This window comes from Cuculus canorus, chromosome 19 (assembly GCF_017976375.1).
Source record: "Cuculus canorus isolate bCucCan1 chromosome 19, bCucCan1.pri, whole genome shotgun sequence".
NCBI classification, from domain to species: Eukaryota; Metazoa; Chordata; class Aves; order Cuculiformes; family Cuculidae; genus Cuculus; species Cuculus canorus.
The window spans coordinates 9,659,260-9,798,913 of NC_071419.1; the positions used below are offsets into that span (position 1 = coordinate 9,659,260).

General features: G+C 53.4%; 3 protein-coding genes across 9 annotated transcripts; 2 read left to right on the forward strand and 1 right to left on the reverse strand.

The window, feature by feature from the left end:
* The first annotated feature begins 27,786 nt into the window (after positions 1-27,786).
* WHRN (whirlin) lies at positions 27,787-87,353 on the forward strand. Of its 2 annotated transcripts, XM_054084193.1 has the most exons (13): positions 27,787-28,493; positions 46,661-46,876; positions 60,245-60,370; positions 71,733-71,935; positions 72,315-72,351; positions 73,573-73,785; positions 74,107-74,319; positions 76,053-76,085; positions 81,974-82,045; positions 82,444-83,041; positions 85,023-85,201; positions 85,768-85,890; positions 86,626-87,353. In XM_054084193.1, exons 1-13 carry the CDS (start codon positions 27,924-27,926, stop codon positions 86,806-86,808), a joined length of 2,766 nt encoding a protein of 921 aa, XP_053940168.1. In that variant the 5' UTR covers positions 27,787-27,923; the 3' UTR covers positions 86,809-87,353. The 2 variants fall into 2 exon arrangements, with proteins under 2 accessions (XP_053940168.1, XP_053940169.1); XM_054084194.1 differs by lacking the exon at positions 76,053-76,085.
* A 929-nt stretch (positions 87,354-88,282) lies between these two features.
* On the forward strand, positions 88,283-107,723 carry AKNA (AT-hook transcription factor). 5 transcript variants are annotated; one of them, XM_054084432.1, is made up of 21 exons: positions 88,283-88,662; positions 94,755-94,996; positions 95,131-96,101; positions 97,023-97,097; positions 98,568-98,718; positions 98,844-98,992; positions 99,535-99,806; positions 99,913-100,075; positions 100,180-100,307; positions 100,398-100,571; positions 101,159-101,360; positions 101,457-101,563; positions 102,234-102,448; positions 102,656-102,821; positions 103,166-103,339; positions 103,660-103,763; positions 103,963-104,067; positions 104,155-104,256; positions 104,883-105,002; positions 105,610-105,775; positions 106,778-107,723. In XM_054084432.1, exons 1-21 carry the CDS (start codon positions 88,553-88,555, stop codon positions 107,052-107,054), a joined length of 4,173 nt encoding a protein of 1,390 aa, XP_053940407.1. In that variant the 5' UTR covers positions 88,283-88,552; the 3' UTR covers positions 107,055-107,723. The 5 variants fall into 5 exon arrangements, with proteins under 5 accessions (XP_053940407.1, XP_053940408.1, XP_053940410.1 ...); XM_054084433.1 differs by having other exon boundaries at positions 105,613-105,775; XM_054084435.1 differs by having other exon boundaries at positions 88,565-88,662; positions 94,721-94,996.
* Positions 107,724-109,723: 2,000 nt separating this feature from the next.
* On the reverse strand, positions 109,724-135,555 carry STXBP1 (syntaxin binding protein 1). 2 transcript variants are annotated; one of them, XM_054084196.1, is made up of 20 exons: positions 135,435-135,555; positions 122,403-122,452; positions 122,173-122,254; positions 120,912-120,988; positions 120,631-120,709; positions 120,192-120,295; positions 119,239-119,387; positions 118,739-118,823; positions 118,416-118,546; positions 117,818-117,925; positions 117,641-117,701; positions 116,856-116,921; positions 116,598-116,678; positions 116,350-116,488; positions 116,030-116,139; positions 115,764-115,865; positions 114,450-114,535; positions 113,972-114,126; positions 112,714-112,837; positions 109,724-111,318 (listed from the first exon to the last, which is right to left on the reverse strand). In XM_054084196.1, exons 1-19 carry the CDS (start codon positions 135,469-135,471, stop codon positions 112,728-112,730), a joined length of 1,812 nt encoding a protein of 603 aa, XP_053940171.1. In that variant the 5' UTR covers positions 135,472-135,555; the 3' UTR covers positions 109,724-111,318; positions 112,714-112,727. The 2 variants fall into 2 exon arrangements, with proteins under 2 accessions (XP_053940171.1, XP_053940172.1); XM_054084197.1 differs by lacking the exon at positions 112,714-112,837 and having other exon boundaries at positions 135,435-135,552.
* Positions 135,556-139,654: the final 4,099 nt, after the last annotated feature.

Genomic DNA, 139,654 nt, shown 5'->3' on the forward strand with positions numbered 1-139,654 from the left:
ATACTTCTGAGCTTGGCTCTTATTGCCCCCAGATTGATTGCATATGAGCTTGTCACTCGCTACTACAGAGCAAGTGGCTCTTGGTGAAACCCATCCTAGCATCCCATTCTTTTTCTAGCTCCAGTTTCTTTACACCATTAACACGACTAACCCTAAATTTCACGTACCTCACATTCGAAGACTGGAGGAAGAACATCTTCAGAATCATTAAGGCTCAAAAAGACCTCTAAGCTCATCCAGTCCAACCATCAGCCCAACCCCACCTACTGAACTATGTCCCAAAGCGCCACAACCACACTTTTTTTTTGAAGACCTCCAGGGATGGAGAGTCCACCTCTTCCCTGAGTAGCCTCTGCCGGGGCTTCACCACTCTTCCAATAAAGAAATTTTTCCTAATATCCAAGCTAAGTCTCCCCTGGTGCAACTTGAGGCCATTTCCTCTCATCCCATTACTGGGGGATGAGAGACCAGTACTCACCTCGCTACAACCTCCTTCCAGGGAGCTGCAGAGAGCGATGACTTCTCCCCTCAGCCTTCTGTTCTCCAGACCGAACGGTCCCAGTTCCCTCAGCTGCTCCCCATGACTCTCTCTGGCTGCACATACACTGTAACACTTAAGCAACCTGAAAAGTTTAGTATTTCAGAAATATCATCTCCGTACCTGGAGGCTGTCGGGATCCAAAATGTCCCATTGCCTGAGGAGCAAGGAGGAGCACTGGGCCAGAGGGGTAGCTCACAGCTTATGAAAGGGACGACCATCCTGCAGAGTTTGGAAGAAACAAAAGCATTTTGTTTTTTTCTTCAGCTCTTTCCACAGATCACATTAATGAAAGTGCAATTAAACACAGTTATAAATGAATTTTCTCTCTTTTTCTAAAAGCTTTCTTATTTTTTTTACAAGCACAAATACTTTTGGTGGCTTTCATCATTGTGCTTTTGTTCTACGCTGGGTCATAACTCCAAGCATGTGTTACACTGGTTTATGCAATATCAGATGACATTTCTAGAATCAGAAGGAAAAAAAATAATCCCATGTATTTTCTTTGTGTTTTTTTTTTCATATAGCTCCCAAGCGCAGAAAACATATGCAGCGTCTTATGATCCTGCAGTCATTAAGGGTTCCAAGACACATTTCATAGAATGAGATTTTAAGCATTGTGTCTGGCTTCTTTCCAGACCAGGTAATTATATTTTTCCTCTTTAAATTCCCCTGCACTCTCAATTGGACATGTTATTATTCCCCAACTTAGACTGTTATGCAGTGCAATTGTCTGCCCTTCTAAAAAGGTTTTGTGTTGAATGCCTGGGAACCAAACTGGTGTCTCTTTTCTGAGGTTTAATTCATTAACACAAATCACTTCAAGGCATTGAGATGACACAGCTGCTGGCTGTTGATAAACGATCGTTGGGTGGTCATTAAAAAGACTATCAATGAATAATTATTAATTAGAATTCATAGTTTGGAGGGATAATTTAAATTTATAAACTGTGCGTTAGGAGTCAAAGCACAACAAAGCAGTAAAATCTATGTAGTCAACCAAACCTTGAATTGCACAAGCCAGCACCGCTTGATGTACCTGACCTACACCAAGGATTTGGCCCAACTATCAGAATAAGAGTCATAAAGTGGTTTGGGTTGGAAGGGACTTTAAAGATCATCTAGTTTCAATCCTCCTGCCGTGGCAAGAATGCTTCATTTTTCATTTGGAGTTTTCTTTGTGATCAAGGACAATTTAAAGTCTGGAGACACCCGATTGCAGTGATGGAATTACACCAGAAGAATGAACTTCTGTTTATATTGTAAGAATTGATTTTTCTTTTTAAAACCTTTCAAGAAGTCATACTTCTGGTGCCAGCTCTTGTTGGCTTTCTTTGGGAAAGTGCACTTTTGGGTGCTGCTAGGCTTGTTTCAGTGGTTTGCCAGGCAGCCTGGGGTGCTCCGCTGGGTTCATCTCTCCCACAGCCACGTCTTCACGGCACCAAGCTGTGCTGCAGCCCCCTCTCTGCTGGGCTTTCATGTACCAACCCTGCTGATGAACATGTTCTCCCAGCTGCTTTGGGACCACAGATTGGGTCACAGTGGTACAACTGGGTACCCTGCTGCAAGGCACCTTCTCCTGCAAGACACCCATCCCTGGTGCCTATCACAAACCCACTCTTGCCTCACCACGTATACCAACAAACTGAGATCTCCATTTCGTATAAACCAGGGTGGTTTTTTCATAAGAATAAGAGAAGCCAGCAACTCTGCTTATGTATTCTTCTGTTGTGATGGAATGTCAGCAGACCTTATTCATACCTTGTGTACCAAAAGAAATCTCCATTCATATTTCCTTGACATCTACTGATGTCCATTCTTAATCAGAGGTCATGTCCTTTGCAAAGGATGTGCCTGGAAAGTTGAATCGATTCTTTGATAAGTGAATGCTCTCCATGGGGCTGTTGCCTCCGAGTTGCAAGCTGCTGGCATGTCCATGGTCTGTGAAGCCACTGCGAAGGTCTCAGCTTCACGGAACACAACTGTGTTGGTCATCACAGACTCAGCCACATCCATACAGCGTACAGGCTGCCTGGATAGGCTTTTAGATATGACAGCAAAACAAAGGACATCCTGCCACACGTTGATAAGTAGTTTCTCCTGTAATGGCTAACACCAAAGCTTTGACTGGTGAAGGTGACTACCAGTTCTTCATCAGCTTCCACAATAAGACATTACTTCTGCTCCACTGGGAAGAAACACACGGTTCAATATTTTTTCTACCTACCATAAGAGAAATATCTTCCCTTTCTAGTTCAGCTTTCTCTGCCCCAAACCACTGAGTTATGTACTTGTGTACCACAGCACAGCCTCTGCTTTCTGAATTTCAGTGATGGATGGAATAATCCCTGCATATGTAGATTGTTTGGTGCTTTGAGAGACGTTCAAATAAACGACACACTGCAGTGTAAGACTCATTATCAATATTGCTTGGAAATATCAAAAATGTCTGAGGCTTCGGTTTAATTTAGATGCTTATCATAGGCTCGAGAGAAATGGATAAGCTCGAGAGAAATGGAAAAATGTGACAATAACAAAACGCTGCAGCAGTGATGCCAGCAAGCGCCACGCAGTGGGGGAGAGCTGGTGTGTTTCCAGGCCATGAGGGAAGAAGTTGTGAGTGCTGGGGGATCCTTCTCAAACACTTATTCATTCAAACAAAAGTGATGCTGGAAAGCATCCAAGCGACAGCATCTGAGGCTCTAGCAAATATCCTGCTTGCCTCTGGGGCTTGATGAGTTGTACAACAAGAACTGCTGATGTGCAGGTTCCTCATGGGGCTGCTCACATCAGTCAGCTGCAGGACTCCAGCCTGCTAAATGAAGCACATTTTCTCCCTAAACAGTCAGTGCAGCGATAGACCCTTCACTGCACAAGGTCAACCAAATGCTCTGAATTGCTCCAGGAAGGAGAACTTTCCCCAACCCCAGCTCAGCAGAACCTGGAGTCTGAAGGCAGGCAACAAAGAGCTCCTCAAGTAAGGGATTGCAGAGGTACATAAGCACTTACGCATGCAGATACCTAGTGGAACTAATTTGTTTACAACATTCATGGATAAATCTTAATAACCCCTTTCTATATTTAGTCCAAATGCCTTTGAAAGCCTGAGCTCTGCATCCCTGTGCTTACTGGCCCCATCCACTGACGTGGGGCTATGGGAGAAGGCCAGGAATAAACTGACAGCTAGAAGACCCTCACGTCATCCTGATGATCCTGCTGAACAAGACCCAGAGAGTGCTGGTCTGCTTTGGCTCTGCTGCACACCCATGTCTGACTCTTAATTATCAAAGGCACAGTTGGTTGCAGAATCGTATCTACCCAGTTTACCCAAATTACCCCCTTGTTCTCTTACTGCTCTTCCCTCTCCAGATCAAAACTATTCCCCCGCACTCGTTTCCATTGTGATTTGCCAGACAGTTCTTAGCTGCAGGGAGGAAAAAAAAAAACCCTAAACAAAATCAATCTCTTTTTCCACCACCTCATCCATCAGCTTCACGCTTCTCCCAGCATCGAGCCTTCTGTTGCCAAGATGAGTTCTCCAGCAGCTGGCCACCACCGCACAAGCCCAGGGCCATTTGGTTTGCTGCTAGAGAAGCTAGCGCAGAGCCTGCAATCATCTGCCTAATTGTGTTACGGGCAGGGGCATGGGAGCAGAGTTTGGGCTCCATGTAATGAAATTGCACTTCAGTAGGTTTCAGGACATTAATAGCGTGATTAACCCCAAAAAACCACAGTAACAGATTGATTATCAAAACCAATAAATCATCTTCATACCCAGGTAAGCCTGACAGTTGTTTTGCATTAGCAAGCAATGAGTCTGCCTGCAGGACCATAACAGCCTCCAGCACAGAGCAATACCCAGGAAAGGGCCAAAAAGCACTGCATTAAACTATTTTGGGAATGCAGAAGACAAAGGAGGAGAAGGCTGCTGGCTTTTACTTTAACACTTGGACAAGTAATGTGACAGCTTTCATCTTCATTTCCTGTAATTCCCCACCCCTATCTACTGGCCAGTGTTTTTCAGAAGACCTTGGGGCTGACTTGACAGGGCTTGGAGGCAGGGTTAGGTGTGGCTCCTCTGGACGTCAGCATGGATAGGAGGGTGGCTATTCCAGCATCAAGCAATCCAGAGCCTGCAAGATGCACCGAGGTGCTGAGTGATGGGCTGAGCTCCCCTGCACCCTGAAGCCCTGAGCTCTCTGGATTTGCTCATACAGTTTTCCATACACAAGCCTTTGAATGCAGACTCTGGGCTATTGCAAAAGGCTCAACCCAGCCGGATCCAGCAGCCTTCACACCAGCAGTAACTGGAGTCCAACGAGGCTCACTGTACTGCAACGCTCAGAGAGTCTTAAATCATCAGATACCCAAATCTCACTCAATGAAAGCCACATCTGGAAACAGAACCCTCATTTCTTTTGAGGCACAAGGACATAACCCCTGTCCGTGGACTATAAGTTGCCTGTTCCCATCTCCTTATCCAAAAAAGAGAAGCTGAGTGAGACCCAATAAGGGCCCTGCTCGCATGCGGGGGGGGATGAGTTATTGTCTTCCTTGGTGATTGCACCTTTAGACCGAGGAGGTTCATTAAACATCTACTGTTGCATTTCAGTGCACGTATCCACATCCTGGACAAGACAGAACAAGTAGCTGAGAGGGAAGAAGTCTGTGCCTCACCCTCTGATTCTGGCTATTTATAACATCAGGGAACATTTCAAGTGATTATTCACAAATGCTACCCACGGGCACAGAAACGGCAGCAGAGAAATCACCATTTGGCTTGGGGTTAGCACCCAGAGCCCTCTGCTACACCCAGTCACCATCCACACAGCGAGGCATCAGCAGGGCTTACATTACACCAGCCCCAGGGCAGACCAGGGCTTATTTGCTTCCAGGCATCTCCTGGGTGCTCTCAATCATACTTCAATTGTAGCACCTCTGTAGGAGGGTGTTCAGGTGTTGCTGAAGCTCAGAACTCCCATGTCCATGCCCATTCCATCAACTGGGAAACAGAAGATCATGGAGCCCTTCATAGCCCTTCTGCCTTGGTAGGCTTTCCGGTGTGTAAGGAGTTATTCAGCTGCTCTCTGCTCCTTGGACCGAGGCTAAGAGTTGAGCAGAAGTCTTCATATAGACAGATGGGACAAGAAGTGCCAACTGCTGCTATTAATAAGTCAAAGCAAGTCCGGCCATCCAACCCAAATTGCCGGACCACAGTTCACTGCTTTAATTTGAGAATAATTTACAGCTGGTGACAAAAATTAAATGCAAGACAAGGAAATCACTAAGTCATCCAGGGACTGAGCCAGGGTAAGTTGTTTCCATGCTGACTGTTGACCCGTATTAATATTGGTATCAGAGGACAGACAGCCTGTGACTCTTTTAGGCTTTGAGATCCATTAGGAGCCACAGCAATGTTCCCCTGCACCCCATTCACTATCTCCTTCCTCCCAGAAGACTTCTAGAGACACTTCAAGAGGACTCCAGAAAGAGATTGGGTATCTCAAAGCCTGTCACACACTGCAGTGGTGGTGGAGTCAGGACATGGAAAGACTGAAGAGGCAGCTGGGAGAACGTGTCCTCTTCCAGCCCTGGCAGCAACATTTCTTCTGGAAGCAGGACCAATGGCTCCTTCCTACAGCATCTTCCAGCAGACAGGCATTCAGTTCCTTGAGAATTCAGCTCTGCTGCCATCCCCAGAGCTCCCGAGTCACTGCAGCTCTCTTCTATCGAGGAACTCGCCAGTTAGATGGACAAAATGCATTGCTGCTTCTTGGATATTGTGATGTAAAGGCCACAGACTTGGATCCAGTTTATCCAGCCCTTCCAGCTCTTCCCAACAGACAGGGCTCCCTGCAGCCTCACTTTGCTGCCAGGAGCCGAGGATGGAGGTGGAGGCGAGAGCAATCTCTGTTTCAGTCTGCCAGTGATGAGACACAGGATCCCAAGAGAGACATTACAGATTCATCTTGCAGATAATAACATGATATACGAACACAGGCAGTTACTTAGAGAAGGATGCAACTTGTTAGAGCAACTCTGGGCCATTGACATGACAAGCAGAATCTTTGATGTAGCTTTATTCAAGCCCTGACAGCATGGATCAACAAAGCCTATTGATTTCAGGAGGGGGTTCATGACAATCCTAATGCCCAAGGCAGAACAATGCTCCTATAAAGACTTCTTTGCTTACTTACGGCTTTAAAAGCATCACTTGGGTTTTGCTGGTATGCATGAGCTTGCTCTTTCCCTATTTAAGGCTTTCTGTTGGATTGATCTTTTCACTCCTTTTGCAGTCAGTATGTCTAGGCTTAGAAAGAAGCTACTTAAGGGGTTAGTGGCTAGGTGTGACAGCAGTGCCGGGGTACAGCTCTTTGGTTTGCATCCACCTCCATTTGTGAATGATAAGACCAAAGATTTGTGTGAGTGGGAATTTCAATGGCTTTAAGAGGGCTTCCCACTTTTCCAAAGGGATTCAGTAGAATCATAGAGTGTTTTGGGTTGGAAGGGACATATACAGGTCATCCAGTCCACCCCCCTTGCAGGATCAGGGACATCTTTAACCAAATCAGGTTGCTCAGAGCTACATCCAATCTGACCTTGAGTGTTTCCAGGGATGGGGCCTCCACTACCCCCCCAGACAACATGTGCCTGTGGTATAGTATTTATTATTATTACTATTACTATTATTATTATTATTATTACAGTAGTACTAGATGCTTTTGATAATTCCACATTATCTTCACAAATAGATGCTGAAATATTAAAACAATGGAAAAAATCAGGCTTTTCAAACAATTTGTGCATTTACAGGTGACACTGAGAATCCCACTTCTGGAACTTTTAAGTTCCTAATTCCTAATCATATACAAAGAGGCAAGAAACTAAACCCCTTAGGCCTTGCCCATACAGCAGTGCTGCACAGGTTTAACCATGCCCAAATCAACACTCACCGGTACAGATAAAGCCAAGATTGTGGCAGTAGCTAGAGCAGAGCAAGCAGAAACGACAACCATTAATAGTGGAGGCACCTTCATTCAAGTAAAACCGTGTTCACTCAAGAATGGTACCTTATATCAGCATCACTAAACAAACAACCAGGACAAGCCTCAAGTGATGGATGCATGAAAAGAACCCTGTGGTGCAGAACTGGACCGACATGCATCTCAGCATCTGGCTACAAATAAGGACGCTGTGCCTGGGCATGGAAAAGCAGACAAAAGAGGAAAGTGCAGTTGATTGATCCAGGGATAAATTTGCCATTCCTGGTATACAGAGCCATTGTTTTTAGACTGGCACTGCCCCTGCCCACGTACCTGCAGCATATTGAAATGGTGACAGCTTGCCATGTGTTAATCCATGGTCTGAGTGACATCTGCATACAAGCAAAGGCTGAAACACCTACACTTTGCGTCTTGCCAAAAAAACAGCCTTTTACTCCTGTGCTTGTTAACCTTTATGTCCCAGATGCAATACTAGTGAAACATCAATGTGACAAGACAGAAGAGAGAGACTGCACTGGTACTTGTATTACCAGGTAAGGATGGATGGCAGAGTTATCCATATCTGTTTTAGTGGGAGCTTCTGGTTGATTTATGTGGCAAAATAGCACAATCAAGTGGAGGTCAAACATACAGAAACCCAAAAATTCTTCCTAGGTTCTTCTCACCTTCATTCTATATGTGAAGCATTAAATAAGGACTGATGCTAACCAGGACTGTTGCAGCAGTTTTAACAGGCAAAGTTCTTTACTTCTGGTACTAGGCTGCAACTTCTACATATTAATTCTCACGAGACTTGTGTGGGTCAGGAAAATGCTCATTAGCATTTAGCACTGCTAGAATTGACATCTTAGATTAATTTAGGTTGGAAGGGACCTTAAAGATCATCCAGTTCCAACCTCCTGCCATGGGCAGGGACACCTCCCACTGGATCAGGCTGCCCAAGGCCCATCCAACCTGGCCTTGAACACCTCCAGGGATGGAGCAGCCACAGCTTCCCTGGGCAACCCGGGCCAGGGCCTCACCACTCTCATGGTGAAGAAATTCCTCCTTATGTCCAGTCTAAACCCGCCCCTCTTCAGTTTATACCCACTGACCCTCGTGCTATCACTCCACGCTTTTGCAAACAGTCCCTCCCCAGTTTTCTTGTAGTCCCTTCAGGTACTGGAAAGTCGCTGTAAAGTCTCCTCAGAGCTTTCTCTTCTCCAGGCTGGATAAGCCCACCATCCTATGTCCAGCTCTGTGCAAATCGCACACATCTTCTCTTCAGATTCCTGCAGTGCATTGTGTTCATCAGAGCTCCTCAGCTGCCATCCCTCAATCCTCACACTTCTCAAACGTCTGGGGAGCAGCAGACTTCAGTCAACACCAAATAACCCCCTGTTTCCTCAGGTCACGCACTAATTAAGGCTGGAGAGTAAACCAGCTCCACGCAGCCAGTTCCTCACTGCAGAGACAGACCCCAAACTAAGGTCTAAGTGAGCCTTGAATTCCCTCCTAGCGATAAACAGAGGCAGAGCCCATCAATACCCTGTGCTATACAGCCTCTGCCTCTTTATATCCAAATAACATCGATTTCATGACCCACCTCTTGATGTAGCCCAGAGTAGTCCCTTTAGAGCAGTATATACCAAGCCTACCTCACCACTCCTCCTGTGCTGCTTGTGAGGTTGGTTGTTCTGCCCAACATAAAATACAGTAAAGTGAATTTGCAATAAAAAGGCAAAAAAACATAAGAAGTTTCTCTTTGCAATCTCATTCTGCTCCTGGGTAGGAATCCAAACTCCAGCTCCATTTCAGCCAGCACAGCGAGGGAGAATACATCAAAGGTTTGCTTGTTCCTACCACAGACACCCTGTCCATAGCTCTAGGAAACCTGGTCTTGCTACTGTTATAAGCACCAAAAAGCACATCTGCAATGGGTAAAACCACCCCTTCAGTTCTGGCTCAAATTTATCAGTGCAGGAAGCGTAAGCCCTTGGATTTTGCTCAAGAGGAGAGGGTTTTTTCAGTCTACAAAAAGAATGCTCCAGCAAATCAGATTCAAAATAACAAGGATGCACCTATCTGCTACATCCACACTTGGAATCGTGTTTAATAATGGATAATTTAACCTTTCGGTGGTCCTCACCTCAGGTGGAGGCAATGCATTGACACAGAAGAGGAATCAGTTCCCAATTGTGTTTGCTTTCTGTGCCATTTCCACCATTTTCAAGAAATAGGTTTGTTATCAAATCCAAACATTTCATATGTAGGCAATATCTATAAACACATACATCCTTTTCCTCCTCTCCCTCTCATTCAGGGAGCGCAGGTAGTTTCGGGCCGACACTATGAATTGCATCTAAGTAAATGCCTGATGCAGTCAGCTACGCATTTCATTACAAAATGCTCAGACACTCCTGTTTAAATCCCTTTCCCATGAACGATGACTGGTGTTTAAACAATCACATAACGTTTTCTAAAGCATTTTATCCAATTTAATTAAAAACTGATATTTATAGGGCAAGGCAGATGTGCTATACACCCCAGAAAAAAAATAGAAGTCCCCCTCCCATCTCGATTGCTGGGGACTTTCTGCAGTCGCTAGCATATAATCACTGGTAAACTGGAATAAGAACTGTTGATTGTCATCTGTAATAGAGGATATGATTTTAAAGAACTTGTAGCACTGAACCATTCAAGCTCATTGTATTTATTGATTGAGACTATGAAGACAGTAATCACATGGGAAAACACAAGGTTATTCATCCTCCATTGGCTGTTCAAAAGGAGCATCCAATCCTGCCTGAATGAAACGAGTGCAACTGCTGCTGGGGAAGGACTTGGTCATCCCCCCCAGCTACGGACTGGAGTGGTGGAGAGTCCACACGCTGCTCCAGGCAGGAGCCAGCAGACAGAGGCAGCTTCTCACCTCTTCTGGGAATGGTCAGCAAAAGAGAAACTCTACTCAGTGCTTCTCAGGCCATATCTGGAGCTCCGTGTTCAGTTTTGGTTCCTGTTATACAAAATAAAAGGTGGGGTCAGGCTAGAGAGGGTCCAGAGAAGGGCCACTAGGTGGTCAGAGGGCTAGGAAACCTTCCATACAAAGTAAGGCTGAGAGAGCTGGGTTTGTTCAGCCTTGAGATGAGAAGGCTTAGTGGAGACCTCATGACCATGTACCAGTACAGAAAGAGTGTCTGCCAAGAGGATGGAGACTTTCATTTTATGATGAGTCACATGGAAAAGACAAGGGGCAATGGGGATAAGATGCTGCTGGAGACATTCCCATTGGATTGCAGAAGAATATTATCCACCATGAGAACAGTTAAACATCGGAATAACCTCCCCAGGGAGGTGGTGGATTCCTCTACTCTGTACGCTTCTAAGGCCCGGCCACTTCATTTAAACAATCTATCACCTAAAAGGTTGGGCCAGATGATTCTCGAAGTCCCTTCCAACCTGGCATTCTAGGAAACCCCATGCCTTACAAAAACATCTCACCGTTAAGAGAGGAGAGAGAGCATCTGTCTCCTGGTAACTGTATAGACGTGCCACAAAGCAACAGCCTCAGCTAACGCGTGGCTGTGTAGCATTTTGTCCAACACCAAAGACTTAAAGTTTCACCTTCAACGCTTCTGTGTGGACAGACGCTAACAACACAGATCTCACATAAGGGAGGTATCGGTTCCACCGTAGGATAAGGAGGTTTGTGGAGCAACACCTCATTTTCTTTAATACATTCTTTTAGCTTGTCTCATCTTATTTAGTAACTTAGATACTCTGTCCAGCCTTCAGAGTGTCTCCCATGACATACAATTTATTAGTAATTACTCATTACCTTTTTTGCTTTATCACATTGACCAACACAACCGTCGAAAGCAGCCACAGCATTGCAGCTCCTCAGAGAGCAGGACTGCTGCTACAGCTCTGGCAGCAGCTGTAGGAAACCAAGGAAGCTGCTGTGTAAGGGAAGGGGAACAGGGAGCAAAGGGCAGCATCCTCACCAAGGCAGCTACAGTACCTACCCAAGAAGGAAAAAAGACCTCTAGGTGGGCTAGTAACCAGATGACTTCCCGACAAATCCATAGACAAAACCAAAGTTCAAATCAAATGCACAACATACATGGGACATCTTAAGCAAAGGGATGAGCTTAAATACACCTCCAACAGGTGAAAGCTGATGGGTGAAGTCCTCAGATGGTGTTGCTTAGGACAATCAGAGCCAGGTGGAGCACAGGGAGGGAAAGTACCAAAGCCAGGAAGGACACTTCATCTGCACAGTCCTACCCTTTTGCCAGAGCAATTAAGGGATTGTTAAGCAAAATGTGTCCTTAAAAGAACTCCATGCCTGTACTTCTTGCAACCAGGAGTGTCGGTGACCCTTTGTGAATGACCATTGCCATCTCTTCTTTCACCAGATCCTCTCTCTGGTTTTCTTTTTGTCTGTGTTTTCTTCACCTTCACTAAAACTTCCCTGCCACAGCCTCATTACCAATGCTTTTACCAAAGAACACATACACGATTTAATGCCTTTCTGGTGCCTATTAAAATGAGTGTACTTAAAGAAGGATTAAATTAGCCTTGCAAGTTCCTTGTCAGATCACTAGACGTGTTGACTTTTACGTTATTTTCCACTGAAATCTGGGCTTTAAGTGTTTTCTCTCTCAAATTTGTTCTAAAGCATTGTATTCTATATATCCATTAGAAGGGCCTCTTTGCTGTTCTTGTGCCACAATACCATAGCGTTAGGGTTTTCCTTTCTGTGTTGTCCTGAAGTGACAGCTTACAGGTGAGCTCCTATCTGCTGTGAATTGCTGTTCATAGCAACAGTGAGCACTCAGCCTACCACAATGCTGGGCTTCTTGTCCATGCTGTCAGGAGAAAGAGGCGGTAAGAGTGTGGTGGTTGGGAAAAAACGAATCATCTATGGTGCAGGAGGCTGGTAGTTGAACGTGCAACGCTGCAGATGATCCTTATTTTGGGGGATGTATTTCTGATCCATGTGATGTAAAAAAATATTAGGAAGACATTTTTTCCTGTGAGGGTGGGGAGGCCACAGAAGTGGTGGCTGCCCCATCCCTGGAGGTGTTCCAGGCCAGGTTGGATGGGGATTGGAACAACCTAATTGGTGTCCCTGCCCACGGCAAGGGGTGGAACTGGGTGGGCTTATAGGTCCCTTCCAACCTACACCATTCCATGACTCTATGACCTGAATCAAGGAAATTATTTGGTTCTTGGAAAGCCAAAGGAAGTTCAAAGGTGCCTGCAGAACAAATAGTCCTCTACAGCTCACTGCTGGCTTGGAAGAGCATAGTCACCCGCGTTAGAACAAGACACGGACAACTCTGATAGCGTGAAAGATTTATTTTTGCCTTTCTTTTCCTAGCATTTCTTGTAATAAACCTTGCAAAGTTCCCTGTCTGCAGCAAAATAAATGGTAGTTCAGAACTTCCAAGGTTAAGAACGCTAACAGCCTCCTGACCTAACTTTCTGCATCTTTATGCGCATCCCCAGAGAATCTAATTTCCCACTTAAATGCTTTGGTTTGTACCAGGAAAAGAAAATGCTGCCTGGATCAAGCACTAGGAAATATCTCCTAGCAAACAGTGCTAAAATGCTATGGAACAGGGCTCGTTCTGCAGGGAGTGCAGCTCCTGGACCTCCAGGATGCAGCATATCCAGCTTGCACGGTGCTATCAAAGCTACAGCACTGACCACTCTCAGAGACAACACACGGGAACTACTCGTGGCAAAACGCAGCAAACTTTCTGTCCCTGGGAAGTTTGTTGTTGGAAATTAGTGCAAGGAAGCATACAGTCTCTCTTTCCTAGGGAAGGGAGGGCATGTCCTGAGCCATGGACACCACAAGAAGCAGTTAAGAAGAGTGGGAAGCCAAGGTGGCACTGGCCACTCTACGCTTCTGTGTCCCTAATAACTCAGAGACTTGTAAGCTGCAGATGGGGACCACTCTATCCGAGATGCCTTTATGGCTTTGGGAGCTGCTTCTAAGCTAAATCCCTGCAAAGGGAACAGGAGCTTTGCCATGTCTAGCATGGGCCGTGCAGCAATGGGGCAGTGGTAAATCAGCTGCACCAAGAGCTCATTTATATGGAATATCTTGGTCAAGGAGTCCATAGCCCTCAAGACAGCACCTTGTCACAAGGAAGAAAAGCAAGAAGGGGCTCAGGTGGTGGAAGACTAATCAGTCCCTAATGAGTGCTTATTGGTAAAAAGAGGGCACCTGGGAAAGCTTGGCTGGAGGTTACAAGAGCGGAGGGCAGGACGTTCACCAGATACTCCTAACAGAGCTCAGGTAGGAAAGTGGTGTCTGTAGCTGCCTTTGGGTTTTGTTGCTTGGAAGAGCTTTGTAGGGAGCACTGGTTTGAGTAACAGCTTTTCCACAAAGCAAGAAAATACAGCTAGTGAAAATGTGCTGTTTTGTCCTGAACTTTGCTGTTCTCTTATCTGTGCTGGCTTGTGCAGAAGTTGTTGGAGTTAAGGAGAAGCATTCTTCTGTGTGACTGCAGAGCCTGAGGAGGTGAGTAGGCACGTGGGGCAGACAGGCCAAGAGGATGTTGGAGCAAGCAGGTGCCAAGTGTTATCATGGGCTCTGTTGGGGCTGTGGGAAGCTTAAGGGGATGTGAATTCAATGCACAAGAGCTTCTGGAGCTGTAATGTGGCAGTGACTGCCTTCATGACCCCCCTATGTGTGCCTGGGGGAAAGGAGGGTGTCATGCACTGGCTGTCCATCTCCCTGGCTGGCGGTTGGCAGCTCTCCTCCTTTATCATCCTTGCAAGTTTTATCGCCAAGTTTTTATGCAAAGTAGAAAAGCCTCATTAAGCAATGTTGAAAGTGCTCCTCTGTTGCTGTTAAAATGCTACCACTGTGTAAGCGAGCAAAATGTTCTGGTTGGGGTTACACTTGTGCAGGTATAAAATGATGCTGTAAGGTGCAGAGCAGGGGGAAATCGGGCACAGAAATGAAGGTGAACTGACTGAGGTTTTGAACTGTCAGTCTCTAAGTTGGGAAAGCAGCCCAGATATCCTTATTGTAAGTTTAAAATCTAGCTGTACATGCCAAATGTCCTCTCACTTCTCTTACAGAGGTCTAGAAAGCAAATCCAGAAGGACAGTTGTACCCCTTTGGTTTGCTCTGGTATGTCAGCACTTCTTGAAGGTCATGGATATGCGGAGATGTGTTTAATGAGGCTTTTGGAGTTGCACTGTTGCAGTCTTCTGGGGTCTGATCCTCAGACCAGATTATCAGCTGGTGTCAATTGGGCAACTCTGTTACAGCCAAAGATGCTCTTGTGACTTATACCAGGTGAGGCTGTCCTGTTCTTCCTCGCTGCTCAAAGTCCTTCTTGCTGTCACCTTCAGGAGCATCTGACCCATAAAAGACCAACTCACAGTAAATCGTTGTGGAAGCGAACCAGGTGTTATGTTCAGACAGGTTTAGGGATTGCAGCAACAACTAGGCGTGAGCTGGGTACCCAGATGGCCTGAAGAGACCAAGGCACCGCTGGGAGGGATCAAAAGGATCAGAGTGCTGAGGGGGTTTGGCTTAAAGAAAACATCAAATGGAGACCACTCCTTGTGTGCAAACTCCTCTCTGTGCAGACTTCAGCTGGGATCCAGAGCAGGGCTGTTTTTAAGATCAGATTGCTTTGATTTCTGCTCCAAAGAAGAGCTTTGCTGTCCCTGTGGTGGAAGCAGAGAGCCAGGCATCACATGTGGACTTCAGGGCAGTCCTCTCTAGCTGGGTGGCTACAGAAAGCGAGAGCGTCTTGAATAGCTAGCAGCCTCCGTGGGGTGGAATTTGCAATTTCAGATTGTTCAGCTCTAGACTGTAAGAAAAAAAACGCATTGAGGTGGGAATTTTAAGGTGGGCATTTTAAGCCACATAAGGCTCTGAGCCTTGCAGTGGTGCTTTGGGGGACTTGGGGGGGGTGTTGTATTACTATTCTGCACAGAGAGCTCTGAGTTCTGCTGCTAAAAGTCAGGACCCCTTCAGGTGCTTTGCCTGGGAGGAGATTCTCCTGGGCTGGTGCCTGAGTGAATCCCTGATGCCTCAGAGCAGCTGCTACCCCAAAAATGGAGTTGGGTGAGGATCGCATCTCCTTTCCTTTGTAATTCTTTTATTATGAAAGCCTCCAAATGTTACTGAAACGGCATCTCTGTGCCCGAGTCTTGCAGACTTTGCTTCTGCTTTACTTGTGCCATGTAAAAATTGTTTTCATCTGCCTGCTGATGGGCTGGGGCGGAGAGCAGAGCGCAGGATGTATAACTGCAGAACTTGTCAGATAAACCAGTGCTTAAAAATATCCCTCCTCGCTGCATCCCATTACATCTCTTCTCCCCGTTGCCTCATTCAGGATACTATTAACTCAATCGCTTTAGTCGTAGCTCTGCTTACAGCACAGCATTAAGTCAAAATAGAGCAACAGCTGCTTGAGATGCAGCAAAATTCATCTCCACTTTCTATTAGCTGGAGGCTGTGGGCCCACACACCAGGAAGAAGGTAAAAAGCAATTCATATAGGAAAGCTGGAAAATTAAATCTCTTGTACCAAAGAGGAAGATTTAGACCACACGAAAGACCATTTATTCCAGTAGTCTGCTGTCATTCCTGATTCCCAGCAAGGATGTGATGGCAGGGAGATGCTGGCTTGGAGGAGGCAGTCTTTGTTCAGCTGCCCAGGTGAGCAGTTATTCCAAACTTACCAGGAATTTGGTTATCTTAATATAGCTTGGGCTGAATGAAGATATTTTTATTGCAGGCTAAATGAGACATTTTTAATGTCAGCTACTAAATTATCTCATGTAATCTAGTTGCTGCCTCCTGCTGAAGCAATGACTATCTGCGCTTGGGAAAGACAGAATAATTTCCCTACAAATGTCTTCAGAGCAGCACGATTCTGACCTTACTCAGAGGCTCATCACAAAGGTGCTGTGTAGCTACCAGAGCAGAAATCTCTTCCTCAGCCCAGGGTAGATTCCCCTAGGCAGAACAGTCCAGGTGAGGGTCTGGGATGTTGGGCTGAGACCTGTTGCTGGCTCTGTCACTGAGGTGTGTAAGGATCATTTCCTTGCTTGCCCACTTAGTTTTTATTTAGCTCTTACCGGCTTTTATTTAGATGAGACTCTCATTAATAGTATTTAGAGTAGAAATTGGATGGGGTGGGTAGCTCTAGCTCAGGGTCAGGCTGATCATTCAGGAAATGGTCACTAGTTCTGCCCATGGAGTGAGACCAGTTTCCACCTTCAGCGTGCCAGCTCTTGATGACAGATGGAGAGAGGATGCTGTATTAGCAACCCTGAGGCTGAGCCTCCTTTTTTCCACTTGCCAAATGGCAGTATTTCTCTCTTCTCGCAAAGACCGTGGATGTTTTTTTGTGTCTTCAGCTAGTATCACAGGGCTGTCCATGTCCTTGCAGAAAGCAGCTGAGACAAGGGGCTCGAATTTGAGGTTGGATTTGGTGCATCTGTGCTCCATCTTATGCTCTGTGGTGGGGCTGGAATGTCCTTGCACACCTGGGTGGCTGTTGCTGCAGTGCTGTGTTCAGAGTGGAAGGTCTGCATCTTGGGCCCCTCTTCCCTCCAGAGCTTTATCCTATGGTACCCTACCAAACAAATCCTTGAAGAGGCCAAAGTTTGCTCTCCTGAAGTTCGGGGTAGTGAGTTTGCTGTGTGCCCTCCTCGCTGCCCTAAGGTCTTGAACTCTATTTCATGAACACTGCAGCCAAGGCTTCCCTTGAGCTTCGTGTTCCCCACCAGCCCTTCCTTGTTGGTGAAATCAAGGTCCAGCATAGCACCCCTCTTCACTGCTTGGCAAAGCAAGTTATCAATGTACTCCAGGAAGCTCCTGGATTGCTTGTGCCCTGCTGTGATTAACCACATTATGGCCCTGTAGCAGCTTTGCTGCCGGTTAATACCAAGTTAAATCGGTGGGGGCTAGAGCCTTTCTAACTGCTTTTGCTTCTACAGAGTGAGGTTGTTCTTCAAGTGAGACAAAGTGTGGTTGGTAAGTTGCTGAAAAAAGATTGGGCATGCTTTAGCTTTTGAAAGTGGCTTGGGATGAGCTAACCTGGGTACTCCGGCATCTCAAAGAGATTCAGACTGGGGTTACGCAGAGGGTGTTTAACATTCATAGCAGCGCGCTGGCTGCTGGGCTCGCTATGCTTTGTGCATTGCTGCTGGGAGCTCAAGGAGGGCCACAAAGCCAGCTCCTAATAAAAGAATAATATCATTCAGTATAATAATCTAGAGGCTTTACTCTTTGCATCTAAAATGAGCTCAGGTGCCATCTAGTGTAAACGCGTTCTCTTAATGCAGGTGTGACTCTGTCCAGGCTTCTGTTATTTCTTCCTTTCTCTGCTTCGATATGTGAGGTCTAAAATGTACAACTGCTGTAAGAAAAGATATTCAGCCCTTCCCCTGGGAGATCCTGCAGTAAAAACCTCACCAAGTGCCTGCTGGTGCTGTCTGCAGTGCTAAGGGGAGGACAGCAGACATGCAGGTCTCGCCTAGAACACAGAATCATAGAATAGTTTGGGTTGGAAGAGATCTTAAAGTCCATCCCATACCAACCCTCTCCATGGGCAGGGACACCTCCCACTGGATCAGGCTGCCCAAGGCCCATCCAACCTGGCCTTGAACACCTCCAGGGATGGGGCAGCCACATCTTCCCTGGGCAACCTGTGCCAGTGTCTCATGACTCTGAGTGAATAAATTCCTCCTTATGTCCAGTCTAAATCTGCCCCCTCCAGTTTATACCCATTGCCCCTCGTCCTATCACCACAAGCCTTTGTAAACAGTCTCTCCCCAGCTTTCTTGTAGCTCCTTCAGGTACTGGTCGTTGTTAAGGTCTCCTTGGAATCATCTTACATCATCTACTCTACAGCCCAACTGGGGAGACAAAGCAGGACTGGGATGGGATGGATGTGCTGATGTGGGTCTGGGGGAAGTGAGGATGTTCTGGGCTGTCCCTGGTGCACCTGTCCAGGTCTCCTCCCTCTGTAGCACCTGCAAAATGATCATTGGAATAGTTGGCTCCTAAGAAGAGTGAACGGGCTTCATCCAGACTGGGTTGAACTCTGTAGGAGACAATCCTTTCACAGGAGCGAGTGTGCTTGTGGCTGGCGCTGTAATGTAACGCTCTGCCCCAGGTTTCAAAGCACAGAGACTTATTCAACATCCCTCCGTACCCCTGCTCCTCTCTGAGCTGCTGAGTAGGCACCAGCTGCCCAGAGTCCCTGGGGAGTTACAACCCATGAACCACCCCACCACCATCAGGTCAGTAAGCAATGAGGACAGGAAAGATTCTGGAGAGCAGAAGGCTGAAACCATCCTCTGGGGACAAGAGAAGTTGGTACAAAGACGGCTGGTACTGATCAGTGAAGGATGTGTCGTAAGTATTGATTCTTGTCGTTCTTACTTCTAAGGTAAAACAGCTGCTTCTGCCTGCAGAAGTGTTTTATGCCGCTTTAACTGGAGCGCGGATGTCGATGCACAGCCACATACACGCTTGTCTACTGATGTGGTTCTCCCTCCTCATACAAAGGTGAGTAGGAAATACTCAGTTTAACTCCAGTCTGAGACATAAAATCATTAGGGAAAGATGAGCTGATGCCTTCAAAGCTTGCACTGAGGGGATTCTAGTTTTCTTAGGGCACAGGGAAGGGGAGGGCTGGGGACCAGTTCACTGCTGCCACGTGTGGGGCCTCTGCCTGGAGTGAATCTGCTGGGCTCACAGCTTCCAGGACGAGCCAGTCCTGCCTAGGGGGAAGAGAATAAGTATTTTTACATGGCATCAGAGTCATTGGGGAATTGTGACAGGATTTAAATGATGACATAACACGCTTGTCTTTTCTCTGCTGCCTGTGCTAATGAGCATGAATTGAGAGCATTAGAGATCTATCCACAGGCATTAGTGTGTGAGTCAGGGGATCACATCCCTAATTAGTCTCATTCTCTACTGGCAGCCAAGCCCCTTGCCTGTCCAGTGCAGTCAGAAACACGCTCTGATACTCTGGGGTTACACAGGCTTCAGCAGAGAACTGTGCTGCCGTCCATCACATCTTGAGGCTGGACCCACACCGGGCTGTAGAGGGCTTCTTTCACCTTTGTCTCCCTAAGAAATCTAAGCACTTTTCCCCTCTCTTCTGGGGGAGTTGAGGAATGTTATGACAACTCAGACTTTTTTTTTTTTTGTTGAACATGTCTCACTTCAGGAGAACTTTCACCATTCAGAACAGCTTTTTGGGGGGGTTGTGGTTTTGGTTGGTTTTTTTTTTTTTTACTAAAACTAATATTTGTTCCACCAAATACTTAATTTCTATGAGAAAATGAGATTTGGGATACAGGTGGACAAGTAAAAGCCTGCAGAGAGAGGATCCAGGATTCAAGCTTGCCCTGGCTTTTATTCTCATCTCATCATAGAATCATTTGCTTGGAAGACCGTTGAGATCAAGTCAAACTGTACCTGTCCACTACTAAACCAGATCCCTGAGCACCTTGTCTACCTGTCTTTTAAATCCCTCCAGGGATGGGGACTCCACTGCTTCCCTGGGCAGCCTCTGCCAGTGCCCAAGAACCTTTTCAGTGAAGAAATGTTTCCTGGTGTCCCATCTAATCTCCGCTGGTGCACCTTGAGGCCATCTCCTCTTGTCTTATCACTTCTTACTTGGGAGAAGAGAGCAGCACCCACTTCGCTACAATCTCCTTTTGGGCAATTGTAGACAGTGATAAGGGTCTCCCCTCAGCCTCCTTTTCTCCATGCTAAACAACCTCAATTCCCTCAGCTGCCCCTCATAAGGTTTGTTCTCCAGCTCCACTCCCTCTCTGTGGTTGCGCTCCAGCCCCTCGATGTCCTCCTTGCAATGAGGGGTCCAAAACTGAACCCAGGATTTGAGGTGCGGCCTCACCAGCAGCGAGTGCAGAGGCACAATCCCTTCCCTGCTCCTGCTGGCCACGCTGTTTCTGATCCAAACCAGGATGCTGCTGGCCTTCTTGGCCACCTGGGCCACTGCTGGCTCATGCTCAGCTGCTGTCAACCAACATCCCCAGGACCTTCTCTGCCAGGCAGCTTTCCAGCCACTCTTCTCTAAACCTGGAGCACTGCACAGGGTTGTGGTGCCCCCAGCGCTTGGCCTCGTTGAACCACATACTCCTTATTCCCCCATGTGGCCTTTTCAGTGGAACCTCATGAAGTCCCACCAGTGAGGTCTGGCCCGGCAGTGCTGTGGCTATTGATCTGTGGTGGGTGCTGTGAGGGAATCGAGGCTGTAGCTGCTCAGCCAGACGTGCTCCTCTGGCCGGAGATGGATCCCATGGCACCTCTCCCCATCACCCTGATGGCATAAGATTAATTCTGCAAAAGAAAATCACATGGCAGGTGTGATTGATTAGATGTCTTTGCCCTGCTGCATTTAATCGATGACAGGGTATTTATTGCATTATATACTACAAATCAATAGTGATTAGTACCTTGTTAACCTTTTATGTTCTTTTGATTGTCTTCTTGTAATAACAGAGCATCCCTCTGCAGCCTGCCAGACATGGGGTTGAGGTTGAGAGAGGGTTGAGAAGATGAGCGGTGGTGCTTTTGATGAGGAGTGTGACCCTTCAGCCCTGGCGCTTCTCTGAGTAAGTGGAGTAAATGTGGTGTAAACCATCCCCCAACAGGAGAGAGATGCTGAAGGGAAGGTTTGCTTGCCTCCAGGCTCCCATGGTATAAGCTGACAAACATCTCAACCCAGTAACTCTGTGGATACAGTTGAATAGGGAGCAAAACCTCAGGTGTGAGGAATATGCCTGAGGAAGAGAGACCTGCCAGGTGCTCTGGAGAATTTTGACATTGTCACAGCAGGAGTGAGCTGCTCCCTGCTGACTTTTTTTGCATTGCGCTTGCCCCCAGGACGCAGGACAATCTCTATCATGACCCTAAAGGTGATAGTCTCAATGAGAAGCTGTAAGAATTAACCCCTCTTTCTCCACAGGGGTGTTTGTTCCTCCACATCTGGGCAAGCAGACCTCAAAGATGAGTGTTCCTGCTTGTTGGGCTGAGTTGTGCTCCTGATGCAAACCTGTGGGATAGTGCATCCCACTGCAGGCAACTGCATTTCCCCCACTGCTGAAAACGTGGTTGGGAGGCTGGCCCGTAAATCCTGCCAGGCTGACAGGCTTCCACAAGTTATAGACTTCAATAAGTTTATTTGATTTGGATAAATGTCTTCAAATTAGATAAATGCCTTCAACATCAAATTAGCTCGGTGTGAATTTGTCAGTTCTTGGTGTGAGTGAAGCCCCTGGATTTCCCACCTGCTGGGAGGCTGAACTTGTGCAAATGAGCTCTGCAGTGCTCAGGGACTGCGCTGAAATTGCCGGATTATTAAGACAGAGCTTCCAAAAGGGACTGTACTTCCCTCGGGTTCATTCTATACTCTCCAGCCCCAGTGACTGCCGTTGGTAAGATCACAGCTCATGCGATTGCACTGGCTTGGGTGCCTCCACTACAGCTGCTGGAGAAGTCGGAGCTCTGGTGTGCAGATTCCCAGTATGAGACAGTCCTTGCCTGAAGGGAGGAGACAAATTAGGCTGCTGAGCTGAGGATGATGTACCCAGCAGGAGGAGAATTCAGGGCTGGAGGCATAAATTTATACTATGGCACTTGCCGTGTGCAAGGTTAGACCCCAGATGGTGCATGAAGGCAACATTAAGGATAAAGAGTCTGCACTCTCCCCTCTATTGAAGCATCAGGCAACTTCCCATGCAAATCCAGCTAGTCCTCCTCTGCGCATCTGGGTGAGGACGCTGGAATACTTGACAATTCCCCAGTTAATATAAACAAGCCCAGTCCTGTGAATTGCCTGTACCCCTAAGGCTGGCTCCTTCGGGATGTGCTGCCCACACTGCTGCTCCACAGACTTCACTGTGTCCTTTATGCACTGAGACTTTTAACAGTCAAGGTGCCCAAATCGGAGATCGGGCAATGATAAAGACTGCTGTTCCTCAGCAAGTCTCTGCTTTGCCTGTCCGTAACAGCCAGCCCCACATCGTGGCTCACAGATGATTTGTGCTGGGCACTTAAAAAAAATAAAATGAAGAAGCCAGTGACGCAAGTGACTTTTTCTTTCAGGCATTTCAGAAAGGACTGGAGAGAGCATAAGTGAAAGAAAACACCAGAGAGGGAAGGAGGATTGCAGCTCTCGAACCTCCTGGCACTGCGATGCGGGGTTACACTCAGTGGTGTTGGCACAGAGGAGACATCACTGCAGGTGAAACTTCTTAGAGTTGGAAGAGGTTTTGGTTTTTTTCACCAGAAAATGTAGCTTTATCTAAAGTAAATGCTTTCCCAAAGTGGGGGTTTGTTTTAAATTGAATTGCTTTGACTTTAGGTTTTAATAAGTGGAAAGCATTCCAATGGCATTAATACGAAGTGTTTCTGGTGATATAGGGGGAGGTGTTTGATTTGATTAACTTTTAAATCCAGGCAGTATTGAAATGACTGATAAATTGTAGTGTCTAAAAGACTGATAAGCTGTAATCCGGTGGTGTCCCACCGTATGGAAACACTGTTTCTATGATTTGGAGCTAAACTTTTCCTTTGATCTTCTATTGCACACGGGAAAACAATTCCAGCCCCATTAGACCTGTTTCAGGCTGGCTTTGCTCAGCAACAGTCTCAGCGTGGCACTGAACAATAAAAGCGTAATGATTTGTAGGTATGAAGATGCAGGAACGTTTAGGAATGTCTGAGTTCCATCCCTCCTCTTCCTGCCTGGACTTTGCCCCTAAGCATCCCCTCCTGGCTCTTGGCTGGGATGCATCAAACTGAACTTGTTCTGATGAAGAATGTCAGAACCCATCAATAATTGGAAACGTTCCTGTTGCGAGTGGGTTAGAGCTATGCTCATAACTCGGAGCTTAGAAAAATCCCCCTTGAAATGATGATTTCTCACTGGTCCCAGGACTTTTCTTTAAATCCAACTTCTGCCTGTTGCACCTGGAGCTGGAGGGATGGAGCATGCGTGTCTGCTGTTCGTGCAGCTCCCAGCACGACAGGGAACTCGTGTCTGTGTTGTGCTGGATTTGGCTTTAGCACAAGACGAATGGTGAGGTGTGTGCTGGAGCCTGCAGAGCCCAGGACCTCTGTGAGAAAACCCTCACAATGGTTTTTCCTCTGCATCGGCTATTTCTGTAGATTGCTTGGCTGCGGCGCTCAGCCGATTTCTCACCCATGCTGAGGAAAGCGCAGGTTCAAGCAGCACCAAGCAGTCCAGCCGGCCGGGGACAGAGGATTGGGAGCCAATCTGCTAAACAGGGATTTAGCCAAGAGGCATCCCCCAGTGCCAGCCATCTCCTAATACTCCCTTAAGGAGCCTAGCAGCACAGGCAGCTGCTGCGTCCTCCCTGGCCTTCCTCGCAGTTCAGTTCAATCCTCCAACTCGGCAACAAGGCATTTCCAAACAGAATTGTGTTTCCTTGTCTTCTTGCTACAGTGGCTTTTAATTAGGAGCACAGCTGTTCTGGAAACATAGAGCTCACTTTTCAAAGAGTGCTCTGGAAAGCGATTACAAAGGATTAAAGTGGAAAGGTTAGGCAATTTATTCATCTGGGACTTAGCAAATGCATTGGATTATTTTGTGCTGTGAGGATGATTTAAAAAAAAAAAAAGGAAAATAACACCCTTTCAGCTCTTGCTAGCTTTAAGGTGTGCTGCTGGGTGTTGGATCTGGAATTGCTGGACTCCGTGATTCCCCTCTTGGTACCAAAGGTCCAGTTCAGTCAGGAGTTGCCCCAGGAATGAATATGGACTCTGTGTTCACTAATCTCAGCTCCAAAGGACCACTTACCTGGATGTTTGTAGAGCATCGCCATTTGTATCACACCAGGCATTGACTTCGCACCCTCAGCATGTGCTGGCAATTCCCCAGCTGGCTGAGCTCCCTTTTTGAAAGGACTATTTTGATTTACAGTGGTGAGAATCAGGCCTGTTGCTCCATGCAGCCTCACGCAGGTACTGCGAGGTGCTGCGAGGCATCTGCTCAGCAGTGTCATTTGTGCTGAGAAAGCTTTGGGAAGTTCTACTCAGGTGTGGGAACGCTTTGGTGTCCAAGAGCTGGATCAACCCCCTCTTTTTCCCTCTGGCCAAAGGCTCTCTCTCAACCGCATGGCTTAGGTGCTTAAAGCACTGGAAAGAATAAAACCTCTAGAAATTAATCAGCTTCATGTCAAAGCTGAGGTTCTGTGAGAAGATCTCGATCCCTTTCTTCTCCAAAGGAAAAGCAGTGAAGGTCCCTGGCTGGCCAGTATACGATGAACTTGTGCAATACATGAACAACCTAAATCTGTAAAACATCTGGGCATTAAAACTCCGTGTATGCTCTAAGCAGAAACTAGAACAGGCATCGCACCCAGCCCTGCTCCAAAGGGGTGCCTTGGAGTTGTCTTGTGGCAAGTAGCAGCTGGAAGGAGCATCCCAACAGCCTCCAATGGCAGAGATGTAGCAGGGGCAAGAAAACAGAATCATTCCCAAATGCAGCCATTTGCGTGGAATTTATGCTCATTTCTGCTGGGCAGCATTGGATTGAACTTGTCTTGGGCTTGGGAAAGTAGCTTTGTGACAGTTTCTGGAGTAGCAGTCAAAATATCAAGGACCAAATGCCACTACTGGGTGGCTTTGGTGATGGAATACCTGTGGTGGCTGTGGTTTGGGCACTGCTGTGCTTTGCTGGAGTGGAGAGAGCTGGAGGCGTTGCTCCAGGCTGGACCTCGCCCAGCACAGGGGCAGCTCCATCTCAATCTGCCTGTGTTAACACACTTTGTGTCGTCTGGTAGGATAAAAAAAGATTGGAGATGCTCAGTTACTGCACTTGTGGGAATAGTAGTGCTTTAAATAGAGGAGTCTTTCAGCAGGCTACTGAGCATTAAAATCATGTTTGAGTGTGATTCAAAGACATGCAATACCTTGTTTGCCCTTATTTTGTTTGGCTGATGTAGGTGTATTTTTGGTTTTACTCACTTTCCTGTCCTATATTGTCCCTTTTTTCCACTAATGTTGACTGACTGTTCCATCTGCTTATTTATCACCCGCAGTTAGAACCTGGATTTCAATTAGCAATCTGCTTTGTTAAGTTTTGCTTTAAACAAGGCATTGAAAGCTCTAACAAAGCTTTAATACATAAAACTACTTGTAATGCAGCTGTTAAAGCTCTTCCATCATATCCATGAGCAAAATGAATTCTATAGCTATCAAGATGCATCTGATAAATTAGGTTTAATCCTCTGCTGCAGCAGATAGGAGGCACTTCAGCGAAGACAAAGATTTCAGATGAATGAGACGGAAAATGGTCTTTGCTCAGTGCTCCAGAGATGTAAAAGAAACTAAAACCTCATGGAGTGAGAAAGAATTCATTCAGTAACTGGAAAAGCTGTCCCTGGATTTCTGCACTGACTTCTCATCCTGATCCTTCATTTCTGGATCTGGAGTCACAAGTTTGGGCTGTGGAAGTAGGAAAGAAGGTGGCTGGGTGTGTGGCAGCAACCCAGGTGAGAACGTGCTCCTCTGAATCCCATTGATCCACATGCTGGGTTGCAATTCCAGCTGCCTGCAGCCCTGCCAGCTTCTGGATCTCTGTCACTGGGTTCCCTCTTAGGAAGAGGTGGCTGTATTTGCTGCATGGGGAGGGGTTCATTGCAGCGAGCTGGGCTTTGACTGCGAGCCCAACAACAGCTTCAACACCCTGACAGAAATGCATGAGCCTAAACCTCATGGATTTGGGGTTTAAGTGAAGCCTGTGATGAAGTTCTGTGCTGAATCATGGCCGAGGGGATGAATTACCAGTACCGTAACTTACCGGTGATGATCACTGGTACCATAACTTATTGCTCTCTACAACTACCTGAAAGGAGGTTGTAGAGAGGTGGGTACTGGCCTCTTCTCCCAAGTGACAGGTGATGGGAGAAAGGGGAATGGCCTCAAGGGGAGGGTCAGACTGGATATCCGGGGAAAAAAAAATTTCACAGACGGGGTCATTGGGCACTGGCAGAGGCTGCGCAGAGAGGGGGTTGAGCTGCCATCCCTGGAGGTATCTGAAAGATGGGTAGACAAGGTGCTCAGGGACATGGTTTAGTGGCAGATAGGAATGGTTGGACTCAATGATCATAGAATAGTTTGGGTTGGAAGGGACCTTAAAGACCATCTAGTTCCAACCCCTTGTCACAGGCAGGGACACCTCCCACTGGATCAGGGTGCCCAAGGCTCATCCATCCTGGCCTTGAACACCTCCAGGGATGGGGCAGCCACAGCTTCCCTGGGCAACCTGGGCCAGGGCCTCACCACTCTCATCATGAAGAAATTCTTCCTTATGTCCAGTCTAAATCTGCCCCTCTCCAGTTTATAGCCATCCTCCCTCATCTTATCACCACAAGCCTTTATGAATAGTCCCTTTCCAGCTTTCCTGTAGCCCCTTTCAGATACTGGAAGGTCGCTGATGATCTAAGAGGTCCTTTCCAACCAAGTGATTCTATGATCACCAGTACCACAACTTACCAGTGATGATTACCGGTATTGTAACTTAATGTTAACCCACTGGGCAATGGAAAAAAAACAGCTCTACGGATCAGGTAATGGGTCTTAAGATGTGACGCTCCCTGTCCGTTCCTCGCCCCGAGCCGCGGGTGCCCGTGGAGCCGCGGCAGCAGCGCTCGCTCGGAGCGGAGGGCGTTCATCGCTGCGATGAGCTGCGCGCAGGTCTCAGCCCGGGCGGCACCGCCCCCGCTCGGGGCTCCCGGGGCGGGCCGGGGGCGCGGTCCCGCTCTGTATAACCGGTCTCCCGGCAACGGCGGGCACGTCACTTCCTGGGGAGCCGCCGAGAGGCGCCGGAGAGAGGGGGTACGGCTGCAGCGGGGCGGACGGGACGAGACCCGTCCTGTCCCGTCTCGTCCCGCCGGGACCGGGTTTAGCCCGTCCCGTTTGGGGCTGGTCCCGCTGGGTCCGATCCGATCCGGATCTGATCTCGTTCGGGTCTGGTCCGATCCGGGTTTGGTCCGGTCCCGCTGGGTCCGATCCGGATCTGATCCCCTTTGGGTCTGGTCCGATCCGGGTTTGATCCCGTTCGGGTCTGGTCCCGCTGGGTCCGAACCGGGTTTAATCTCGTTCGGGTCCGGTCCCGCTGGGTCCGATCCGGATCTGATCCCGTTTGGGTCTGGTCCGATCCGGGTTTGATCCCGTTCGGGTCCAGTCCCGCTGGGCTGATCCGATCCGGGTTTAATCCCGTTCGGGTCCGATCCGATTTGGGTCTGGTCCCGTTCGGGTCCGGTCTGACCCGGGTCTGATCCTGTTGGGGTCCGATCCCGCTCGGCTCCGGTCCCTCCGACCCTGTCCCTCCCGGCGTCGCGATGAGCGCGGATCTGGACGGGGTGTCGGTGCTCTCCTCCTCCTCCTCGTCGGGCTCGCTGGGTTCGACCCCGGCCCCTCGCCCGCTCTCCGCCAACGTGCGGCGGCTGCACCAGGCGCTGACGGCTCTGCTGAGCGAGGCGGAGCGGGAGCGCTTCATCCTCTGCCTCAACGCCTACCACGGCCGCCGCAACGTCTGCGACCTCGTTCGCTCCCTCCGCGCCCTCCTCGACGGTCCCCGCCGCCGGCAGCTCCTGCCGCTGCTCCGCCTCGTCCTGCCGCGCTCCGACCAGCTCCTCTTCGACCAGTACACGGCCGAGGGGCCCTACCTGCCGCCCCCCGCGCCCCCGGTGCTGCCCGGCGAGCTGCGGCAGGTCACCCTGCGGCGGAGCAAGGCTCACGAGGGGCTGGGCTTCAGCATCCGCGGCGGAGCCGAGCACGGAGTCGGGATCTACGTGTCCCTGGTGGAACCGGGCTCGCTGGCTGAGCGAGAGGGGCTGCGAGTCGGGGACCAGATCCTGGGGGTCAACGGCAAGTCCTTGGACAGGGTGACGCACGCTGAAGCTGTCAAGGTAAAGGCGCTTCTCGTCCCGGGCTCCGGCTGCTGTGGTTCCCATCCCGCCGACTCCGCTGCGTTCCCATCGCGTCCCGGGCTCGGGCGGCATCCCCCAGCCCTCCATGTCCACTCCGTTGCGGGTTTGGGTTGCATCCCTGTCCCGCTCGGGCTCGGCTGCATCCCCCATCCCTCCACCTCCACTCCATCCCAGGCTCGGACTGCATCCCCATCCCGCTCGGGCTCGGCTGTGTCCCCCATCCCTCCACCGCCACTCCATCCCGGGCTCGGACTGCATCCCCATCCCTCCACCACATCCCGGGCTCGGACTGCATCCCCATCCCTCCACCACATCCCGGGCTCGGACTGCATCCCGATCGGGCTCGGACTGTATCCCCATCCCTCCTCTCCGTCCCGGGCTCCCACTGCTGTGTCCCCCATTCCGCCACCTCCGCTGCATCCCCTCCCCGGGCGGGCGCGGGGCTGCATCCCAGTCGCGGGCTGCCTCTGCTGTCATCCCATCCCACCACTTCTGCCCACGTCCCCGTCCCGCTCGACTCCGCTGCATCCCCATCGCGCCCCGGGCTCGGGCGGCGTTCCCCATCCCTTCCACCCCCACTCCGTTGAGGGCTTGGGTTGCATCCTTCATCCCTCCACTTCTGCTGCGTCCCGGGCTCGGCTGTGTCCCCCATCCTTCTGTCTCCACTCCATCCCGGGCTCCCACTGCTGTGTCCCTCATTCCACCCCCTCCGCTGCATCCACACCCCGGGCGGGCGCGGGGCTGCATCCCAGTACGGAGCTGCAGCTGCTGCGTGCCCCGATCCCGCCACCTCCGTCCATGTCCCGCCTTGCCTCGCCCGAGCCGGTGGCTGTGTGTGTGTTCCACTCTTCCCGAGTGTTGCGGCTGTGCGCCCCGCTGCCTCCCCATCCCGGGCATGGGCTGTTGTGTTCCCCATCCCTCCACCTCCACTCTGTCCCGGGCTCGGCTGCATCCCCCATCCCAACACCTCAACACACCTCCCCATCCCGCTTTACTCTGGCTGCATGTCCCCATCCTGGGCTCACCCCACTGCATCCTCATCCCACTCGACTCCAGCTGCATATCCCCATCCTGGGCTCGCTCTGCTGCATCCCCATCCCGCTTTGCCCCACCAGAGCCGGTGGCAGTGCGTGTCCCCCTGCTCTCTCCCTCTCTCCGTCCGTTCCCAGGTGTTGTGGCTGTGTGCCCTGTTCATCTTCCGTCCCTCTGGCTTATCTCGCTGCAGCCGGTGGGACAGGAGCCCCCCAGGTCCTGCTCTCCGGGACGCGGTGGTGGAAACGTGCATCCCCTTCAGCTCTAGGTTTGCACCATGCCAGAGATTTGGGGCTGGGCAGCAGCAGTGCCTGCAGCCGAGCCGGAGGGTTCACGGTGAGGATAACGGTGCCCGGTGATGCACGCGTGGTACCAGGCAGCCAGAGTCAACCCAACACCATCACAGACACAGCCGATTCGTCTCCTGGGGACCAAGCAGTGCTTTTTTATCACAGCATCTCTGAAACGCGGCAGTGCTGGTAGTGTCTGCTTTACAGCTTGGGAGGGGAATTGGGACTCTTGGGGGAAAATCTGGAGTCTGCTTGTGCTGGGTTTTAAGATGTGCTCCAGCCACTATGCCATCTTTTCTCCTCCCAAAGGTGGGGAAACTGAGGCACGGAGAAGCAGACACCCTCTCTCCCAGAACTGCATAGTGCCCAAAGCAGGAGCAGATCCCAGATCGCCTTCTGACCATGCAGATAATTGACTTTTAGGGCAGCAGTTTGTAGGCAGTCAGTGGAGAGCAAGGTTCTGGGGTGACTTGCAGCTGTTTGTGCTTTAACTCTTCCATAACTAGCTGAAGCACTTGTGTTCCCAGCCCTGTGGCGTGTTCTTCTGGCAGCGCATTCGTCTTGCACGGCTCTGAACTGCGTATTCACAGCCAACCTGCACGCTCCCTGCCCTGCCTCTAAATCTGTGCCCCAAGAGAGGGCATGGAAACGAGTCCCCACTGATCTTGAGACCAAAGAAAAGACATGTAGGAATTCCTTTTGGTTTTTTCCCTAGTGATAGAGTAGCAGTGGTGTAAGCTTTTGGAAGTTAACCTGCAGTTTTGTGCCCTGGAGACTGCAAAAAGCCCGTATTTTGGCTATAGCGCTGGGATGCGTAGAAACCAGGTGTTAGGAATTCTCCGGTCTTTTAAATAACATCAAGCCATTCTGCTGGGTAATTCACATCACTCTGTTCTCTAATGTAATGTACTTAATGTCTTTTTAGATACTATTAATACTGAGTGAAACTGTTTCCTGCACAGAAATAAATCCTGTAGGACGCAGTTTGCCAAGGGGCTGTTCTGTGACAGAAGCTTTATTTTGTTAATGTGATCCTGATAGGAAAGAGAAGCTGAGAAATCGTCTGCTTGTGACCTGAACTTCTTTAAACAACAGTTACATCGCACACCAGGCTGCGCGGGCATCTTCTAGAGCTCCTGCAGTCCTGTTACATCTGGGAAGGGTTTATGACCCGCATAGTGGTGGTAGAAACACTTTTCTTGGGAAGAGTCACGGAGTGATTGACAGCACAGCCGTAATACATCCTTTGGAGGCTTTAAAATTAAATTTGGAGGCTTGCTTGCTGCATTTGGGAGGGGAGGGATGAAGAGGAGATCGCATTCGGCAATGCTAAAGGGCAGCCTGTGGAGCATTTCCCTGTGGTTAAGATACAAACACCTCAGACTGATGTTTTGGACATTGGGGTGTCAGAACAGCAGGGATGAGAGGTGGTGATGTACAGGGTGGCTCGACCCTGTGTGTTCTGCTTCCCCTGATAATTTGGGATCTCGGGCTCAGTCTTGACATGAGCATTAGCAGCTCTGCAAAGGCCTCTGGCTGTGGTCTGGTCTCCTCGAGCAGAGCAAACCTCACTGTGTCCTGATCCTCACTGATGCCTGCTGGTCTGCTCTGGAGTGGATCACTGGAGAGATGGACAAAGAGACTTGTACTGGAGCGAGGTTTGGTCCTAGAATTTATGTATGTGCTCTACTCAAGATCAAGCACAGACATGGGGGGAGGATAGGTGAGCAGAGAGAGGCTTTCTCGGTACAAAGCTCCATCTCCCAAGCGCTGCCTGCCTGCTTTAGACGAGTAGATGTGGTGAACTCTGCCAGAAGCTGTCTGATGGAAGCCCAGCTCCTGTGCACACAGCGATGGCATGGCTCTCCATCTGTCTCAGAAGGAGCACATTCCCGTGCCGCGCTTCTATCTTAACTGTCCTCCAGCAAGAAACTGTCTGTCTAGGACAACGTTGCTATTCGTAATATGCAGAACGTGTTGTTGTCAGAGAAGTTGTCAAAGCTTGTTCTTCAGGGCATAAGACGATTGCAGAGATCAAGAAGGCTCTGGCCCGCTCCCAGGCACATCGTTCTCTCAGGGGTGAGCATGACAAACTGACTCATTGAAACAGAAATCAACTTTCTGTCCATCGAGGTACTCAGAGATGCAGTATGGGCGGTGAGGCAGCTGTTCAGATGGAGCAATGAATGAATATGTAGTCTTAAATTGTTTGTGCAGTCTTGTAAGAGCATTCACACAGTTACTGCATCCATTTCACAAATGGCGATAGTTCTGTTGCCTTCTTGTTGTGTGTGTCTGGCCATGCAGGGCCACCCCAGCCGTTCCCAGCACACCTCTCTAGGAGGAGAGAAGCACCGTCTGTGGGGTGGGAGCAATTTCTGTCTTCTCCCTTGTGTTTTCAGGCATCACTCAGAGCCATAATGCACCAAAAGTAGGGTCACGGCACTAAATGAAAGTGCCATGACACTGGGCAAAGAGCACAAAAGTGATCATACAATGGTTTGTGTTGGAAGGGAGCTTAAATCCCATCCAGTTCCACCCTCCTGCCATGGGCAGGGACACCTCCCACTGGATCTGGTTGCTCCAAGCCCCATCCAACCTGGCCGTGAACACCTCCAGGGATGGGGCAGCCACCACTGCTCTGGGCAGCCTGGGCCAGGGCCTCCCCACCCTCACAGGAAAACATCTCAATCTCCCCTCTTTCATTTGAAAACTGTTCTCCCTCATCCTCTCCCTGCACTCCCTGAACAAGACCCCCTCCAGCTTTCCTGGAGCCCCTTTCAGTATTAGAAGCTGCTCTAAGGTCTCCCCACTGCCTTCTCTTCTCCACGCTGAACAACCCCAACTCTCTCAGCCTGTCCTTGTACGGGAGGTGCTCCAGCCCTCAGATCATCTCCGTGGCCTCCTCTGGACTCACTCCAACAGCTCCATGTCCTTCCTGTGCTGAGGACTCCAGAGCTGAACACAGGGTTCCAGGTGGGGTCTCACCAGAGCAGCTGCAGGCTGCCCCGTCTGAAAACTGGCTGGTGGCCTGTGACCAGTGCAATGGGGTTTGTAGATTTTTTTTGTTTTGTTTTTAGCGTAAACTGGGTAAAAAAAGTGGAATTCTGACTTAAATGATGAGATTACCTAAGCACTCCAAATCAATTCACTTAACGACCAGCTTCTTAACCTTTACGAGTAGTGGTGTTTTATGCCGTCTGCTTCATGCTCTCTGTTTCGTCCAAATCAAAATTAAATGACTCCATTACAATTATAGCTCTATCATTCCAGCATTCAAGAGTGCACTTTAGCAAAAGATCACTGTAATTTGAGTCGTGGTGTAAGTGGAGAAGTTTGTATTGTCTGTCGTGTTTTTAGAGCTTTCACCAACCTTGCTGTATAGTACATGATTGATATTGTAGCTGTTGTGCTGGAAGTTTGTATTGATAAGCTGTAATATTTTGTCCAGAGTAGTTAAAATTGAGGTGTTTGTGGTTTTAGACCATCAAAATGTTACCCAGGGAAGTGTTTCTCCTCTCCTCTGGGGTCTGCATTAAACCCACACTCCCTTTCTTCTCCCACCTCTTACTTTTGTTGCTTCGCAGTAGGTTTTTATGCCCTTTAAACTAACTTAGGGAGGAAGGGGAGAAGAGAATGTATAAAATATCACGATTCTGATGGATCATTGCTGATTGAGGTTTTGACTTAATGAGCTCCACCAGCCTTGGAAGAGCTGCACCAATTCCACTGTTTGCCCTGTAGTGTCTTTCTATTTATGCTGACGGCTGGGCAATTCCAGATGAGTTTGATCAAAACTGCCAAAATTAGACTGATTTGTATGGATCGATCTTGGAGACTGTAATTCTCTCATCTTGGTGTAAATCTGTGGTCACTTTGCCAAGGTCAATAGACTCACATCGGGTTTGTTCGGAAGGAGATGGGGTTGTGCAAGACCACTGTGTGGGTTCTTCATTGGCTTTGGAGAGGAGCTGCAGACATGATAGGGTTGGTGGAAGGCTCGTGATGAAGCAGATCTGTTACGAACATGGCAAAGGTCTCCAGGCTCTCCCAGCCCACCGGCTTTCTCCCGAAAGCTGGCAGGTTGCTCCTGTGAAAGCTCACCTGCGATGGACAGGGTCACATCACCAGCCGGTTTGCTGCTCAGGCAGAGGTTTCCCCTCCTTCCAAATCAGCCTTTCCATCTCCTGCTCTGATAGTGTCAAGTGAGGATTTAAAAGGAGATTAAAATTCTTTTTATTTGGACTTTCATAGTGGCAAATAAGGGTGATCTCTTCAGAGACTGCAATGTTTCATACGAGGTAGAAAGGGCTCAGCTGGCTGTGCTCAGGGCACTTGTGGTGTTGCTAAAAAGCCGCTGAGGAATGACAAGAGAGATGTGCAGCCCTGAGCCTTGGGAGCATATTTAGAGCGATTTTACTTTCAAGGCAGCTTACAAGAGAGTAAATCTCATTTCATTTGTTTCTTCTGATGCCCAATTAATTGATTATCATTATCTGAGACTGCTAATTTGCTGTGGTCAGTAATCACCACCATATTAGACGGGTATTGTAACAGCTGGTAGGAATGGATGCAGCTTGGTTTCCAACTTGGTTTTTAACCCTTTCAAGTACTTGGAGTTGGGGATCATCACACACAGTCGTGGTTGGGATGAACGAGAGCAAAACCAATACACCAGTCTCTACATACAGAGTCTGTGAAGATACCAGTCTTGTTCCTTTAAACCTGTGCTTGCTTATCTCTGTGTCACTGTATTTTTAGAAGTCACTGACTGATCCAGAGGCTAGAAGCCTCTCCTCTTCCCAAGGGGACTCAGGTAGCTGGAGCATGGAGACGAATGTGACTAGCATCTACCCCAGTAGTTAGAGCGGTAACCTATTCCTTGGTCTCTGCTTGGAAACCAAAAAATATAGGAACTGCATACGAAAAAATACTTACGCCTTAAAACTTGGGTGCTGTGCAGTGCCACAGGTTTTGGCTCTGCTTTTCTGACCCACAAACACTTTCCATTTTAATTTCTGTAGCCGGCTGAGGTCAGAAGGACAGGGTGGAAAGTGGAAAGTCACCAGAATCTCCCTCTAGGAAAAAGGGAGAGGGAAGGAGTTCACTCTGGAACTTGGAGGCATTTTAAATTAGTTTTAATGCTCTTTAACGGGAAGGGCTCATGGCAGTGGCAAAGAGTAGAGCTGGCGAGTGATGTTCTTGGTTTCTCAGCCAGATCTGATGACGCACGATGAAGCTGGCTCAAAGTCCTTGCCCAGGACTGCAGTCCAAGAGGCGATGCTCCGCTCTCACTGCGAGCTGGTTGGTGCTGATCCAATCAATGTCACATGTAACTCAGAGAGGGGTGAACTTGCATGTACAGAGAGCATCTGTGGGAATGTGGGTTTAGCTGTTGAACCAGTGTTAGTAGATTCTATTTGCTGCCCTGCCACTGATTTCCCTCAGTGGGCAAGTTACTTAGTCATCTGTTTCCCTTCATTACACCAGCAAATCACAATCAGCCCTAATGAAATCAAACGGCATTATACTGATGTGAAAGATTAGAATGAGGTCCCTAATCTTTCCTTGTAATGCACAGATGAGAGTGCTCGGAGTTGGTGTTGGCTTGTTCATCAGAGTTAGTATTGTTAGGGCATCTTCAGTTCTCGGAGCATAATTGTTATTTAGTGGGCTCCTTGTAAATAAACAGTTTTGCCTCAGTAGAGAAACTGATAACACAACCCGAAGTATAAAAGCCCGTCTTTCTTTCCAATGCCTACTAGAAGAAAACAAAAGCGTTGGCGTGCAGCAGAACTGGTGAGTTAAAATATCTTTTTACTCTGTTCCTCTGTCCTCGGGGAAGAGGATGGATTTTCTTGACTCCTTCCTCAATGACACATCTGCTCGGAGAATTATTCAGTTCTAAATCCGCTTGCTTAAACTGACAGTGCATCTGCTGCAATGATTTGGCGTAGTTTCTTTTGACTGGGTGCTCTGTGAGTTCTCCCGGCCACGGACCACCAAGTGCTTGGTAAATACAGGTGAAACAGGGTCCTGGGCAGCCTGAAGGAATGCTGTTCCTGCCGGCCTCTTCTTGCTGGACTCAGAAAAAGCATCTGAGACTATCAGGGTGGGATGTGCTGCCAGGGAAGGCTGGAAGGGCTCTGCTTTGTGCTGAATATCTTTGGTGCTTAGTCGAGTGTCTGGCTCATCTCCCCACGTTGGCTCTTTCCAAGTTGGTTTTCCCACCAAGTAAATAACAATATCTACACAATTCGGGTTTGTTGATTGTTCTCATGGTATTCTTCTGCTTTGTTTGGTGTGGAGAGAAAAGAGCAGACAAGGAAGGGAGGAGTGTGCTTTGATTTAGATTCCCTTCCTGCACCCCCACCCCAGAAAGCACCTAAATGTCTTTCCAGACTTGCATTGAAATAAAGCTTTGTGGTCTTCTGCTCTCCTAAAAATCATCCAGGGCTTGCTTGAGGGTTACACTGGGCGGTGACTGGCTTGGAAGAAGTGGGAGGTGACAGAGAGCTGTTGTCTTGAAGAGGGAACAGGGACACAGGGGCAGGGGATTTGGGGGGGATGTCAGTTATTGGAGGGATTAGAGAGAAGGCCCTATAGATAAGATTCCATTTGACCTTTCCAGGTGAAAGGGACATGAGCTTCTTGATGCCTTGGGGCTAAATGTGTGCAGTCACCATAATTATGCATCAATTTGCATCAATTTGCATAAATGCAGCTACTTGAAAGCCAAACTGCTCTCACCTTTGCCTTGAGAGAGGGGGGGAGAGGTTGGACTGTACCTTCTGCAATACCCATTTGTCTTCCTGATGGGGGGACCATTCCGCACCCTCCATCCCCTGCGCTGTGTTACCCACAGCTTCTCTCTCTCATTCCTCTCACCCAGCACTCCATCTGGAGAGCCTCCGCTTCCCTTTCATCCCTCCCTCCCTCTCCACCTGCCTCTGTGTCACCTTGTTCTTGCACCAGTTCTCCTCGTTCCTGCCTGCCCCGGCCACACGTCCTCCCTGCACAGGGACGAGCTGTTTGCCTACGTCAGTCCAGACGATTCTCCCGGTTCCTCTGCACCAAAGCAGTTCCATGAGCATTGTCAGGCAGCATGGGGAGAGGATACACTTGATCCAAAGCATCTTATTTATGGCCGCAGTCTGGGGCAGGGAACATCTCTCCCTGTGCGTTTGTCCAGCACCCGACAAACTTGGCCTTAAATAAGGTGTGTAGTGGGAGCTGTAACAGCCTCACACTTGTCCTGCCTGCAGAGCATCCCTGCAGCAAGCTTGTGGAGGCAGGTGGTGCCCCTGCCTGCTGTCTTCTGCTCTGTCCTTTCTGCTGGCAGAGAAACTGAGCTGATACAGCTCAATCTCCCTGTAAAAGGTCTCGCAGCCCCCTCCTCTCCATGGCTGACATGGGGAGCTCCATCCTTCCCACTGGCACTGGGATGGTTTTGCTCAGTCTAGCTGAGCCCACAGGCTTAAAACAACCTGAGTCCAGCAGGCACATCCCAGGATAGCGCAGAAAGGAGCGGTTAGACAAACTTCTGCAAATTATTCCCTCCATGGTGCTGTAAAAGCTCCCTCTGCCTCCCTCCTGTGGCATCACTTGCATTTCTTTCCTCTTTGCAGCTTGTTTTTTCAAGTCTCTGCCTTACTTTTTAGGGACTTGGTGCAAAATTGTGTGGTTTTTCAGTGATTGATAACCTCCACGCTGACCTTTGCAGCGTGTTAAAGAAGCGAGGGCTTGGATGCCCGTTATCCGAGCAGCCCAAGAAGCCAAACGGCTTTGTTATTGCTGGAAGAAAGCAGCTTGCGTTCGTAGCAAGGAGGAGGATGGCTCATAGTTAATGCTTCTTGTCTCAAACTGTGATCTGCCCACTAACAGAATGAATTGGAATAGATTGCTCATTTCATTAGCGGCGAAGGTAAGTGAGTGGGCTGTATCCGTACGAGACGCATGTTTTATTCAGGCTGCCAGAAGAATGCTGGTGATTAATTGCCATTGATTTCTGACACCTGGGCTCCTACTGAGGGAATTTTTGAAGGCCTGGAAGATGCTTTTACACAGCCTCCAACCTTTCGGCACCCTCCGAGTAGAAAGCACAAAGGGAAAATTTTGGAGGAAGGAGAGGAGAATGTTCGGTAATGCAGGACGTGCTGGGCAAGCATGGGCAGGAACACACAGTGGGCTTTAGGAAGGGTGGCATCTTGGTGTGAGCAAAGAACATGCTGCATTCGTAGAATCACATAATGGTTTGGGTTGGAAAGGACCTCAAAGCCCATCCAGTTCCACCCTCTGCCATGGGCAGGGACACCTCCCACTGGATCCGGTTGCTCCAAGCCCCATCCAACCTGGCCTTGAACACCTCCAGGGATGGGGCAGCCACCACTACTCTGAGCAACCTGTACCAGGGTGTCCCCACCCTCAGAGGAAATCATTTCTCCCCAAGATCTCATCTCAATCTCTCCTCTTTCAGCTGAAAACTGTTCCCCCTCATCCTGTTCCTGCACTCCCTCATCAAGAGCCCCTCCCCAGCTTTCCTGGAGCCCCTTTCAGTACTGGAAGCTGCTCTAAGGTCTCCCGACAGTCTTCCCTTCTTCATACTGAACAAGCTCAACTCTCTCAGCCTGTCCTCATACGGGAGGTTCTCCAGCCCTCAGATCATCTCTGTGGCCTCCTCTGAACTCCCTCCAACAGCTCCATGTCCTTCCTGTGCTGAGGACTCCAGAGCTGAACACAGGGCTCCAGTTGGGGTCTCACCAGAGCAGAGGGGCAGAATCTCCTCCCTTGCCCTGATGGTTACACTTCTTTTGATGCTGCGTTCTGCATTTTTTTGAAAGGTGATAACTGTGGGTATATAAGATGTATGTTTCCTTTTTTTTTGTTATTTTAAGCAACCTACTTCACTCTCAGAGGCCTTGCTAGATAATTAAATAGTGGGTTGTCAGCAGATCAGTGGCCCCATGGAATCAATCTGCCCTTTTCTCTGGCTCTTTCTTCTTCTAATAACATTTCTAGGCAATCAGTGACTGTTTCCCTGTTAAATGCTTTGACACTGCTCCCCAGATTCAACTAAATTATTGCCTTAAGCTTGTCTTCAGAAGTCCTTTCATACTGTGATGCCACTGTTAAACCTTTCACCATAGAATCATAGAATGGTTTGAGTTGGAAGGGACCTTAAAGATCATCTAATTCCAGCCCCTCTGCCGTGGGCAGGGACACCTCCCACTGGATCCAGTTGCTCCAGGCCCCATCCAACCTGGCCTTGAACACCTCCAGGGATGGGACAGCCACCACTACTCTGGACAACCAGGGCCAGGGCCTCCCCACCCTCATTGTGATGGTCTTCAGATGCACTGTAGATGGGGAAAGCCAAATGTAATCCGAGTCTGAAATGAAATGCAGCAGCACTGAACAACGTGTAGCAAATCTCTGCAATGGCTTGGGAGAGGGAATGGAGCTGCAGGCTGCCTGATGCTGCAGAGGGGATTAAGGAGGTGGAATTATTTTATTTAATAGTCCAGTGCAAATGGGTAAGGTTCAGTGTGCCGACAAGTAGCATGCTTCCCAAAGAGCCTACAGGATGGATTATGCTGTGGTGGTATCTCTGCAGTCATCGGACACAAGACAACCTGCGTGTCTTGTGAGGAAGAAGTTCTCCCTTGTTGTGTTGCCATCCAGAGCCTTATCCTTTCTCTCCATGGGCCCCAAGCTTTTATTGTTAGATGAAAACTCTGGCTTGAAGAGCTTTTCCTTTTGTTCCAGGGAGCTGAGGTGACCTGCTTCATGGATAGTGTATTGTTTGTGTGGGCAGGTGCTGGCCCTCTCTCTTGCTGTTGTTGTTTTCTAAGTAGGGCTGACAGTAAAATCGAGGTCAGTGGACTCGTGCCAGCTCGCTGGGAGTTGGGAAAGGCGAAGTGTTAAGTGTTCGAGCAGCACTTAGGCCACCCGGCACAGAGACCAGCAGCCTGAAGGCTCACAAGGCTCAGAAACCCCTCTCCACCAAGGGGCCAGAGCTCGGGTGGGTGTTGGGACCGTCTGCAAACATATTCCAGGAGGCCAGGGTGGATGCACAGTGTGGCAGAAGGCAATGTGATAGGGCTGGAAAATTCCTTGTCCTTGAGGGAGATGAGCTGGGAAATGAATCCTGCCCTCTGCTGTAGGGATGGTCCCTGCTGACCAAAGGGCTTGTGCAGTGGCAGGGAAGGATGTGTTGAAGAAGCTGCCTGTGGGGGTCCCTGGTCAGTAATTAGCACCTCTGATCCCTGGATTGTCATTTAGCCCCCTCTCACCAGCCTGAAAAACTACATCAAAATGAAATAGAGAAGAGAATAATCCTGCTTGTTGGGACAGCTGGGCAAAGATGAGGAGCCTTAGGGGTGGATCTGCCCATGGATACTGGTTTGAATCTGCCCACCCATGTCCTGGGGCTCCCAGCTGGCTCAGCAGAGCCAGCACCAGCTACCCTTGGTGGGAGAGGGGTGAAGCCCGGTGGTCCAGGTGGTGATGAGCTCCAGCCAGAGGCTGTGCCTGGGCTCTCTCCCTCAGCACAAAGTCTGCCCAGGCTGCTGGCTGCTCCCAGGGGATGCCAGGACTCCTCTCCACTCTGAGTCCCTGGAGAACAAGGCTCTCTGCCCTTACTGAGGAGGGGCCTGAGGCAAGCAGAGCTGGTTCTGGTGAGCGTCAGTGGCTGTTGTGTTCTCTGATGCCCTGACATTGACCACCTCCTCTCCCTCTGACGAATGGCTTTGTTGCTGCATCCCTGGCTTGAAAACCTTCCAACCTGCCTGAGATGCTGAGTGGCTTGTTTGTAACGCAGCTGTCATTGTCCCCAGCACTGGTGTGTCCCCAAGGGCTTGCAGAGGCTCCCACTGTCTCTCCAGCTCAGCCCATTAGCCTTGGCTCTTGCCTCCTTGGGTGACTAGTAATGATTTCCATTTTCACAGCACCTCTGTGCTCAAACCCAATTCTTTTCTTAGAGGCAAGTCTTCCACCTCAGTTCTCATTCTGAAGTTGTTTCCTAAGGTATTCTTCCCTGTTTACGGCTGCATACAGTGCTGGAGGAGAGCTGGCTCAACCCGGGAGCTCTCAGCCAAGCCTGGCCTTGCTTCCACCGTACAGTGGGTGGCAAGATCCTGGACCAGCAGGAGTAAACTGCCCCATTAAATCTACTCTGTATCCCAGTGCTGTAGCAATAAAAAATATCAAGAGTAAGATAGTATTAAACTTCTGGCAAATGCTCCACTGTGGTGGAGCTTGGCTTCCTCACAGAAGCTCATGTTGGGGCTCGAGCATCCTTTAGAGGGAGGCTTCTCCCAAATCACTTTATAACAGCCTGAAGAACAGCTGGCAGGAGAGAGTCATTATCATGTGCTGCTGACATCCCAGAGGTGCCGAGTAATCGTGCTCAGTGGATGAGAAAATTACCTGCCGGCTTCTCTGGGATGTCAAATCAACCTTGTTTTCTCCAGACTCGGAAAGCTGCCGAAGGCTGGATGGAAATGTGTATTAACAGAACTGATGGGATGAAGTGGGGTGGAGCAGGGGAGTAGCTGCTTGAGGATGCCTGCCTCTCATGTGCCTCCAGCTTGGCGAGAAAGCCTTCCTGGGTCTGTCTCCAATCCAGATGAACCAGCTTGGAGGGGACTCGCTGTTGGGGCTGCCTCGGCTTTCTTTCCAAAAGCAGATGATTCATCAGCCTTGATACAGGGAAACTGAGGCACTGGAAAATGGGAAACTACTTATTATGGCAGGATCTGTGACAGCTGGGGCTTTTTTGACTCCTGACCTAAAGGCATCTTGGGTTATCCTGATCTGCCTGTCAAAGCCCAGGGATAGTAAATAGGAAAAGCTGGTGGAGGCTGTTGGCTCTGCTGGCTTGGGAGCTGTGCTGGGGATCCCAGGGCTTTAGGCTCCTGGGAGCTGGGTGGGAACAAGGGTTAAGCCCCATGGGTCAGTGCGGGTATGGGTTTGGATATAGGATGGGAACGGGCCTTATTGGAATGGGTGAATCCTGAGCTGTGCAATGTGGAGGTGGTCCCTTTCCATGGGCTGCTCACAAGACCACTGCATCGCTTCCAGGACCACAGCCTTCTCCCAGCAGGTTCTGTTCCAGAGAGCTCTTCTAATACCACTGGTACCGTTGGTTTTCCTCTCTTCCCGAAGGGTAACAGAATTCATCTCTGCAGGCGCCAGAAGGGGAACTCTGACAAACCAGAACATGAACAGATGCACCAGCCTTGCTAAAGGCAGGGAGAAAACCAGAGAGGGAAGCGTAGCTTTTCTTCCCATGCAGGGAAATGGATAGTAGCTCTGCTCACCTGGAGCGCAGCAAAGCAGCTAATAGTGATTTCTGTCTCAGTTTGGATGTGCGATGGAAGCTTCTCCCGTCTGGCTCACCTGATGCCTCATCACTCTGCAGCTCTGTGTGCCAGGTTCTTTGTTAAAGTCTAGTTCAGTGGGTGGATGTACAAAGGTTTTGTAGACCTGTGCCAGATCCCATTCCAGTGCCTGCTGTGCTTGGTTATGGAGCGTGTGTGGTGCTGTTATCCAAGGGAAAACACTGCTACTCTCCTTATCTCCTCTTGCAGCTATGTCTAGCACTAGTTTAAACAGCTGGTGGCTGCCTGATGAACAGAGGGATCTTGAATGCTTAAATGAAACTGGCTTTAGTGGTCACCAGGTCAGGGAAGTGGAGCCTGTCCTGTGATTTTGACAAGGGTGTGGTGGACACGAGTAGTGCTGAGCAAGCTTTGTGGTCCTCACCCTCCAGCGCTCGTGCCAGACCTCATCCTCAGGTAGGAGCTGTACTTTGGTTTACTGGAGTAGCTGTGCTTCTAGCGGAGGTTAAAGCTGGGTTTCCTGAGGCTGGTTGTGCTCACAGTCAAAGAAGGATTTATCCCTGAGCTGGTACAAACTTAGACTTATCCTAAAAAGTAATAAAAATAGAATCTCTTTCGGTTGATTCAAGCTCACAACTGAAAAATCTGTTCTTACAGATTCAGCTTACAAAGGGGCTTCAGTGGCTGAATTTCAAACCTGTGCTTAAGCATGTTCTAGGCAGAGGCTTAAATGTGGGCTCATTCCAGCACATGCCTGAAGGCTGTGTTGAATCAGGGCCATGGGGACTGTTCTAGAGAAAAGATCTGTTCTTCTTCTCTTAGAATTGTAATATTGTTAAGATTGGAAAAGACCGCTAAGACCACTCAGTCCAACCGCCAGCCCAACACCACCATGCCTGCTAAACCGTGCCCTGGAGTGCCACAGACACCTGTTTCTTGAGCACCTCCAGGGATGGAGCCTCCACCACTGCCCTGGGCAGTCTCAGCCTGGACTTCACCACTCTGTCAGTAAAGAAATCTTTAACTAATATCCAATCTAAACCTCTCTTGGTGCAACTTGAGGCCATTTCCTCTCGCATTGTTACTTGGGAGAAGAGATCGACACCCACTTCACCCCAGCTTCCTTTCAGGCAGTTGTAGAGAGCGATGAGGTCTCCGCTCAGCCTCCTCTTCTCCAGGCTAAAGAGCCTCAGGTCCCTCAACCGCTCTTTATAAGACTTGTGGTCTAGACCATTCAGCTGCTCTTAAATGGTCCTATGGTGTTGGTGTGTTCTGTTAAAGAGCTGCTGTTTTTTACCTCCGCATTTACGTCTCTGGTGCCTGCAAGGGTCTGGTATAGGTCTGCACACCAGCACGCATACAGGTGTTCTGTGTGGGTCGGGGATGTCCAACAGCTGAGGCTCTTCTACCAGCTCATAGCTGGGTGAAGGGTTTGCTCCTGTCATGGCCTTTCATTGTGTCATGGGTTATAACGGCAATGGAGAGTGAGTTTAACCAGAGAGGATGGAAGCTGCACGTGATGGAGGGGCCATCAGGTGCAGGCTGTGAATCAGACGGGGCAGGGTGGGAGCAGGCGGGGGCTGAGGTGTAGCCTGACTTGGGAAAGGCAGCGCTGGAAAGCAGGTCAGAGTTGTGATAGGACGTGTGGCGACTCAGCCATGTGCAGAGGCAGTGTCAGCGAGTGGGTGTGACAGTGCCGAGAGAGGGACTCTCACCAGCTTTCTCAGGTGCTTATGGGGTCACCTTGGACAAGGTGTTTCCTGCCTCACTTCTCCCCTTTTTACTTGCTCTTTCTCACTTGTTTCTTGAGGCAAGCACCATCCTTTTGAACATGTTTAGCACCAAGCACAAGGGCAGGAAAGTGGGATCCCCACCTACTGAGGTTGATGTCTGCGGGTTACCATCCTTGAGCTGCCTGGATGGTCCCACTCTGCCTCGCAGCGGTTAGGTAAGTCCTTTTTTGAGTGCCACTGTCCTCCCCTACTTGCAGTCACCCAAAAGTTCTCCAAAAGGTGCAGTCTGCATCTCATAGTGCAGGTGGCTTGGAGACCAGGAGAGACTGAAGGGCTCCTCCATGCAGGGAAGGTCCCTGGTGCGGTATCCCCATTACAGTCCCGCCCATAGTCTTTAATGGGCATTAGTGCTGGGGGAGAAACACCGCTGGGCAGGAAACTGCTTCCTTCGTCAAGTCCTTGAGAAACCTTGGTAAATGTACAAGGGACTACCCAGAGTGTCACCACCCTGCTTGCCACAGCTCTGCCTTCTGCTGGGACCAACTGTCAGCGATGGGCACCACCGGCTTCTCTTTGCTCCCTCCTCTCGTGTCTCTTCTCATGCTAAGGCTGCGAGGAGCCCTGGCCCAGCCCACTGTCTTGAGCCAGACGGCTGCTCTCCTTGCCTCCCACCTCTCTGCTGTCAGCATCATGCATAAAACATCTCCCTGTTGGCTGAGATCCCATCTCCTGGTGGCCTTCTCAAGGGAGCTGCAGGGGGACATCAAAAGTCTCTTGTAAATCTTTGGCCTCTCATCCCTAGAAACTTTACCATGCCTCCAAAGAGCAGCTCTGTGGCTGTCCCTGCTCTTTCAGGAGATGACATTTAGCCAAGGCAGGGCAGGAGGAGCCAGCACTCTGCCTGCTGCCAGCCTTGGGCAACAACCGTCCTCCAGGCAGGCTGTTGATGGTCCCAGGTGCAGAGCAGGGGGCTCTGTCTGCTCTTGCTCCCTTCTTCTGTGCCTGGCACCTCTCCTGTGTGATAGAAACCTCAGAGGGTTGTCTTTGGATCCCACTCCCCTGCCAGGACAGATGCTGTGAGGAAGGGATGGAATGGGATTCCTGCGTCAGTCCCAGAGACCTGCATGGAACGGGGTGGCAGTGAATGCAGGGAGAAGGGGATGAGATTGTTTCTGGGAGGGCTGTTCCCCATCTCACAGGGGTCACTCTGCACTGGTTGATGAGAAGCTCCCTGTCATCCCCAACTCGTTGCTGCGGAGTTTAGATTATCCTGAGCCTGTCTGCTTGGCAGCGTGTGAAGGGGCTTTGGGTCAGGAAGCTGAACTGTGGCTGGAAGCGTGGATGCCCATTAGGGATTGGTACCCCTGGGTGGGCAGCGGGCTCAAATAGCTCCATCATCCCACTGAGACTTGGGCAGATGTTAACAAGATTGGAGCGAGGTGAGCACCTCTGCCTGTGAGCCAGCCGGGCTGGGCTCCACGTGCTCGCAGGGAGAGAGAAGATGACAGCAGGAGATGTGTTTGAGAGACCAGAGGAGCTAATGGGACAGAGGCTGGAGTTAGTGAGCAGCCCAGGATGCTGAAGTGCTCTTCAGTTGTTCTGATGGGGCTGTTGGATTTGCAGTCCTTGTTTAAGCTCTCCAGGCACGTGATGATCTTGGGAACACGTGACAGGTTTGCGGCCAAGTTGCTGTATGTGATGGAGATGCTGAACTGGGAATTGGCAAGCTGGATTCTCTCTGGCTCTGGCAGGGAGGGACAGGAGGCTTGGCAGGTCAGAGCTGGGATCCAGCCAGCACAATATTACTGATGACATTGCTCATTACCGATGAGCTGCCGGTATTAGTTCTTCCCGGTCGTGAGGTTTGCTCAGCAGCTTCTCTGCTCAGGGGGGATAGGAGACCTTGCAGGAGCAGCTCATCAAAAGGATGTATATATGGGGGAGAACAACAAAACACCTCTGTTCTGAGAGCAGATCTGGAACGTTGATGTTCCTGAGGCCTCAGGAGGGATCAGTGCTTAGAGCTGTCCCCAGGGAGAGCTCCTATATGTTCATTTAAGTTTACTAAAAACCTATGTCAGCTTCTGGTACTGGAAGCTGGAGGAGCAGAAGAGCAATTGCAGATGGCTTTGTCTCGATCTCAAGGTCATGTCGGTGTATGCTGGTTTAAATATAGGTATATATTTATTAAGTACTGTACTCATTAATTGACTGGTTGTGCTGAGGAGGCAGCTGGCAGTGAAATGGCAACAGAGCCGGAATTTCTGGGAGCGTTGTCGATGTCCACCAAAGGCATCAAGACTCTTTCCAATGGCAGAGTTTAGGGCTGAGCTGGGGGCACCAACCCTGGTGCTCTCCTCTAGCACTGATCTCTGCACTGCTCTACCTTCTCTCCAAAGCTGCAGGACTGCTCAGTCTCAGGTTCAGCACACTCTGGGCTGAACATCTGGGCACATCACTGCTCACCTTACCTCCTGTACTCAACTCTGGCTACTGGGAAGAAGGTATTTTCTCTACCAGCAGCAGCAGCTTTGCCTGGGCACTTGCCATTCAGGAGGTAATAGAAGAATTCCAGCTCTGAAATCACTGGCTTTTTCTGTAGGTCCGTCATTCAGCTGGTGGTTGCAGAGTATCTTGAGATCTTTCAACCTCAAAGAAGAGCAAAGTCACATCACTCGAAAGTCCAAAGACACATTGTCCTTCCCCCTCCGTAGGCATTAACTCCCTCCTCTCCTTGGCTTGTCTTCCAGGTACTGAAAGGCTGCAAGAAGCTCAACCTGTCTGTCCACTCGGTGGGACGCATCCCAGGGGGCTATGTCACCAACCACATCTACACCTGGGTAGACCCGCAGGGCCGGAGCGTGTCCCCACCAACGGGCCTGCCACACCACCAGAACAGCTCTCTCCGCAAGGACAGCGAGAAGAGGAGTCACCTCCAGCTCCTGCAAGAGGGAGATGAGAAAAAGGTGAGCAAGGGGGGCAGGCACAGCCCTGGGGGCCTGTCTGTGGTTTCCTGTTGCTGTGTAGGTGCCAATGCTCTTTGTGCCCCTAATGCTTTCTATTGGTGTGATTCTGGCCTCTACTGGGATAGCCTGTCTCTGCTTTAGGATTCCCTGGATCCTGGTTTTCTCCCTTAGTCTGTAGCTTTCCCTCTGTCTCCCTGAGGAGTCCTGTAGGACAGCATGGATTGGCTTTTTTCCCACTTGAGTCACGTAGAACCTGAGCTGGAGCCGAGGCGTTGTCCACGCGCAGACTTGTCTGGCAGTGAGGGTCCTGCCAGGAACAGCGGTTGAACCAGGAGTTGCTTTTAAGACCTTTCCCAAGCGGGTTGGGCTGGAGACTCACAGCCAACGCTGTCACTGGGAAGCTGACATGGATGTTATGCTCAGGAGGGCTGGTGGATCTGGAGGGCTGGATCTCAGAGTGCTTTACTGCCCTTCCTCCTGTGTTTCAGACCTTCCCTGAGGTGTGTTTGTGAGGCTTCTTGAGTCTCTTGGTGTTTTGTCAAGTAAAAAACCCAATTTTTCTCTTCCAAAAATGCTATCAAATGAAACAGGTGATTTTCCTTTTCTGTTTGGGGAGAGGCAGACTGAGCCAGGAAGGACCTGAGCAGTGCCTGAGGATAAAGCCCTGGCAAGTGAAGAAGGAGCAGGGAGGGGAATGAAACGGCTTTCATAACGGTGCCCAGGGGAGCTGGCAGTGTCTGGGCAGTGCGGGCTCACTCCAGCAGGGCTTGGATCTCAGACCTTTGACAGAAAGCAAAGCAGATCAGCACATCTCCTTCCAGCTCTCTCCTCTCCCTGTGAGCCTGCCCACTTTTCAAATAGGCCTCATTGTAAGTGAAGGCAGCAGAGGATGTGTTCGAGCTGCCATATCTGATCTCAGGGATTTGGTGTTTCTTCTCCCTCATACTTCCCATCCCCAAACAGACCTAGAGACTTGTAGTTGCAGATGAGCAGTGCTCGGATGTCCATCCGGTGAGACATAGGCTGGGGGGCTCACTCTCTTGATGCTGACGGATAGGGAACCTGTTCATCCAGAGCAGGCAGGACATGGTGATGCCTCCCTGGTGTTCCTGGGATATCCAGGTACTGGCATCTGAGTGAGCGGAGTGCTTGCTTCCCAAAGGCACAGATGCTTGAAACCTTGGACTATTTTCATCCTGAGATCACTCTGGCTGTCCCCAGCACTTTGGTTGTATGCCCAAAATGTCCTTAACTCCACCTGGAAAGGCTGTGGAGGGATCAGTAGAGCCTCACACTTCAGCCAAAGAGGAAAAAATCTAGTAGAGGATGAGGTGCTTTGCTGGTGAAATATTCATGTGGACCACAGGGAAGAAGGGCCCTTTATTGCTGCTTTAAGGGAAAGAGAAAAGCAGCCACTGCTGGCTTGCTGGTGTCGTGTGTCTCCCCCGACATCCCTCAGTGTCACCTCGATACAGCAGGCAGCAACTCTTTGAAGCTGTAGGCAGGAGGTGTTTCTCTGAGCGTTGTTCCTTTACTCCTTGCTATGTACCAACATGAAGTGCTCAGAAGCACGTTCGCATCTCTGCCCAATGCCTGAGCCTCGCCTGTCCCCAGACAGCCCCTACCATCAGTCCCCGGGGAGATGCGGTTACAGGTGCCCTACTTGTCTCTGAGCCATTTGGCTGCTGCATGGACCGGTCAGCGGACCAAAGCACCCTCGTCTGTGCTGCTCCTGCTCCCGAACTCCTCTTGGGGTGCACCCGAAAATGAATCCAACTGAACTTTGCAAATTTAAAGAGCTTTAATTACTGTAGCTTAATCTGCTTTGGAAAGGAATGAAGCCAAGTTGAAGGAAGGCCACAGGAAACTTCAAAGCACATCCATGCTGGGCTTGGCTGCTGTTGGATACACTCCCAAGGTGCAAAGAGCCCCAGCTCCAAGTTGCCCACTGTGACACAGTTCTAGCAGAGCTGGGGTGCAGGATCTTGGCACACAGAAGTGGCAGTCCTTGTTCTGGGCTGTGCTTCTTGGATGCTGTTGCTGTGACGCCTCTTTGTGGCAGTGCTGCACTTGCAGAGAACTGGGAAGATTTTGCCAGCCTTGGGTAGGATACCCAATCTTCATGGTGCTGCCAGCTTGCAGCTTGCTGGCTTCTGGACCTTTTGTCTGGGCATGAGGAGTGGTGAAGAGCCTCATGCTCTTCCACCTGTTCTTCCAAAATCTGGGCTTGTTCTTCCATTCCTTGGTGCTGCTTTACACAATCAGACAGCCCTTTGACGTCTTGTAGTGGAGAACTGTGCTTTGACCTCAGGACAGAGGGAATAGCCCCTCTATTAACCTGGGAAGAATCCATGGCAGTTGCAGGAGATACTTGAAGTACACAGAAATGGGTGTGCAAAGATGTGCTGTCACTCTGCTGATACCATCCTGCCCCTCTGTGCCTCGCTGGCCGTGTTCTGCACTTCTAACAGAAACATAGAATCATTAAGGTTGGAAAAGCCCTCTAAGCTCATCCAGTCCAACCATCAGCCCAACCCCACTGTGCCCACTAAACCGTGTCCTGAAGCGCCATGTCTCCATGCTTTTTGAACCAGGGATGGAGACTTCACCACTGCCCTGGGCAGCCTCTTCTAATGCTTCACCACTCTGTCAGTAAAGGACTTTTTCTTAATATCCCATCTACACCTCCCCTAGCACAGCTTGAATCCATTTCCTCTCATCCTGGAAGCCACGTTTCTTTCAGTCCTGGGTTCCCTGTGCAGCTCAGGGGGTGGCTCTTGGCTCCTTCTGCTGCTCCAGACTTGATGTCGTGCGTCAGACTCCAACGTGCCTCCTGCTCTGCTGTAGGCAGCTTGTGGTGCTGCCTGGAGACCTTCTCCCTGCCCTGTTACTGCGCCTCCGTCCTTGCCAACCACAAGCGTGATGCATCCTTCTCCCCACCCTGTTGGCTTAGTTGGTTTAGAAGTGCGTTTGGCAGTAGCCGTTAGCACTGGTGGGACCCAAGGTTGCGCAGAACAGCACCCTAACCCCTCCACTCATTGTGCTGCCCTAAATCTGCCTCCAAACCAGCTCGTTCTCACTGCCCTGCTCATTGTTGTCGACGCACAAGGTGTGCTGTGCATGTTGCAATAAGCTCCACTCCCAAATTCCCATCTCTAAGACCAGCAAAAGCAAATTATTGGATGCTACAACTTTTAAATGACCCAAGGCACCCAGACACCTCTGTATCCAGAGGTACCTTGCTTTGTCAGCTAACGGTGTAGGAAAACCTACTGTGATCAAAGTCTGGCTGGCAGGAAGGAGAGTATGACCTGGCCAGTGGATTTGAGCGTAGTTATTTGGCCTGACTGCCTGCGTCATTTGCCTGAACACACTTTTCGGGGTGTGGATTAGTTGAGTCGCTTTGTCCTGACTTAATGTGCATCACTAAGAGATAAAAACGTGTCCCAAAACAGGGGAACAGTTTGCCTCTAGTTCTTTCTCTTTTTATTTATGCGTGTAGATATATATAAATATATGTATTTAACTGTTGAAAACAGTGTTATTCTGTCATAAATACCACGCAAATAAATGCACCGTATCCCTGGTTAATTCAGCCCAGTCAACTGGAACTGACAGGTACCCCCAAGGGCTATTTGATTTCTGGATGGTTTTACATTCCGAGGGAAGGGCTGGGGATTAGTTGGTTATTTTTAACCCCCTCTCTCTCCTATTTCTAATCGATCTGAATGTCCTGGAACACATATGCAAAAGCTATCAACCAGGCATTTTGGGAAAGTATGGTAGAGCTCAGACTTCAGCCCTACAGCAGGAGGCTGAAGCAATGTGAACCAGCAGGTTCGTTAATGCGTTGCTACAGCTCAGTCACCCTGCAATGCTGCTGTAGTTGAGGTGACGTTTCCAGCTCTCACAAGGTTAAATTCAAGGTTGGTGGAAGCATCCTACATTCATCAGGCAATAGAGGTGTCCCTGTCTGGCTACCTTTCCCTCCAGCTCATCTCTTCTGGATGCCTGAAACGATGGAGTTTGTAGCATAGTTGAATAAGTTTGTTTATCCGTAGGCAGAAGCATTCATTATCAAAAGGCTTGAAATGGAAACCGCTGTTCTTGGCGTGTGTGAGAGTGTAACCGATCTGTCTGGTGGAGGAGGGATCTGGCGTATGGCTATGTGTCTTCCTGGAGCGAGCACCTGGATGAGGGGTGCAGCAGATGGACTGTGTGCAGCCAGGGAGGTTGGGCTTTGAGCTGGTGGGTCAGCCTGGCTGCCACAGGTTCAGTGCAGAAGGCAGCCAGCATTGCTGGCCTGGGGCTGGCACGTTCCTTGCCCCTGGTTTTCTATCAGTTTTTTTGTGTGGACATGGGTTTCTTCACTGTCAGCTGCAGAAGAAGCCATTATTGGGCTTTGGGAAGTTCCTGGTGGGCTGTCAGTTGTCCACTGGCTTTGCTTTCACCATCCTGCTCCAGTCAGTGGTTCTGGGTCAAAATGCAGCTTGTACCAAGCTTGGATCAGAGGGAATTCAGTGTGGATGAGCAAATGCTACGGTCTGGGCCAATTATTCAGTGTAGACCTGACCTGATTCAAATGATATCTCATGAAGGGCAGATTTAGACTAGACGTTAGGAAGAATTTCTTCACCAGGAGAGTGGTGAGACACTGGCCCAGGTTGCCCAGGGAAGCTGTGGCTGCCCCATCCCTGGAGGTGTTCAAGGCCAGGTTGGATGGGCCTTGGGCAGCCTGATCCAGTGGGAGGTGTCCCTGCCCATGGCAGGGGGGTTGGAACTGCATGATCTTTAAGGTCCCTTCCAACCCAAACTCTTCTAAGAGTCTATGATTCTAAGAAGGGGTGCGAGAATGAAAGGGAGTGGAGGGGTGAAGGAGTTGCTGGCTTATACACATTTGTGGTTGTGCGAGGTACTGCAAATCTTTACACTTTCCGTATCTGTGTTGTCTGTGGCAGAGTGGAGGGACAGATACATTTCCCAAGTTTAGCTCTTATTGTTTTCTTGCAGTAAGGGCAGTCGTAATCAGGGGATCCAGTGTTTCCCCAGAGCCCTGTGCCCATCTTCCCTGTAGGTGAAGTAGCCAGTGATGGTGGTTGGTAACAAATGAGAAATGAAGGGCCTGCACTTGGGCAAAGCTCTGGAGAAACATTCTTGGAGCCGCCTGTCTCCAGGACAGACCCAAGAGCTGGTCACATTCCTCCAGCACCATCCCAACAGAGGATGGAGCCTCTCTGCTGGAAAGACAGGACCTGCTTCCAGTGCTTCAGGAGCAGTTTGGTTTTTATGCTCTGTTCAGACTTCTAGTTTTTTCACAACAGCAAGGGCCATTTGTGCTGGGAATGTCATTGATGTACTTCTGGGATCAAGAGCTTATGTCATTAAAAGCAGTTTGGAAACCATCAGCCAGCAAAAACTTGTCAGTGCTCTTGAGCTGGAAGGAAGATGAACTGTGCAAAGTGCTCTTTGAGTGTTGGACTTCTAATTCTCCAAGAAACACCATTTCATCAGCTGGATCCTTGCTCTAATGTGCTTATTGCCAGGGGAGCTACTTATTCCTTTAAGCTTTTGGTGCAGCAGAAGAAAGAAAATACACATGAAGAGAATGCGAACGTCTCCTTGCCTTCAGGCAGTTCTGTGTTCCAAAGTAGCTATAATTATTGTAGCTTTTATTTTTTTAATATATCTGTAATAACATAGCATGGCTTGAGTGTTTGAGATGCTAATGGTGACTACTTGAGCATGAAGGTTAAGAGATGCGGGAGGAATAAGGAGGGATTTCTTTCTATTAGATTGTAATGACATTTTCAGTGTGAGGTGGTCCGGCTCCCCAGGTCTCTCGCTGTTTGCTTCCTCTGTCCTTGCTGGAGTTTGCTTTGTTTTGTAGCTATAAGCCTCTCCAGGCTCTGGGGGTGTGTGGTCACCTCTCTACCTGCCTGCAGGTTTCCTATGGTGACTGGAATATGGGATGGGAGCCACTGGCCCCCAGTTCCCTGGAGATAAAAGGTATCCTTAGGCAATCTGTACCACTATCCCAGCACACTTACCCCTAAATGCCCCTTGGGTCAGGTCTGAGGTTGCCTCGCCCCGTGCTGCCAGGCTGCAGTGCCACCTCGTTGTTATTTCAGGCACTTTAAGCAGAAAGAGCGCCCAAAAGTGATAGTTGTGCTCCAAGAACACAGCCCAGAGTCAGCCCTTTGGCTTGGCAGCAGCGTGGCCAAGAGCAGGGCAGCACTGCTGGGCTCAGACTTAGGATCACGCCTCGTAGCAGAAGACAAGCTGTCCTGCACCCCTTCTGTTGTTGTCTGCCTGTCCCTCTGCTTGGAATGTCACCTCTCAGCCATGAGAGATGCTCACAGCCCCAGTACGCACCTTCCGCAAGAACTTGTTTGCACCTAGATGCCAAACCTGTGCCTGCTGCACTGTCGTTGCACCAATGTTAAACACATTTGGAGGTGGCTTCCAGCATAGCTGTGACTGCAAAGTCCCCAGCATGGCCTTACAAAGCCTACGCTGGAAGGTGGGTTGGTGTTGAAGCAGCTCTGATGGATCCATCTGCCCTGGCAGCAGTGGCTCTCCTGCTCCCAGCCCCTCAGTTAATGGCTCTGCGTTCCCGTGAGCTGATCTCGCGTGGTTGTAGGATGTCTAGACACAAGCCGGTGGGGTTTCCTTGGTAAGCGGGAGGAGGATGAGCCCTGCGAGCCTCCTGAAGTGTTGTTTCTGTTGTTGGGTAGCAGTAATGGCGTGGAAATAACTGTTGGCACGGGTGAAATGTTCTCAGCCACTAGCTCAGCTGCATGCTGAATCGCGCTGATGCAGAGTAATTCTTGTCCAAAAGTGCTTTATCTAATGGTAAAATTGAATCTGTCAACAGGTAATTTCATAAGCCCAGAGTAAAGAAATCCCATGCGAGAATCAACTTGGAGCAAATGCCTTATGATGATGGCATTTTTTTCCTTCACTTACTGCTACTGGAGGTGGCAGATGGCTCCGTGTTGAAATTAAAATTAAAATTGTGACCCTGATCTTCTAAATGCTTCTGTGTTGTACATGCAGGAGTAGCCTGGGGCTGGACACAGCCTTGATACAGGAGGTGGAGGCTGCCTGGGAATACCTGGCCCTGCTTACCAAGGTGTGGGGGGGTTACCTTGCCTGAATGTCCTTATTTTCCCCCCACAGAAGGGCTGCAGTCCTGCACAGCTTTGCTTGCTGCCTCTGTTGTAGGACAGCTGGTCGTTTAGCAGCTCGGGGCAATCCCAGCTCTCCCTGGTATCATCCTCTGAGGTGCGTTACAGCTTCTCGCTCAGCCTGGCAGCAGGACAGGGGAGAGCTGAGGAGGGAGGAAACAAAGTCAAATGTACCCAAAATGCTCTCTCCTGGCACAAGACTTGCACAGAAGTGTTAAATCACTGCCCAGGGAGGTGGTCGAGTCACCTTCCCTGGAGGTGTTTAAGGAACGGGTGGATGAAGTGCTGAGGGACATGGTTTAGGGAGTGTTAGGAATGGTTGGACTTGATGATCCAGTGGGTCCTTTCCAACCTGGTGATTCTGTGATTCTGTGATTCTGTATGAACCTGTTACCTGAGTGGAAAAGCCCAAGGAGAAGGGATTGGTCCAGGAAAAGGCATGTTGGCGATCTGTTCCCAGTGGAATCCAGGATCAGTGCTTTGTCATGGCAGGAACAAAGCACAGTGGTGGGAGCCACCAGCCTGGTCACGGTCGATGTGTGTAGCCCCCTCCTTGGCCAACAACTTGGTCTGTGCTTCACTGTCATCCCACAGCCTCCCTCCCACCCCACAGCTGGGTCTGGAACATGGGTGTATGGCGTGGGAGAGGTGCCTTCCGTAGGGCTGGCAGTGGGTGCGAGCCTGATGGTGCCAACCCCACCAAACACCATCTGTGCGGTGTGCCCGTTGCTGGGGACCCTTGGAGGCAGGCAGCCCTTGGGAAACTGCGTGAAGCAGTTATCCCTAAGCCCTTAACACTGAGTGACTCAGCCTTTGCTTCATCCTGGCAATCAGCTTATCTCTCGCTTTGGCTTCTGAATGCTTTCTCTCCTCCCTTGTGCTCCCCAGTCTGATCAAACTGAGCCCCCTGCCTGCCAGCACTCATTTTATTCCTCGACTCTTCCCTAAATCTGCAGTTTGTCAATAAGCCGAATGCTCTAAGAGCACTTATTTCCTCTGGCCTCTGCTGCTGCCACGCTTTTCCCGGCAGCCCGCGTGTCTGTTGTGGCTTCTGCAGGGTTTATTCAAGGAGAGGTAAGTATTAGTTGATTAAGAAATGCAATTAAGCCCTTGACAACCCAGCTTTCTGGGATTGCCAGCAGTGACATCTTTTTACGCGGCGTTTAGGCTTTTTCGTGCAGCTTGGGTTTGCAGGGAGGAAGATCTTTCAGCTTTTTATTGCTCGGGGCTGTATTCATTGCTTTCTGCTTCTTGAAGATGAGGTTTGCCTCGTACGAGTGTAAACAAAGCAGCTCAGGCAGCAGCACGCCGGGTTTATAGGGAGGGAGAGTATCTCTTACTCCATCTGATGATACTGGGGTGGAGAGAGAAGCTTCTCAGTTTACCAACCCATCAGGATAGCGTTAAAGGGAATGTAAATGTCTTGATATGGAGCTGTTGGAGCTCTGGCATGTATATTGTTGTTCAGGGACTCGTAGAGAGAGAGTGTTGCCATTACCACTCTGTTTTGACCCTGATCTGTGATTGCATGTGCTTTGCTGCGTTTCTGCTACTTGTATTTTCCCCAGAGTTGGGGGATTATCGAAAGGTCTGGCTGCGCTGTGGTGAAGAAGTTACTGCAGAAAGGGAACCTCGAATGTTGTTAGATAAATGGGGAGAAAAGTGGACTTTAGAAAAGTGATTTATCTGGTATTATTCAGTACATTTCTGGTTTTAATAAGAGTCAGTGAAATGTCCTACAAATGAATCCTTTTATGTCCAGAGTGACGTTTTCATGTAAAGAGAAAATTAAATTGCCCTCAATTTTGATAGGCAAATGCTCTGCTAGGCGGGTATAATGCCCAGCTCTTCTCTCCAGCCTAAAGCCTGAAGGTCCTTTCATCATTCCTCTACAATGTGTCGATCCTAAAACTGTTCCTAACGCTTTGTGTGCTTTAAAGCAGGGGAGGGACTATCCCAGGGCCATAAGGTTTGTGCAGCCCTAGACAAGGGTGCTGATATGGGTAGTTAACGTCTTGCAGTTCTCGCTCTCTGGTTTTCCGTGGTGCAGCTGTTTCTGAGTGCAGGGAGCAGAGAGCGGTGCAGAGAACCTGCTTGTGGTGGCGCTGCGTTCACGGGATGGCCTCACCTTCATCTTGCAGGTCCACCAAAACACACACATCTAATGAGACATTAATAGATTTGCCAGCCGGCTGTGATACCGGTACAGAAATAGGAATCATAGAATTATTAAGGCTGGAAAAGACCTCTCAGTTAACCACCAGGCCAACCCCACCGTGCATACTAAATCATGTCCCCAAGTGCCAGGTCTACATGTTTTTTGAACCCCTCCAGGGATTGAGACTCCACCACTGCCCTGGGCAGCCTCTGCCAGGGCTTCACCACTCTGTCACTAAAGAAATTTTTCCTAATATCCAATCTAAACCTCTCCTGGCGCAATTTGAGGTTGTTTCCTCTCATCCTAACACTTGTTACTTGGGAGAAAAGACCAGCACCCACCTCACCACAATCTCCTTTCCAGGAGCTGCAGAGAGTGATGAGGTCTCCCCTCAGCCTCCTCTGGACTAAACAGCTCCAAGGCCCTCAGCTGCTCCCAGAACCCCTGGGCTCCAGACCGTTCCCCAGCTCCATTCCCTTCTCCAGACGCACTCCAGACCCTCAATGCCTTTCTTGTGGTGAGGAGCCCAAAATTGAACTCGGGACTCAAGGTGTGGCCTCACCAGCACTGAGCACAGGAGTACGATCACTCCTCTACTCCTTCTGACTACACAATTTTTGATCCGAGCCGGGATGCTGTTGGCCTTCTTGGCCACCTAGGCCACTGCTGGCTCGTGTTCAGCTGGCTGTTTTGGCCTCTACTTCTTAAAGTATAAAATTTTGCCTTGTATTGTCCTTAGATTTATGTCCTGCTGCTGACTTCTCTCTTGCTGCTGCACCACCACCAAGACAGAAAATAGGGGTTCAATACCAGCCTCTCTAAGGCTGGGCTAAATTCCCTGTGTGATGCTGTGTCCTCCAGAAAGGCAGGTTAATTAGTGACTTGAAGCTGGAAATGGCTTTTCCATCCAGGTAAACATGCAAGCTTTTGATTTGAATACAGTCAAGAGTTTTAAGTATAAAAGCCCCTCACAAACAGTCTGTTTCTATCAGTGGGAAACACATTTTGGCTTTTCTCATTTGTTTTTATTCCCGCTGTCTGCTTTTCTTCAGAATTGACTTAAAACGTGGGACAAAAAGCAGAAAGAAAAACCCAACCTGGAGTTATTCATTTAGAAAATATCATGCGGCGAGTGAACAAAGGCAGTTTTAAATGGAGAGTTCTCGAGGGAGCTGAACATAGGCTTGCTCGTTCGCTCTGAACAAGTTCTCACAAGTGAATGAGTTCACTCTGGATGAAGTTCTCACCTAAACTTTCATATATCATCAAGCCCTCTGAGCAGGAGAGGCTGGAAGAAAGCAGATGGGAAGGTGGCAAATGGCTTTGGCACACCTTGCAAAATTATCCCTGTGACCAGCATTTTTGGTGGGGAGAACAGCTGTCCAGGTGCCGTGTGGTCCTTCAGCCTGTCAGGAGAATGTTAAGCATCTGTTGCAGTATGTGCTGGCTGTTCTGGGCAGGGTGGGTGGAAAATCTGTCCTAGCATTATTAATTAGAGATAATGAGGCACAGGGTTGTACAGAAGAGTCCTGGGTGCCTTCCGTGCCTTGGACAGATGGGTGTCTGGCAGGGGAGAGAGTGTTGGAGTAGACGCTGCTGCATAGAAGGGCAGAAACATCGAGCTGGGCTATTTCCTAGTCTGGATGGATGTGGGTAATTGCTGGGTGATCACCTGTTTAAATCATGGAATTACTTGGTTGGAAAAGAACTTTGAGACCATGAAGTCCAGCCGTACCTGTCCAGTACTAAACTGTATATTTGAGCACCTCATCTGCCTGTCTTTTAAATATTTCCAGAGATGGGGACTCCACCACCTCCCTGGGCACCCTTGAAAGGTCTGAGAACCCTTTCAGTGGAGAAGCTTTTCCCCGTTGTTCAATCTGAACCTGCCCTGGCACAACTTGAGGCCATTCCCTCTCATCCTATCACTTGTTGCCTGGGAGAAGAGACCAACACCCACCTTGCTACAATCTACTTTCAGGCAATTGTAGACAGTGATGAGGTCTCCCCTCAGCCTCCTTTTCTCCTTTCTGCACAGGGCATGGGCAGGTGGAGGGAAAACACACAGCCAGTGCCTCCTGGCATCTCTCCATCCGTGTCCATGGTGCTTTGAGGATGTCTTTCCCCTGAGTCTCTACCCCAGAGGTGCAGCTGTAAAAGGAGTGAGCCAAAAGCTGCTGCTACAGATCAACTTTTCCTTCAGATTATGGTTGTGGTCCTCCCAGATTCACCCCTCATAAAGCTGCATCCTCTCAGCCCTCCAGAGCTGGCGTTCCCTTCTCGTATTCCCCCCAGCCTCCCCTGTCCTGCAGGAGGAGGACAGCTATCCCATGTTCCAGGTGGCCGTATATATCCTCCCTGCACATTTTCCTCCCTGTGTTCCTGAGAACATCGGGAGAGGAACAGAAGGGCACCATTGGTGCTGATTTCATAGAATCATAGAATTGCTTGGTTGGAAAAGACCTCCGAGATCATCAAATCTGACTGTACCTGCCCACTACTAAATCATATCCCTAAGCACTTCATCTGCCTGGCTTTTAAATCATAGAATAGTTTGGATTGGAAGAGATCTTAAAGATCATCCCGTTCCAACCCCTCTGCCACGGGCAGGGACACCTCCCATTGGATCAGGCTGCCCAAGGCCCATCCAACCTGGCCTGGAACACCTCCAGGGATGGGGCAGCCACAGCTTCCCTGGGCAACCTGGGCCAGTGTCTCATCAATCTCATAGTGGAGAAATTCCTCCTTATGTCCAGTCTAAATCTGCCCCTCTCCAGTTTATACCCATTGCCCCTTGTCCTATCACCAGAACCCTTTGGAAACAGCCCCTCTCCAGCTTTCTTGTAGCCCCTTCAGGTACTGGAAGGTCGCTATAAGGTCTCCTGGGAGCCTTCTCTTCTCCAGGCTGAACAACCCCAACTCTCTCAGCCTGTCCTCGTACAGGAGGTGCTCCAGCCCTCGGATCATCTTTGTAGCCTCCTCTGGACCCATTCCAACAGCTCCATATCCTTCTTATGTTGAGGATTCCAGAATCCCTCCAGTGCTGGTCACTCCCTGGGCAGCCTGTTCCTCTGCCCCACTGTGTCCTGTGGGGCTGATGTCGGGTGAGGTGTGGGGGTCCAGAGCAGCCTGGCCCTTGGCTGCAGAGCTGTACAGCGGCTCTGTCTGAACCCTGGGAGTGTTTGCCATAAACTGGAATGAAACCTGTAGCTTCTTCCTTCTTCAGTTGGTGTTTTTAGCTGCTCATACTGGAGGCTGGTTTTCTGTCGAGCAGATCTGCAGCAGCCCCATGTCTGGTGACACCTTAGCTGGACTCCAGCCTGCAGAATGATCTCTTGGCCCCTGCTGAAGCTGTGTTCCCTTTCCTGAAGCCCACACCCCTCCTGAAATGACATCGCTGTCTCCACTCGAAGCACTAACCTTGCTCTATGCCAGTGCTTTACTTCTGGATTGGTCACCTGGGTCCTGGATGTTATTCCAGCTTTCTTTGTTCTTCCAAGTTTTCCTTTTGGAGAGCCAGCCTTCCATGCTTTCTCAGCAACATTTGCCTTCCGACAACACTTTCTAAATTATTGAAAAACAGGAAAAGACAAAACAAGCCTAAATCCTGGCTATTGCATGTTCTCCACAGCTCACTGGAAAATGCCCTCCTTGGTGGAATCGCCCTGTGTGTGTGGTTAGCTGTGCTGCTCTCTGGGATGCACAGGGCACAGCCCAGGTACCTCTAAAGCATCCTTTGAGCCACGGGCAGCTGTTTGTCTAAGCACGGGGAGACAGAGAAGCCCAGAAAGCCACAGGAGCAGCTAAAGCCACTCTCTCCCTCCCCTGCATTGCTACAGGAGCCAGCGGCAGCGGGGATGTCGCTGGCTTTGACTCTGTCTGGAGGCACCTAGGGAAGGGTCTCAGCCCCAGGGTGTGCATCGCTCGCTGGGGTGGGAAAGCCGGTGGCAGCAGAGAGGACGTGGCTGTTGTCAGAAGCACGGAGCTGACACCACCTACATGACTGTTTCTCCTCCTCTGCAGGTGAATCTGGTCCTGAATGAAGGGAAATCCCTGGGTCTTATGATTCGAGGAGGGGCAGAATATTCCTTGGGCATTTATATCACCGGTGTGGATAAAGGCTCTGAAGCAGAAAGCACTGGCTTAAAGGTAAGAGTGACCCCAGAGGGGGCTGGTTCAGAGGGAGAACTTCACAGGCTGTGCCTGCAGGACCACGTTGGCACGGAGCTGCTGCTGTGCCTACTGCTCTGCCCCGGCCAAGCAGGGCTCTCAGTGAAGAGGCAAGCACTGTGTTTCTGCAGATGGTTTTTCAGGGCAGGTTGTTCAGACAGTTTTGATGCTAAGCCTAGAGGCAGCAAGGTGGTTGTGCAGAGAGAGAAATGCACCCTCAGAACACCTACGGTAGGTTGTACTTGCCTTCTGCATTAGCGCACACCCCACATGAATTTTTCCCTATGGAATAGCCTGGGTATGGCTTTGGTGTAGGGATCTGAGAGTGTAGTGCAGACCTGGCCGGTGAAGAAAGTCACTTCACCTCCCTGAGCTGGCAGGGAAGAGTTTTGTATTAAAGCTCCTGCTCCTGTGCCCTCTTACTGCATCTTGCATCCAAACCCATTATGTTCAGAGGTAATGTTTTGCACAAGGTGTTCTTCGCCTGCCCGCAGGGAATGTGTTTGGCTGCCGGGATGAGAGGAGGCCAGGCTTGCTGCAGTGGGAGCAGGTGCGTGCTGGTTTCCTCCTGCAGCACTGGCATTTGCAAGGAGCTTGTCTTAACAAGCAGAAACAGCAGGATCAGCCTCGGGGCTAGAGCAGAGCTGATCTATCAGCAACCCAAATTGGTGCGACCTCCAGCTACATCATGCTCCTCCATAGTCAAACAGGTTCCTGAAGGATGCTCTGTGGGTTGGCTGCGCTCTTCTGAGGCTGTGCCGGTCCAGAGCTGGCTCCAGTTTTGCTGCAGACCTCTTATGAACTGACATCCTGCTTCTCTTTCATCCCACCACATACACATGCACACACATCACCTGAGCTCCTCCAGCCTTCCTGCTGTACCACGTCTTAGAACAGGATAGGACATTCTGGGACCCAATCTGCTCCTGGAAGTGGTATTTGGGGTTGTAATTTTATGTGCTGTAGGATATTCACCAGTAAAAGAGAACTATTGTGCTTTGGGTGCAGTATCTCCATGCTGGATCAGGGCACAGAGCCATCTCCCAGAGACATTGATGTGTTCTTGTTCATTAGTACAAGGTGGTGGAGAGGGGTGGCTGGGACAGTGCTCTGGATGTGAGGATTTCAAGACAGGGAAGATAAGAGGCACACAACAACTTGTTTCTTCCTGAAAGAGCTGGAAAAGTAGAGGGACTGGCTGGAGCTGCCCTGGGCATCACAGGGTGGCTGCTAAGTCAGAGGACCAGCCATCAGAAGCAAGCCTGTTTGCCCCCAGCACCTCTGACCCTCGTCCAGAGCGTCAGACTCCATCTCAAACACCAGAAGCCTGAAAGATTAAAGACAGGAAAAGAAAAAGAAGATCCATTGTTGTCCTGAGGTTCTTTCTGTTTCACGTTTAGTGCTTCCTTATGGCTCCAAACCCTTCCTTTTGCTGCATGGGGAAAATCATTGCTTTTTCTTGGTTCAGTCCCCTGCCAGTGAGTTCTGCCCAGCTGATGTCACACCGCAACCTTGGACGCGCAGGAAAAGTCACAGCAGAACACATCTCTCCACCTCTTGCTTCATGTCATGGATATTGTATCGAAAAGTGGTGGCTGCCCCATCGCTGGGGGTGTTGAAGGTCAGGTTGGATGGGGCTTGGAGCAACAAGTGGGAGGTGTCCCTGCATGGCAGGGGGTGGAACTGGATGGGCTTTGAGGTCCCTTCCTACCCAAACCATTCCGTGATTCTAGGTATGCCAGGAAGGCAAGAAAATCGTCACACACATGCTGTATTCAAAGCGCATGGAGCGGTGTCTGCTGCTTCTCTCTGTCCCTGCCAAGCAAGGTCCCTGCTCCGTGGCAATTGTTTGCACACCAAAGCCTCTGCTTATTGATTCTTTATATCTCTCTCCTTGCTGTTCTGTTTTCTAGTAACTGATTTGTGCATGCCAGCAGGCCGATGTTTTTCTGAATGTCAGGCTTTATGTGATTTCAGATACGCACAGACACTTCCTGCTGAGATTTGTGTATGCTGCAGGCTGTAAATTTAGAGCTGCGTGGAGGTTTGGAGATAAAGGTCTTTTATGTTCTGCTGTTAGTTGTGTGTAGACTGCATCCACGTGCTCTCTACACTGCTCTGGGTAGCGGTGGAAGGGATATGATAGCACGAGGAGGGAAGAGCTGATGGGGAAATGGGATTTTCAGATAATTTGTTGCTCTCTAAAATAGAAAAGTTGTGGGTTTGGTCAGTGTAAGCTCAGCCCAGCCTGAGTGGATTCAAAAGGAAGTTTTGTGCTAACTTCCCAGGCAGCAGAAATATCCCAGAGGATACTGCTTCCACTGAGTTTGTTGCAAGGATTATTTAGAAGTTGGTTCTGCCCGACTTCTCATTTTAGGGAAAGCATCTTGCATCCATGGCACCAAATCAGAACTTTGGAATGTTTTAATTACGTCTTCCTTTTCCCTTAAATTTTGATTACATCTTCCTTTTCCCTTAAATTTTGATTGAAGATGAACAGCGTGGTGTTGAGAGCCAATCAACCCTAAGGAAGCTTCTCTCGGGTCTGAAAGCTCAACTGCCTTTTGCCTGTTACACAAACAGGGGCCGTGGGGCTGAGAAGGGGATCTTGGAGGGGATCCAGCCCTGCTGCTGCCAGTTTGGGTTCTGCTGCTCTGCTCCCTCTGGCTCCGTGACCACAAGGCAGCGCGCTCTGCAGGTGCCAGCAGAAACCAGGCTGGATCGCTGCAATAATTAAATATTCATATGTTTGTTCTTGGCCTTCTTTATGTTTATTCATTCATGAAACTTCTGACAATGCGTTCTTTGGGCACGTTTTAAAATGTGCTGCCTCGGTGTAAGTTCTCGGACTGAAAAAGTGCAGGTGAGCAGAGGACTGTGAAGGAGGAACGTCAGCAAGTCTTGTTTGCTTTCAGCTTCTACCCTTCCTGACGTTCGCAGTGATGCTGTACAGGAGCTGAGCTCATTCTGCCGGCATTCGTGGCTCTGCTCATCCCAATTTCTTCCTCATTCATTTTTTCTGGTGGTGTGTTTTGTCAGGAATTTTTATTTTGAGCCAGGTTGGTTTTTTCCCTCTCTCCTTGACCTTTACATCAAAAATAGCAGATTTCAGGTAGCTTTCTGTGAACAAACAACTCAATATTGCGTTCCCAGCAGAAGAGCTGGGGTAAAAAGAGGCTACCGCAGTCCACGTATATCCATATAGAAGAGAAAGAGAGAAAAAGAGAGGCTGTAAATAGGAAGAGGTGAGTGATTTTACATCATCAGTGGCAGTCACGACGCTGCCTCTTGAGAGCTGGCTTGTATTTTGAGGTCTGCATGGAGACAAGGATAGAGAAAAAGAGAAGATAAAAAAAGAGCCTCGTGGCTGTCGCGGAGCCTGGGGAATAAGCTGTGCAGTGAGAAATTCAATGAGAAGATGCGTGGTTGTGGTGCATAAGAGGTAACATTTCCACTGGAGCCAGAGCGGAGTGGTCCTTCCAGCAATGGCGCCTTCATGGAGACAGAGAGGAGGGACATAGAGCTGTTGGAGTGAATCCAGAGGTGGCCGTGGAGGTGATCCGAGGGCTGGAGCACCTCCCGTACGAGGACAGGCTGAGAGAGTTGAGGTTGTTCAGCCTGGAGAAGAAAAAGCTCCGGGGAGAACTTAGGGCAGCTTTCTTTGCTGAAAGGGGCTCCAGGAAAGCTGAAGAGGGGCTCTTGATCAAGGAGTGCAGGGAGAGGACAAGGGGGAGCAGTTTTGAGCTGAAAGAGGGGAGATTGAGATGAGATCTTGGGAAGAAACGTTTTTCCTGTGAGTGTGGGGAGGCCCTGGCCCAGGTTGCCCAGAGCAGTGGTGGCTGCCCCATCCCTGGAGGTGTTCAAGGCCAGGTTGGATGGGGCTTGGAGCAACCGGATCCAGCGGGAGGTGTCCCTGCCCATGGCAGGGGGTGGAACTGGAACCAACCATTCTATGATTCTTTGATGATTCTGTGATTCAATTGCTCGTCCTCTGGGACACTACCAGCAACATCCCTCTGCCATGCAGAAACCACTGCCTACGCCAAGAGACAATCTTCTCTTCTTGTGTGCCTTCATTTCCAGTCTGTACCGGCTTTTTTCCTCATACTTGTATTGCAAGGTGTTTGGGGATAAGAACATCTTTTCAGACACCACTTGGCACCTGCTCTTCCTGTGCCTTGCTCCCAAATCAGTTTCTGATCCTTCCAACAGGACGTGTTGGCTTTCTTGGGACTGGATTATCTGCCTTGACCCATTTCTCTCCTGGGGAAGCTGATTGCCTCTATAATTTGACGCAAGCCTTAATTTGGCTGTTTCCAAATCAACTCATATTTTTCCCTGCCCACATTTTTAATTTCCTAGGATTAGCTTTGGGTGATTATTTGTGCTAGAGAGAGACTCCTCCCACTTCAGTGGCATCCATGAGTGTAATTTAACCTCTCTTTTAGCACATCAGTGGCATTAAATAAGACCAGTGCTCGTGCCAAACCACTTGGCATCCTATTAGCCCCGTTATTCCCAGCTCAATTTGGTGTCATTTAACATTAACTCATGTTTAAAATCTCTCCCCAATTTTGCTGCCTGTGTGACTGAATTTCTCCCAGAGCTGATTTTGATTATTTTTAAGTGACTTTAGGTGCTCAGAACCCTTGTCTTAAACCCATTAAGTTTCTCTTGAATGCACCTCCCTTTCCCACGTTATTCGCTCCATCTCCTGAAACAGAAAGAGCCGAGGAGTATTATTGCTGAGCTCTGCTTCTTGTCTGCAGTCTGTCACCTTTCTCTTCAGCCCTTGCATTTCAGGATAGATTTTTCCCTAGGAAATGAGAATAACCCCATTTTCAGAAGTGGTCAGGCACTCAGCAGGCCCTGTTGTGTCCAACCACTCTTAGCTGAGCCCAACTGATAGTTCTTCCTGAAATAGCCAGGACAATAATTTTTTTGTGTTTTATTGTTGACTTTTTTGTGTCTTAATATTACTTTGAATCATTGGGATTGGAATGGATCTTAGAGCCCATCCAGTTCCATCCCCTTGCCATGGGCAGGGACACCTCCCACTGGATCCGGTTGCTCCAAGCCCCATCCAACCTGGCCTGGAACACCTCCAGGGATGGGGCAGCCACCACTGCTCTGGGCAACCTGGGCCAGGGCCTCCCCACCCTCACAGAAAAACATTTCTTCCTGAGATCACATCTCAATCTCCCCTCTTTCAGCTGAAAACCGTTCCCTCCTTGACCTATCCCTGCATTCCCTGACCAAGAGCCCCTCTGCAGCTTTCCTGAAGCCCCTTTCAGCACTGGAAGCTGCTCTAAGGTCTCCTCTGAGCCTTCTCTTCTCCAGGCTGAACAACCCCAACTCTCTCAGCCTGTCCTTGTACAGGAGGTGCTCCAGCCCTTGGATCATCTCCATGGCCTCCTCTGGATTCACTCCAACAGCTCCATGTCCTTCCTGTGCTCAGGACTCCGGAGCTGAACACAGGGCTTCAGGTGGGGTCTCACAAGACCAAAGCAGAGGGGCAAAATCCCCTCCCTCGCGCACTGGTCCCAGTGCTCTGGATGCAGCCCAGGATACTTCTTTTATTCTGTGCTGGTTTGAAGCTGTGCATGCAGGAAATAACTTTTCAGGGTCAACTTTTGGTTTAATAGATAGTTCTTTTGCCTCTCTGCAGTCTTTTGTTAATTTCTTAGTTGTCCTTGACTTTGGGGGAAAAAATAATAATTATCTATGTTAATTAGCAAAAAATCCTTTTCAGCTCTAATAAGAGTCTGTCATCAAGAATGGCTGATTCGCAGGCATTTGGGCTGTCCAATGATTCCTTTATCTGCCCTTCACCAACAATTCTTTTTACAAGGTCTTTTTTTCTCCCTGCATGAGATGCTTGAAATTTCCCAAGTCTTTTGTGGCTGGTTGTTCTCACCCAGTGTTAATATTCTGGTAGCACCAGGTGGAGAGGCTCTTGTTCTGGGCGCTGCACTGAAGGAGCACAAGAGCCCAGAGAGCCAGGAAGGACTTGGATTAAACAGTGAAGCAGGGGTGGAGGGCAGACACAGAGAGGTGAAGCAGTTTGTCCAGGGCCCCTCGGGTCTTCCTGACACAGGAAGCACTTGTCAGGTTCCTTTTGCTCCGCTCTTGAAAGGAGAAGCCAAAGAAAAGTTATTAAATCTGGATAACCCTCTTCTTGAACAAAAACACATGAAAGTTTAATCCCTGATATGGAAAAGTAATAAAGATTCCTAATTACAATAAAACTACCTAATCAAATGTAGATTTTCCTCATTTAGGTTTTGCAGTGTGCTCTGTCCTCCTTTTTTTAGCTGTAAAATCCACTGCAGTGGCTTTGCCCAGTGAGTTAGAAAGACCCGAGAGATGATGCTCATCGCACCTGAATATGTATTTCTCTTGGCACTTGCGTGGTTTTCCCTCCCTGTTACATTGGTGGCCGGTAATTTTCTGTTTGTTGGTTTAAACCTGACACAGCCCAAAGGGAAACAGAGATATTTGTGGAATCTGATGGTTGGGAACGTGGTCATTTGTGTCATTTGCCTTCCCTTGGGCTCCCTCCCTTACCATTTCTTGGTCTCCATGGATCAGCTGCAGTGGAGCTGGCTGCCGCTGGCTCTCTCTGCAGCTGGCTCGCAGGGGGGAGGTTGGCTCCAGGCTGTCTTTCTTTCAAACCAGAGATGTCTCACATCCTTAGCACATGATTTTGGCAACCGATCTGCTGCGTAGGTGTGAGTATCCTGCCCTGCCACAGCTCTACTCTGTGCCTGCTGCCCTCCAGCCAGCCACTGCGAAGGGCCATCACCTGGTCATGACCTGCCACGTCTGACCCATGCCCAGTGTTGTCTCTTGTCCTTCCAAAGGGAAAGTCAGCAAAGGGGAAGGCCAGCCAAGAGCAGGCGGCTCTGTTTGCAGGACCTGCTGCTTTGAGCATCTACTGGAGCCAAAGACCTTTTGAGCATCGCACTAGAGCCAAAGCCAAAAATGGTGCAGCAGGACCTGTTGCATCTGCCACCTGCTCCCTCTTCCCTTTGAGCTGCAGGCTCACATCAGGCCAGCTTGAAGGTATTGGCTCCCTTCTTGGCTGGTCCTAGGGCTGTGGGTTTATCTCTTGCGTACATCATCTCTTTTACCCTATTAGCTGTGCAGCTGCCCTGTTAACAGCAGTTATCAAGACAGCAAGCAGCAGGCATTGGCTGGACCATGTTAGGACAAAACTCGGTGGCCCTGGCGGTGGTGTTGGTAGGACAGGGCTCTCCTGTGCTGCCGCAGCCCTTGCTATCTACCAGCCCCTCTGTCGGACACGAACTGTTCCCAAAAGGATGAAGCAAATCTGCTGAAGGACACTGGACAGGGCTGAATGCAGAACCGAGTTCTGCTGCATCTGAGCTGCATCTGGACTCAACAGTCTTCTCCAACCTAAACAATTCTATGATTCTGTGGTGCTCTTGCTCCAAGTCCTTTTCTCCTATCAGTGCAGCTCAGACCATCCTTCCAGCCTCACTGAGCATCCTCTGTTCTTTCATCAGTGGGGTGGATAAACAAGAGCCCTTCTCTGGCTTCTCATTATTGCCAGTATTGTTTTGTATAGCTTCATCAAGCTCCCTACACATTATCTCTTCTCTAAATTTAACAAGCCTAATCTTTTCGATCTGTCCTTTCGCAGGCACCTTCATCTGCCACTAATCATTTTTGTTTCCCTTCTCTAGAAATTTTTCTCTCTGCATCTCCTTGACAGGCAGGCAGGGATGTAACCAGGGAAGCACTCACAGCAAGGTCACACAGTCACTTGGATGTTGACATCACACTTGATTTAGAGCTTTTCTTAGTAAGTTTCTTACTACAGTTTTTATTGCAGGCTTACTTGATCATTCTCGCAGCTGCACCCTGAGTAAAAGTGCTCCATAAGTTGTTGGTTATGGTCTTTCACCTGTGTCCTCTGTGGTCATTCAGGAGGCATCGGTCACATCTTGTCCTGTCTGGTTCTTCAGAGCACCTTTACCAGCACCTTCTGACCCTCTAGTCTGACCTAACCCAAGCAGTTTAGGGTTGCTGGGACATCTCGACTCCCCCACAGCTGCTGCAGGCATCTTAGGATTTTCTTCCCCACTTTCTGGATGTACAATGACTCTCAGGCTCTCCAATTCCTTTGCATTTCTTTATTGCTTTTCAGGGAGATCCTGCACCATCTCTCCTTCTGTGTCAATTTTTGCATGGCCAGAGGAGGACAAAGGTCTCCATGTGTGAGCCTCCGTGGCCGTGCAGTGGACAGGGAAGGAGTCTGCCGTGCCTCCTTGGCACTCAGAAACTCTGCATCTGTAACCTCTTAAATAGTCTGAGCAATACCCGTTTGCACAAGTGCCGTGCAGTGGATCTGGGGGGTTTCTGCCCTCCTCTGGAAAGCAGACTGGAGCAAGTGAAGCACTGCTGGAGCTTTGTGCTGCTCTGAGGCCATACCACCCCTCTTCTGGCGTGGTGGCCACCCACCACTCCAGGACAGCACTGGGGCATCCCATCACCCCATGGCAGCTGCCTGACCCTGTAGCCACGTGGCGAGTTGGATGAGAGAGCTGAACCAGCTGCTGCAAGAGTTTCAGTCATATCCATTAATTACTCCAGATCCAGATCGCTACCATGGGGCAAACGACAGTAGAGGTGCTTGTGGGTGCTGAGCTGGATGGGAACAGCCAAACCATCCTTTGGAAACAGCCTTGTGTGGATCAGCTAATGCTTTGTCAGTCTTCACCTGCATGAAGGGAAGCCCCCGTGATCTGCAGCTTCTCCATGCCCTCTGTGTGGATCATGGCTCCAAGATTTTTTCCAAGCTCCTCTGTCCTGGCTTGATTTTGCAGTGGGGATGGAGTGTCAGGTGTGTGGCACTGCTCGGGAGAGCCAACCCAGGGCCACTGTAAAATGCACCTGGAATTTTCTTTAGGACTCATTTCAAAGCAAAACATAATGTAATAATAATTAAATTGCTGCAGTCTCCCTTTGAGAGCTGCTGCGGGGGTAGAGGGGGTTGTAATTCAAGGAAATGGTGTTTTTCACTGCTGTTGAGCCAACTTTGCTCTACAGCAGTCTGTCCAGGAGGAGCCCTGGTGCCACTGGAATATAAAAACCTGGCAGAAGTGGGATGCTGAGAGCACAGCGCTGCAGAGTACGAGAGTGGCCCATGGGGCTGGACCGTGGCTTCTCCTTTGACAGCAGCTCCCAGACTAAAACCCCCTGAACTGATCAGCCATGCTGCTGTCCAGACTCTGGCTGATGCTCTCGGTTGCACCCTTGGCTGTTTACACTGCAGCTGGGCCAGCCTCTCGCCGCTGGGTCACTCTCCCTGGATGTGGCTGCTGGCAGGGCCAGATCCTGCTCACAAAACACCCTCACTCCAGCAAGACTCTCAGGGCTGGGATTTGCATCAGTTTCTGACAGACCGAGGTGGGTCAGTGGCTCTCGAGGTGAGCACAGAGCCAGGATCCTGCTGCTCCTGTCACCTCTGGCAGAGCCCTGGGGAAGTCATGTTCACTGCTGCTGCTGCCCAGGGGCTCCCCACCAGCTCGCTCTCCTTCTCTCTACTCAATTTCTCATAAAGATCACTTCTCAGCTGGTCTGAACCGTGTCTCTCACACCACAGACCTCAGGGTTGTGATCAGAGGTCTGTTCTGGTCCAAGCAGTGGGATTTCTCTCTGTTTTCTTCCCCGTTCTTGTGCTGTTTCCAACAAGGATGTCCTTATGGGGGTGCCTGGAGAAGCCACAGTTGGGTTTTATCAGCACTGTGTCTGACACTGTAGCACAGCCACTGCTGTCAGTTCCCACCAGCTCTTCACTGGATGCACCAGTGGAAGGGAAACATTGTCCCAGGAAGAGAGAGTGAGAGCAGTGCATGCCCTGACAGGGGTCCTGTTAGCCTGGAAGCCCCGAGAGCTGTTGGATTGCCCATCTGGATGCTACAGGTTGGCAGAATTCAAGTGGGAGTGTGCATACGAGTGTGGAAGTTGCTGTAGGGGTCAGTCCTACTGGAACAGCCCCCCGCCTCCTTCCGTCTCGGCTGGAAACGCTGTGCCTGGAGAGCAGCTGGTGCAAGCTCTGGTCAATGCTTCTGTGAGCTTTGGCACACTGTAAGCATAAAACAGAGGCAATGTCCAAGTGTAGGGGCTGTACTGGAGTTTCTGGACCAGCTGCTGCCTCCTCAGCCCGGCAACTGGCTTCTCTTCATTGACGGAGCAGTCAGCGGATCTCATGCTCTATGCTGAACTGAGCTTTGCTGGTGGTACTCTTGATGTCTGCTTTCACTCCAGCAAAGCTGGAAGTAGCACTGGGGGGAAAACTTGGGTGGCAGCAAAGTCATAGCCACCACATCGGCTTGGCTGTGGTTAATCATGAAGTCAGAGTCTGAGGAATGAATCCCAGTCCTCAGAGGCTCCTTAACCTGGTGACAGAATGAGGTGAGCTGAGCTGGAAGGATCATATTGACTCTCCGTGTTATTATGTTTGACTTAGAAATCCTCTCCCCTCCCTCTTTTCTCCTCTTCTCCTCCAAGGTGGAGGTGAGTTATTTAAAGGGATGTCTCGTTCTGCTTGCACTGCGGCATAAAGAAAGTCAGACTGTGTTTTGACAGAGCCAAAAAGAAGTCTGTGGTTAAGCAAAGATATGGAAGAGCAGTTTCAAAGAGGTGGTTTATCAGAAATAGGGGGAATTTGATACAGGAGCGAGGAGGAGTGGCAATGAGTGCCCGAGAAGCAAAGAGGACCTGGGATGAAGGGGAAAATGCCAGATGAGTGCTGTGTCCCGAACATGGCCAGGCTGTCAGGGAAGCTCCTGCTTGCTGTGAAGGCCTTGGCCACAAAATGAGGAGCAGCTGGGGAGGAAATGGGAGGAGAGGAGAGATGGAATCCAGCTGTCCCAGATCCTGCAGTTTACAGAGCATTGGAGACTGTGGTGAGACACTCCAGTTGAACCCTCCCTGCTGCATGCAGAGCTCGAGGTCTGGGGCTTCCACAGATGGTTCCTGGCCCCCCAGATCTGCAGGGGTGATTGGGGATGGAGGTCTTGCTGTTCTTCCAGGGCTGTTTTGACGAAGCTGGTCTGTAGATCTAGTTAATGGAGGAGACTGGGCAGATTGCCCTGATTTGGGATCCCAAACAGGCTTCTCCAGGCTTCACGGGCTGGTCCTTTACTGGCTGTCAGCTTCAGTACTTGGTTCTCACCTACGAGCACTTGGCCCCTTTCCTTCTTGGTCCCTCCAATTGCTGTGTCCTGAGACTCCCTGGTGGGAGAGGAAGGCGTGTTCCTTACACAAAGCCTTCAGTGCCCACCAGGCTCATCCCATCTTGACTCCACAGGTAGGAGACCAAATCCTGGAGGTTAACGGCAGGAGCTTCCTCAGCATCCCCCACGACGAGGCAGTGAAGCTGCTCAAGTCTTCCCGACACCTCATCATGACGGTGAAAGACATCGGGAGACTGCCCCACGCCCGCACCACCGTGGATGAGACCAGGTGGATAGCAAGCTCCCAGATCGGAGAGACCTTTGTCAACTCAGCAGGGTATGTGCTTGCTAAAGCCCTCGTCCACTCAGAGGTCCCGTAGGGTGCACGTGGCCATCCTGGAAGGGTGTGGAGCCCCAGCACATGGAATTATGGAAGCCTGATGGATGCAGTGTGCATGGGCAACCTGTCAATGGGAGCAGCCCCAATGCTGGGGCACCTGACCCCATAATCTGGTGCTTAGAAGACAGTATCTCTGGCCTGTAAGGTGGATCAGATGTGGACAACACGCTGCTGCCCCTTCCCTATTGTCTCAGCCAGAAGCTTTTAGCTTACAGGCACAGAGAGGAGAATGCGTAACAGATCTCACGCCAGCCCTCAGCTGATGAGCGATGGGCACACGGTGCTCGGTGCTAACTGATCTTCTCCCTCCTCGCAGGGCAGTGGGCAACCATGCTGCGGAGGCGACGGCCAGGGTAAGAGATACCAGACCTTCCTGATGCCTTGTGAATAAATCGCTATTGTTGTCTCTTATTTTCCATGGGAGGGAGAGCTTTCTGCTAGTTTTTTGATGCTAGTTTTATGAGGTCTGGTGGGTTTTAGCTGGTTCTAGCCTTTCTCCTCTTGTTGCCAGCTCAGTGGCACAACAGTGACACGATTGGTACCCCCTGTCCTGTGCCACTGGTGGGTCAATTCTGCAGCACATCTGGTGCCTCCTGGCCTGGGAATGAGCCCAGTAATGGAGAATGATCACACACAAGCAAGGACCATGGGGGCCACCTCCACCCTTCAGATGTGACCATGATGCCCTGCACATGGTGGCTGTCTCTGGGCCCTGAGATCTTCCCACTCTTTCCAGCACACCAGCTGGTGGCAGGGCTGCAGCAGCAGCAGGGATGTAGCCAGTGCTGTGCCTCAGCCTGTGTTCTCCAAACACCCCTTTGCAAAGCACATTCCTTTTTTAAATGGAAATGAAGCAGTGAGGTTCCACAGGTGGCTCTCACTGATAACAGCTTTGAACTATTTGCTGGCAAAACCGTGCTCCCCAGCCTCAACTCCTCTCAGTGTCTCCAGGACAGTCAGGGTCTTGCCTGGCTCCATATCCCTGCACTGGCTGTGCCAACACTGCCTGGGAGGGGAACAGCAAGGACCTCCTCTTAGAAATCCCTCTCAAAGAAAAAGCCTTTCATCTGCAGCCAGAAATGTCTCTCCCTGAGACTGCTTTGGTTGCCAGTGGCTCTTTCTTCACCAGGCTCTGCTTCGAGCTTGCAGCGAGAGTAAATGTGCTTTTTACACAAGATGGGAGGTTTTTTTCTCTCTCTGGTGGCCCCAGTTCCGCCAGGAAGGAATACAGCCTGCCCTTAAATCAATAGTTGGTCAGGGGACAGCATCCACACTTGCTGAGAGAGCTGGGAAGCTGGTTGGTTTCTTCAACTGGTGCTTCACAAACTCTTGGCTGTAGAATTACCCAGACAAGTAGTGACACTGAGTGGCCCTGCCAGTGAATCCTTGGCGTACCTGCTTCCAGGCATTCTCGGCATCCTCCTTCCAGCTTTACAACTGGTAGCTGGGTGAAAGCAGCAGCAACAGGACAGTTCATGATCCTGCCTATGCTTCCAGAGAGACAGCTGCCCCCATTTCAGCAACTGATTCCTCAGCATCCTGGGCCAAATTCTATCTCCTGCTTTCTTCTGCAGCCTGTGTTTTACCGGGGCCTGGCTGGCTCCCAGGTCACGCTCAGCACCATGGTGAACCAGACCCGAGTGATGCTGGAGGAACAAGCACGGCACCTGCTGAACGAACAGGAGCGAGCGACCATGGGGTACTATCTCGATGAGTATAAGGAAGGCAACATCTCCGTGGATGCTCTGGTCATGGCGCTCTTCGAGCTGCTCAACACACACGCTAAGGTGAGGCCCATGCTAGGGTCAGGGATCGCTTCTTGTGGACTGAGCAGAGCCATTGTCATGACTCTGCCTCCAAGGTCATCTCCCCAGGGTCCGGGGTGAGGGTATGAAAGCAAAATCCAGATGTAGGACATTAGGGGGATACAGGCTGGTGTTCAGTAGCCAAGGAACTTCTGGTAGAGTTTAGTACCAAACCTCCTGGTGCATTTCTTGCTAGTACATCTCACTACCACTGTTGGAACAGTGTGGGAGGGTGGGTCTTCACCTACCCAGGAGTATGGTCATGGTCCAACCTGTCTTTGGTTGTCTGTCTGCCTGGCCCAGTTCTCACTGCTTTCAGAGGTGCGGGGTGTGATCTCCCCGCAAGACCTCGACCGCTTCGACAACCTGGTGCTGAAGAGAGAGATTGAGTCCATGAAGGCTCGGCAGCCCTCAGGGCCCAGCATTGGCACCGATTCCTACTCCATGATGTCCTACAGCGACACCGTCTCTTCCTCAAGCAGCCACTTCACTGCCACAACCGTCAGCTCTGCCCGGGTGAGTCCCTCCTGGTTGTTCCTTTTTCTTTCTCGGCACCCTGGGGTGCAGTAGAGGCATTTCACCCTGTGGGATACCCTGTTCACTCTGCTTCCCAATGTATTTTCTCCATGCAGGCTAGGTGCAATGGCAAGTTTTGTAGGTGCAGTAGAGCAATATTATGACACGTGGCATCTCTGTGCCCCTGAGACTGAGATGCTACTGTCCTCTGCATGGGGACCGAGCCTGGTGCTGCCACTTTGTCCCCAGAGTTGGAAAAATCGTAGAATCTTAGAATGGTTTGCGTTGGAAAAAGCCTTAAAGATCATCCAGTTCCACCTCTGCTGTCCTGGGCAGGGACACCTCCCACAAGAAGCCTCTCTTCCAGGACTGTGCAATGCGAGCCGCATCCGCACACAAATCCGAGTGACTCACACCATGCCTGCCTCTATCCACCAGCTCTTTTTAAATCACCTCCTTAGAGGTGCCGGCTTTCCGCTCCCCATCCCAGCGGGGACTGCGGCAGCCGGGCCAGCTGCATCCTCTCCCAGCCCCTGCCCACTCTGCCATGAAGTGGCAGCTCTCCCACGTCTCCCTGCCAGGCTTTCGTTGCACGCACCGTCTAATTAAGTTATCGTAATCACCTCGGAGTGTGCAGGCACATAGCCCTGAAATTAATTTCCTAGCCGTTAAATGCCTTTCATATAAATGCATTAGCAACCTTGGAAATTAAAACCTTCTTGAAAAGAACCGATGACGAGGGGCTTTCTGCTTAGCCTGACAGCAAGCAAAGCAGCCCCCAGCCAGGGCGAGTGGGATTGTGCTGCACAGGGATGGGGCGATAGAGCCTGCAGCGGAGAGGGGAGAGGGGTTTCCTGCCTACACAATTTCGTCCAGTGTCCCAAGATGCCTTGGAGAGTTTCAGAGCATCAGAGCTGTGCTTTTGTCCCGCTGACTTCACAAACACCCGCAGGAAAGCCATCTGCTCTGTTCAGCCTGCATTACGGGGAGATCCTTTCGGGATTGGGATAAACAAAGCCTGGGAAAACCTTTCTGAAGGGTCAGAGGGCTAACGCAGGTCTGCCAGGACTTGTGACACCCTGTTCTCGTGCTATCCCTGTCATTGGGGCTGTACAACTTGCTCTGATGCACTGTGCTCTCCCTCCTGCTCCATGATCCTGGTGCACGAGCGATGGTCCAGACCCACCTGGCACCCAAGCCGAGACGTCGGGGAGGGAGACTGGGATGCTGTTATTGCATAGCAAGTGGGCACCACCGAGCTTCCTTCAATGCATCCGTCAGTCACCTGGCAGGTCCTCCTTGGCAGCATGGCACCCCTTTCCCTGGATGTGAGAACGCAGACCCTTCTGAGCAATGCCTTGGGTGCTGGTGATGGTGTCACTGCTGCTTGATAGCGACTGCCAAGCAGAGAGCACCGGTTCGCTGTGGCTGAGTGCTTATCCCAGCTAGCAGGAGAGAGAGAAGAGGGGCAGAGCTCCCAAGCTGTTCGCTATGCCCTGACCCCCTGCTGCTGTTGCCCTTCCCCAGCACTTCTTGCAGAAGGGACTCATTGCAGGCTTCGCATTCAGCGCTGGGTGCGGCCGGATGCGGATTCTGCAGAGTGGGCTTTGGGGGAGGAGGGCTGCATTGTGCTGGGATTTGCTTGTCTCACTCATTTGTTCTGCATCCTCCCTGATGTTATGTTTTCGCTTTTATGCTTGTTTTAATCTGCTTTTCCCCTCGCATGTCCCCAGGAGCGACTCTTGTGGCTAATAGACCTGATGGAGGTAGGGGCTGTCAGCGAGACGGGGACCTCGAGTGCTGTGGTTGCCATAGTAGATGAGTAGAGAGCGCGTGCGGGTGTGCGTGGAGTGGGAGGCGGGTACAGCCCATCCAGGGGGCAGCGTGCGGCTCGGCCACGTGAACAGCCACCTCATTTCACCCATCTCTGCCTCTTCGTCCTATGGCTCTGCCAAACCGTTCCAGAGTCCCTTTCCTCACCCAGCACAGCTGCAGGCCCTGATGCTGCAGTGCAGATAAGACTCAGCCTTGAACCAAACCCAGCTGAACGAGTGTCCTGTGTGCACTAAAGCCCTGAGTGCTACTGAGAGCTCTGGGCTGGGGTTTTGGAAGGACCAGCAGTGTCAATGCCTGACAGCCCAGCCTGCCCTTCTCGCTCTGCCTGCTGCTGTGCTGAGTGGGCACCCTGGCGAGAGACCAGCAGGATGGTCACGTCATAGAAAGGTTTGGGTTGGAAAGGATCTTAAAGCCCATCCAGTTCCACTCCCTGCCATGGGCAGGGACACCTCCCACTGGATCAGGTTGCTCCAAGCCCCATCCAACCTGGCCTTGAACACCTCCAGGGATGGGGCAGCCACCACTACTCTGGGCAACCTGGGCCAGGGCCTCCCCACCCTCACAGGAAAATATTTCTTCCAAAAATCTCATCTCAATCTCCCCTCTTTCAGGCTAAAACTGTTCCCCTTCATCCTATCCCTGCACTCCCTGATCAAGAGCCCCTCCCCAGCTTTCCTGGAGGCCCCATCCTGCATCCTCAGGGACGGGGGAGAATTTTCCTTATGGAAGTTGGGTCTAAAAATCTGTGTTCCATTGCAGGAGGGGCTGGTGTGCTCACATTTTGCATATTCAGACTTGGATAAATCGTCACACAGACTTTAGAGAGGCTAAACATGGATGTGGGGAGGGCCTCAGACATCATGACAGTGTTCTTGGTTGGGAGGAGGCTGAGAAGAGCTGCAGGCTTGTGCGCTGCAGCACAGCTCCGGGGTGCAGAGTGCATTCCCTCCCTGTCATCTGGGAGGAAATGGCAGGGTCGGTGGGTTGAGCGCACACAGCAAGTGGTGGAGGAGGGCTGCTAGTACTGCTTTGGGAGAGAGGACCCCTGGTAGCTGTGAGCCTGGCCCAAAAGCCATGTCCCTCTGGAAATGCCTCTTACCTAGAAGAGGACAGCTGTAGTGTTCCCAGATTGAGTTTAGCACGGGCACCCTGAACCGTGAGACACCGATTTCTTTGCCCTGGTGACCAAAAGCAGAGAAACTAGACCAGCCCCCTGCCTCTTCAGCTTCTCCGTGGGTTGGTAGGTGGACTTACGGCAAAATTAACCAACATGAGGTTGATCAGGACCTGCCACGCGAAAAGTGATTCTATTATGGGATGCTTAAAGGATACTGCAAGACGAGACAAAGCCATGTTTCATGGGGCCACCTACAGATGATGTGCGCCTGCCTGATTAAGTGTCACCATCACCTCTTGTAAATGTTGGATGTCAAGATGAGTCCTGCAAAGCAAAAGTTAATTATGGACCGTAGTAATCAGATGCAACTTGTCAGATCAGAGCAGTATGAATTTCTAATTGCTTGCAAGCCAGGCAGTCAAGCATTTCCTTTCCTCCTGCCCCAGCCCTTGTTGTTAGGATTAAGGAATTGAGATTCCTGTTGATTTCAGTTTTCTTCCCCACTGCCTCCTAGCAGAGGTGCTGCCATCCAAAGGTGTATTCTTCTCCCAGGGTCTGACTCCACAGGCACTGACTTGCTCCCAGCTCCCTGCAGCTGCAGGATTGGGCCCAGTGCGGTAACGCAGTTTTGACATTAGCCCGTTTGTCTTTGGTCTCTGTTTCACCAGTCTAAGTAAGGAGAGGATGGATCTGAGTTGTTCCTCTCTCTGGAAAGTGAATCTAAAGCACAAAAGCCCAGAGACTCTTTGGCGGCTGGTGGATGATCTCTGTGTCCCCAGAACGAGAGCAGAACAAGAAGCAGAGAGACAGGGAACATCTTCCTCACCTGTGTCCCCCGTTACAGAGCTGCTCCAGCTCCCAGATGTTCTCTGCCCCCCTCCAGGACAGGCACAGATATCCGCTGTGGAGGCTTCCCATGTGCTTGGTGCAATCATCTCCAACAAAGAGGATAGAGGAAGAGTGAAGCCACTGTGTGGGTATCACTGTGTCATCCTCAGAGACCCTCAGAGAGGTCTGTGCTCAGGCTGGGGCAGGACCAGAGGCTCTGGCGCTCCTCCAGCACTGCAGATGTGTTCCAGGGTAGGAGAGGGAAGGGGAGAGCGGAGGAAACTGGGCTCGTTCTCAAACTGGCACAGTTGTTCAAACTATAAACCCTGCGGGAGTCAGGCTGAGGAGCTCTGCAAAGCTCTCGTTAGCAGTAACTGGGAAATAAGAGACTCATTTGAATCTGTGAGGTTAATTAAAGGTTGGGTTGTATTCTCCAGGGAGGTGGCAGTTTCTCCACCACTTAATCTGCGGGTGGGAACCGGTTGCCTGTCTGAAAGATGCTCTCTGCCCCATCGCTCCTGCTGTGGATTCTGTGCAGGACAGGAAGGACCAAAGTTTTCCAGCTGCACTCTGCCTGGCCTCCAGTGTCTATAACTTCAAAATAGATGGGGTAAAGGAGCAGGGAGTCAATAGGAGGGAGCAGCCTCCTCAAAATATACTCATTTTTCAGAGCAGTGGCATGTGGCTTCGATGGGTCTTTCAAGGGAAATCCAGGAAAGCACAGTCTTAAAATAGCCAATTCCTGAAAGCAAATGTACTCAGCTTAAAAGCCATTACATTTTATAGCCCAGAGCAATTTCTGTTTAATTGCTTTTGCCCCCAATGTTCTAAGCGTGAGGAAAGGCAAATCTCCTGGCTGCACGCTTCGGCGGAATAAACTGCCCTGAAGAAGATGGGCAGTTTGAGTGTCCTTGGCTGCCAGGGAGAGCAGAGCCGGGGCTGTGGGTCTCGCTGCGCTGGCAGGGAGGGCGTTGCCAGGAGGATTCAAGTCTCAGTGCAGACTGATCCTAGCTATGAGGCTGGGACGTGGTGCCCTCTGGGATGGGCTTGATGTCATGGTGATGGGCAGAGAGTTCAACAGCAGGGCTCAGGGAGATAGCCCTGGCAGGTTTTAGGGGGAGAACGGGCAAACTCCTCTCTCTATAGCAGTGATGTAACGGTGACTGTTGATGGCAGGTTGTCCCGGCTGTATCGCGGGGCTTTGATCCTCACACATTTGCCAACACCTCAGTGAACTCTTGGAGACGGGTTGAGGCTGGCGGAAGCGGGGATGGAGAGGGAAGGGTTAGAGGCACAGCTGAGATCATTTCAGATGTGGCCAGGCTGGTGCTGAAATGCCACTTTCTCTGCCTTGGCTGCTTTGCTTGCGCTTGCAGCCATTTGGCTGGATAAAGGGCTCTGGGCAGCCTCTGGACGTGGGCTGGTGCAGGAGGAGGTGAGACTTGGGCAGCTTTCTGCAGAACAGCTTTCTCGTTAGAGGAAACAACAGCAAGAGAAGGGAGCTCTGCAGCAAAGACACTGCTCCAATCTGGTACAGTTTCCCCAGTGCTGTGTTTTGTGCAGCTGAGCATCTCTACTCCTTGGCATCACGCAGGGCCATGATGGCACTTGGACTTTTTTAACTCGTTGGCACTTCAATCAAATCTGAAGTTTCACATGGACAGCCCGGAGCAATTCATTATCATTTTAATCAATATGAAGGCAAGTTGCTTTTGAAACATCCCTACTCCCTCTTCCTCCAGCCTCAGATGTATGGTATCTCCTCACCCTTCATGCCAGTGCTTGGACCTGCACAGTCCTGTGGCACACCAGGTCTAGCTGAAGCCTCTGCTTCCAAATCAGCATCAATTCCATCTTCTGCCTTTACATTGGATTAATTGGTGTTGACCCAAGCACAAACACGGGCTGGGCTCAGAATGGATTGAGAGCAGCCCTGAAGAGAAGGATTGGAGATGCTGGGGGATGAGGAGCTCAACATGAGTCGGCAATGGGCGCTTGCAGACCAGAAAGCCAACCATGCCCTGGGCTGCATCCAAAGCAGTGGAACCAGCAGGCGAGGGAGAGGATTCTGCCCCTCTACTCTAGTGAGACCCCACCTGGAGCCCTGTGTTCAGCTCTGGAGTCCTCAGCACGGGAAGGACATGGAGCTGTTGAAGCAGATCCAGAGGAGGGCATGAAATATGATCCAAGGGCTGGAGCACCTCCCATACAAAGACAGGGTGAGAGAGTTGGGGTTGTTCAGCCTGGAGAAGAGAAGACTCCCAGGGAGACTTTAGAGCAGCCTCCAGTACTGAAAGGGGCTCCAGGAGAGCTGAGGAGGGGCTCTTGATCAGGGAGTGCCGGGATAGGACGAGGGAGAACGTTTTTTAGCTGAAAGAGGGGAGATTGAGATGAGATCTTAGGAAGAAATATTTTGCTGTGAAGGTGGGGAGGCCCTGGCCCAGGTTGCCCAGAGCAGTGGTGGCTGCCCCATCCCTGGAGGTGTTCAAGGCCAGGTTGGATGGGGCTTGGAGCAACCGGATCCAGTGGGAGGTGTCCCTGCCCACGGCAGACAGGTTGGGATTGGATGGGCTTTGAGGTCCCTTCTGACTCAAAGCATTCCATGTTTCCATGAAATCAGCCCTTGTCAGAAGAAGGAGTAATTTCCCAAGCTACCACTTTTCCTGTCACTCTCCAAACAAGCCATTTCTTTTAGTTCTCAATCTCCTGGGTTCCTTCTGAAGCCACAGAGATAAAAGCACTTTCCATCAATGTTTTTGCTTTTTCTCTAATGCTCTTAATTGTCTCCTGTGTCTATTTTGGGACGCTAACATCTTACAGGCACAGCAGCCGCCTCCAGCAGATGGGGGAAATGCAGATGCACCAGCATTTCAACTAATCAGTTGTTTACCCTGCAATAAATAAGATGCAGTTAGACACAAACTGTACCCTGCCCACTCCAGCACAAACACACAAACATCCCCTTGAAGTGACGCAAGGGAAGCGCGCCCTTTCTGAGCAGCAGCCAGTGCCTCTCCGGTTGAGGGGTTCCTGTGGGACGTGGGGGCTGACTTTGGGTTTTCTGGGGCACCAGATGGAGCCGGGGTTGTGAACCACTCCAGAGCATCCCGCAAAGCCAGCAGCAGAGCCACAGCTCTGGGCTGGACTTGGGGCCAGCTGGGTTCAGCCCCATCCAGGGCCAGGCACAGCTCTCCAGGGCAGAGCTCTGCACCCAACCTCCACTGCAGCTCCATCTCGGGGTATGTGGGTTTTCTGCTTGACTGTATCCAGCATCTTCTCCTGGAGTCCATCCTGAATGACAGCTGCCCCCCATGCAGACAGAATGACCGATTCCCAAAGCCCTTCTTGATTTCTGGAGCTGTGATGTGTTCAGAGCCGTGTTGTGACTTTTTCTAATGACATTTTGACTTGTAAAGGAGAGGCAGTGGCAGCAGCTTCTGTCCGCGGTCTCCTCTGGTTTGCAAGGGAGGGAAGTTTTGAACATTTTCATTGCCCTTTTCCTAGGAAAGATCCAGGTATTGCAGTTGCAGCCCTCAGAGCTGGTTCCTCTCCTCCTTCCAAATTAAACAGGAGGCACTGAGATTTGAGTTGAGGAGCATGCTCCTCCGCTGCCGAGGAAATTGTCCTGGTGGGTCAGGTTCACAGCATGCTTTGAACGTGCTTCTTAGCTTGGGAGAGTCGATGTTTCCAACCAACGTGTAAGGCTCTAGGGAACCTCCCAGGAAACCAAAATGTTTGGGTGAAAGAGTGGCCTTGCATGGGGGGTTTGGGCAATGCCCTGTATCACTCTGCATGTTCCCCATCATGCTGGTGCTGAGGTGGTTGCTCCTTGCCACTCTGACCTGGTTTTCTCTTCATTCTTTGCCTTATCAGAACACGTCGGAGTTGGAGGGAAGTGGAGACGGCCACCAAAGTAGCATCAACACCCTGCCGGACATCTCCCTGGTAAGAGACCACGCTGTGTTACTGGGCATCGGACAGGAGCTAGAGACAAATTGATGATAACGAGTTCTGCCTCAGCTTCTGTAGTGCTTTTCTTTGTCCACTGCCCATGGATGTCACTGCAGCCACTGAAGTGAATTAATCAGACCAGTTAGGCAGAAGGATTCTGGCTGAATAAGAGCCACAGTGAACCAGACCAAAAGTTGGGTAGATTGTCCTCTAATGGTCCTCATTTGTGAGTTGTGTTCTTATTGCCAATAAGGTCAGAAAGACGTTTTGCTGAAACTGAGCTGGTTTTGCCGATGGTCACTGTGAGGAGGCAGATGCAGGAGTCTGTGAGTCTGGGGAAGTTCTTGCAGCTGAGCATGATGTCCTAAAGGCTTCTGTTCTTGGTCTGGCAGGATGATCTCTCCTCCTTCCCAGATGAACCACCCAACTTCAAGCCTCCACCTCCTCCTTCAGCCCCTCAGATGCTGGACCCCTCTTCTGCCCAGCACAGGAACCCAGTAAAAGATAAATCTAAGCGCCCTTCGTCCGAGTCCTCTCAGTCAGGCCTCTTCTTCGTGGCCCCCCGAAACCCCACACCCCCTCCTAGCCACTCCGACAAGGACACAGTCAGCGTGACCTCCACCGCTACCACCTCCACCGAAGAAGCTGCCCCAAGTGCTATCTATGCTACCATTTCCCCAGCCCTGCGCGGCTCCAGGAGGCAAATGGATGCCCAGCTCTCCTTGGTCAACCAGCATCCCATCGGTCCCTTCCCCAGGGTCCAGTCCCCAACGAGGTTGAAGAGCCCAGTCCCGGAGGGTCCCACGGCCAGTGGGCTCCAGAGTCCCCCTTCCCCCTCCCCTCCTCCTCCGCCATCCCACCCGGCACCCCCTCCACCAGACAAGGGCAGCCCCCAGGCCGTGGCCAACCAGCATTTCATCATGGTGGAGGTGCACCAACCCAACAGCGAGCCCGACGTCAATGAAGTGAGGCCATTGCCCCAGGCTAGAGGTGGGTGTCACGTTATCAGCCACGAGGTGATAAAACCCTCTATGGGGTGTTCCTCAAAGAGAGAAGTGGGAGAAGAGGCAGATCTTGAGGGCAGGATTGGGATACGGTTCAGTAGGCACGATGGGGTTGGACTGGATAAGTTTAAAGATCTTTTCCAACCTTAACGATTCTATGAACTGAGGGAATTGGAAGGGAGAGACCTGCATCAGGCAGTTGCTTTGGGGGCTGACAGTGTCTTCTGGGTGAGGGGCACAGGGGCGAACATCATGATTTTGGTTTAAACTCCAAGTCAGGAGGGTGGCGTAAAAGCCACAGAGCCTGTATCCATGTGGCAACGGTTGGTAGCTGTGAGTTCATTTGCTTTTTTCCGAGATGAATTTTCCCTTGCAGAAAGCAGCTTGACAACATCTTGGCAAAAAGGAAAAAAGTGCAAATCCAGGAAACGCATAAAGCTCTGCACAGCGTTAGCGGCAGTGGTGTTAATCCCCAAGACAAAGCCCTCAGCCTTGGGATCTGGCAATGCTGGAAAACCTGCGAGGCTTAGGGCCAGAGGAGCCAACTCTCCATCATCCAACGCATTCCTCAAAGCCTCCCTGCGTTTCCAGTGCCATTCAGGCTGACCTTTCCTTAAAGACCAAGCTCTGTCGGGCACTTGGTTGCAACTTCTCTCTTGCGTGGGCTTTGCTGCGTTAGTTCAGCAAAATCTGCTTCCAAGGGAGTTTTAAAAGGGAAAAAAAAATAAATAACAAGAAGCAATTCTGGGATTTTTCTCATTAAGAGCAGATTTTGGAGAAGAAGGTCTAATTGTGCCCCCACAGTGCTTGGGAGTCCGATTTATCCTGAGCATAAAAAAAAGTGGAAGGGCAGGAGGAAGGTGCTGAGGTCCCTCAGCAATTGGCTGTGGTCCTGCAGGAGTGGGAGGGTGGTCCTGGAGCCCTGAGGCTGCCCAGGAGGGTGGGCTCTCAGCCCCCCTGGAAATGCCCCGTTTGCATTCGTGGCACCCATTGGAGTGGCGTTGTCGCCCTCCTGTGGCACCGTCCCCCCACCGCAATTAATTCTTTAATCTCGGGTTAATGAGAAGGAGTGCGGGAGGTTCTCAGACCTTCAGCCCTTGTTCCTGGCTCTCATTCCCTGCCCATGGCGCAGGGGTTGGAACTGGATGATCTTTAAGGTCCCCTCCAACCCAAACCATTCTATGATGGTTGTTCAGCCTGGAGAAGAGAAGGCTCCCAGGAGATCTTATAGTGACCTTCCAGTACCTGGAAGGAGTACAAGAAAGCTGGAGAGGGGCTGTTTCCAAAGGCTTGTGGTGATAGGACGAGAGGCAATGGGTATAACCTGGAGAGGGGCAGATTTAAGTTAGACATAAGGAAGAATTTCTTCACTCTGAGAGTCGTGAGGCACTGGCCCAGGTTGCCCAGGGAAGCTGTGGCTGCCCCATCCCTGGAGGTGTTCAAGGCCAGGTTGGATGGGCCTTGAGCAACCTGATCCAGTGGGAGGTGTCCCTGTGCATGGCAGGAGATTGGAACTGGGTGATCTTCAAGGTCCCTTCCAACCCAAACCATTCTGTGGTTCTGTGAACTGCAGATCTGCACTGTCTTCATCCATGAAGAGGAGAAAGCTCCTGCTTGGCAGGTCCTGCTTGCTCATGCCTGTCCCCGTCTCCTCCCAGACCCTGGTGTTGAGCATGGGCTGGCTCCAACTCCAGCAGGACCCTTGAGCTCATCACCCTCTCCCTCCATCACAGTTTGGGATCAGGGTTGGAAATTAGACCTGGGTTTGAGACCACTTGATACTCTATGTGTGCAGCTCGGCTCTTCAGAAAGGGTCCGCTTGGGAACTCTGCTCTGAAGTCGAGGTCTAAATCCCATACCGAGCTCTGGGAGGGGGTGAGATGTCCTCCTTCTAGCTGTGGCCCTGTGGGTGCTCGGCTGGCCAGAGTCATGCTACCCAACCTCTAACAGCCCTCATCTCTCCCCAGCCTCCACGCTCTCCCAGCTGTCGGACAGCGGGCAGACCCTCAGCGAGGACAGCGGGGTGGACATCGGGGAGGTCGAGATGAGCGGCAAGGACAAGAGCCGGCAGCCTGTCCTTGGGAAAAGCCGAAGCCTCAAGGAGGCCACAAGGAGCGAGGAGGCAGCAGAAGGGGCCTCCAAGCCGGTGAGGGTGCTCAGGGTGCTGCTGTTCGTGGGAGGTGAGGGCTGCCAAGCCTTCTCCTCTGCTCTCTCTGCCTGCAGGCAGCAACCCCTCTTCTGTGCTTTGATGGGATATTTATCCTCTTGTTCAGTGGGCTGAGCTGTGGGGAAGTGAGCCGGGAGCGGCTGAGAGGGAAACTGTAGGGCTGATTCCCTCCATCCTGGGGAAATCCCATCCCTTCCAGCTCCAGCAAGCAACTACCTCAGACGTGGCATTTCCTGGCAAGGGGACATCACAGGGCAGTGTCCCATGAAGTTCCCTGGAAGGGAAGGAGGCATCAAGTATTAGAAGTGAATTGGAGGGTTTCTGACAATGACACATTGGGAGGCACTTGGAGAGCTGCTCTGCTCCTCCCCAAGCCCTTGCAGACCTGCACATGGTTGGGATCATGGCCATGGATGTCTGGAGTCAGAGGGCAACAGCAGACAGTGTGTCTGTCCTGCTACCATGGAAGCTTGCCATGGGTGAGAAAGCACGCCGGGGAGATAGTGTCTGGCCTCCCTCGGCAGCGCTGCCGTCTTTCCCTGCAGCCAGGGCTCCTGGAACCCACATCGTGTCTGATCCGAGTGTCCAAGAGCGCACCAACCCTGGGAATCGCCATCGAGGGGGGAGCAAACACACGGCAGCCGCTGCCCCGCATCGTCACAATCCAGGTAGGGTAGGCTGAGAATGGGAAGAACTCAGTGCACATCCCATCCCTCTCCTCCCTGGACATCAGGAGAGCCCTTCAGGCACGGGAAGGAGGTGTGCTTTCTCCATTGATCCTGATGGTCTCAAAGGTCTTTTCCAACCTAGTGATTCCATGATCACCTCTGATGGCTATCGGAGGCATCATTGTCCCGTGGGAGGGTTGCTGAGAATTGCATTCCTGTCCCATGGATGATCCCGTACTATAAAGCACACCCTGGAAGCCAAGGATTTGCTGCAGTCATTTCAGAGGGGATCTGAGCGGCCCAGACAGCTTGGCTGGTGTCTCCAGCTGTCTGGAAACTCCCTTTTTCTGCTCAGACAGAGGATATGGAAGGAGGAATGGTGAATGATAGCTGAGGAACAGAGCCCTCAGGAGCTGTCTCCCCGCACTGTGTCCTCTGCTGTTTACTTGGGGCAAAATTCAAGTTATTTACAGTGAAAGAAAAGCAGAGCTGACTGCGCCTTGGTTATTCTTGGCCATCCCAGCTGGCGCTGCGCTCCGGGAGCAAGCAGGAGGGGAGCCAAATTCATCCCCTCTCTCTGAACTATGAAATGTTTCATTTCCATCGTGTTTGCTGGGTCAGGGTGAACGTGATGGAAATGAAACATTTCACATTTACCCAAAACCTCCTGTATTTCACCTCTGGGTTGAGCCAGGGGGGTGGTAGGAGCGTGAGCTGACCACCTCTTTCCTGCAGCGCGGGGGCTCGGCACACAACTGCGGGAAGCTGAAGGTGGGCCACGTCATTTTGGAAGTGAACGGCACAGGGCTGCGAGGAAAAGAGCATCGGGAAGCAGCTCGGATCATCGCGGAAGCCTTTAAGCTGAAGGAAAAGGACTACATTGATTTCTTGGTCACAGAATTCAACGTCGCCCTTTAGGAACCCGAATGGGTTTGGGGAGAATGGCTTGGGATGGAGAGCATCCGAACGGGGATAAAAGGCAGCGCTGAGATGGGAAAGCAGCATCCACCACGCAGAGCCCTCGCCCGCTGCGCCACCCCGCACTTGCAGACACCCCCATCTTGTCCCTAAATGTCCCCTTGCCCACCGCAGACTCTCACTGCCTGGGTAGGGCAGGCTGAGAACGGGCAGAAATCAGTGCACATCCCTCGAAGTCTTCATCTTTGTCCTCTCTGGGAGGTGTGGGGGGGGGTGCTGCCCTTTGGAATCGCCCTCTCCCCCTTGGCCAGGCTGGGAGAAGGTCTGGGTGTCCCCACTGTCACTTGAGTGCCACACGCAGAGCACGGTTGGCCCGTGGCTCAGGCTGGAGGGGTTTGGGGCGGTGGGTGCTCGCCCCCGCGCCCAGGCGGGCAGCACGGGCCACGGTCGGGGATGCAGAGGGAGCAACCGGAGGCCTTGTACATTGCTGGCAACATCGTCATATTTATATATACAGAGCTTGTGCTTTTAATTTTTCAATAAATCTGTCAGGTTAGAAAAAGGCTGGGGATGGGGGCGCATTTTCAGGAGGGAAAGGGGCCGGGATGCCTACGGGGCACCCCAGCTCCTGCAGGGTGGGTGGGAGCGTGGAGGCAATGAGCATCATGGCAAAACTTCCACATCTCCAGGGAGGGCATGTTCTATCCGATGCGATGATCCTTGTGGGTCCCATCCAGCTCAGGACGTTCTATGATTCTATGACTCTATGATTCCGTTCCCCATTCAATACCATCCCCGTTCCGTCCCATCCTCATCCGCATTCCATCCTCCTTCCCCATTCCCTTTCCCTTCTCCATCGCCATCCATCCCCATTCCCATCGCATTCTATCTCCATCCCATTCTATCCTTTCCCCATTCCTATTCCAGCCCTATCTCATCCCATTCCATCCCCTCCCGACTCCCAACTGCATCCTATTCTATTCCATCCCATCCCCGTCTCCATCCTCATCCCATTCTATTCCCCCATCCCCATCTCCATCCCCATCCCATTCTATTCCCCCATCCCTATCCTGTTCTCCATCCCCATCCCCTCCCCACCCCCAACTGCATCCTATTCTATTCCATGCCCATCTCCACCCCCATCCCCTTCTATTCCATCCCATCCCCAACCCCATCCCTGTCCTCTCCCCATCGCCATCTCCATCCCATGCCCATCTCCATCCCCATCCCTATCCCTATCCTCATCCCATTCCATCCCATCCCATGTCCATCCCACGTCCATCTCCACCCCATCCCCTTCTATTCCATCCCATCCCCAACCCTATCCCTGTTCTCTCTCCATTCCATCCCCATCCTATTCTATCCTCTCCCCACTCCCATCCCATTTTATCCCTTCCCCACCCCCACCCCCTCCTTAATCTCATCCCAACCCCATCATTCCCATCCCCACCCCATCATTCCCATCCCCATCATTCCCATTCCCTGCCACGCCGCAGGCTCCGCCCCGCCAGGGGGCGCGCTACATACATATTGCCTACGAGCACCACCCGCCCTTCTCTGATTGGCCGCAGCCCGACTCCCCTCGACCGTTTCTCGGCTCTGATTGGCCGCAGCCCGACGACGCCTCTCGGCCATTTCTCGGCTCTGATTGGCCGCCGCCGAGCGCTATGCAAATTAAGGAGGAGGGGCGGGGCTATGCTAAAGACGCCCCGTTCCGCGCGCGGACTGGCGGGGCGCGCCGGTTATGCTAATGAGACGCTGGCCACGCCCCCCGCCGGCGGCGCCGAGCTATTGTCCGGCGGGGCCGGGAGCGGAGCCGGGAGCGGGGTCGCCTGGCGCCCCCCCACCCTGCAGGTGAGCAGCCGCGGGGCAGCTCGTGCATGCTCGGGACGGGGGTGCCTCGCTGCCAGCTGTGCCCCCCAGCTGTGCCCCGGGTGTGGCTGGGGCTGGGCGCAGCCGGATGCACAGCTGGATGCACCCCCCGGCTGTGCTGAGCCCGGCTGGCAGCAGGGGTCCCTGGGCTGAAGGGGGGATCCCCCAGCCCTGCGGGGGTCCCCCTGGCTGAGGATGCTCCGGGATGGTGCGGACAACCGGCTCGTGTTCTGCCCACAACGACCCATCCTTCGGAAACTTGCCATAACTTTAGCTATTCCGGTGCTTCATCCCCATCCGGGGCCGAATCCATCGTCCGGCTTACGAATTGTCCAGAGGGATTGATTGGCTGCCGTGGATGGAGGGTGTCCGGAGGCATTTATTGGCTGGCATGGATGGAGGGTGTCTGGAGGGTTTCATTAGCTGGAGTGGATGAGGGTGTCCGGAGGGATTCATTGGCTGTTGTGGATGAGGGTGTTCGTAGGGATTCATCGGCTTGTGTGGGTGGAGGGTGTTCGTAGAGATTCATCAGCTGGCGTGGCCGAAGGTTGTTCGAAGGGAATCATCCGCTGGTGTGGGTGAGGGTGTCCGGAGGGTTTCATCAGTCGGTGTGGCCGGATGGTGTCCGGAGGGTTTCATCATCTGGTGTGGCTGGAGGGTGTCCAGAGGGTTTCATCGGCTGTTGTGGATGAGGGTGTTCGTAGGGATTCATCGGCTTGTGTGGATGGAGGGTGTTCGTAGAGATTCATCAGTTGGCGTGGCCGGAGGTTGTTCAAAGGGAATCATCCGCTGGTGTGGGTGAGGGTGTCCGGAGGGTTTCATCAGTCGGTATGGCCAGAGGGTATCCAGAGGGTTTCATCGGCTGGCGTGGCCAATGCCACCAAGCCCAGCGCGATGCCAAGCTCGAGGCTCTCGCGGAGCCTGTGGGTTGCGAGGCTGCGCCACTGCTGCCTCTGAGGAAGTTACGAGCGCTGCCTTCAACTTCAGTTCCTTGTTTTTATTTAAAGGGCAGCAGCGAGCGCTCTCGGTTCCGTAAAGGCGGGTGTCGTGGGTGCCCCTTGCTCCGCAGCACCCTTTCCAAAGGCTCCCGGTTTCGGGAGGGCGCAGCAGTTGATCCAGTGTTGATCCAGCCCCGGCTGGTTAGCCCCAACACACTCCCTCCCGTGTCCCCCGCCACCGCCCCGTGTCTTCTGTTAATAAGGGATCTCAGTGTCGCAGTGGCAGCTCTCTCCAGACAGGGATTAAAGCTGCCCTTGGCAGGCATTACAGCCTCCTGGATCCCACATCCCAGGCTGTATCCCACAGCCTCCTGGAGCAGCCCCTGCTGTCCCTAAGGAGGACAATGCCCTGTGTCGCACCCAGCAGGGCTCATGACCCGTGGGGAGGGAGAATAGAGAATCAGAGAATGGTTTGGGTTGGAAGGGACCTCAAAGCCCATCCAGTTCCACCCCCTGCCATGGGCAGGGACACCTCCCACTGGATCCCGTTGCTCCAAGCCCCATCCAACCTGGCCTGGAACACCTCCAGGGATGGGGCAGCCACCACTGCTCTGGGCCACCTGGGACTCTGCCTCACTGCCCTCACGGGAAAACATTTCTCCCTAAAATCTCATTTCAATCTCCCCTCTTTCAGCTTAAACCCATTCCCCTCATCCTCTCCCTGCACTCCCTGATCAAGAGCCTCTCCCCAGCTTTCCTGCAGCCTCTTTCAGTGGTCCACAGGGCTTTGCTTCCATACAAGTGATGGGGAGATGCTGCCTCTGTGGGGTTTGGGTACCTCTCTGTGGGGTGAACGTGGCAACCCCGGGCAGAGGAACTGGGAGGACATATCAGCTATAGAGCAATGCTGTAGTAAAAGGCGTGTGCGCTGTCGGAGGACAAGGAGGGTTTGCCAGGCTCTTCCTCGCTGTGATGGTTCCTCCCTTTTTTTAATGGGAAATAATGCAAACTAAGATAGCGACGTTTCCGCTTCTCTGCTTTCTTTCATGCTCATAAAACAGGACTTTGTGGGCTTAAAAAAAAAAGAAGGATTTCTAACCCAGGAATTCCTCCTCCTTGGAGTGCAGTTGTCCCTTGCCAAGTTTCAGCCTGAGGCTGTCGTGGCCCCCTTCAAACCCCCCCAAAAGTGATGCTTCCAATGCTCCTGCTCTGGGCGCAGACAAAAAGACGAGATGAGGCTGGGACGAGAAGCGTGGGGAGGCTGTGAGAGACCCACATACCCCAGATCAGCCCTCCCCAGCCCTCCCTTGCAGCTCACCAGGAACAAATATCAGCCCCTGCTTGCTTTTAACCTCTCTTTTTAGACTTTCAAGCACAAAAATGTCTAATTTTATGCAGCTCATGCAGAAGCAGTGACCCCTGCAGAGCCCAGGGCCGCACGGGGATTCAGGGTCGGAGTTTTTTAGGGCAAAAAAACCTGTGGTTGGAGATCCCCGGCTGCAGACAGGGCTGCCAGCACTGTCCTCTTGCCCTCTTGGGGTGCTGGGGTGCAAGTCCCTGTGGGGATGCAGGATTGGGTGCTCTCTGGACTGAGTTTGAGTTTGGAGCTGGTGATTTAGGGAAGTAAAGCATCCACCCCTTGCCTGGGAGAGGGGTTAAAGTTCCCCCCTGCATCCCAGCTTGGGGTCCAAGCCCCCCCACAACCCGCCTGCTCTGCCTGGGGTTGACAAAGCAGTGAAGGCAGAGTGACAGCAGCCCTGTCCCCCCCTCTCCATCCCTCCCATGGGGTGGGGAATGCAGCGTCTCCTCCGCTGTCTCTGCTAATAAAACCCAGGAGCAGTGATGGGCTTGCGCATTGCTTTGTGTTGGCTTTGGCTGTGCTGCTGTTCCTCTGCCTCACCCATGCAATGAGTTGGGCGGCCTCAGCCTCACACCTCTGTCTGTCCTGCAGGGACAGCATTGCTGTGGTGGAGGGTGAAGGGGATCTGAGACAAGGAGCTGAGGGCAGGGACAAGCAGAGACACCCCACAAGCAGAGACTCGGCACTCATCACTACCCTGAGTGCCCAAGATAGGATTTGGGCCAGCCCCAGGGTGAGAGGCAGAGGGGTGAGAGGGGCTGAGGGTGTCAGGCAGAGCAGAATTCAAGAGTGAAAGGCATTTTCTAGCTGAGGCTTTCAAATTCTCTTTTAGCTCTTTGTCTAGTTGCCCTTGTTGCAAAATCCTGGCTTTCAAAGAGCAAGATAAATAAAGAAATAGAGAGAGAGAAATATATATATGTAAGCACGCACACACACGCTCAGTATTGTTTGCATTTGCTTTGTGGCTCCTGAACATGCAGCCGCAGAGTTTTTCAAGCTTTTCTGTACTACCACAGCAGCGAGGAGCTCTTAAAAGGGGGGACAAAAAAAGCCAGGGTTTTTCTCTCTTACATTCATGACCGTGGTGGAGGGACTTTCTGGGAAAGCGATGACTGGGGCTGGATTTGCAAGTAGATCTGCAGGTGCTGCAGCCTGGGAGGATGCTGCTCAGAAACGGGGTGACAGCCAGTGACCTGTGGGCTAGGCATGATCTGGCACCAGCCTGCCAAAAGGGAGGGATTTAACCCTCTTTGCTCCGAGATAACAGGACCCACTGCTGCCTTTCAGCCACTGCCCACAAGCTCGGTCCTCCTTGGGTTTGTTTTGGAGCTCCTCATCTCTTAGAGATGGCTGGAACCCCTTGGGCTTGTGTTTGGGGCTCCTCATCTCTTGGAGATGGCTGGAACCCCTTGGGCTTGTGTTTGGGGCTCCTCATCCCTTGGAGATGGCTGGAACCCCTTGGGCTTGTGTTTGGGGCTCCTCATCTCTTGGAGATGGCTGGAACCCCTTGGGTTTGTGTTTGGGGCTCCTCATCTCTTGGAGATGGCTGGGACCCCTTGGTCTTGTGTTTGGGGCTCCTCATCTTTTGAGATGCTGTGAGGCTTGAGGCAGGCTGTGGGGGGCTTCTGGATGTGAAGCTTCTCTGGGCCAGGATGGAGCGAGGGCTCAGGGATGCAAACATCCCAGCTTGGAGAGCGGGTGGAGCTGAATTTGTTCTTGAATTGCATTGAGCAACCACAGAACCTGAAGCATCCCAAGGGCAGCTTCATCCTCCCTGGCAGCGGGAGAAGCTCTGGAGCATCTCCAAGTGTGGAGAATGGAGTTGCCCAGCTGGTGCACGGAGGAAAACCTCGTGCAAACACTCCAGCAGGTTTGCAAGACCCTAAGGGGAATGTTTGGGGCTTTGCTCCCTGTCTGGAAAGCCCAAGAGATGCAAGCAGGATGCAAGGATGTTGCCTGAGGACCTTGTTGCCAGGTGGCATCACAATATAACCCCCAAACCCTTACTATCAGCAGGATTTAAGCCAGAGGATTTGCAGATCTGAGCCTTTGGAGTGGATAAGAAGACTTTCCCAGAGCATGTGGGTGCTGTGGCTTTGCTGCTCGTCGTCACCATCATCACCCTCAAATCACTACAACCCTCCCCCCCAGCTATATGTCCCCACCCAAGGGACCGTGCTGTGGTTTTATTAGCAGCCTGGAGTTTGCACAAGTTCTCCTCCACGTGTCACTAATTACACAGTAACGCGGTAACGAGCTGGATTAATTGCCTGCCTGTAAATGTGCCAGGACGCACTGGAGCGCCTGGTTACAGCCACAGCGTCCCTGGAGCTGCAAGCACCATGGTGGGGTGGGGACCAGGTAGACCCTCCCTTGGAAATCCGGGATATGCCCATATCCCGGATTTCCAAAGGAGGGTCCACCTGGCTGAATTTTGGGGTTGTAGGGCTGAGTTTTGAGGTTGTAACACTGAGTTTTGGGGTTGTAGGGCTGAGTTTTGAGGTTCTAATGCTGAGTTTTGGGGTTGTAGGGCTGAGTTTTAGGGTTAGAGCACCCCAATCACAGTGGCTTTTGGAGGGGGCAGCTGCCAGTGGTCCAGGAACACCCCTTCCCCACCGTTTTTCTTCAATGTTTTGCTCCAAATCAGCTTCAAAAAGAAAGATTTGGACAAAAAGCAGAGTGGGAGGAGGGTTTGGTCCCCACCATGCAGGGCCTGATGGGGTTAAAAGATTTGCGGCTGCCTGCAAACTTGCAGGAAGCACCTGAGCATCGTTTCCTTCTTCTGCAAAACCTCAGTGCAGGAAGGGTTTGGGGTGCTCAAGAGATGCTGCCTTGGGAACCCCCGATGGGGTCGTGGTGATGGGGATGTCCCGGGGATGCCGATACGGGGTGAGTGGCGCCGGTTGCTTCTCCATGCTCCGGCATTGGATTGATGATGCCAGCATTGGGTTGGTGATGCCGGTGGCGATGCTGCCACCTCCAGCACCCCATGGCCAAAATTAGGTTGAGGAAAGGGGCTTAAATCCAGCCAAGGGGACATTGCTTGGAGAACCCCATGGCCTTTCTTGCTGTCCACCCTGCCGTTGGGTTTTCAGCATCCGGCATCTCTCAAGCTGCCGCTGAGGTTCTGGGAACCCCGGCAGAGTGAGGAGGGAGGCGAGGGTGAGTTCCTGCTTTTAGGGCATTGGTGGAGCGAGTGTGTTGGGTCTCTGCTGTGATCCCTCACGCCCCAAGAGCCGGGGGGGGACTCCTGCCTCCCCTGCACTATGATGGCACTGTTGTCACCATGCTGTGGCGACATCCAGAGGGTGCCAGAATGGGCTGGGTGTCCCTCAGTGCCTGCAGCAGGAGGAGGAGAAGCTTTTTGGGGTGACCACAGGGACCTCTGGCTGCTCCTGCCTCCCTTGCGCCGTGATGGCACTGCTGTCACCGTGCTGCAGCTGCATGGTGGGGTGACATCCAGAGGGTGCTGGCTGTCCCCAGTGCCCACTCTGGGGGGGAGAAAGCCTTTTGGGGTGGCCTTGGGGGGTCCTTCCCCATGGGGACTTCTAGGGGGGGCCATGGGGATGCAGCAGCTTCATGGTGGGATGCAGTGTGAGGGGCTGGCCAAAGAGCATCCCCCCCATCATGGGGGGTTCTTCTTGTCCCCAGAGTCTGGGAGATAGAGGAAGCCCCAGAAATGGATGGGGGGACACCTCCAACAGAGCCTGCTGAGCATCCCTCCCTCTCCCTGACCCACCAGGATGCTTCGGTGATGATGTGACCTACATTCGCAGCAAGGAGGTCCCCAGCCCGCCACTGCAGGGCCATGAAGCGGCACAAGTGACGGAGACGCCGTGCCCGCGGGCCATGGCCAGCCCAGCACCATGGCTGCGCTGGACACAAACAGAGCTGACGCGCTGGGAGGGAGAGGAGGAGGACGAGGAGGAGGAGGAGGAAGAAGACGACAACTTCGAAAGGCGGATGGACGAGGATGGGGTCATCGGCTTGGGGGAGGATGCTGGGAGCCCACCGTGGGGTGAGTCCTTCACTGCCCCCTGCCCAAAGCCCCTCGTGGGGGAAACCAGGGCGTCGCAGGAGCTGGGGGGGCTGCGAGGGAGCTGGGGGACACCAGGTGGCAGATGGCAGCCCTGTGGCTTTGGTGTTTTGCAGGCGATGGAGAGGACCTGGAGGAGGGGTCCCTGGTGGAGAAGGAGGGTCAGTGGCACCCACAGCAAGACTTGGTGGAGGAGGATGAGGAGCGGGGCAGCTCTGGGGGGGATGAAGGGCCCTGGGGGGCAGAGAGCGATGGGGACCCCTACGCTGAGCTCTCTTATGAGGGCCGGTGGGGCTCTGAGTCCAGCGGTAGCCCCAAGATGCTGCAGGATGGCCGGACTCTCTGCCAGCCCCGTGGCTGCAGCACAGACGGTGGGGACACCTCGGGGCTCTCGGATGCCAGCCCTGGCCCCGCCACCCCATCCCACCAAGGCTGGGGCACAGCCGGGGACAACAGCGGGGGACACGGGCAGGGCTGGACCCCCAACCAAAGCGTCCTGCTGCACCTCTCCCCCAACAACCTCCGCGGTGTCACCAGCGTTGAGCCCGTCACCAAGCCCCAGCCGGCTGGGATAGGGCTCCCTGGCTCCGCTGGCTTGGCACCCACCGGGGAGCCTTGGGGTGCTGGGACCCTCTCTGCACCCCAACAGCGCGACAGGTCCCGGGTGTCCAAGAAAGCAGTGCCCACGCTGCTGCAACCCAAGCCTGGGCAGAAGTCGCCATCCCTGAGCTCCCGATGGCGGAGCACGAATGGCAAGGAGATGAAGGATCCCTTGGGCTCCGGCACCGGCACAGCCGACGGCACCCAGTACGGCCGAGGGCGCCTCAACCACCCGCTGCCCGACCTCTCCAAGGTGGAGGCGCGAGTGAAGTTCAACCAGAGCTACCGGCCGCCGCGGGGCCGAGAGCTGCCCGCCTGCCCCAGGGCCACGGGTGGCCCCATTGGCTTCAAGTCCCCGGCTGAAATCGTTCGGGAGGTGCTGCTGAGCAGTGGGGAGGGCGTCCCACCACAGCCCCCCACCTCCACCGCGCTGCCACAGGAGTTCAGGTCGCCCAAGCAAGCCACCGCGCTGGTGCAGCAGCTCCAGGTAACACCCAGTTTCCCCAGTTCAGCCAGAGAGGCTTTACTGGGGGGGGTCTCTGGGGTGGGGGAGGACCAGGGGATGCAGGTAAAACTGAGATGTTTGCAGCCCCGTGAGCCAGCCCTGTGTTACTGGGGTGTGGGGCTGGTCACCCCTTCCCAGTCCTGCACGGGGGTGGCAAGAAGGGGAGCTGGGAAAGGGGCTGGAGGACAAGCGTTAGGAATGGCTGAGGGACCCCTGGAGAAAAGGAGGTTGAAGAGAGACCTCATCACTGTCTACAACTGCCTGGAACGAGGTTGTGCTGAAGTGGGTGCTGGTCTTTCCTCCCAAGTAACGAGTGATGGGATGAGAGGAAATGTCCTCAAGTTGCACCAGGGGAGGTTCAGATTGGACATCAGGAAAAATTTCTTCACCAAAAGGGTTCTTGGGCACTGGCAGAGACTGCCCAGGGGGGTGGTGGAGTCCCCATCCCTGGAGGAGTTTAAAAGCCGGGCAGGTGAAGTGCTCAGGGATATGATTTAGTAGCAAGAAGGTATGGTTGGGCTTGATGATCTCAAAGGTTTTCTCCAACCAAATGATTCTTTGATCTATGAAGGAGCTGGCAGGGATGTGGGTGGTGCTCCAGGCTGCGGGCAGGGATGCTTGTGTGTCCCCCAGGATGCTTTTACCCCTCCCCAATGCTTGTCACCTCCAGAATGCTTGTCCCCTGGGAATGCTGCTGGAGGAGGGGCTCCATGCAGGGCAATGGGACCACATCAGCTTTGGGGGGCAGGTTTCTGCACCCCAGGGTGCTCCCACCCATGGGACCCCCACCCAGCCTCACGGATATCTCCCCCTATGCCACCTCTCCCTTTGTCCCCTGCCCCATGGGGACCCTCTGAGACCCCATCCACGTGTTGGGTGCCTCTACGTGTCCCCTCCCTGCAGGATGACTACCACAAGCTGCTGACCAAGTACGCCGAGGCCGAGAACACCATCGACCAACTCCGCCTGGGTGCCAGGGTGGGTGCTGGGGCCGCCGCGGAGGGGTCCGATTCCTGCTCCGCTCCCCCTTCTCGCGGTTACTCGGAGCGTCTTCCTCCCCTGACCCTACTCTTCCTCCTCCCCGAGAGCTGCGGTTGAGCAGGCGCGGAGCAGGGACAGGAGAGTGCGGTTTGCAGCACCCACGGCAAAGCCAGGGCCACCGTGTCCCCCGCTCCCTGCCAGGCGGGTGACTGTGCCAAAAGGGCCCCCAAATGGCGGGGGTGCACGTCAGCAAAATGGCAGGACAGCGGGCGGAAGCATGGCCCCGTGTCACCTCGCCACCTCCCGCCCTGCATCTCTGCGTGGGTGGGGAAACTGAGGCAGGGCTGGTGCCCGGGCTGTGCCCCCCAGCCTGCAGGGGCTGTGCCCACCACCCAGGCTGTTCCCCAAAGCCTAGGCTGTGCCCGCTACTCAGGCTGTGCCCCCCAACCTGGATTGTGCCTCACCTTGACCTGGCTGCGCCCCGCGACCTGGTTGATGCCCCTCAACCCAGTCTGTGTCCCCCACTCAGGCTGTGTCCCCTGCTCAGGATGTGCCCTCCTGCCCAGGCAATGCCTCCTTTGCCCAGGCTGTGCCCCTCTGCACAAGCAATGCCTCCCCTGCTCAGGATGTGCCCCCCTACCCAAACCATGCCCCATTTACTGAGGATGTGCCCCCCTACTCAAGCAATGCCCCCCCTGCTCAGGATGTGCCCCCCTACCCGAATAATGCCCTCCCTGCTGAGGATGTGCCCCCCTCACTCAAGCTATGACACCCACCTCCGCCCCTGCCTGCCTGCTGTCCCCCTGGGGTTGGGGTGCAGGATGGGGCTCCAGGGTGGGCAGCACTGGGGTTGGGGTGCAGGATGGGGCTCCAGGGTGGCAGCGCTGGGATTGGGGTGCAGGATGGGGCTCCAGGGTGGGCAGCACTGGGGTTGGGGTGCAGGATGGGGCTCCAGGGTGGGCAGCACTGGGGTTGGGGTGCAGGATGGGGCTCCAGGGTGGCAGCGCTGGGATTGGGGTGCAGGATGGGGCTCCAGGGTGGGCTGTGCTGGGGTTGGGGTGCAGGATGGGGCTCCAGGGTGGGCAGCACTGGGGTTGGGGTGCAGGATGAGGCTCCAGGGTGGGCAGCACTGGGATTGGGGTGCAGGATGGGGCTCCAGGGTGGCAGCGCTGGGGTTGGGGTGCAGGATGGGGCTCCAGGGTGGGCTGTGCTGGGGTTGGGGTGCAGGATGGGGCTCCAGGGTGGGCAGCACTGGGGTTGGGGTGCAGGATGAGGCTCCAGGGTGGGCAGCACTGGGGTTGGGGTGCAGGATGGGGCTCCAGGGTGGGCTGTCCTGGGATTAGGGTGCAGGATGGGGCTCCAGGGTGGGCAGCACTGGGGTTGAGGTACAAGATGGGGCTCCAGGGTGGACAAGGCTGGGATTGGGGTGCAGGATATGTGCCCAGAATGCCTTCTGCCTGCCCCCAGGTGAGCCTGTACGCCGACCCGCCACGGCCCAGCCGCAGCTTCACTATGGGCACGGTGCCTACCGGCTGCCGTGTGATGTCCCTCAGCATCCCACGAGCCAACACGGCAGCGCTCAGCACGGCCACAGCCTCACCATCCTCATCAGGTGGAGGTGGGTGCGTTGTTCCCCATCCATCTCCTCATCCTCCTTTTTGTGGGGGGATATTCAGCCAAGATCCTCCAGCTTCCCAAGGAGGGCGGTGGGCAGCATCACCTTATCCTTGTGCTTTCTTGCAGCTCCGGGACCCTCAGAGAGGGGGGAATCATCTTCCTCCCCCCAACCTGAGGGGGGCTGCCCCACCTGCTTGGGGCGCTGCTGCTGTGGGGGGACAGGAACCCAAGTGACCCAGACACTGGCGGGACAGACCCGCAAGCTGCAGGCACAGGTGAGCCTGGGGGGGGCTGCAGGAGGGGAATGCAGGGGGGCTGCAGTGGGGGAAATGCATGTAGGGAGCTGCAACGGGGGGAGCAGCAGGGGGTGAAATGCTGGGGGGGGCTGCAGAGGGGGCTGCGGTGTGGGGGGATGCAATGGGGAGGGATGCAGCGGGGGAGATGCATGTGGGGGGATGCGTTGGGGGCAATGCAGTGGGGGGAGCTGCAGTGGGGCGTTGCGGAGAGGGCATGCGGTGCAGGGAGCTGCAGTAGGGGAACGCAGTACGAGGAGGTGGAGGAGGGGGCTGCAGGGGGGCTGCGGTGGGGGAGATGCATGGGGGGCTGCAGTGGGGGAGATGCATGGGGGCTGCAGCGGGTGGAGGTGCAGTCGGGGAGATGCACGTAGGGAGCTGCAACGGAGGGGGTGCAGTAGGGAGGTTGCAGTGTGGAGGGATGCAGTGGGGGGAGCTGCAGTGGGGGATTGTGGAGGGGGGATGCAGTAGCGGGAAATGCAGCAGGAGGGATGCAGGGGCTCAGCCCTTTCTCTCCTGGCCAGGTGGAAGCCCTCGAAGGCTGGATGCGAGCAAGGATCCCTGCACCCCAGGAGCAGCTCCAGGTGTGTCCGCCCCATCAGAGCCCCCCACCCCAGGGATGCACAGCAGAGTTGGGGGTACCAGGCAGTGGGGGCCGAGCTGCAGGCTCGGCAGTCGCTGCCGTGGTGTCGCAGAGATTCTGGAAGCTGAAGGAGGCACAGGATGCGCTGGAGCGGGCGTACCTGCAAGCCCGACAGCAGCACCCAGACACCTCAGGGGACTTCGATCCCGACCGGTGGGTGCTTGACCCCCACCGCCACCAAAACGCCAAAGCCCAGTGCTGCCTGCCCTGTGCCACGAGGTCCGGTGTCTCCCTGACACTCATTCTCGTTGCTTTGCAGCACAGTGGAAGGAGAGATTTTCCACCTGGGGCTGCGCCTGGAGACTCTCAAGGAGCAGCTGGAGCCTGGGGCTGGGCAGCAGCCCCCCCTGCAGCCCCCAGCCCAGCCCCGCTCCCCTCCAGCCCCTTCACCACCACCAGACACCCCCTCCCTGCACCCCGAGGTGAGCTGGAGAGGCTGGAGGGTGCAAAGATGCTGTGGTGGGAGCACCTTGCTGTGGCTGGGGTGGGGGTCACACTTCTCACCCCCCTTTGCTGTGCCCTGCAGAGCCCCGCACCGATGGAGGGTCCGCAGGGAACAGTGGGGGACAACGAGGCAGAGATGGAGGGGCTGCCCCGACCCCTCTGGTGCAAGCAGCTCCGAGTGGAAGAGGATTTTGGTGACCTGCTGGCACAGTGAGTGCCCTTGTGGTGGGGCCAAGGCCCATCTGGGCAGGGAGCCACTTCCCAAACCCACCAACTCCTGCCTGTGCCTCACCCCCCCAGGTACAAGCACTTCAAATCTTTGCCGGAGTCACTGAGCCTGGAGCAGCTGAGCCTGGCAGGGAGCAGGTCCCTGGAGGAGCTGGATGGCCCTGTGGCAGGGGATGATGACCCCAGCAAGGTCCCCTGCAGGACACGGTCACTAGAAGAGGGGGCTGACCTCGAGATGTCCTCTTTGTAAGTCTTGTGGGAGCACTAGTTGCCCAGGGAAGGCAAGCAGGAGGTTTTATGTTAGGTCTCAGATTTTACATCAGGACTAAGGTTTTAGATCACCATTGTCAATAGGCTCCAGAGTTAACAGTCTCCGTGGGATTGCTGGTTGCACTAGAGTATTGTCCCACATCTGGGGTTGCTCTGCTCCGTTGCTCATCATAGAATTGTGGAGTGGTTTGGGTTGGAAGGGACCTCTAAGCCCATACAGTTCCATCCCCCTGCCATGGAACCTCCCACTGGATCCGGTTGCTCCAAGCCCCATCCAACCTGGCCTTGAACATCTCCAGGGATGGGGCAGCCACCACTGCTCTGGGCAACCTCAGCCAGGGCCTCCCCACCCTCATCATGAAGAATTTCTTCCTAATGTCTAGTCTAAATCTTCCCCCTTCCAATTTAAAGCCATTCCCCCTCATCCTATCAACCCAAAAGCCTCTCCCCAGCTTTCCTGGAGCCGCTTTCAGTCCTGGAAACTGCTCTAAGATCTCCCTGGAGCCTTCTCTTCTCCAGGCTGAACAACTCCAGCTCTCTCATGCTCTATCCTCTTCCCGCAGGCACACCCTGGAGAGGAGAGCAGCACCACTGTCCCCCAAGGAGCTGCCATGGCCAGAGGGGACACACCTGTCCCCATCCACCACTCGGGAGCTGCCAGCCACAGCCAAGCCCCCTGTGGGGCTCTCCGAGCCACCTCGGGCACCCTTGTCCCACCACAGCAGTGGGGCGGGCAGCACTGCCCCCCAGCACCGGCCCCACAAGGTGAGTCCCTGTGGGTACAGACTCCCCCCTAGCTGGCACTCTCAGCCCCTGCCGGGGGTACTCAGCACCAATCGTGCCCCTTCGATGCATCTGCAGGAGCAGCGCATCGTGTCCCCGGAGACGGACAGTGGCTTCGTGGGCTCAGAGGCCAGCAGGGTGTCACCCCCCGTGCACACCCCCGAGCACCGGCCCCCCAGCAACGCGTACGGCTTGGGGTCCCTGCCCTCATCCAGGCAGGGCGGGGATCGGGGGCACGGGCTGGCTGCTCCGTCTGGGGGGACTTGGGACTTGGAAGGGGAGCAGGGATGGGAGAGGAGGTGGGAACAGGGTGTTTGGAGGGCTGGAGATGTGCAGGGTGACCCATAGACAGGGTTGGGGATGTGCAGGATGACCCAAGATGGGAGTTGGAGATCTGTGGGGTGACCCACAGATGAGGGTTGGAGATGTGTGGGGTGACCCATAGATGGGGGTTGGAGATGTGTAGGGTGACCCACAGATGAGGGTTGGAGATGTGTGGGGTGACCCATAGATGGGGGTTGGAGATGTGTGGGGTGACCCATAGATGGGGGTTGGAGATGTGTAGGGTGACCCACAGATGGGGGTTGGAGACATGCGGGGCAACCCACAGATGGGGTTTTGAGATCTGCAGGGTGACCCACAGATAGGGGATGGAGATCTGCGGGGTGACCCGTAGATGGGGGTTGGAGATCTGCAGGGTGACCCACAGATGGGGATGGACATGTGCGGGTGACCCACAGATGGGAGTTGGAGACATGCTGGGTGACCCACAGATGGGTGTTGGAGATGTGCTGGGTGACCCACAGATGGAGGATGAGCCATGGGGGCTGCCTGCATGACCCGTCCTGTCCCCAGGACCCCCGGCTCACTGGGACCCTCCATCCCCATCCGCGCCACTCTCCATCATCCACGGAAGAAAGAAGTGACCCCACTTCCCTCCAAGCCGGTGCTGATGGGCATCTACCCCACGGACGGACAGGGTGGCATGGGGGAGTCCCGGTGCCCCCCCTGCTCCCCTCCACGCTGGGCCGAGAGCGGTGGCAGCGAGGTGGGACCCAACGGTGATGGCTGTGAGTAGGCAGCGGTGCGGGGAAGGAGGAGAGAGGTATTGGGCGGGGGGGGCTGGTTCTGTGAGTGGAAGAGTCTCTGGTTTAGGGGGGTGCAAGTCTAGGGGTGCCTCCCCGCCTGCTGGCTCTGCTCTCCCAGGGCTCTCCTGGGAGGACAACCCAACATCCCCCACCACCAACCTTGGCTCACCATGACTCCCTCCTCCCCAGCTCACACGGATTCGGAGGTCAAAGGCAGGAGCTGCCCCAGCGGCCACCCCACCACCATGGGCAGGAGCCCGGCCAGCCCCCCGCCAGCCCCTGAGACACCGTCCCCCACCCCACCGTCCCCCAACCCAGCACACTGGGACCTGCTGGGCTCCCGTCTGCAGCGCGAGTGAGTGTCTACATGTCCCCCAAACCAGGCTGAGCCCCCCTGGGTGACACAGGGACCCCGCCACCCAGAGTCCCCAAAGGCTCCAGCATCTCCTGCTGGGCAGCACTGGGTTTTCCCTTCTTGGAAGGCCAGGACCTAACTGGGGCCCAAGTCCTCCAAGCTCGTGACACGTGTGGGCTGACTGGGATTGGACCTCAGACAAGCCCCAAGTGTGGCTTTGGAGTGTGGTCCTGGCCAGTGGAGATGCGGGCATGGATGGGGACCAGGTGGGACAGGGCATCCAGCTCTGTTGGGAGCATTGCAGTCTGCAAGCACCCCTCACCGTGGCATCTGTCCTGCTGCAGCCAGGCCATCCGGGCGCTGCGGGATGAAGTGTGGCAGCTGCGACGGAGCCTGGAGGAGAGCCTGCGCCGTTCCCGCAGCTATCCTGAGGGAAAAGGCACCCCACGTGCCACCCTGGCCAGGAGGCAGCCAGTGGCCAGCAGGCTATCGTCCCCCAGGGATGCAGCACCCTCGGGGTAGGTGGCAAGAGGGACCTCTAGGTGGGAACAGGAGTGTGTCCCATGGGTGTGGGGACACCTATTCCAACCCATCCCATCCCAACCCATCCCATCCCATCCTGTCCCGTCCCATCCCACTCCATCTCAACCCATCCCACCCTATCTCATCCCATCTCAGCCCATCCCATCTCCTCAACCCATTTCTACTGTGACCCAGGAGAGATGGTGCTCAGGGAGGGGAAGACCAGCAGCCCGGCTGTTGGGATGGTGGGTTGAGGAGATGCATGAGAGGACATCAAGGGGTCTGGGTGGTGATGGCAGGTCCATCCCCTCCGCAGGGTGCTGAGCTCCCCGGCACGGGGCAGGGCAGCCCCAAGGATTGCAGCTGCGAGGAAGGGAAGGTCGGCATCGCTGCCGCGGGACAGGATGGAACTGGACATGAGTAAGTGGAACCCCACCAGGGTGGGGACCGGGGGGGATGGTGGGGACACTTTTCTTCCCACTGTGGTTGGGGAAGAGGGTGCTGGTGGGGTCAAGGCAGGTCCCCATGGGACCCAGTAGTGCCGATCCAGGGTCAGATCCTGCAGAACTAGGGGGCAGAGTTGCCAGATCCCACCCCGCTTCCCTCTTCTCCCACACAGCCACTGAGTCAGACCCCTCGCCTGCCAGGACTTGGGCCACCCCATTCCCGCAGAGGAGCCCTGGCAGCACCCCGGCTGCCGTGACAGTTCGGGGACAGTACACAGGTGGGTACCAGCCCCCATCGGTGTGGGGACCAAGAGCGGCCACCCCGCGCTGGGGTCTCCAGCCGTGCTTACGCTGGGTTTTGGCAGGGACACGGTACCAGGCGGGGACGCCACACGCTGCCCAGGCACCCCGAGAAGAGCCGGGCACCCCAGGGTGTCCCCGGTGTCACAGGAGCAGGACACCGACCAGTGAGTGACCCGGAGCTGCCCCAGACCTTTCTGGGCATCCCTACTGCCCACTAACAGAGCTGCTAATTACTTGAATTCATTAGAGGCTTGAGGAGGGGGGAGATATGAGCCCACTCCCCCCCCAGCCTGGGGTTGTCCCTGCTGCCCCTTGGCTAGACCCCCTGCCCGGGGGGATGGGATGGCACTGGGACACTGCTGGGATGGCACTGGGATGGCACTGGGAGCAGTGGGAACGTGTCCCCAGCCCTGTCCTTGAGCTAAAGGTTAAAGAGACAGTTTAGGGCGAACAGTACAGGGTTGGGCTCTGCCGTGTCCTGAGGCTGCCTGGAACTGAGCTGAGTGCGCACAGAGTGCTTTGCAGACCTCCCCCCAACTCATTTTGGAGGGTCCCCCACCTCTCATTTTGGAGACACCTCCCTCATTTTGGAGACCCCTCTTTCCAGACCCCCTATTCATAACCGTCTTTAGCAGCTGCCCCCCACCCCCCATCTTGCAGACCCCCTTGCAGACCCCTCTGTCTCCTCCTCCTGTCCCAGTCGCTCCCCTGACGTGCTCTGCTCTTCCAAACCAGCCTTGCTTGCTCTGTCCTGGGACATCCCTGGTCTCAGTCGTTCCTCTCTCCGTAGCCAATTCCAGGCCAGGTGATACCATGAAGCAGCCCCATCACAGCACCCCGAGGAGGACCCGCTGCCCCGCTTGCCAGGCACCCATGGGTGCCCCCGGCAGCAGGGATGGAGCCACACATGGTGGGTGACACGAGTGGCATGTACTTGGCACAGCTCATCCCCTCGCAGAGGCTGGTGTGGGGGCACAGGGAATGACCTTCAGACCATTGGCACACAGCCTGGGGATAGAAGTCACAGCCAGCGGTGCCACCATCCACTCCCTGGGGACATGAGTGTTGTGACCCAGCAGTGGCAGCTCAGTGTGGCATGGAGGGGGTTACTTGGGGCTGGCGCTTGCTGCACCCACCCTGGAGACATCTGGCACCTCTGGGGACATTTAAAGTCCCGTGGGCACATCTAACACCCTTGGGGACATCTAAACCCCTTGAAAACATGTAACACCCTTGGGGACATCTAACATCCCATGGGGACATCTAAACCCCTTGAGAACATCTGACACCCCTGGGGACATCTAACATCCCATGGGGACATCTAAACCCCTTGAGAACATCTAACACCCTTGGGGATATCTAACATCCCATGGGGACATCTAAACCCCTTGAGAACATCTGACACCCTTGGGGACATCTAACATCCCATGGGGACATCTAAACCCCTCGAGAACATCTGACACCCTTGGGGACATCTAAAGCCCCCTGGGGACATCTAACCGCCTTCCTCCCCACAGCAGAGCATGTTCCTGGTGTCACATCCTCCCCAGGCTCCTGCATTGATCCCCAAGCTGAGAAGCCGGAGCAGCCTGGATTTTGGTACTTGGCAGCCAGCCCCGCTGCCACCGCCGCCATTGGCTGCCTCGCACCCGTCCCCCTCGTGCCTTACGCGCCCTCCGTGCTGTAAGGATGCTCCGCGGTGACAGTGGGCTTGGGGGGAACCTCAGCTTTGCCTGGGTCGGGTGATCGCAGGAGGGGCTGTGACCAACCCTACCAGTTTGTCACAGAGCCCAGGCTGGGTGGGAGTGGGGTCACACAGCCCCCCGGCTCTTTTGGTGGGGTCTGCAGTGGGGTGAGTGCGGAGAGACGGGTGCTGGAGGATGGAGGTGAAGGAGATGGCATTTTGGCCTGTAGTGAAGACAGCTTGGCCAGCAGGAGTGGGGATGGGATTGTGGCCCTGGACTCAGCGCTAGTGAGGCCACATTCAAATCCTGCGTTTAGATTTGGGTCCCTCACTACAGGAAGGACCTTGACACATTGGAGCGCGTCCAGAGAAAGGAGCGGAGATGGTGAGGGGGCTGGAGAACAAGTGTTATGAGGAGCACTTGAGGGACCTGGGATTGTTTAGCCTGGAGAAAAGGAGGCTGAGGGGAGACTTTATCACTGTTTACAACTGCCTTGCTTGTAGCGAGGTGGATGTTGGTCTCTTCTCCCAAGTGACAGGTGATAGGATGAGAGGGAATGGCCTCAGGTTGCACCAGGGGGGGTTCAGATCAGACATCATAGAATCATAGAATAGTTTGGGTTGGAAGGGACCTTAAAGGTCATCTTGTTCCAACTACCATGAGGTAGGACATGTCCCACTAGATCAGGCTGCCCAAGGAAACAAGAAACGTTTCTTGTTTCCAAAGAACCAAAAGGGTTCTCGGGCCCTGACAGAGGCTGCCCACGGAGGTGGTTGAATCCCCATTCCTGGAGATGTTTAAAAGCTGGGAAGATTAATTGCTCGGGGTTCTGGTTTAGTAGTGGACATGATTGGATTTGGACAGGTGTAGTCTTTTCCAACCTAGTGATTCTATGAGATAGGGGAGAGGGATGAAGAACAAGGTGGCATGGAGGTGCAGAGCCCAAGGGGGGCCTCCATCCATGGAGTGAACCTGAGCACGTGTCCCCTTCTTTTCCCAGCTACTGCTCCCCAGCGGTACCTACCTCAGCCCCAGCCGTGGCCGGGGTCCCCTCCCGGCACGCTGCAGGGCACCGGCGTGCAGAGCATCCTCGCCGGCCACACGCCGATGGCCACCACCACTGCCTGGCCCTGGATGAGTTGGAGGATCTGAACCAGTCGCTAAGCCGGGCTGTGGAGGTTGCACAGAGCATGAGGGTCACCACCACACGCATGAGCCGGGTACTGGCCACCGAGCTGAGCCGAGCGCAGGACCTTCGGGGCTCCTGCCTCTTCTGAGGGTCCCACCAGCACCTGCCAAACCCTCCCTGCCCTCGCAGGGGGAGGAGGATGGTCTCCACATTGGCATCCTCACACTGGGAGCTCCCTGCCAGATCTGGGGGCACCAGGGCTGGTGGCATCTCTAGAGCATCCTGCACTGGCTCCCACCCCCATCCTGCTTGCCCTAGACCTCCTGCATCACTTGTCTGTCCGTCCATTTTCGGGACCACCCAAGCTGCAGGAGGGAGGTAAAAAACATGGGCAGAGGTCTCCTAAGACCTCCGCTACCCTGTGGCACAGCACTGGGACCAAGGTGATGGCTGTGTCCCCCCCAGGGCAGCCCCCACCCCAAACTGAGCACTTCTGGGGATGCTCTGACTTTGTGTAGGTCCTGCAGCACAGGTCGAGCCCCCCTTGGCAGCTACGTTTACCTCCGTGCCTGCATGGGCAGAAATACCCGTGATTCCCTCTTCAAAGCCCTTCCCCACCCTTAAGCATCCTCTGGGGTGTTGGTACCCCGGCCTCAACTTGTGTCCCCCGCTCTGCTCTGCCCTTGAATTTGAACCCAGCCACGTCCTCCCTGGGAAAGCTTCTTTTTTAAGTGCTTTTATGTGAATTAGGTTGCTAGCAAACAGCTAAATCACCCTTTTAGGGCTGATGGCTGTTATATAACGTGTGTATATGTATATGTATCTTTATAGAGATACGTATATATGTTTTAATTTCCATCTTAATCCTTAGGGCATTATAATCCTTAGGGCATTTGAGGGTGGTTTTTTTTCTTGTCCATCCCTGGATGTGGCTGCTCACAGTGTCATCTGGGCAGAATAAATGAAGACTGTAGGGTTTTCCTTGGGACTGTAGAGGAAAAAATCATCCTGTGAGACTGAGGGAGGGGCAGGATCCAGCCTCTGGGGGGAAGGTCTGCAGAGCCCCTGCATCTCCAGGTGGTTTTGTGATGAGTTCAAGCCTATTTTTTAGCGAAATGGATGTGAGTAGAGCAGTCCTTGGAGAGGGACTGTGTCTTGGGGGTGCACAAGCTCTGGAGGTCCCCATCCCCTGGGATGGATCCAGCCAAACCCCCCTTCTCCATCCCCGAGCATCAGTGCCCCCACCCCCCAGCTGTGTTTATGTAGGACCTACCTGAAGTGCCCGTGTCAAAGTTATTTATTTTTCAAGGTTTGGGGTTTTTTTTGTACCAATCCCCACATTTTAGGGGGAGAGAATTGCTAATGCTCCCCGTGACTTACTCAGGTCTAGAGCCTCCCCGAGCGCTTGCAAAGCCACTGAGCCTCCATCCTGCACCCAGAGGGGCTGAGAGTGGAGCTGCCCCAATGCTGCCCTTTGGGGGACGATGGATGGGTTGGGGGGATTTTAAAGAGGATTCGTGCATCTCTGGTTGCGTTGTAGCTGTGTCCTACGTAAGCTGATGGGTCAGATCCCCCTCTGGGTACACGGGGAGCATGCAGAGAGCGTGCAGCTGTATTTTAACTGTCCCAAATGCAATAACCAGGAACAAAGATGATGTTTTCTTTCCGCGTCTCCTATTTTGTAATGACCAGCAGAGCCATTTGGATGGTATTTTCTACTAAGATAATCGCCTATTTTTGAACAAAATAAATGCGGTTGGTTGGCTTGTGGATTTGTCTTTGTTATCAAAACCATTTTGGGGGTTAGTTTAGCAGGATCCCTCCCTTGGATCCATCCCTCGGAGGGCTCAGTGTCGCGGCCAGTCTTAATCTTTATCAATCATCTGAATGAGGGGATGGAGCACACCCTTAATAAGTTTGCAGATGGCAGCATTGATCTGCTTGAAGGCAAGAGGGGACGGGCCAGGCTGGATCCATGGGCTGAGGTCAACAGAATGGGGTTCAACAAGGCTAAGTGCCACGTCCCACACTTCAGTCACAACAACCCTATGCAGTGCTCCAGGCAGAGAAGGACCTGGCCGTGCTGGTCCATAGCAGTTGAACGTTAGCCAGCAGTGGCCCAGGTGGCCAACACGGCCCATAGCATCCTGGCTTGGATCAGCCATGGTGTGGCCAGCAGGAGTAGGGGAGCAATTGTCCCTCTGCTCAGCACTGGTGAGGCTGCACCTCGAATCCTCAAGTTTTGGGACCCTCACTCCAAGAAGGACGTTGAAGGGCTGGAATGCATCCAGAGAAGTCACCGGTCCTGGGGAGGGGTCTGGAGCCCAGAGGTTCTGGGAGTGGCTGAGGGCCCTGGGGCTGTTTAGTCTGGAGAAGAGGAGGCTGAGGAGAGACCTCATTGGTCTCCGCAGCTCCTGGAAAGGAGGTTGTGGTGAGGTGGGTGCTGGGCTACGCTCCCAAGTAACGAGTGATGATGAGAGGAAATGGCCTCAAGTTGCACGAGGGGAGGTTTAGACTGGGTATTAGGAAAAATTACTTCACCAACAAGAGCGGTGAAGCCCCGGCTGAGGCTGCCCAGGGCAGTGGTGGAGTCTCCATCCCTGGAGGGGTTCAAAAAAGGTGTAGATGTGGCACTTCAGGACACGTTTTAGATGGCACAGTGGGGTTGGGCTGATGGTTGGACTGGATGAGCTTAGACATCTTTTCCAACCTGAACGATTCCATGATTCTACCTGGGGGTTCGTGAGAACATCTCCCCAAGCCTTTCCCTCTCCTGCCCAGCCCCGAGCAAGCGGCACGGCACAGCCCAGGTTGCACTAGGGATGGAGATCGCTTTTATTTAGTCACTCGAGTGCTTTAGTACAGAAGAACAGATATACAGAGATGATACATGTTTGTGCTTCAACACTTTCAAACATTTAGATTCCAGTAATTTCAAGGTAAACAAGTTCCAAGACAGACTATTTTTTTTTTTAAAGTTTTCCTTTTTGATAAATTATTTTTTATATAAATAACTGTAACAGAAAAAAAAAATAATAATGTCCAACATACAAGATCCTGAAGCATTTGCATTGCTAAACCGAGAAGGAACTCAAACGGGGCGGGAGGACCAAGGAGGAACCAAAAAATATCAGTGCAATCATACAGCCTTTGCCCTAAAAATATATATTTAACTTTATGGGCAAGGAACAGGTGGGGAGGGAATAGGGGCAAACCACCAACGAGGCAAGAAAGAGAGATTTTGGGGAAGGAAAAGGGGGTCACAGCCTTCGGGGGGGGGGAGAACAAAACGATGGACCCCAAAAATATTGCAGTGCATCTAACGGCAGGGAGGGAGGGGGGCAATCCTTGGGCGTCAAATAAAAAAAATACAACTAAAATCAGAGGTTTGGGGTAAACCACTATACACCAAGCTTGTAAGAACGTCACGAGACACAGTCATTAATATACACAGAGTCTGGAAAGGGGTTGGGGGGGGGGTCTCGGGGTGACGGCACGCTCAGAAACGCTTCACCATGGGACGACACGAGCGGAGCCAGGCACGGGGGCCAAGCTCCCGTAGGGATGGATGGAAAAATATATATATATATAAATTGAATTTGTATTTTTCTTTGTTTTTTTATATATATATATATGCATTTTAAGGAATACCTGGAGAAGGGGGAGGCTGGGCTGCAGCAGAGGAGGAGAGCAGCCATGCGAGCAAACAGACTCCAGCTCCAGGTTTTGACCGTTTTGGTCCCTTTTCACATGGAAATTGCAACAGCGTGAAGCATTCCAGATGCACCTTCAGACTCCTCCCCTCAATCCCCGTGCCAGATGTTGGCGTGCACATCTGGTGGGAGCACCCACCGCCCCTAAAGGGAAGGAGCAGGCTATGGGGAGCCCCCGGCTGGGAGCTGAGCCCAGCCCGCTGGAGTTATGATAGGGCGTCTGTCTGTCCGTCCACCCACACGGGACCCCAGCGAGGAGCACAACTTGCAGAAAAAGGGCTTTTTCTTTTGTTTTTTGTCACCATCATTCACTAGCAATGGGCAGATGGGTTACTCAGCGGGGAGCTCCTGGCATCTTTTGAGCGCTGCAGCTACAAATATAGAGATTTTTTTATCTTTTCCTCTTTTAAACACAATGCATCAGGTTTCAATACATTTTTTTTCGGGCTCTTGTCCCCTCCCTGTGGATAAAATGAGATGGGGAAGGCAGCGGGAAAGGAGGGGGACTCAACACAAGAACAAGAGAGAAAGCTGGGTTGGGTGCAGGATCGCACCCCGGGCTGAGCACCCGGTGGGGAAGGTGAATTCGGCATCGAGTCGGTGGAGGCGTTTCCTTTTAACTGCTGCTTTCTTCCTCTGTTTTATTGAGTTTCTTCAGCGTGTCCAGCAGTTTCTGTGGGGTGAGGATGTGTGTGGACCCTGCGGGGGCAGAGTAAGGGAGAAGGCATCAGTGATGGCTTTGGGATCCCTTGTTGCATCCCGGTCACCGGCCCCACTGTCCCCAGTCCCCCCCAGCGCGGCTTTACCTGGTGGCAACTGCCCCACGTGCCCAAATGCTTGCAAGAAAATGTCCATCCATGGCGATTGTGGGGTGAAGATAACGGGAAAGGAACGGAAAACAAGAAATGAAGATGTATGGAGCTGGGCAGGATGCGGCGAGGGGGACGAGAAGTGCCCGTGCAGTGGCATTGTGGACGGTGGGGCTGCTCCTGGACTCAGAAAGCCCACAGAGTGCACACGGTGGGCAGCAGCCTGGCAGGGAAGGACCTTCTGGAGGCCTCCCCAGGCTCTTCTCCTGCCCGCACTGAGCATCCTTTGGTCAAAGCGGCAGTTGGGAGGGGAATGGGTGGGAGAGGAGGAAGAAAAAGGCCTTCTGCTGCCCCTTGCTCTGAGAGCTGGGTTCTACCTCAGTGGTTCCCCAGCGCCAGTGGCAGCTCCCAGCCATGCTGCCCGCAGCCCAACCCCTGCCCTCCACGCTGCCGTGCTGCCCTTGCAGCCCCTCTGGCTCTGGACCAACACGCGGCACTGGTGGGATGCCACGATGGGTCCCACCAGCAAAACCACCGGCATCTACAGCCCTGAATGGGGTCTGCATGGTTTAGGGAGTGTTAGGAATGGTTGGACTCGATGATCCAATGGGTCCTTTCCAACCTTGTGATTCTGTGATTCTGCAACATCAGGAGGGTCCCGCAGGGCCACGAGCACCAAACGCTGCAAGAGCAAACCTGAGCTTTCTCATCACTGAATGGTTTGGGTTGGAAGGGACCTCAAAGCCCATCCAATTCCACTCCCCTGCCATGGGCAGGGACACCTCCCACTGGATCAGGTTGCTCCAAGCCCCATCCAACCTGGCCTGGAACACCTCCAGGGATGGGGCAGCCACCACTGCTCTGGGCAACTTCCCATTGATTCAGGATTTCAGCCCTGGAGCTGAAGGGGTCATGGCAGCACCCAGCCTTCATCACTGGGGAGGAGGGGGCTCCATCTTGCGTGCCCGCTGCTGCCCGCTCTCCCCGGGCACTGCACCCCTCTGCCAGGCCAGAAGGATCCCAACCCGCCGCCCCTCCGACCCCGGCAAGGGGGAACTCATGGCATGAAGGAGCCGGCCAGGTCCAGCCGAGAGACATGGCAGAGGGATGATGGAGCGGCGCTGGATGCTTTTTCACCTGGTAAGAGGAACTGCAAGCATTTTCTTATCAGAGAACCAAACGGAAACGAAACCCAAAACAATAATTAAAGAAAGAAGGAATGGAAGAATCAAAGAAAACCCTTCAGGGTGGAAGAGTTTCTTTTTCATTTGTGAGCTGCCTTTACTTGGTTTCTTTGGCTCACTCCATTGCTGGAGCCTGATCCTCAAATGATACCCTAGTAGAGTCCCTGAAGTCGGGGTGCCTCAGGTCCATGAGAAATTTGGTGGGAGTGAGAATGTGAGTAGAACCTGCGGGAGAACAGAGCGGGGCTGACGGCTGCGCCAAAACTCTCTCCCCCACCATTTTTCAGGGTGAGGAAGGACGCGGTTGCCACCCGGAGCATCGTAGGCGCATGCAGGGGATGGTCCCCGGAGAGACGCGGGATGAGATGGGCGAGAGGCAGGATGGAGCTAGTGGTGGGTCCACTGGAGGGGGGTCATGGCCAAGGGCTGTGGGAGATGATGGAGAGGGGACTGATGCTCCCCCAGGAATACAAGGAGCACATAGAGTCATAGAATGGTTTGGGTTGGAAGGGACCTAAAAGCCCATCCAGTTCCAGCCCCTGCCATGGGCAGGGACACCTCCCACTGGATCAAGATGCTCAAAAACCCCATCCAGCCTGACCTTGAACACCTCCAGGGATGGGGCAGCCACCACTTCCCTGGGCAACCTGGGCCAGGGCCTCCCCACCCTCATCATGAAGAATTTGTTCATGTCTAATCTAAGATAAGATGCCTGCAAGATGCTTGACTAGGTGACCCAGGCAAGAATCCAGGGACCAGATGAGATGGTGAGGGGCTTCTGCCCCTACCCTACAAGGTGTGTATCCAGCTGTGCTTTCCTGGGGGGAGTTTTAGGGGACCTAAAAGCTCCTTGCTAACATCTGGCAGGGTTTCTACACTGTCCTCCACACCCAGTGCTCCGTTGAGAGGACAATCGGAGTGCTGAGACTGAGTACACAATGAATGTCCTGATGCGTTTGCAACAGGAAAATGCCTCTCCTGTTGCATGCACAGTGCATGTCATGGCTGGTGTGCGGTGCTGCACACCTCTTCATTTTATTTTTTCTCCCTGTAACGACCCTGAGGATGAGTGTGCAACGCGAGCAATTCAAGCTGCAAGCCCCCACTCCCTTTCACCCAGCCCTGCTTGATCCAAACCAGTTGGGGAGAGGAAAAATGGGAGCAAAACCAGGCACAGGTGGAGAGGCGTATTCTGTCCCTGGGGAAGGGGACACACAGCGGTGACACAAGACAGCAGAAGAAGACCTTGCCACAGAGCTCCTGCTGCTGCAATCACCTGGAACTGGGAACCTGCGGGATGGTGGAGGGAGCGTGGGATGAGCAGCCAGCGCGAGGGTCACGGAGTCTGGTCCCACTCACCTATTAGCACTTCCCACTTGCCGCTGGCTTGCGTCACCTCGTAGGCGCAGCGCATCTCGTTCATGCTGACACCGCCCAGGATGAAGATGATGAGGCGGGGGCCGCTTCGGTACTCACCAGGGGCCTTGTTCTTGTGCCAGTGGCCATAGCGGGCACTGGACAGGGAGAGGAGAGGGATGAAAGATGGGCAGGAGGCAACAAACCACACATTGAATTGACATCTTAACTATTATCTTAACACATCTTAACTATTATATTATCACAGATTAACCAGCTGCCAAATTGCTGCTGAAGTCTGGCTTTCCAGCCATGAGTGCTGCTTGCTACAGTAGGGAAACTGAGGCAGAGGATGCCTGAGTGACAGCAGAGCAGCTCACAGCTACTGATGGATACGGCCCCTCCGGGCAGGTGCAGGATGGATGCTGACAGGGATGCATGTGCAGAGGGACAGGAGGAGGGTGAGGAAGAGGGGACCCACCTGACGGCAGTGGTGCTGAAGGAGGCAGAGGAGCGGGTGGAGATGTACGGGTAGTGCTTGGTGTCCAGCTTGTCATCGATGGCATCCTACAGGCAGAGAACCCCGCGCCAGGGTCAGCCAGGAGCCAAGGCACCTGGCCCCAGCACCCCCTCTACAGGGTTGTGCCCAGGAGAGGTGGTCCAGCTGGGTCAGGATTCATTTGCATATTATTTGCATAGCCTAACTTTTTGGACCAATTTGTCTGTGTTCAGTAATAGGGTGAATTTTGGAGGAGGGTGGTGCCCTGCTGCTGCGGGGCACGGCAGCGCAGGGGGGCTGCAGTACGGGAGAAGGGGTGAGGCTTGCCCTGACCTTGGGGGTGTTTGTGGTGGGGGACAAGCGGAGGAGAAGGCACAATCTTCTTCTGAGAAGCTCAGGGCAAGAGCTGAGCTGGAGGCTGCACAGCTGTGACACCCCCCCCGCCGGGGAAGGGGACCTGCTCTTATGTCCTCAGTGGAGGGGGTTAATGCCCCCTGTGAGGTGGTGGTGAGATATTGTTGCCCTGTGCAGTTCTCTCTGGTCCTGGAGCTGAGGTTTGGGGGTGCCAAAGCCACCCTGCGAGGGTTTGCATGGTGGAGGAGACAAGGGCTGGCGTTATGTCTCCTTTCAGAAAGGGAGGGGCTGAGGCTCCTCTTGTCATCAGTGCCATGGAGCATTGATAGAATTAAGCTGCAGGGATGTCCCTCTCCCCAAAATGTAGCTCCAGAGTCTGTCTGCCTGTCTGCAGTTGGAAAATGTCCACATCAGAGTGCCTGGGATAGCTCTGGCTCCAGGCAAAACCCTGGAAACTGCTCCAGTTCAAAGGATGGCCGGGAAGTAGCTGGTTGGGAGGAAGGCAGTGCCTGGAGAAAATCACTTTGCGGTTCTACTCGGTGCTACCCAAGTGCGGAGCTCACGGGGTGGCTCCTGCAGGTACCAGCATGGGTGAACGGCACCCTGCTCATCCCTGGCTTGGCTGGGACACGGGAATGCTGTGGTGGGGCCACGCAGCCCAAAGAGCAACCAGTTTGCTATTGCGTTTTGGATTGTGAGGATGCTGAGCAAGCCTGGCTGGGGCTGCGCAGCCCACCTGGGGTTGGTGTGCACCAAGAGGCCAGGAGAACCTCCCAGAACATCTCAACCTTGTTGCAACTGCAGGCAGCGAGCAGCCTGGAGGGCACACGATGGGGAGAGGCAGAAGAACTTGAGCTAGAAGCACCCAGCTCTCTGCAGATCCCATCCCAGGTGGTGCTGAGGTCCCTGCTCCATCCCTCATCCCTGTCCCTGTTGGCTTACCTCCATGATGTCCTTAACTACAGGGGTCCATCGGGAGAGCTGGTAGGTCTGCTCGCTGATCCGCTCCTTCCGCTCCGGCTTGCTCCGGCGGCGCAGGGTGGACTGGGCAGAAAGAGCACAGGGACATCCTGAGACAGGGAGGATCCAGCAGTGGGAGTGGGGCCAGCCCGGAGCGGTGCTGGGGGCATCCCAGGGAGTACGCAGTTCCCATATCTGCTATGGTCCATGGGAGCCACGGTCCTCCTGAGGAGGAGGTGGACACTCACGTCTGTGATGATGGGCACCCCGAGGTGGGCCATGTTGGTGATGATCTCGCTGTCCTCTGCCGGGATCTGAGCGTGTTGGATCAGCTTGTTCAGGTTCTCCTCGGTAATACCTGGAAATGCAATGGAGATGTGGTGGCCACCTGAGAAATGCCTCACGTTGGGGACACAGCTCCTTGTCACCTTAGGACACCTGGCTTGGTGGTGGTTGGGGAGACAGGGCTAAGCTTTTCCATCTGGCTTATCCTGGCCAAACCCTGAGCTGTGTGCCACCTGGAGCTGCCTGCATGTCTTGCCCACCCCTGCCCAGGTGTCCTCCTCACCATTCTTCAGGAAGATGTAGAGCAAGATGATACGGATCTTGTCATAGGTGCTGACGTTCCCATCCAGCAGGATGGGGACTATGGCCCTCATGGGGTCCTTGATCTTCTCGCCCTCAGCATCAGTGCCCATGGCCAGGTCCTGCAGAGAACGCACACGCTCATGAGCCCTCAACCCATGGCTCGGCACTGTGGGGAAGGAGCCGCCAGCCCCACGGGTGCCCCAGATGCAGGGCTGGGGGAGCCAGTACCTGTTCAACTCTGCAGAGCTTGTCCACCGTGCCCTGGTAGTGCTTCATGCAGTCCTCAGCAAGGTGCAGGTGGGTCGAGTACTGGGGAGACACGAGCGGTGCAGTCACGCTTGCAGTGCTGGCAATAACTGAAGGTCCCCATGCCACCACGTCCCTGCCCGTGGCCAGGGACCCTTCGGAAAAGAGCTGCCACCGCCTGCTCCCCGGTTGAGCTCAGAGCCAGACGCTCTGCACAAACCGTTTCCCCCATTCTCGTACCTTGCTGAGCTCCTTCTGGTACTGCGGCATCTTCTTCAGCATCTGGGACAGATCTCTCATGGTGGTCTGTGAGGGAAGGGGACATGGTCATTCACCCTTGGGGACTTAGGGCTGGGCTGGGACCACGAGGAGGGCAGGGATGACCCTGCCAAGAGCTTCTGTCCCCAGGTGAGCTGGGGGCTTGGTGACACCTGCATGGCATTGCCAGGTCTCCTCAGCTGCAGCTGAGGGGCAGGAAGGGGGTGGTCTGCAATTCTGCCACAGTGAAAAATCCCCACAGGACCTTCCTTTGGGACCGCGGTGCGCTTGGCTGAAGCTGAGATGATGCTTTCAACTTCTTTTACATCCTGTTTCCACCAGGGTCCCCTCACTGGCACCAACTCAGGGGTTTGGGAGGGGAACCAGCCAGTGACAGAGGCACTGCAGGAGGTGCTGTGGGCAAACCCACTCTCATGGCACGCTGCTCTCCCAAGGTTCCCTGTTTCCCCACAGCCAGGCACAGGGTCAGCATGCCACAGTCATCTCACACAATCTTAGAATGGTTTGGTTTGGAAGGGACCTCAAAGCCCAATTCAGTTCCACCCCCCTACCATGGGCAGAGATACCGGACCAAGCTGCTCAAGGCCACATCCAACCTCGCCTTGAAATCTGCCTTCATGAGGAATGTGGGAACCCTTGGCCTTTGCGGAAGTCCCCATCAGGTGTCCCAGGGAGACTCCCACCACATGCCAGCCCATGGCCGAGCCCACATAGGCCCATTCCCTGCTTGGATGCAGTTGGGTCACCTTATCGCCTGTGTTCATCCTCTTGCTTGAAGAAAACTCCTTCAGGGACCGGGTCACCTCCCTGGGGAGAGGAGGAGGGTGCAGCCATCAGTGGGGAGTGGCCCCTAGCAGCAGGGTGGGTGGCAATGCTGAGCCACTGTCCCACCCAGCTGGCAAACCACCCGCAGGGACACTCACTGGGACACCTCGGCGATGTGTTTGTGGCGCAAGGTGACCCACAGGTCATCATCCTCATCCAGGAGAACCTCCTTAATCCGGGCTTCGCCAATGCCGCTCGTCTCATACCTGAGAAGAGAGCAGAAAATGTCACAGCAGGGATGGGGCTGGAGGCACGTGGTCCCCTTGCTACCTGGGCTCTAGGGAAGTGGGAGGAGATGGGGGGGTCTCGGGGGCTCTTCTTGGCTCTGCCACCAGGAGGGTGAAGTTATTTCAACTTGGTTTCACATCTTGCCATCTTGTACCCCTTCAACTGCTAAATGCTGGGAAGGGGCAGGGTGGAAGGTGAGAAAAGCCCTTTTTGCATCAATCCTCCCCACAGAATCATAGAATGGTTTGGGTTGGAAGTGACCTTAAACAATATCCAGTTCCAACCCCCTCCCATGGGCAGGGACAAACGCATCTCAGGCTGCAGGCAGGAATGATTTGTCCCAGCCATGACTTGTGATGCATGGAGAGATGCTGAGGTTCAGAATTCACAGCTGAGCTTCCACCTCCTGCTCAAGGGCTGCACTCCGGGGGCCCATGAGGGTCATGGGGATGGCAGCACCGCACTCACTTGTAGACGTCATTCTCGATGGGCAGCAGGTCATAGCTCATTGCCTGGAAAGTCAGCTCATGCAGCACCGGGGAAGCAGGATCGAAGCCACGGTCCAGGATGAGGAGCTGGGAGCGAGCCTTGTCTGGACCCTGAAGTGCCGGAGGGAGCCATCAGCTGTGGAGCTGGGAGCTTCTCCAGCCCCACAGGTACTCAGGAGAAGCCAGGGCTGTTTTGGGATCTCTGCTTGGGGTTTGCGAGGTGGCAGAGCTCAAGTGGGACTGCAGGAGGGAAGCATCACTCGAGTATCCTCCCACAGGGCTGCCAGCACTGTCCCTGCTCACCTCGCCCATGGTGGGGTCATCAGCCTTGTAGGCGTCCAGCTTGTCCTGGATGAGCTGTGCCAGCATGGCATTGTCCTTGTAATCCCTGGGGAGGCAGGAAGAGAGGTCAGTTCCCCACGGCAGCTGGCTCGCGCCAGCATGGAATGGAGAGCAGCTGCTGGTGTCCCTGTGCAACGTCCTTGGCTCATGGCAGAAGCGGGACCTGAGCAGGTTTTGTTGCCCATCGCCACCTCTCCTTGGGATGCTCCGCTTTGCCTTGGTGCCACTTGGATTTTAGGATCCCAACCCCCACCACTATCCAAGCACCTTCAAGCCTGAGCCTGTTTTTACACTAAGCATGGATGTCAGCCCTGGTGTCACATCCCATCATCTCCTTCATCCCTACGCCCTCACTAGCACCAGACACGGCATCCGTTCCCTGTGCTCGGCATCGCTCCAGCTCCACCGCACTGCTGGAGGAGAGGGCAGATCCCTGGGAGTGCCGACTACGCCGCCCTTACCCTCTGTACCGCACGGCCGGGTACTCCTTCAGCGTGGCACACAGCGTGGCAATCTGCTCCGCCAGGCGCTCCAGGATCGGGTTCTTCATCTGGGCCTTGTGGGGGCTGTAAAAGCTTTGGAAGGAATCGGCCGAATCCAGGGAGTAAACCTAGGAGGTGCAACGGGAGAGAGGTTAGAGTAGGATGATCCCACTGTGGGGGGTGTTTGGAGGATAGCAGTCATGCAGGACACTATGGTGGGTTTGGAAACCAGCTTCAACTCCAGACAAAAGTCAAGCCTAGCACTGAGCAGCTGGAGCTCAGTGATGTCAGGGCATCCCTTGGGCTTTCGGCTGCCAGCTCTGGACGCTAACGCCTTCTCCAGCTCTGCACCGTGGTGCCTACCCAGGGTGAGCAGAGGAGGCAGGAGAACCCCTGCCCACAGCAGTCAGCTGCTCTCAGGCAGGGAATGAGGGACCTGGGGATGACTGAGGACACGCCACTCCTTGGCCATGCCACCAGCAAAGACCAGAAGCCAATTTGGCTGTGCGTGAGGATGCCAAGAGTACCTCTCCCACCTGTTTTTTCTCCCCAGGAATGCTGCAGCATGAAGGGTTAATGGCACCAAGCCGATCTGGTGCCATCTGTCCCTCCCTGTCCCCATGTCCTGAGCAGGGGCAGACGGGGTGGGCCAGTTCACCAGCGCCCTTGGCTTGGGGGCTGTGCTGGGGGGGGCACAGAGCAGGCCAATGCCGCTGCCGGCAGAGGGCCAAGGCGCAGCACCCGCTAAGTCCCCCGCGGCAGATCAGCCCTCAGACATAATCGAACGAGACAGGGAGGAAGAGCAGAGCAGGAGCTGAGGAGCCCGCTGGGGGAGAAGGGTGTGAGGCTGTTACACAAACCCTGACAGGGTAGAGAAGGACCCCGAGCATCCCACAGCTGCCCCGTCACCCTGGCCCCCACCCCAGCCTCACCTGGGACTCGGAGGGAAGGAAGGCAATGTTGATCTCTGTCAGGGTTTTGATGACCTTGGCAGCGCGGGATTTCACCAGTTCGTTGAAGAGGGCGTCAGGGCAGGCTGCAAGGGGAGGAGGAGGGCACTGCTCAGCATCCAAGCATCCCTCCATCCCTGCAGGTGCTTGCTTCCAAGTGTTTTAATGACATGGACCTTCCCTCCCCTCCGTTTCTTTCTTGGAGCAGGGCTGGGGGCAGGGATCCAGCCACCCCTTTGGGAGCAGATGATGGAAAACACCCCTTTGTATTTGCAGCTGCCCAACGCCATGGGCAGGATGGGGCTGCCACCCCACCGTTCGCTCCTTCTCCTCCTCTTCCTGCCTGAGAGGTGTCAGCATGGAGCTGGGCCTCTGGGGTGCCCGGGCAATGGGGTGGCAATGGGGACCCCCTGGTACTCACAGTCGGTGAAGAAGACGTGCGCAGCTCTGTATTTGGAGGTGGGGGGATCCTTGAAGTCATTGATGAGGGAGTGGATGGACTGCAAGAGAGAAGGGATGAGCTGGGCTGGTCAGGATGCCACTGTGGGCATCTCAGCAGGGTCACCCAGGGTCTGCCCTCCTGGCACGGGGCAGGCTCTGCACCCCTGCTCCACCGCCCCGGTGACACCGCAGGCCTCGCTGGAGCCAAGATGCCACCCTTCTGCCTCCCCCCAGACAAAGGCCGTGCCCCCACATATTCACCTTCTCAGAGGGTGTGATGAGATAGACGGCCTCCAGGCTGGGCAGCGGCTCCCGGCGCTTGTTGATGTCTTCCACGACTGGTGGGGGGAAAACAGGGAATGTGGGATGGGTGCAGGTAAGGGCACTTGGCTACGTGGGGCTGTTGGATATCCCACGGCAGCACAGGAGCAGCCCTGCCAACCCCTTTGTGTCCAACCCCCCCCTGCCCCTCACCCCTGCCCACTCTGCCCTGCGGGGGCTGCACACACGGGTGCCTGGAGAGGTCCCAGAGGGGCAGGGGATGTGTTGGAAGAGCAATGAAGCTGGTGAAGGGGCTGGAGAACAAGTCTTATGAGGAGTAGCAGAGGAACCTGGGCTGTTTAGCCTGGAGAAAAGGAGGCTGAGGGGAGACCTTATCACTGTCTACAACTGCCTGAAAGATGATGTAGAGAGGCAGGCGTTGATCTCTTTGCCCAAGTGACAGGGGATAGGACAAGAGGGAATGGCCTCAAAGTTGCACCAGGGCAGGTTCAGATTGGACATTAGGAAAAACTTCTTCTCTGAAAGAGTTCTCAGGTCCTGGCAGAGGCTGCGCACGGAGGTGTTGGAGTCCCCACCCCTGGAGGTGTTTAAACGATGCAGATGAAGTGCTTAGGGATATGATTTAGTAGTGGACAGGTATGGTTGGGCTTGATGACCTCAAAGATCATTTCCAGCCTAGTGATTCTATTGTCTGTGTGCTCCCGTGCTGCTGTTGCCTGTATCCCTGCTCCGGGGACAAAGCCAAACGTGAGTAATGAAAGGAGGAGGAGGGTTTCTCCCATCCCTCCACTGCAGAGGACCACCTTGGCGTGATGCTTTGGCAGTACCCGGACTGGGGGGAAACCTTTGGTGCCTCAAACACCTCCTGACACTCAGCCTGGGGGTTCCCTTCTCCTTTCACAGAGCTGCAGGGAACTATATACAGGGCTGACATAAAATAACACCTGGTCTCCTCCTTGAACTGAGATATTGCCAAGAGACGAGGTATTTGGGCTCTTCCGGCCTCAACACCAAGGAGGGAAGCTGTGAAACACCAGCCTGGCGCCAAGACAGTCATACACGAGTGATGGGAGGCAGCAGAACTCCATCCCAAGAAAGACAGGGCTGGCTGGGGGCTGTACCACTACCTCAATTGGCTTGTGCTATCCTGGAGATGCCTTTGCAGGTCCCCTGATGCAGAGGGAGGTTTTGCCCTTCCTACAGTGAGGTTTGCAAGAGGTGGCTGGGATGTGGTACTCACTCGTGATGCCCTCTGTCATGATGTCGGTCATCTTGCAGCAGGAGGAGAGCATGCGCATGCTGAGCTGGTCCACCACCAGCACCTGAGGAGAGGGGCTGTGAGTTGGGGCACAGCGGGCAGCCACGGAACTGCCCTTCCCCTCTCTTTCCCCACCTTTAGGCTCCCTGCCCCTACCCTCCCCCTTCCCTCCTCCTTCTTCTCTTCTGGCCTCTCCAGGCTTTGGTACTCACCTTCCATTCTCCCTTCTTCTTCACTTTCCGGATCACATCATGCATAATCTCTGCAAGAGAGGGAGTTTGAGGAAGGGTGAGCATCCCAATCCCCCATGGATCACCCCCATTCCACCTGGAGCACCCCAAGTCTCCCTGGAGCATCCCAAACCTCCTCTGGAGCACCCCAATTACCCTTGGAGCACCCAGGTCCCCTCTGGAGCACCCCAAATCCCCTGCTGTAGCACCCCAAATGCCCCCAGAGCACCCCAAACCTCCTCTGGAGCACTCCAAATCCCCCTTGGAGCACTCAAGTCTCCCCTGTAGCACTCCAAATTCCCCACTGGAGCACCGCATTCCCCGCTGGAGCCCCCCAAACCTCCTTTGGAGCACCCCAAGTGCCTCCCAGAGCACCTCAAATCCCCCTTGGAGCATGCAAGTCCCCCCTGTACCACTCGAATTCCCCCTGGAACATGACAAGTCCCCCATGAGGCACCCCAGGGCCCATTGGCAGCAGCAGCATCTGTTCCAGGGACACCAAAACCCCATCCACGTGTTTTCATGTTAGTTTTGGCACTAACAGATGGAACCCACGCCGGTGGGGAGCTGCGGGCTGGGAGAGAGTCCCTCTGAGAAGTCTGGGGTCCCCCTGGGAAGTCTGGGGGCCACCCCATGCATCTCAGCCCTAATCCGAAGCGCAGGGGAAACAACAGCGGCTTAAGAGCTCCTTTTAGAAACAAGAATCAAGCGGCCTGAGCCTGTTCCTTGTAATCCCCTGCAATCCCATTTCGTCTCCCGCAGCCGCCGCGCTTACGCAACCAGCCAAGACAGCAGCACCCAGAGGTCCTCCTGCGCCCCAGGGACCCCTCAGGGCCAAGGGTACCTCCTGCCCATATTCCCAGGCACAGACACCCCACTTCTGCCCCGGGTCAGCCCCCAGGGCTGCTCGCCATGGGGTTCAGGTCAAAGCCACACAAGGAGGTGACCCAGGCAGGGGGACGGGGATGTCACCTTTTGAGGATGGGTTGCAGGAAGGGGGTTTCAAGTTTTGCCAGACCAGGTACTTGCCAGACACATGTTCTACCTAAACATCTACACTGGGGGCTCTGAGGTGCCCCCAAGCCGCTGAAGGTCCCCTTTTGGCCCTGATGTATGCACCATGACCCCTCGCAGAGCAGGGAGACACTGGTGAACTGCCTGGCCAAGCCCAGGGGAGAGGGTCTGTGTCCATGAGCAGTTACGCCATGTCCTCTCCCCATGGAGGGTCTTCTCCAGCCCTCCGGTTCCTGGGACAGGGATGGAAATGTCCAATTAAAATCCAGCTAAGAAATGTTTCTATATTACAAAAAGTGGAGGTGAGGAGAGATGGCAGTAAGGGTGTCACCGGGCTTTGGGATGAGTGCCAGCAGGAATAAACCAGGTGCCTGTGAGCATCACTGGGCTGTCCATCCTGCTGTAAAACCTGGAAGCATCCATTCCTACCACTACACATCCATCTCCTCCCCAAGGTCTTCTGCCTCGGTGGAGCCTAGAGGATGCTGGCCATGAACCGCTGCTCCTACCTGCCCTTGGTCACACCCTTGAGCCCCTCCATCAGCAAAGGAACTGCACGGCATCTCTGGGACATCGAGACAGGTTGGAAGGTGACTGGTACAGTTGGGGTTGGGTCTGCAACCTGTGAACATCCAAGCTGGGTGCTGCCAGTGGGGAAGGTCACCTCCACCACTGGGTGCTACCCGGGATGCTCCCAGGCCTGGAGCTCTGTGGCCAGAAGAACTGTCTGCAGCTCAGCTGCAGGGGAGAATTTGTACTGTGCGTGATGTGATTGCAACTCCTTTCTGTTGTTGTGGATCTCCTGAAGGACCATGGGGAGCTGGGGTTGTTCAGCTTGAAGAGAAGACTCCAAGAAGACCTTATTGTGGCCTTCCAACACTTAATGGGGGCTGATAAAGACAGGGAAAAGGTTTTTAGCAGGGACTGTGGCAACAGGACAAGGGGTAACGGTTTTAAACTAAAAGAGAAGAGGTTTAGAGTAGATCTTAGGAAGAAACGGCCGAATCTAGGTCATCCATGCAGCAAAAAAAGTGCACCAAGACTCGCATGTCCCTCGGTCCTGCTTCTGGTGCAAGAGCAGGGCTGGGAAGGAGGGATGCGCTGGCATCCTCCTCCTTTCATTACTCACGTTTGGCTTCGGCCCCAGAGCAAGGATCCAGGAATTACAGCGCTGTTTACAAGGCAGCACGCACGCGCCTTCCGTCCCACACCAACAACCACCAATAAGGGGAAGCAAAGCACAGGGTCTGTGCCAGTGCATCACGTGCTGGGCGGCGATACCGGCCAGGAAGGGGCAGCCAGAAAGAAATCCTGCCCCTGCGATGAAAATACCGCTCCAGGGCTGGGAAGGCAAGGAAGGAAAAGAGGCTGGGAACCAGCATCCTGGGGCCCAGGGGAAGGTGGTGTCAGTGCTCCCAATGGCTCGGCTGGCACGATACTGCCAGCACCGTGTGTTTGCTGCAGCAAGAGGGAAATGAGGACCCAGGGCAGGGGAGCCTGGAAAGGGTTCCCCAAATTGCTCAGCCACCCCTGAGCTTGTCCTTGCTCCTGCAGGGCACTTTTTGCCTTCAGCACCTGGCTTTGTGGGAACTCCGTCTCTCTCTTTCTGTGTGCAGGGTTGAGCTGGATATGGGCGGTGGGGGAGCATCTGCTCAGCAGTGCACCTCCCGGTGCCAAAAGTGCTCTGACATCACCCAAACCTGATCCTGGCACCAAGACGGGCCTCCCAGAGCAGAAACTGGGCACCTCTGAGGGTGACTGCTCTAAGCTTTGTGGGTTTAGGGCATCCATCCCCTGGCAGAGGTGGGTCCCATCAGCATCAGGGCCCAGCCTGGCTCCCAGCCTGCTGCAGAGCTGCCCTGGGCTGCCCCTCCCTAAACCCATGTCCTCTCCTGCCTTGACCATGGGTCAGATCTGCCTCCAAAGGGCTGCTCTTCCACCATCCACCAGAGCCAGCCGAGAGCCCATCAGGTCAGGAAAGAGGCAGCTGCACAGAGCATCCGCCAAAGAGGCCCTAAGGGCTCAGCCAAAGCCCACGCAGACGCAAAACACAGAATTATAGAATGGTTTGGATTGGGAGGGACCTCAAAGCCCAACCAGTTCCAATCCCCTGGCACGGGCAGGGACACCTTCCACGATGCACTTGCTCCAAACCCCATCCAACCTGGCCTTGAACACCTCCAGGGATGGGGCAGCCACAGCTTCTCTGGGCAACCTGGGCCAGGGCCTCCCCACCTTCATCATGAAGAATTTCTTCCTAATGTCTAGCCTAAATCTTCCCCCTTCCAAATTAAAGCCATTCCCCCTCACCCTACCACTCCATGTCCCATTAAAACTCCCTCCCCAGCTTTCCTGGAGCCCCTTTCAGTACTGGAAGCTGCTCTAAAGTCTCCCCTTGGAGCCTTTTCTTCTCCAGGCTGAACAACCCCAAATCAAACCTGAGTAAAAGCCTGAGATTACAGTGTCACATTTGGAGGTGATGTGGCTGTGATCTGCACCTTCTGGGTGTCCTTGGAGCAGTCATTAAGCCCTCAGGTTAGGGAAGAGCCGTCTGTTGGCTCTTCGGTGGAGCAAGAGGGCAAAACTCATTGCTGTGTGTGCCCAGGGCTGGCACAGAAAGGGGGAGATGAATTTTGAGGTGAAAAGGTGCACATGTACAAGGGTACAGCTGCTCCCTGGGCTGTTTTAGCTAACGTGGCTACCAGCAACCAAGGAGGGTCTGGATGCTGTCTCTGTTGCTATGTCTGGGAAGCTGGGCAGGAGGAGATCACTGCCCACACCTCACTGAGGAGCGAGGAGGTCTTCAGTTATCTCTGAACAAAGATCTTGCGTTTGCTGCTGGGTACCAGCAGCGTGTCACCTCTTAGTGGGTCACCCCAGCATTGTGGCACCTCTTAACGGGTCACACCAGCTCTGCGTGACACCACCCGCATCTCAGCCCAATGTACTGCCCTTCCCAGACAGCATCCCACCAGTGGAGGAGCTCCTCGGGCACTGCTCACCACGGCATTGGGGCTGCCAGTGGGAGGTGAGCATGTGGTAATGGACAAGGCATAGGGTGCTTGGCCAAGGTCAGAGCTGAGAAGATACCCAGACCTGTCCTCAGAGCACAGCAATTTCTAAGCATCCTCTCTGGCAAGGGCACACCTAACCAGGAGCAGGGATGCCACCACACACGAGCTATCCAGCATAAACAATGCCAGGGAAGGCAACCTAGAGCAAATCCTGCACTCAGGAAGTTCTAGGATCACCAAGAGACTCCCAGAGGAAACAGCATCTCCGCTACTCCCCAAGGTCCTCAAGTCAACCCTGGCTGCCTGCCACGTCCCCACATAAGCAGGTCAGATGTTGCCACCCATGTCCCCAAATGGTTTGGCCAGTAATGTCAGTCAGTGACGCTCAGAGTCAAGCTGTTCGTCTTGGAGATAAATCAGGTTTCAGGGGAAAAACACACATACGCATATCTCATCCAGTGCCTTCAACACTTGGCTTGGCTTGACCTACCACACTGCATCTGCCTCCTTCAGGCTGGAAGAATTTTAATTACAATTTCTACCAAGGACAGACGTTACAGACAGCTCTGGACCCACCCTCCAGTGCAGAGACAACATCAGTGCCTATGGTCAAGGAAGCACATCTCATCTGAGAATGGAGGACCTCCAACGCTCTTGAGTAATATGGTCATAGAATTGCAACCACGCAGACGACATACTTGATCGCAGCCACGTCCCCCAGCCCACCACCCACAGTTAGGTTCATTCTTGGGGGGACGTGTGGCATGAAATGACCCAGTGCATCATTTTCAAGCAGGGCCAGAAGCTGATGACACGGTGGCCTAGTAGGACTTGAGCCTACCTGTCACTCCAAGAGGCTTAGCCCACGTTATTTATACCAATCTGGCCAGGCAGCCTTTCTCCAGGCCTGCCTTGCCTCCCTTGCTCATGGCAACAACAACTAGCCTCACGTTCTCCAACTGCTTCTGGGGAAAGAGGAACCAACTCTGTCATCACTGGTACCCACAGCAACAAAGCTGTGACCAAGCGCAGCCTGTGCTGAGATTAACTCATTTTGGGATGCCCCAAGCCCACGGTCCTCTCCAGAAAAACTCTGAAACCTACTGAGCAGCCCTGACATCCACTGGTTGGTGGAAACAGTAAAATGTTGTCCTGACCACCATCCCACCTTGGAGCACCAGGCTGGGTGAGGGATTGCAGCCTGGAGATGTTTCTGCTCTTGCACTGACTAAGCGTGGCCTGTGCCAGCAGCGAAGATCAAGCCCTTCCCTCCTGGAGCAATCCAGAAGGCCTGCTGCTCAGGAATGCTCCTTCAGTGCCACATCCCAGGATCTCACAGGCTGCACACCTTGGCCTGATGCAGTAAGGGAAGATGGAAATGCTTTATAGATGGGCTATAGGCTCCAGGAACCGCTCAAGGTCCTACAGGAGACAAGTGGTCCTAACTGTGGGCTCTTCCCTGTCACAGGCACAATTCAGTCTTTTCACTCTCCTCATGCGTCCTCCGTTTCGGGATCCAAAATCCCAAAGCAGCTCTGGAGAGCCAGACCACAGAAATTCACAGTGAGGTTTGCTCAAGACCCACTTCTCTTAAGAAGCCGTCACACCGCATCTCCAAGACGAACATGTTTGGCTGTGGGTTGGCTTGGCAACTGCTTTTATGCTGGTTCATTAACTAATTGCTTAAGACAGTGTGAATGTTGCACAGATACAACCACGCTTGAGTGTCATGGAGCACACATCTACCTCTGAACATCCTCAGTCAGGGATCTCAAGGTGCCAGTGTACCATCCCCAAGCAGACCCAAATAAAACAGGCTTCATGGACCAGAGGATGGCAGGGAGGTCATCAACCCCATTCAAGACATCAAAAATAACCTCATTTATAGGAGGCAAAACCTAGTTGATGTCTTTCAGTGAGTCTACAGAGCCATCTTAGGGATGATTTCAGTCTCTGGACTGAAATCAAAGAACTATGATCACTATGTCAAAGAACTAAACAAGTCTCTAACATCTCCCCTCCTGCAGTCCATGTCCTGAACACTTATCTTTCTCACTGGATTATTTCTGATGCCCATCTGGAAGACCTCAGCCTTTCTGGAGGACACGTTCCTCTTGTAGGAACCTGCTAGTGGTGCAACCCAGGTACAATCCAGCTGCCATAAGTCCTGCATGGGCAGAATTGCCCGGGTTCATCTCCACCCTTTCCTCCCCAACCCTGGATGAGGTGAACTTTGATAGTTTCACATCCAAAACGGCACTGCACGTCTCCCTGACGGCCGCTGGTGGAACACGCCACGTGTCAAAGCCACACTGAGCAGTACTTCTGCTACTCGGGGGAAACTGCGCAGCGCTGCTTTGCTGCCGGGGCTCTGGCTTCAAGGATTAGTCACAGTAATCGTAGTAACCTGTGATTAATTCGTCCTTTTCCTATTTGCACTGCTCTCACGAAGGATGTGCATATTTATACCCGACAGCCAAAGGCACAGGAAACCTGCATAGCCCAGAGAGGAGAGGACAGAGATCTGGAGGTCTGGAACTCTTTAGAAATGGAATAAACACTCAAAAGGAAATAAAGGGAAATGAAAAGTATGATCACACCCAAGAATTGCTCTCACTAACTGCCATCCTCACAAGGATTTTCACTGCAGGATCAGTCCTTGGAGCTTCCTCGGGTCTGCAGAAGGATCTGGGAGTTGAGAGAGGGAAGCTCTGCTCAACAGACCATGCCAAGTCCCTTTTGAAGGCATCGATGGGCCACAGACCACGCCAGGTCCTTTTTGAATGCTTTGATGGGCCACAGACCACACCAGGTCTTTTTTAAAGGAATCAATGGGCCACAGACCACACCAGGTCCATTTTGAAGGCATCATCTTTTACTAACGATTGTCCTCTTCCACCAGGTGCTTCCACGCCCAGCAGCGATGCTGTAGGTGCTGTTGGTGCAGCCAAAGTTGGCAGTGCTTCAGTGCCAAGAAAGGCCAAGAGCTTTCCTTGCAGCAGTACAGCACGCACGGGGTGTCACAGTGTCCCAGAGTGAAGGTGACCCTCTCCCATGGATAAGTCACACTCTCCAATGTGTGCAGCTGCGACTTTCTGAGCTGGTTCTCCTTGCTTTTAACCAAGAGGGAGGCAAAACACCAAGAAACTGGGGCTCTTCAGGCTTGGTTTGGTGGGAATCCAGGCTGCGCTGGTGTCCTGTGGCCACATGGATATGAGGGACAGGCTGGAGGGAAGCTGATGAGTGGCTGAACTGGTCCAACTCCAAGTGGTCTTTGCTGCTCCGGTGGTGGCACCATGTCAAACCACCTGATGGGGTCCATAAATACCCCTATAGCACACGTGTGTTTGTGTGCACACCTGGGCTATGAGGAAGCCCACAAATTAATGCACCTTCATCTTAATCTATTTTCATGCTCTCCAAAACACAAGAGCCAAGTTCCTTCCTGAGTTGGTGGACGCAGCATCTGCTTCTCAGCGTGCAACTAAAAGCCATGTGACAATGATTCTCTTTTTAAATGTGTTGATTTTGTGGGAAGGGGGAAGGAATCTCTCCTGGAATATTTTTCCCCTAGAGGTGCAGGGGAATCAGACCTCAACCTTACTCTTCTTCTTTTTCAAAAGGGAAAGAGTCTAAGTCCTCTACAATGGTGGCTTTTTCAACCTTCTTGACAACACCGGTGGGTGGATGTGGACCTGCCAACGCGAGGTTTGTCATTCTTGGTAACCTTCTGTGGCCACGAACACGCAAGTATTTCTCAGCCACTGATGTAGACCAAAGCTTGGGGAGTGAAACTGCTCTGCAATATGCCTGATGGTGAGCCTTGAATGTTGCATATATTCCTTGCAAGTTTTTCCATCTTGGAGACAATGTTGGAGGTGAGAGAGACACTGGTGACAGGATCCCAAGATGGCAAACACTAACGGCCCCTGCAGAGGCTTTGCCAAGCGCCTGTTCCTGGACCCATACATCAAGCTCCCTGGACAGGGGAACAGGATGATGGGCTGGAAGTGACTGCCTTTAGGACCTCCTCCCACCTACGGGTAACAGGGTGCAGAGACCCTCCCCTCCTTACCCAGCCACTTCGCCAGCACACTGTGGTCACGGCAGGGCTGGAGGCTCTGCCCCTAGGCAGGGAGAAGGATGCATCCCTGGGAAGAAATGTTTTCCTGCGAGGGTGGGGAGGCCCTGGCCCAGGTTGCCCAGGGAACTGGTGGCTGTCCCATCCCTGGAGGTGTTCAAGGCCAGGTTGGATGGGGCTTGGAGCAAGTGGATCCAGTGGAAGGTGTCCCTGCCCATGGCAGGGCGGTTGGAACTGGATGGGCTTCAAGGTCCCTTCCAATTCAAACTATCCCATGATTCTACAATTCCCACTGACCCTTCGCTGCCTCCTCTTCCTCCTCTGCTTGGCAGAGACCTGGTTCAAGCCTTGCACCCTGGGCCCAGAGATGAGCTCTCAACATCCTCAATGGGCAGCATATGGCCTTCGAAGTCTCCCTGTGCCCTCAGCCAAGGGGTGGTAGGAACGGTGAGGTGTCCCGAGCAGCCTGGGTGAGTCACGCACCAGCAACCCGGCAGTAGGTCCCTGGGGCCCCGGCTGTGCCCCAGCGCTGGCAGCGAGCCCACAGCCCTGCCCGCACCTCCTCCCTGTCCTGGAGGTGCAGCACAGCATGTGCAGCTCACATGTCCCTTGGTCCCTGAGTCATCACATCCCGGTGTGGGCCAGGCAAGGGTGGACCCTTGAGAGGTACAGATGGGAACACGGGAGGGCAGTGAGTGCCGCGCATGGGTGCTGAGGGTCCAGCAGACCTCGGCCAGGCAGGATTGGGGCTCCTCAGTGTGGCTCAGGCACAGGTCACTCTGTAGGAGTCTGTATGGGCAAGGATGCTCCGTGGGAGGATCAGCTGGTGTCCTGGAGGAAAGGTGTTTTCTTGCTGCCTCTGGAAGGGAGCAAGGTGCTCCCTTGTCCTGGGGCTGCTTTGCTTCTCCCATCTGTCCGTGACAGCAACATTAGCAAAAGAAAGCCCTGGGTATCACCTCCGTATGCTCCAGCTACGTGTCTTGCACCAGCCCACCGTGGTGGTGTCACCCCTGCAGCACGGCCCGTCTCGCCTTGCAAGATGGTTCAATGAAGTAAATCCAGCCTCCTCCTCCTCCTTCTCTCCACTGCAGGGTGTTGCAGGAGAGCAGGGACCAAGCTGTGCCGGGGAAGCTCAGGGCAGGCTCCCTGAGAAGATCCAAGGAGGCCCTGGGGCAAAAGAGCATAGGAGGAATGGCCACAAGGTGGGGGGTTAGATGAAGGTTTGGGGATGGGTGTCCTCAAAGGTGGGACCAGTTCCCAGGCTTGGGTGAGATTTCTCTAACCAGCACCAAAGCGACTGGTTCTTCAGAGGGTTCCCTGGGAGGTGGCTGCAGAGGGAACAGAAGGCACACCAAGAGGACCTGGTCCTCAGGCATCACCTCCGGGGCCAAGCACGCTCAGCTCCAACCCCAGTGAGATGAAAGTGAGTCCTGGCGGGATGCAGCCATTGCTGCTGGATGCTGCAGGGAGCTGCAGGACAGGCTCCCCCCAGCACGCACCCCACAGCTCTGGGGGTGACAATCTGGTTCTGCCTATCTCCTGCAACACTCCTGCAACCTTGCCCTCCTTCCCACTCTCCAGGGGCCTCCAAAATCCACCTTGTTATGGCACCAGCTGGTCAGAAGAATAATCCGGGTCTGGAGGGAAGCCAGGGCAGAATGCAGCTCTGGGGGTGGGGGGGAAGCTGGCGGAGCGAGCCATGGCAACGCGGCAGCATCCTTCCTTCCTTCCCTCCTCTTTCCCAGCAGATACCCTGCCCCGGGGTCAGCCCCAGGGCTCGGCCATGGACCTCCTGCTCCTTATTAGCAAGCATCTTCTCCTCCAGGTGGATCTTCAGGGAATCCCTGCCGGAGAGCAGGCTGGCGCAGCGAGGGAGAGCAGAGGAAATGTTGTGCTCAGCCGCATTGATGCCCAGGGAGGGGGGAGTTCTGGGCTCCCTGACTCTGGGGGAGCAGCTCCAGCTGAAAACAGCACCTCAAGGCAGGAACCCATCCACCAAGACCAGGACCTTCTCTTGGCAGCCTGAGGAGCACCCTGGTGGGAGGAGAGGGCTGGGCTAGCGAGGGCCTCGTCCCTTGCTCCTCTGCAGCATTTTGCCTGCACAAACCCTGCTCTCTCCTTCCAGACACCCACGCTCCCCCGATAGCCCTGCTCTAGCTCTGATGCCCAGCTCCCATTTTCAGTCTGAAACGGTATTTTTCAAGGAAAAACAAAGCAGTTTGATCCTCGAGCCTGAAGGAAAGGATTGAGCCAGATTTTCATGAACCTCTCCCACCTTTTTCCAGCACAGACAATGAATGAAAATAAGGGACACGCAGGGATGCTGGGCTCTGTCCCCTCTTTAGCGAGGGCACTGGATGGGGCCCTGCCTGGAGGTGTGGGAGCAGCAGGTCCAGTCTCTCTCCCCTTCCTCCTCCTCAGGTAAGGGGACCAAAAAAAGAAACCCCAGCAAAGCACAAGCACCAGTCCCCCCAAAGCCAATCCTGCAGCAGAGGCACAGGGCATCTCCCTGCCTTCTCCCTTTCCTTTTGCAGATGGATGGGCTCTAAATCCCCAATGCAGCACCCCAAGGGGGTGCAGCCCCTCAAGAAAGGTGAGGCTCCCCAAGAAAGGTGCAGCCCCCCTCAGGACGGTGCAACACCTACACCCCAGGATGGTGCAGCTCCCCAAGAAGGTGCAGCTCCCCTAAGGATGGTGCAGCACTCCCAGAAGATGCAGCTCCCCAAGAAGGTATAGCCCCCCTAAGGATGGTGCAGCTCCCCCTCCTCCCCGAGAAGGTGCAACTCCCCTAGGAGGCTGCAGCCCCCCTAGGACAGTGAAGCACCTGCACCCCAGGATGGTGCAGCCCCCATCAGGGATGGTGCAGCTCCACAAGAAGGCGCAACCCTCCCACCCCAGGACAGTGCAGCTCCCCAAGAAGATGCAACCTTCCAACCTGAGGACAGTGCAGCTCCCCAAGAAGGTGCAACCCTCTCACCTCAGGACAGTGCAGCTCCCCAGGAAGGTGCAACCCTCCCACCCCAGGACAGTGCAGCTCCCCAAGAAGATCCCTTGGATAGTGCATCTCCCACCAGGGATGGCACAGCCCCCCTAGAACGGTGCAGCCCCCCTAGAACGTGCAGCCCCCCGAGAACGGTGCAGCACCCCCTGGGATGGTGCAGTATCTGCACTCCAAGAAGGTGCAGCGCCCCAAGAAGGTGCATCCCCCTAAGAAGGCGCAGCACCTGCACCCCAAGAAGGTGCAGCCTCCCAAGAAGGTGCAGCGCCTGCGCCCCAAGAAGGTGCAGCCCCCCAAGAAGGTGCAGCACCTGCACCCCAAGAAGGTGCAGCCTCCCAAGAAGGTGCAGCGCCTGCGCCCCAAGAAGGTGTAGCCCCCAAAGAAGGTGCAGCACCTGCACCCCAAGAAGGTGCAGCCCCCCAAGAAGGTGCAGTCTCCCAAGAAGGTGCAGCACCTGCACCCCAAGAAGGTGCAGCCCCCCAAGAAGGTGCAGCTCCCCTAATCCCTAGGGCAAGTGACAAAGCAAGGGACATCAATCCAGGGGGATCCCCCCCCTCCTCTCCATCACCACCCACCCGATCACACCACCAGCCCCGGCCGCACCATCTGCAGCCTGTGCGGGGAGGGTTTGGCTGCACAACAAGCGCCTGACAGAGAGAGCCCCCCCGGGGCAACCTCCCCCACCAAACCCCCCCAAAATTACACACCAACACTCCCCTAAAAACCAAAAAAAAATTAATAATAATAAAAAAAACCCCAAATACCAGCCCTAGCTGGCCACGATGCCACGGAAATAAATCATGCAAGAGGATGGGGGAGGGACGAAAAAGGCTTTTCATGGCTGCGGGGAGCCCGGGGGAAGTTTCCACCGGTTCCTGCCGCTTCTGCTCCGGATTTTGGTTCTATATATTTTTATTAATGCGGAGTTTTTCGCTTTAATTTTTGCTTGGGGGGGGGGGATATGGGGAAGGAGCTGCCGGTTTGGAGAAATACACACACACACACCCTCCCCCCCCCGCCTTTTTTTTGCTATACAAACGCTGACAATATCAGCTTGCAACAGCCGGGGAAGGAGGAAGCAAACCCGGGGCTGCTCCCTTCCCTTCCCCTCCCTCCCCAACGCCCAAAATAGCGCGACCCCCCCCAAAAAAGGGTGTCAAACTGACCCGGGAAGGGGTCTTGGGAGAGGAAGGTGGGTGTAAAATAAAATTAAACACCTCCCCCAACCCTCAAAACCCGGGATTTATGGCAGACAAAGCCCGGGGGGGGGCACAGCCAGACATCCCTGTGCCCTTCCAGACACCCCCACACAGCCTCAGCCCCCCCTGATGGATGGAGGGGGGTGATTATGGTCCTATGGGGCGAGGAAACAGAGCCTGGGGGGGCTCAAGTGCCTCTCCTTTCCCTCTTTACCCCCCCACCCCCCTGGTGTTTTTTTTTCCACCCAGCACTGCAGACAAATCCCAACAGCCTCAACGCCCCCCAAACACCAATAAATTAATGAATTAATAAGACCCTCCCCAAAAGAAATAAATAGAAAACAGAGGCAAACAGCAAACCCTGACGCCCCCACCCCCAAGCCCACCGGGGTCCATGCGCCCCCCCAGTGCCAAGCGCTGATGCTGCCCTGAGGATCCCTATTGCGCACCCGCAGCATTCCCCCCCCCCCCCCGGCGGAAAAGGGGAGCAGTTCCTCCCAAAAAAATCAGCATTACCCCCCCAAACAATCGGTTTAATCCCCCCCCCAATAATCAGTTTTCCTCCCAATTCAGTCGTGTCCCCCCCCAATCAGCTTTACCCCCACCAATTCCGTTTTACACCCACACCCCCAAATTAGTTTTAACCCCCCCCTCCCGGTCATTTTCACCCCCCCACCCCTAACCCCCCCAAACGCGGGGTGCTCTTACTCTCTCCCACCACAGCCTTGAGTCCGATGGGGGCCATGTCGCCGGGGTTGGGGACACGGAATGGGGGGGGGCACACCCGCACCCGGCAGAGGCTGCGGGAGGCGGGCGGAGCGCAGGGATGCGGAGCTGGGGGGGGTTGGGGGGGGAGCAGAGAACGGAGCGGCTGGGAACGCGGCGGGGGGGGGGGGGGCAGCGGGCTCGGGCGGCCGCGGCGGGGCTGGGCGGGGCTGGGGGAGGGGAGGGGGGGGGCAGAGAGGAGAGGGGGGAGGGACGAGAGGCGCTGAGCACCGCCCCGCACCGCCCCGCACCGCCCCGAGCCGCAGCGAAGCGCCCGCCCAGCCACGCAGCACCCCCTTGCAGCCAGCATCGCCCCCCCGGGCACACGGCATCGCCCCCCCCGGGCACACAGCATCACCCCCTTGCAGCCAGCATCGCTCCCCCGGGCACACAGCATCGCCCCCTTGCAGCCAGCATCGCCCCCCCCCGGTCATGCAGCATCACCCCCCTTTGTAGCCAGCATCACCTCCCCTTGCAGCCAGCATTGCCCCCAACGGGCACAGAGCATCACACACAAACACACACCCCCGGGCACACGGCATCACCCCCTCTTTGTAGCCAGCATCATCCCCCTTGCAGCCAGCATCACCCACCTCGGTACACAGCATCACCCTCCCATCGCAGCCAACATCGGCCCCCCCCCGGGCACACAGCATCACTCCCCTTTGCAGCCAGTATCGCCCCCCCCCCTCCCCCCCCCCCCGGGCACAGAGCATCACCCCTCCTTGTAGCCAGCATCATCCACCCCGGTACATAGCATTGCCCCCTTGCAGCCAGCATCGCCCCCCGCACTACACCATCACCCTCTTGCAGCCAGCATCACCCCCACCCGGGCATGCAGCATCACCCTCTTGTAGCCAGCATCACCCCCTCCTCGCACACACTATTGCCCCCCTTGTAGCCAGCATCACTCCCCCTGCGCACAGCATCACCCCCCTTACACCGGGCAGCCTCCCCCTTGTAGCCAGCATCACCCACCCCCATACACACCATTGCCCCCTTGTAGCCAGTATCACACACACACACCCGGCACCCAGCAGCCCCCCCTTGCACTCAACATCAACATCCTCCACACCCCACCCCCAGCACCCAGCACCCCTGCACCCAGCACCCCTGCACCCAGCATCCCCCCCTTGCACTCAACATCGTCCCCCCCCGGCATCCACCTCCGCTGCACCCAGCATTCTGCCACACACCCAGCATCCCTCCTGCACCCAGCATCCCCCCCAGCACCCCCCCATCCAGCAGCCCCCCTTGCACCCAGCAGCCCCTTGCACCTAGCGTTCCCACCCACCCCACCCCACATCACTCCCTGGCACCCAGCATTCTCCTTTTTGCACCCAGCCTCCTGCCCTGCACCCGGCTTGGCCCTCCCATCGCTCCCCACCCCACACCCCCCAGGGCTCAGCTCTGCACCTCCAGGTTTATTTTCTCAGAGCTGTGGGAAGGAGCAGCCCCCCCATTCTATGGGGCTGTAGGAAACCTCTTGTCCCTCATCCACCTGTAGGGGTGCAGCACTCACTAAGGGGGAGAAGCCCTGCCTGGCATGGTGGGGAGGGGTCCCCATGGTGTGTCAGCCTTGTTTTACAGCAAAATATCCCCCCAGCCCCAAAATGCAGAGGATGCAGGTGCCCCACGGCCACCCACCCACGCTGGGAAGGGAATCATGGGGCGAAGATTGTGTGCTCCCCCTTCCAAACCTGGACAGGATGCAATGGGGTGAAGAGGGAAACTGCATCCTGGGCTGCCTCAAAAGCAGTGTGGCCAGCAGGGTGAGGGAGGGGATTCTGCCCCTCTGCTTCGCTCTGGTGTGACCCCACCTGGAGCCTTGTGTCCAGTTCTAGAGTCCTCAACATGAGGATATGGAACTGTTGGAACAGTTCCACAGGAGGCCATGGAGATGATCCGAGGGCTGGAGAAGATCTGCTAAAAGGACAGGCTGAGAGAGTTGAGGAGTTGTTCAGCCTGGAGAAGAGAAGGCTCCAAGGAGACCTCAGAGCAGCTTCCAGGACTGAAAAGGGCTCCAGGAAAGCTGAGGAGGGGCTTTTTACAAGGGCCTGGAGTGATAGGATGAGTGAGAATGGCTTCAAATTGGAAGGGGGAAGATTTAGACTAGGCTTTAGGAAGAAATTCTTCCTTATGAGAGTGCGGAGGCCCTGGCCCAGGCTGCCCAGAGCAGTGGTGGCTGCCCCATCCCTGGAGGTGTTCAAGGCCAGGGTGGATGGGGCTTGGAGCCCCTGATCCAGTGGGAGGTGTTCCTGCCCATGGCAAGGAGGTGGTATGGGTGGGCTTTGAGGTCCCTTCCAACCCAAACCATTCTATGATGCTATGATTCTATGAAAGATGGGAAAGGATGTGGGAAGCAGCACGATGCTAGCGCGGAGCCTGAACTAAAAGCAGCATGATCTGGAGAGGCCGTACCTGCAGGTGTAGTTCTATTTAAGGCCCTATACATGTTTATCCTGTCGGATGGGGAGTGCGTGGGGACACGGGACAGCAGAGACTGCTCAGTGATGAGAGCCCATGCGGTGATGAGGACGCACACTCCAGCCCTGCCATGTGGGTTCCCAGCAGCTGTAGGTCAGGCAGACACGCGTCTCGATACTTTGCTTTAAAATCTCTTCGATGCTGCCTCCAAAATAAGCTGGAGTTGAGTTTGTCAGAGCCACCGGCCTCTCTGCCAAGCACCGGCTATAAATATCAGCAGGCTATTTAAGAGCGAGGTATTTATACTGCTTTCCCTGCTCCCTGTCAGTCTTCCCTGGCTGGGGAGGGACTTTGTACAAGGGCATGGAGCGATAGGACGAGCGGGAATGGCTTTTCACTGGAAGCGGGAAGATTGAAATTAGACATTAGGAAGAAATTCTTCACCGTGAGGGTGATGAGACACTGGCTCAGGTTGCCCAGAGAATCTGTGGATACCTCATCCCTGGAGGTGTTCAAGGCCAGGTTGGATGGGGCTTGGAGCAAGTAGATCCAGTGGGAGGTGTCCTTGGCCATGGCAGGGGGTGGAACTGGATGGGCTTTGAGGTCTCTTCCAACCCAAACCATCCAATGATTCTATGGTGGGTCCTCCACACATACTGTTGCCTGACACCCTTGGGGACCACCAGAATCTTTCCCCTCCTCTGCCAGGTGCTCCAAGATCCCCAGACCCCCAGCACAGCTGAGCTGCAGCAAGTGTGGACCTGATGGATGTGACATGTCACACACTGATAAGAGAGGCTTCTTCCCACCCTAAGGCTAGGAAGGAACATCAAGGGATGGAGAGACGTGGTGGCTGTTCCCTTTGCTCCCTCTTGTGCTAGTTTGGTCCAAGTGATGTGAATTGGGATGGCTGGTGCAGTGACCTCTGCAGTGAGCAGAGGCTCTTGGGATGGGATTTAACCCTGCCTAAATAACGGAGGGAGCTGAGAGACAAGATGAGAACTGGTCTCAGGGTCAGGAGGGAGCTGAGGGACAAGATGAGAACTGGTCTCAGGGTCAAGAGGGAGCTGGTTGAAGCTGCTTTTCCTGAAAGACAAGTTTGAGGTTGTCTGTGGCACAGAGGGGGAGTTGATATGAGAGACTCTTTCCCGAGCAGCCCTGGGGCCACATTCTGATCCCTTCTTGCGGGCCCTCTCCTGAGGTATCTGTGCTGGGAGGCCTCGCTCTGGGCTTTTTCAACCTCAAAAGTTCAGTTGAAACCTGCCAAGATGTTGGAAATGTGTTTAGCTGGGAGAAACAGGGATGTTCTGCAGTCCCCTGAGTCCTGGGGCTGGGTCTTGGGGTCAAACACCAGCAACTCCTGCTGACCTGCCCACTTTCCCTGGAGACCAGGCAGCCTCTGAGGGGTTTGGGACCTCCGGGGCACCCACAGGGCAGCTGTGGGAAAGCGTGAGCATGTCCCTGCACCCTCTCTGATTCCTCCAGAGCTCCTGGCCTGCAGGCAAGGCAAGGATCATAGTGAGCACTGGGGCTGTCCTCTCCTCCAGAGCCCTGGGGAGGGGGAAGCCATCCTCCAGGCTTCATCCTGATGGAGGATTGTAGTATCATAGTATAGTTTGGGTTGGAAGGGACCTTAAAGATCATCCAGTTCCAACCCCCCTGCCATGGGCAGGGACACCTCCCACTGGCTCAGGCTGCCCAAAGCTCCATCCAACCTGGCCTTGAACACCTCCAGG

Coding starts and splice junctions, on each gene's coding strand:
- WHRN (XM_054084193.1), top strand. CDS start 27,924: ATGAGCGCGGATCTGGACGGGGTGTCGGTGCTCTCCTCCTCCTCCTCG. Junction 72,352..73,572: donor CTGCGGAGGCGACGGCCAGG/GTAAGAGATACC, acceptor TTTCTTCTGCAG/CCTGTGTTTTACCGGGGCCT. Junction 76,086..81,973: donor GGCTAATAGACCTGATGGAG/GTAGGGGCTGTC, acceptor TTGCCTTATCAG/AACACGTCGGAGTTGGAGGG.
- AKNA (XM_054084432.1), top strand. CDS start 88,553: ATGCTAATGAGACGCTGGCCACGCCCCCCGCCGGCGGCGCCGAGCTAT. Junction 98,719..98,843: donor ACCATCCTCATCAGGTGGAG/GTGGGTGCGTTG, acceptor GCTTTCTTGCAG/CTCCGGGACCCTCAGAGAGG. Junction 100,572..101,158: donor GACCTCGAGATGTCCTCTTT/GTAAGTCTTGTG, acceptor CTCTTCCCGCAG/GCACACCCTGGAGAGGAGAG.
- STXBP1 (XM_054084196.1), bottom strand. CDS start 135,471: ATGGCCCCCATCGGACTCAAGGCTGTGGTGGGAGAGA. Junction 122,453..135,434: donor CAAGGCTGTGGTGGGAGAGA/GTAAGAGCACCC, acceptor CCTCTCTTGCAG/AGATTATGCATGATGTGATC. Junction 116,922..117,640: donor GGATGAACACAGGCGATAAG/GTGACCCAACTG, acceptor CTTCCCTCACAG/ACCACCATGAGAGATCTGTC.